The sequence below is a fragment of the Passer montanus genome, unplaced genomic scaffold (assembly GCF_014805655.1).
Source record: "Passer montanus isolate IOZ18808 unplaced genomic scaffold, ASM1480565v1 scaffold63, whole genome shotgun sequence".
Lineage (NCBI taxonomy): Eukaryota > Metazoa > Chordata > Aves > Passeriformes > Passeridae > Passer > Passer montanus.
This window is the reverse complement of record NW_024371371.1, coordinates 3775674-3897569: the sequence shown is the minus strand read 5'-3', so window position 1 is coordinate 3897569 and position 121896 is coordinate 3775674. Positions and strand designations below refer to the sequence as shown.

Below are 121896 nucleotides of genomic sequence, written 5' to 3'. Positions count from 1 at the left end.
GTGCTGTGGTTTTCAGTACAATTATTAGAAATATCCGCAGTTAAATTCTATAGGTTACAGAAGAAAACAGCACCACGCCAATATTCACTAACAGAGATCGCAAAGAATGAGCAAATGAAAAGCAAGGTGCCAAATACTTTCATAAAATCCACTTGAAAAAACAATATCAAATTTCTTGTATTAAGAAATTGATTTTTAAATGATCTTACAAAATTTCTCTTGGACTAGTTATATATTGTTGTTGTTGCTACCTCCAGACACAACCCTGCAAACAGTTTTAAATTGTGATTAAAATGCCAAACAACTGTAAGATTTTATCAGCCAGTAATACCATTTAGTGTGTTGGAAAGATAATATGGAATGTCATCAGAAGCATTATGCAAACAAAACAAGCTATTTTAGCTCCACTAAAATTCAAAATACAAGCAAGTAAAGGAAATGACAAAAACAATTGATACTTATTAGCATAACTTTACAAACAGTGGAGGATTAAGGAGAGGGAGCAAAAAAAGAACTCAAAGCAATATAAAATGCATGTCTGAGAGACTCTCTAAAAACAGAAAGAAATGAACCAAACATTTCACTCTGTTCACCTGTGACAAAAAAAAAGACTGTTTTGATGGTCATGGAACCTAAAACAAGTGAAAAATTTTGTTTATCTCCCTTTCTGTGTTTGTATTTTATCTTCTAGATAAGCCTTCCTTGCAGCCAAGTTAAAAAGTTTTATGATTGTTCTTTGAGCCTTTTTAAGTTGGTTTGGGTTTTTTTCTTGGCTTTCAGACAAAGCTTTGTATTCTGCCCTGTCTCTACCTCAGCTCATTTATCTTCTGTGACTTCAGAGGAATCTGCACACCAGAGCCTGCCTTGCTTTGTTTCTGCACTGCAGTTTAGCCTTTTGATTCCTCCTGCTTGCCTCAGTAATACTGGATTTGCTAATGTTTGCCTTTAATTCCAACAGCAATCAACCAATGGAATGATTTTCATTTGCAGGAAGTCAACATTTTCTTGCCCACCTGTATTTGTGATGTTCGATGTAATGTTCAAAGTAGCTGTAACTGCAGCACTTAAGTAAGTTCAAGATAAAAGTTGTGCATTTCCTTTACTTGTGTATAGATGAAGCTATGGGAATATCAGCAAAGCTTCAAGCTCATGTTCTCCAACTCTGCTATGGAGGGGAAAGGTTAATGAACACTTCTCTCATGTCTCTCTTCTCCATCCCGTCCCAATAGAATTTTCTTCACATTTGAACTACACATCAGAAGAGAGCAGATGCCAAGAACTAAAAGATTACTTATTAATTTACCATTACAAGCCCTAATTCTACAGCCTCAGTGTGCACAAACTGTGTAAGACCCTGGGAGTTTCGCATCTCAAGAACTGCATTAAATGTCAAATTTTCTTATAAAAATGAATTCAACAACAACTTTGGCTTGGAATTCCATACTCACAGTTTCACACCTTGACATGGGTATTCTGATTTATGTTTTACTTAATACTAATATAAGAGTAACAGAATAACATGTTGCTCCAAATTCCCCCTGAAACTAGGCCAGAAACCCATGAATATAATTCTGTGATAAAGAGCAGAAGCCAGTCCAGTGATTACCATTCTCTTTAGGCAATTGTCAGAACATGACATGACTCTGTAGCAGTAACCTTGTCTTCATTTGGTTGCTGGAAGACAGGTTTTAATTAGCCCATCTTTCATTATTGCTGGGGAACTTTCTGTGGCCATTTGCTCTTCCCTTGCAGAGAAGCATATCAGTGCTTCAGCTCTTGTACACCTTCATGTCTGGTACTCACCTCTGCCCACCTCATCCCTTTACACCACTCTACCTCAGGCATGGTTTGCAGTTTCACCCACTTCCAGAGGGCTCATGGAGAACTCAGCTTAGGATCACACCCAGCTCTCTGGTTGTTGCCTTCAGCAAATTATTCTCAGTTCTAAAGCATTTCATTTATGAAACACTTTCTTAAAAACTAATGTGAAGTGGAAATCTTTTGTTTAAAGGCAGCAAGCCAGAAGTGCACCTCTGTGATGCAGTTTACGACAAAACTGGTGAAGGACAGAACCTCAGCCAGCGCAGAACAGCTCCCACTGGGACCAGTGGAGCCACATTAATTTGTCCCCACTCACCAGTTCATTCTTAGTTTTTCAACCCAATACACAAGATTTAATCTTTGGATTCATTGTCTTGTCTATAAATTAAATGTTTCCTTTTATAGGGAATCTTATATATTGACAAAGCACATAACAATAATTCAAACTCTAGAAAGAGGAGCTACTACTTTCCAGAAAAAACTTTATATGTTTAGCAAACGTAGTCAGCCAAAATAAGTGGTCCATTTTAAAATGAATTTCATCTGTCAAAGGGAGTTGGGGAATTGATTTTTCTACTGAGTTCTAGATCCTTTTGTAAGAAAGATTATTTATACACACATTAGTTCACTTCAAACCTGCTAATCTGGCTTTTCATCATTATATAATCCCACAGCTTTTAAAAGTTATGCACCTAGAGTCTGGACTCCTCATGTATAAGAAATTGCCTGTATAGTCTTTGTCCAACACCCTCCCTGTTTTCAAAAATGACAGAAGTCACCCTGCCACTAACAATAATAGTTCCCTAATATCTCAAATTGCAAGTTGTAGTCTATGAAAAATGAAACTTTCTGTGAACAGAACAGGACCAATGATAAGCATGGAAATGTCATGGAGAAATACACAGCCATACACAATTTCAGTTCAATTTCAGCATTTCCCACACTGCCACTTTATCCCCCTGGAGTTAAACCTCAAAAGTGCAAACTCTGCTGCCAGTCTGAAACCAAAGCCCCAGCCAAAACCATCTCTTGGCCACCTTTCAGCAAGGGCAACAAAAGATCTGAAGTACATCTCATGGCCTCTGTGCAAGAGGTTTGCATGTGCATTTCACACAGTAGAGCTTAAAAATGCATTCCAGAGTCCTATTTATTTTTTTACCATAATGTCAGACCAGAGGAAAATTTGTGCTTCCTTTCATCAGAGTCCATAATGTCAGACCAGAGGAAAATTTGTGCTTCCTTTCATCAGTACAAAACCCAGGATGTTTGTGGTGAACTCTAAACCTAACTGGTGACATTTTGATGCCTCAAGAAACTGGATTTTATATGCCTAAGAATTAAAGAAGCAAATTATTTAAAACTCTCTGGACTTCACTTTTTGCAAAATCTATTTAACACACTTTTTATGACATTGGAGTATTTTGCAAAATATTCCCTAGCTGATGTAGAAGGAGATGACTTTGTGAGGCCATCGGACACAGAGAAAGCTGCGCTTCATGAAAGGATTAAGACGACTGTCTTGGCAAACACACTGTGTGAAACTCCCTGTAGAAAGGGCCAGGGACGGACACACCAGGAAGTGATGGAAGAGACTATCAGTTCTAGAAAATGGTACTAATTGGCATAGACTGCGGCTCAGCCAAGGCCGTGTTAAATTCCTGAACTTAAAGAGAAAGAACAAAGACTTAACCGAATTATGAACAGTGTTTTCTTAAATAAAAGAACAAAAAAAATGGGGGGGTACATGGTAGAGAGGGACATAGAGTAGGGGATGCAGGAAGTGCCTTGTGAGAACCCTCGCCGATGGGGAAAGCAAGAGGGTGATGTGGATGGGAAATTAGGGCAAAAATGGGACTGTGTCCCCCAGCCATGTGACAGATCCCATGGGAAATGCCCCATGGCCTCTCCCTTTATTTCAACGAAGTTACAGGACTCCTCTGTCTCCTTTTCGGACACAAACCTCCCGCGCTGTGAATTTTCCCATACGTTCCTTAGTCCGCGGTCGCAAGTCGGCCTTCCTCACGCTGTCAGCACCACCCTGGCGCCGCAGGGCCCGCCCTCAGTGACAGCGGGAAGCCGAAAGTTTGGGAGGTCACCTTCAGGTGACAACAGAAACACACTTTGTGCTGTGTGAGGAGGCGAGGCTGCCGCTGAGCTGCGGCGCTGGGGGCGGCCCGGCCCCGAGCCTGCCCCGCAGCGCTGCCAACGGCGGGGGCCGCGCTTGTCCTGCGCTAAGCACGGACGGACGGACAGACGGACGCGCCGGAGGAAGGGAGGAGCGGCCGGACCCCCCCGGGAGTCGGGAGCGGCTGCGGGCTCGGGCGGAGGCGCGGAGCGGAGCGGGCGCTGAGGGCACTGCGGGTAGGCCGCAAACCCCGGCCGGGGCTGCTGGGCTGGCCACGCCGCGCACCCGAGAAACGCTTATCCACCACCAGATATAATATACATTATAATATACGTGTGTGTGTGTGTGTGTGTGTGTGTACGTGTACGTATGTATGAGTTTAAAACAGAATGCTTTTTTCCCATTCTCCCCCCTCCCTCCCCCAACACCTAGCCAAATGCAGAGAGTTAAAAGAAACACAAATACGGTTATTTTTTGTTTATTTGAATACATCTGGCTTTCACCGCGTAACTTACTCGTCTTTTCCCCGGCTTTAAGGGGGTGCAGCAGCTGCTGTTTGATTTTATAAACAAAGCACGGTGTTTGTTTTCTTTAAGTGGCAGTGTGGCAGTACAGTCCATGTGAGCTCATTTTCCAGGTGTGATCTGCTACTGAAATCTGGTTCTACTGTGTGATTGTACCAGTAAACTGCCTTCGTGCCTTCAACTTCAGAAATGCGAATTTTAGAATTTAGCCTATCTATGACAACTAATTAGCATTCAGGTGATCTCAAAGGCCTTTGAGAAGTCCAGAGCTGTGTGTGCGTAGCACAGAGGACACAATAGGTGACAGTCCTGTCAGAGGGGACTTTGAGCTTGTGCCTTTTAGAGTAATTTAATGAGACAAACTGGATTTCATAGCAGGGATGATTTCCGAGGATTTAATTCATACAGTGTTTCAGTCGCTGCTGCTGCACCTGGAGCAGGTGTAGCTGTCCAGCCCCAGCTCCTGCCCTGGTGCCACTGGAGACCTGCCTCCGTGTCAGCAGCCAGCCTCACTGGTGCAGTGCAATTACCACTCAGATGCTTGTGTGCGTGTCACTCTGCTCACCAAGCACTGTGCATTTTTCCTGAACAATAATTAGCAGAAATGAAGAAATTTGCCATGCAGGGTCATAAAGTATAATGGGGAACTTCAAAAACATAAGAAATGCCATCCAGCCCAGTGATCTGGCACAGGCAGGTCTTGCTCCGTGTTCTGGAAATCCTGCCTTATGCCGTGGGTGCTATATATAATTAGTTTGCATCTGAGTGTTCTGCAGCAGTACTGCTAGGGGTTTCATTAACTTGCTGTCTTGTAAAACCAGCTTTATAAAAGCTGATTTTCGTGATTGGAGAGGTTTTCTTTACCACTTAAATTTATCTTCCGTTTGAGTGTGAGCTCAGTGTCTGAAATTTGCCTTAGGATATGCTAAGTGTGTTTTGCTAGTTGAAAGAAAATTACAGAGATGTTGATAGACAAAAAAAATCGCTCTGAATGGCTTCTCAACAGGAACTCTTGAAGTTTTAGCAAGAGTTTGTTTTGACAGATAAGTTGGTGCTTTCACTAAATCAACAGTTTGTTTGCTTAAAAATAGGCTCTCAGAGTTGCAGTTCTGTGTGAATCCTCCTTTTCTGTAAATCAATATATTATGCATTATGGATGACTGACTCTTACATGCAAACAGAAGGAAGACTAAACTATGTCTAAACATAGTTTAGACAAGTCTTCTGTAGAAGAAGAAAAAGCTTATTTATTAGTGTGATATGGGCACAAAGAATAGGGAGGGAGTTGAGTGTCAGATGTTGAGTGATCACTAGGATTACTGGAGCAGTAATTATAAAGATCATACTGCAGGAAATACAAGATACAGGAGATGATCGTATTCTCTTGAGTTGTGGAAATGCTGCAAAACTGCAGGGAGTGGTGTTGTGTGAGGCCACTGAGATCCTGCACTACCCAGCAAACACTGGGTACGAGGTGCTGACCAGTCTGGTCCTTTTTTACTTATTTTCTGCATGGTTCTGGGTTAGTGGAGTATCACTGGCCTTGTCACCAGATGAAACTGCTGCAGAGCTCTTTGTCTAAGTATCATCAAGTGTTTTATGAGCAGTTAGAATATAATTAATGCCTTTTGTACAAAATGGGATTATTTCATTATTTTACCTAATACAGAAAAATAACATTAAGGACGTTATGTTGTCCTTGTCTTTTCATGTTTGCTGTTTAAGGACATCAGAAAATCTGAAATAACCCTAGAATATTTAGTAAATGCACAGATAGGGATGTTAAAAATATGGGCTTTTACTGGTGATGTGCAGGAGTAGTGGTTTCTGCATTCCATGTTGCTGAGTTGCTGTATTCCTTGTTGCTGTTCAGGCAATGAGCGGCCTGTAAGGGTGATTATTTTGCAGCATGATTAAGAATGTTCATAACATATAATTTTCTTAAGAATACTAAGAAAAATATTTAGGATATTATTGTGAGAGTATCTCTGTGGATAATTTATTAGTTGGACTCTGGGACCAGACACTCTTGTGCCCCACTGCAGAATCCTAGTTATAATCTTGCAGCAACTCACAGACTTAAAAAGCATGTATTTTGGAACTGGAATTCACAGGCACTGTTTTGTGGGTATTGAGAATATAATCTTTGTAACCTTGTGCTAAGCAATAATTCTGCTCAAATTTTCAGAGTACAAAATTGTTGAAGGCAATGCTGTGTTCATTATTAACTGGAGGTTCAATATTTGCATGTATTTCAGACTGCGTGAGTCCTGTGCTCAATTTATAATTTATATTTGTTGTGCTTTGTCAGCGTGTGCTTTTTGTGGTAAATTTTCTTCTTTAGACCCTTTAAACAGCCAATTCCCTGTAGCAATGGAGCAGAAAGAGTTGGGATTGGAAACTGAAAACAGAGAAGTAGTTTAATTCAGAAGAAAAAACTCATTCCAAGTAAATGGAGCCATAAGTCACATTTAGGTTGATTTTAGAGATGTAGCTGATAGAGAGGTTTTGTTGTCTCTTCTGTGGAAGGGAATACAACCTGAAATAAAGTAATGGCAACAGTGAAGTGTGCTGTGATTTGAAGTATTATAATCTCAGGAGAGGAGGAGACACTTCTGCTGAGGCTGCTTTCTCTGGTTGCCGCCAGGGTGCTTGGAATTTGGGCCACAGGCAGTTCTCTGCGAGGTGACTTGTTCACAGAGGACTTTTTGTTTTGCTGGGAAAATTGCTGCCTGGACAGAGAGGAAGAATAGTGAGTATCCCCAAAGTGAGCAGGCCTGTTTCAGGCAAAACCTCCTGTGCATTGTTAAAGGCAGAATTTGCTGCGTTTTGAGCCATCTTCTGTGTTACACATGAAAAAGCCCAGATGATTTTTATAGGCTTGGATGAGTTGCTGCTGTGGTGAATCCTGCAGTGAGGAGGGGAGCAGATCTTGGGATTTCTCTGAAGCTGCAATGGGACTTGTGTTCTCTGACTAAAAGTCTGGTGTGGGGATTGGAAGGGGCAGCTTCATGGTTCTGATACAAAGAATTTGGTAGGAAATTATGTTTCCTGTCATGGCTTTCAGTGAAAGTTAAATAAATGGGGTCCACCTGAATCACTGGAATTTAATAGTAATAATAATTGAAAAATGAAACAAATTGAATAATTGAAAAATTACTCACCATGTGGCCCTGAAAAAGCTGTTTTGGAAGGTTACAGCATCATATTGGGCTGTGTGTAATATAGATGCACTCCTTGTAAAATCCTTTGTGGCTGGAGTGAGTAACTTCTTGATGAGTAAATAAAATACTGCCCCAGATTATACATTTTCCATTTCTCTTCACCGAGGTACATATGTTCATTATTAAAGGGAAGGTGGTGATATACAGGTAAATACTTGTCACTGTTGTGGAGGATTGCTTTTGGTGACAGCAAATGCTGGGAACTTACTGACTGGAATAACTTCTCTATAGCAGCAGAGAATTATTATTATTAACAGCATGAGAAACTCTCATAACCAATCATATCTGTAAGGGATATTTGTGTACTGTGGCTTGCTATGCTTTGGGTCAGCTACTAAATGTAGTTTTATTTCCTGACTTTCCTGATCTGTGTCACAACTCTAATACCCTTAGTGTCACTTGGTGTAACTCAGCTGGTCCCATTGCATCTGCATGAATTTATATGAGGGTGGTGATGTGGCCCAGTGAAAGAATGGAATCAGGCAGCTTTGAACTTGTTCAAATCTAAATTTCATCTAAATTAATCTAGATTCACCCTCACAGGAGGAGATAATGCTTTAATCCTGTGCTTGGATTTGGTTTATTTCTGCTTTTTGTGGAAATGTTCCCTCAAGAGTGAGTGACTCATAGCGTGCACGTATCAGTGTCTTGTTCTCCAGTTTACTAATTTAACAGCTCATGAATCAGACTGTGCTGCTCAGCACTTCATTCTGCTGGTGATAATTAATCAGATATGGCTCTAATTACTGACTTTCAGCAGAACTTAACTGTGGTCATCTGTAACGTCATCTCTTATTGACATATTGCAGGAATATGGGCACCAGGGAAAGAACTTGCAGGAACTGTCCAATGAAAATCACAGTGCTTTGTCCATCATTAAACCTTTTTATATAGCTTGAGTGTGGCCACCCCATCTGAAGGTGACTGTCCTTTTCTGCATTGCCACACGATGCCCCTGTTGTTGGAAGCTTCCCAAGCTGCAGAATGGCATTTCTAGGAATGCACTGCTTGCCCAGGGCTGCTGGAACACAGGCCCAGAGCAGGGCACACAGACTCTGTCTTTAAACTTTCCCCAGTGTTTGATTTCTCAAGGGAGCTGAGCTGAAAAATCTGTTAACTCTCTTTTTTTCTGTTACTTTGAGTGATGTTCTAATGATTTGAAACCCCTCAGGTAATTAATACCAGCTGAGATAGCAACGGAATCAGAAAGTTTTGTTTCAAATACTAAAAGTTGTCCTAGACCTGTTGAATAGGTGTAGGGTGCACCATATTTGGAGATAGTAAAAATAGAAACACTGATTTTAAAAAAAGGGTGTTTGTGAGTTTATAGATGTATATAATACCTTGTGAGATGCTTTTTTGTGAAGTTTTTATTTACTATTGGTACTACGGTTTTGGTTTGTTGTGGGTGTTTTTTTCTGCTTTCTTTTTTTGGTTTTGTTTGGTTTGGGTTTTTGTGGTGTTGGTGGTTTGATTTTTGAGTTTCCATTGTCAGTACTGTCAAGTTATCACTAAAAGTCACAGGTTGAAGTCTTTCCCTGGAGTTTCCAGGGTATAAATGAGTAAGAGCTGCAAGTAAGCTGTCCAACACCTTTGTTTCAGGTGAGAAATAGAATAGTCTGTAGAATTAAAAGCAAAGCAAAGGAAATAATTCAGTTGAGATGGCAAACAAAGGAACATCTATGGCAATATAAACTGCACTTGATCAGAACAGGAGGGAGCACAGGAGAGTGTGGGCCAGCAATGAGAGCTCCGTTTCAGGGCAGAAACACCTTCCCCCATCCAATGGAGATACCTTTACAGAATTGTTGATACCAAACAAAATAACATTTTTTTGTTTTTGCTGACTAAAGAAGCTGTACATTTTGCATACAGTTTTCATGTGTGAGTTTTTGTGTCTGCACAGGAACAGTAAACCAGAGGAGAGAGCAGGGTGCAGTGAAAGGAGCTTCCTCCAGCTGCTCCCATCACAGTCCATAAAACTGTTGGTGTCTTTCAGTGGCTCTAGAGCCAGCAAGTCTTTTCTCCCCAGTATGTCTCCCCCAGTATGATGGAAGGTATGAGAAATGAGGAAAGTAGAATAAAAACATTATAAAACAATTGTAATCAGTACTAGATCCTGGAGGTACAGATAGCACTTAATGCTTCAAAGGATTTTCTCAGTAAAAATGTTCAAATGTCAAAGGTTCAGAAAGTCACAAATGACAATATAAACACTTGTTGCTTGGTGCTGTTCCATGGTACAGTCCCTGTCTGGGTTGTAAATCCTCCATAAATGAACTGATCATATTGACAGCTATAAACCATCAACTTGACATGGATTTAACCATTATTATTAAATTTTTCTAAGTCAGAGAAAGAGGGGGAAAAATGGGACTGTAAGAACTGGGAACAGTAAGAGGTGGGCTCTGAGCTACAGCTACATTGCAGAAGGAGAATGAGATTTGGCTGATCAGACCAAACCCACACAATCTGTGCTGGGTTTGGTCTGTTACCCCAAGACTGGGTTCTGAAGTTTGGGATGCAGGTGTGTCCTGCAGGAAGTCTGTTCTGTTTGATGGGGAGGTCTGGAGGCCAAGGAAGGGAGGAGAGTGGCATTTGTATGATACACAGGTATGAGCAATGTAGAGATTTCAAATTCTAGGAAAATACTTGGAATTTGCAGATATGGGTGTGGGACACAACTGTTTTTATCATGCCAGTTGTATTCTGGATTAGTTTTTAAAAGAGTTGTGTATGTAAATAGCTCCAAGCCCAGTGGATTTAAACTGATTTTTGCTACATTTTTAGTAGATGACTGACAGTTTAACCAAATTATATCAGGGTTGTTTGTAAACACCCCTGCAAGGCTCCTCACAGCAAATCTCCCTACGCATTCCTCCTGTTCACAGCTTTTTAATGCCCTGGGGATTTCCTGACACAGCTGTGCTTCCTCTTCCCTGCTGCTCCCTGTTGTTGGTGCACTGTCCATTGCTCTGCAGCCCAGCAGAGGAACCACAGGCCAGTGCTGATAATCTGGCTGGAAGGTTTGCCAGCTGGCTGACCCCACTGCTGCCTGCCCAGTTTATAGGAAGTCACACCTTAGGATGGGGTGTTGCATGTGAGGTTTTGTCACGTGTTGCAAAGGTTCATTGGAAGAAGTTATTTAAAAAAAAAAAATTTGCTTTTGTAGCAGGTCTGCAGGTTCCAACGTTATCAATGGTCATGAAGACAAAACAAAACCTTTCTCTCTAATACAAGTTAAAAATGAAGTAAAAAATTTTGTCAGATTTTAGTAATAGGAATGTAAATTTCTAGAACTTTGTTGCAGCCATGTCTGTGTGTGGGGAAGCAGAATGTGTTGGTGTTCTCCTAGTTAATATTCAGGAACAGCTGTGTTCCTAAGCAGGCAGGGGCTGAATGCTGGGACAGGACTGATCTCTGGACACTGCACTGGTGCTCCAGGAACACCCAGTCCTGGAAACAGCTCCTTTGAGTTCATGAGCCAAGGGCAGACTCCTCTTTCTCAAGTTTGTCTTTTGTTTTAATTTTTTTCTTCAGGGAGGAGCTGTAATGTTTTGCTGTCAGGATGAGGAGCAGGATCCCTGTCATCCTCCTGGCCTGTGGCTCCTTTAACCCCACCACCAACATGCACATGCGTTTGTTTGAGCTGGCCAGAGACCACCTGCACCAGACAGGTCAGTGAGGCCTGGGAAAAGCAAGAAAGAATTTTAATACTCACTTAGATCAGCTCTTATTTTACAGCTGGGTTGATTTTAATATTTTTTACTGATATTAATGTAAAGCTTTCCTGGGATATTTAATATAGAAAGTCTGGTATTACCTCAGTGTATAAGCAAGTATAATGAGTGCTCATGCAAAGAGAGTAAAAGTTTTATCAGCAGTTTGAGAATCCTGCTCATGGCACTGGCAGAAGCTTGTGAAATAATATGGTTCATAATTTTGAAACTTAGGAAAACCTTCTATTTTCCAATTCCATGCTTTTCTGATACAATGTGTTTCAATATGAAGAAGAGTTCCAGGTAGCAGTTTTGACAGCCAGGGGAAATTGGAGAAAAGATGAAACGTTAATTATTCATTATCTGTCTTCACTAAGAGGCACTTTATCTATCCTAAAAAAAAGATCAGAAAAGCGAGATGCCAGAGGCTAGAATGTTTTGGCAACAAAAGAGCAAGGTGGTAACATCAGGAATTTAAGAAATAATCAGAAATGCCACTGGAAAGCCTTGAACTCTAAGCTTGAGCAGCTCCTTAGTTGCTCAGGGATTTATTTTTTATTTTTTTCATCTGCAGATAAAATATGCAGTTATGTCTCTGGAAGTGGTTGGGAGGGAATCATTATTTGTTAGAATCTGTCAAAGAAAATCCTAGGGAGGTGGTTCAATAGGAACCTAAACAGCAAATAATAGTAAAAGGAATTTGCCTGTCAAATTGAGCAGGGGGAGAGAACCTGGGAACCCACTGATACCAGTAAAAGCAGCAGCTGCATACTCAGAATACCCTGTGAGGAAACTTTGACTGTCATGGGGAGGAATTACAGAGCTGGCTCTGAGAGCAGCCTCTACAACTCTCTGTTTTCCTAGAACTAAAATTATTTTGTTGCTCCTGCAGGACTAGAAATAAAAAAAAATAAAAAGCTATTTTAATTTACTTTTTTCACTGTAGTTTTATAACTGATTCTGAGGCCCAGGTATGCAAAGAGTAGAAAGGTAATATGAGACCAACTGGTAATTCTGTTTAAGTCATAAGTTGTAGTCCAGTAACATTTCTCTTTGTCTTTAAAGAAGGACTGAACTGGGATATTAATTATTATTCTGTCTAAATCAATTTAATGTCTGGTCTGCCCCAGGGTCAGGTTAGAGAGACTCCACCCCTTACTCAGGGTAGTTTGCTTAAAATCTAGTAATAATCATATTAAAAGCGAAATTTTGAAAAGTTGAAATGAAAATTGTGCATTATATTACACCTGATGTCAATGTCTAGTTCTGGGTAGAATGTAACTTGCCTTTTGGCTTCTCATTTTAATTTGTGAAGCCTTACAGGTGCAAGGACTTTCTGCATTGGATAATCCTTCTTTGGTGTCGGGGTTGCCTACAGCGTTGTCTGCACTTTCTGAAAGCTTAACACAGCATGGCAGCAAAGTCAGAGCCCTCTGTTTGCCTGCAGAAGCTTTACCCATCCTGAGCAGAGGTGGCTGCATCTGCAGCACTCCAAGAACAGCTGTACATGTTTGTACTGTGTGGATGGGTGTATGTTTTTGGATGTGTGGGTACTCAAACCCCATCTGTGGCCCCTCCCCAACAGGGAACGCAGTTTCTCAAGCTGAAGGGTTTGGCAGCCTGCTATAAAAATGACTGATTTTGGATGCCTCTTTTATAGCGGAACCATCCCTACCCAGGAAATTTATTGGTCATTTTCTCATGGCTTCAGCCCTGTTTTCACTTCTGGGGTTAGCAGGGAAGGAGAGGAGAAATTGGAGTTTATTTGCTGAGAAGCGACTGGAGGGCAGGGGTTGTCTGATTTGAGGCAGCAGTGATTCCCTTTCTGAGAGAACAGTGCATCTTGGAGTTGATGTCCACACTGGATGCCAGAAACGAGTGAGGAATTCTTTAATTAGTCTGAGGGACGTGTTTCCTAGGCTTGGGAATGGCTTCATCCCCCTGCTGCTTTAGTAGTGGTGTTCCCTCACAAATCAGGCTGAAATGATGAGTCGGGCCATGGCTTGGCTGGAGTTCAGTCACCAACCCTGTAAGTGTTCAAAGGATGTGTGGATGTGGCACCTGGGGACATGTTCTTGTGCTGGGTTACTGGTTGGACTCAGTGATCTTAGAGGGCTTTTCCAACCTCAGCAGTTCCAGGATTCTGTGACTTCAGAGGCGGGTTTCACTGCCATGAATGATGTGACAATCCCTAATGTGCATCCTGACTGACGTCTCCAGTAATTCTGTCTGCCAGCTTTTTGTACATCACGTCAGTTTCTAGTGCTGCCTAATCTTATTTTTCATACATCCCTATTTTAAGTAAGACATTTTATTGGGTTTCTTTAAGTGCAGTTTCATTGCTACATGTCAAGTAATTCATCCTTTTTCAGTTAATATCAGCCAATAAATCTTGTCATGCTGCCTTTTAAATACAACACATAGCTGTGTGTGCCTGAATGACTCAAATCATTCTCTTTGTCTGGATTTTCTGTCTACTCATTTGAATATGGCACTTTACACATTCTCAGACAAAGCTAAAATTTTCCAATATTCAGTCCCTTGTTTTAAAATTGTTTTTTGAAACTTGCAGTGACTGTGGCAGATGGCTTTAGAGTCTATGAATACCTAATACCAAGCACTTTTACTTCTCTGTGACTGTATTCCTCATTTGACCATAAAGACCATAGAAATAGTACTAGAATCAATCTATCTGAGATATTTTTAGTCTTGTTTCCCAACTGTTGCCAGTGGAGGATACTTACATCCCCAGGTTTCCCAGTGAGACCAAAAGCGATACAGGTCAAAGGAGGAAGGTGTGAAAAACAAGATGTTTTATCTGTGACAAGATAAATGCCAGGGGAAGGTGAAGGATAATGAGTTGTTATCTTATGAAAACTGGGGAAAATGGGACACCATTGCTGGGTTGCCATCGCAGTCTGGCTTGCTGTGACCTCAAGTCCGGTCCAGCTGGGGAAAACGTGGCAAAAACAGAGGGATGGGAATGATGGACTTGCCCAAAGATAAAGAACTTTAATAGCAATATAACAAACGTAGAAACCTCATCATCTGAGGGGCAAGATCCAGAGACAGGGGGGCATGGGGAACATGACAAGATAGAGGGGTATTCTGAGGGTGAGGGTCCAATCACCAACGCAAGCTCAGAACACGACCTTGAACGTGACAGGTTCTGAACTAGCTGAGAACAAGAGCCAGAAACATGACCTAATCTAGAACAGTTCCATCAACATCCCATTAACATACAGACTCCCATGAGCACACTCTTCTTGCCATGACCTGACCAGGTATCTCCCTTTCAGTATCCCACTTCCCATGGTCTCAGGTTGATGCCTCCTGTATATGCTACTGAGGCTAAACCACTGCTCATCCCAGCTGGCTGCATGCCTAGTTTCTGTCAAATGCATTCCTGTTCACTGGGTGGGGTAACATCAGGAAGCTGCAGAGCTTCTCTTGGGGGATTTTCCCTGGACACTGAGAGGAAAATGAGTAGTGAGCAAGAGTTAAATGTATGGAAGTGTTTCATTTATTTGCTTTTCTGTAGTGGTTATTTACTTCTGTTATTTACTTCTGGCATAATTTCTCTCCAGTGTAAGTGAATTCCAGACTTACTACCAGAAGAAATTAATCTTTAGAAGCCCCACCAAAATACACAAACAATTCTGTATGAAATTGGCATTTGATAAATTTGCTTTAGTATTAATAAGCTAATTAAGCATTATGATTTGTGTTAGTGTTGGTGGCAATTTACAGTGACACCTTGATAACAGAAAACTAAATAATAATTTTCCTTAATAATCTCCTTTAACATGTTTGAGGGACAGTCTTTTGTTTCATTCCTTTTGTTATATTTATTTTTTTAAGCACTAGCTAGTTCTCCTAAACAGTTCTTAGATAATGTAAGTTCATAGCAAGAGGAACTTTTTTGCTGCTTTTGTTAGGTGTATTTTGAAATACAAAGCTACTTGAGGGCCTGGAGAACTTTTACACATATTTAGGACAAGCAATAATAACAAACTACGTGATGAAAACAAATAGAATTCCGGAGAAATAGAATTTGAAGATAATTCTGGACCGAGGAAGGTATGAAACAACCTGTAATAATTTATGGGAAAGAAAAGAGAATTGCAATGGACGTTAATAAAAGCCCAGGGTGACAGAATTTAATGATTTCCTCTTCACATGCCTGTGAAAACTGAGGGGTATATTTGAACAGGTGAACTTTTAAATTACTGAATGGGAAACAAGTTACTTCGAGCCAGTAATAAAATTATTTCCTATATTTTGACAGCTAAAGCTTGTGTTTCTGTGTGGAAGACTCTCGTGCATCCTGTTTGCATAGTGCTGGATTACTCCATTGTGAATCTTCTCAAGCCATTCCTGTGTTTGACTCTCTGAAATGTTACCAACTTTGTTTTTACTCTTCCAGTTGGTTTCATTTCTGCTTGGGAACAAGCTGATATGGCAGCAGAAGCTCTTATCTCATCCCGTTTATGCAGCTCTAGGGCAGATTAGAGACTGAAATCTTTCCATCTCACAAGGATGTGGCAGACCCATATGCTTGGTTAGCATGAGCTCACAGAAATATTATTTTTTCATTTAATATATTAATGTAAGTTATAAGGGAAGAACTTATATCCATAGAAATGTAAAGAAACTGAAACATGGCAAAAAAAATCATCATGTAGGAAAAACCTTTTAATAAGGTTAACGTAGTAGTGAATTCAAACTGCAGTTTCCTTTCCTTTAAACACGAAATGAATTTAAACTGTAATTTCTTTCCCTTGAAATGACAACTTGTTATAGACCTGTATTATACCAGAGTATGAGAGAATAATTGTTGTTCATAAATCAAGTGGAATTATTTCCAATTTCAAATCAAGAGATGGACTTAATTATATACACGTCTTTGCATGATTCTGGAAAATTTTATCTTGCTCATTTTGCCTGTAATGAGAATATTTTAAAACAGAGGATGATTTGAACTGACATCTTAAGAGGATGTAAATCTCATTGAATCTTACTGCTGGTTTTTTAAGTCCGATTCGATGAAGTTATTTTGAAAATTTTATTACATCAAAATAAATGTGACATTGCTAGAATGACATTTTCGTGTTGGAATATAAAATTGTCATGTACCAGTATCAGAAATGTCAAGGGTGTTGTTTTCCATACAAAGCAATAAAGGTAGCATGCTGCATTGAAGTTTCTTTGTTAAAATAATTGAATTAGAAAAAAAAGAGGATTTTTTTCTTTCTTCAGTATCATATTTATCATAGTTATTTAAACTGCATGTGCTACATTAGAAATAATTTTGTTCGTTTCTGTTCAGTTGAAACACTCTTCCTCTCCTCTCAATTTCTCGAGGCTTGCAGCTTGTGTTGGTGCTTTATTTTTGTTTCCTGGTTTGGGGCCAGAACTGCGAAATCTAACCAGTCTGTTGTGTTAATGATTATGTTGTGTTACAGGGGTAGAAAACCAGGGGCATATTGTCAAATGTATTTAACATGGTCAGCCAGATAGAAAGGCGTTTTGTGGCTGCTGAGCTGATGTGTGGAGCACAGTACTCCAAGTTTCGTTTTAGACTCCATTAGCCCCATCTTTGTGCTTGAATCTTCTGATTTTTCTGAATCACATCTATCAGAACTGCAGTAATATGCTGTAATTCATGCTTTAACACAAAGAAAAGCATAATGATTCTGATAAATAACAATGATCAGATATCTAAGAAAAAAGAAGTGGTCAGTGAAGTCATTCTTTGCTCTGGCTATATCAAAGCTGTACTAACAGGACTATGAAACTTAATTCTATCTAACAATTTTGATAGTTTGCAACATCAATTATGACTGTGCCTACATGGTTTCAAATTGTCTGTTTACTCAGCTTTCCTTTTTGGGTCATTTATTAGGATAAACATGATAGTAATTGTGAGCAGTTCACAGAGGAACAAAACATTTGCATTTTAATTTTGTAATTGCTGGGAACGGATTAATAACAAAACCCGAATCAAGTTGTTCATAGCATCTCAAAACTTTGACTTTAACCATGGAAGTTACCCTTTGAAGAGGTTGGACTAGGTCAGCTCCCAAGTCCCTATCCACCCTAATTTTTCAAGATTCTGTGAAGAGGACTTAATTTTCATTTTCTTCTTTTGTTTTTTCCCAAAGGAAGATACCAGGTGATTGAAGGCATAATGTCTCCTGTCAGTGATAGCTATGGGAAGAAAGGCTTGGTGTCAGCAAGGCACCGGGTGGCAATGGCCAAACTGGCCCTGGAGACGTCTGACTGGATCCGGGTGGATCCCTGGGAGAGCGAGCAGGACACATGGACAGAGACAGTGAAAGTATTAAGGTGATTACATTATCTTCTTCCTGTCTTTATGAAATTCCTGACTGCCAAAAATCTGCCAGGCTGCCATGTCAATGCACAGAACTTGGCTCCTCTAAAACACCCAGGCAAATCAGGACTCCCCACCAGAAATCTTTCATTTGCTTTGCCCAGACTTGTACAATAACTATGGTACTGCCCTCGTCTCCTTCAAGTAGTTGGATGCATGTGGACAGCTGTGGCAATGGGAGTTTAAAGTTTAGTCTCTCCCTGACTGTGGCAGTGAGGTTTGGAGGATCATATGTTTAGTCTCTGCCTCCACCTGTCTTCCCACCTTTTCTCCTTGGCAGTTATGATAATTCCAGATTCTTCCCTGTCTATCCTCCAAAATCCTGCCCCTGCAGCTTGTCTGTCATAATTTGCTACACCCATTTATCTAGAAGATTCGCTGTCAATTATGATATTTCCCTTCTGTCATTGGTATGTACCTTTCCATTTTATGTTTGCATTTGTCCCCCCAGACTCCTCCTATCTAGCCCTTTTTTCATTAGACGGTCTCCTCCTGGGAATCCACCCCCCTTCATAAAAGCCGCTGTTTTTCTTTGTTTCCTGCTCTTTGCCGCTGCTCCCTCTTCGAGGCGCGCGGCTTCTGCGCTCCGCCCGCACCCGTGCGTGCTGCGGCCAGCCTCGGCGCTGTGCTCCCGCCGGGGAAGAGTAACACGGCACTGCCCCGGCACCGCTCCTGCGCGGGAAAGAATAAAGGCAGCTTGGAGAAGCGAGCAAAGAGTCCTTCCTTTTTCCTTTGCTCCAGTCCTTAGACGTGGCTCCACGTTTATCAGCCGCTCCCGGCGGGCCGGGACCGCAGCCAGTGGCAGAACTGCGATCCTGCCTGCCGGCAGCACTGGCGGGGTGCGGCCACTCCTGGCGCGCGTGCTGACAGCAAAAGGAGGTCGGGGTGCGCAGGCGACCAACGCCACCGTGCCCCCCGGGACCAGGACACAACGTCAGAAAGCCTCTGCAAAATGATGGCCACTGCTGGGTTCTGCAGGAAAAGTTCTTGCCTCTCATATTACTACCTTTCTTGGGTGTAAGTCTCTAAGCAAGTGATAGAGAGCTTGTGATAGAAAGTAAGAGAGCTCACAGATGATGCTGTTCTTCAGGAGCATCTCTGTACCATGTTAGCTATGGTAGCAGCGTTATGCCTCCAGGTTTATCTGTTCACACATCCTGGTACAGTTTTCTTATTAACTCTAATGGTAAATTAAGCCCAAGCCCATAACTGCTGATGTTTTCTTCAAAATCTTGGAGTTTGCTTTGGTTTTGTGCTGGGAGGAGAAATTAAACAAGTTGTCCAAAACTTAATGCAAGGACATGCATTGAAACATGTCCTTTCCATGTGGTAATAAATGCATATGGGGCAGGGAGTGAAAACACAAACTTCTTGTGCTAACTGCATGTTGGAAAAGGTGCTACACAAGTTTAATGGTAATAGATACCATTAAAATGGAAGGCTTCGTGGAAGTCTACAGCAAATGTGCTGTAAGAGCTATCACTGACTCTTCATTTTTATCCCCATTTTCTAGGTGACTTTCTAAGTGGAAACAGGTGTTCAAGGCTCTAAATTGTGCCCTCCAACAGCTGTCGCAGAAGCTCTTGTGGCTCTTTGTGAAAGCAGTTACTTTACAAAAGCATCCATAAGAATTCACTACAAACTTACAAGACAAAGTAGAGCCTTTTAGATCTGCTTTTATATGCTTCCTTGAAGGAATACAAACATCCAGTTGCTCCTTTTGCCCTTTCCCTCTAAGTAGCAAAGGAGGATCAGGGTGGGAGGTTTTCTGTCTTTGCAGAAAACTGTATTCTTTCTCTAATCATAACTGTATGTCCCCATTTGAAAAGTCACCAAATGCTGTCTTACAGTATAGCCTGGGTATGGGGCTTTTGTTGAACTTCAGTTCAGTCAAACCATTTTCCTCCAGAGAAGCAGTCTCAGATCTTACAGATCAGGTGATCCTACTTTGGTCTTGCACAGCTCCAACTGAAGTGAGTCCTGCTTGCAAGGCTGGGTTTGTAAATTATAAATCCACTTCAGAGTTCTTCAGGATAAGAAATCCAGTAAGTAAAACCTATATGTATAATTTTCTGCTCAGGCAATGTGGTATGAACAGCCAAACTTCCCATCTGCCTAGAAAGTGAACCTCTAGTTAGATCAAGAAATCCACAAAATGTTAAAATGGCTGCTTGTTAAGGAGAGAGATTAGCTTAAATCTTGTTTTGTCCACAAATGTTGATGTGTATTAATGAGCTCTAACCAGTGCCATAATCCAGTGCTGAACCTTGTCCCTTGAATGGGGAAGCAGCATTCTGGTGAAATGCAGGTGTTTGTGCTTTACACTGTATTTTAAGTGTCACAGGTGAAAAAAATATTTTAAAAGAGCAGATCCTTACTAAGTATAAACAGGCAATGGCTTATTGTAGAGATGTTGTTCTTCACATGCATTCAGAGTTAATCTATAGGTTCTTCACTCCTCAAAAAACCAAGGACTATCTGCTGCCTTCACAATAAGCTCCCTCAGGTAGGAAACTTCAGTACCAAGAGAAAGAGATTTTCCTATTGCAAGGCAGGAATATCATTATTGTACCTAAATGTCTCTTCTTACCAGGTTTTTGGGTTGTTCACTTACCTGCAGTAGAACATTTAGTCCTGAAACAAATGAATGGCCTTTTCCTACAGTACTTGTTTTAACTGAGCACGATAAAAATGTCACATTTCATCAAAACCTGTGGATTTTGCAGAGGATCCCAAGTAGTTGTGACACAAAAGAATTTAAAGCAGCAAAGCTCAAATCCCATTTATGGCAGTGCTATTAAATGAGTATGGAAATCTTGGAGACTAGGCTTTTCTTAGAGAGGAGGAGGGAACATAATAGAGCTGTTTTCCACTTAGCTGTTGTTGATGAGTATTCCTAGACAAGGAAACAGTATTGTCAGTAGGGAAAGGACTGCATTCATTGCTCCTGTGGATTTGATTGGCATGCAGCTATACTACACAGTAATTAAAAATTGGCAAAGATCTGCATTACCCAACTTCTGTTGAGTTGTGCTTGTGATTTATCTCTATAGTTACTCAGAGCTTCATACACAGTTCAGAAAACGCTTGAGAAGCTGGGTTTGTCCTTTTTGCTGTGTCTAAAGTAATGCTCCACCTGCCCCAGCCCTTGAGCTGCTGAGCAGACCCGGTGCAGCTCAGATTTTGCAATGTTTGTAACGTTGATCCTGCAGGGAGCTCTTTGCCAAACGTTCTTGTTTTTGAATCCTAGCCCAAGAATGTCAGAGCACACACAGTCGGTGTGCTTGGCTATACATAGCAGCAGCCTGTTTACAGGAAGGCAGGGTTAAAATTAGGTGTGTGGGAAGGCACAGACCAAGCTCCTGGTACCCACTCCCTGCTGCCATATGTGCCTCACCTCTTGGCTGTGCAGTTTTTCTGGCCAGTGGCTGAGCACCAGAAATCACTGGAGGCTGCTTTGCAGGCTCCCTGGGTGTAGGTTCTTGACACGCATGCAGGTTATTCCTGTGGCTAAAGTGTTTACACAATTAGAGGAGTGTACTTTTAAATCACTAACCTCTGAATTCCTTCCTTACAGGAGACATTCCAAGGGTCAGCTGGGGCTTTGTACATGCGCTGGATTCAGACTGTTCCTTGAAACTCAGAACCTTTGTGTTGCTGCAGTTGGATAAGAGCTGATGGTCACTGTGGCTCTATACATGCTGTACAGAAATTGGACACAGTCTTGATGCTGTGTCTGCTTGTCCTGCCTGACCAGGAGCTTGCATCCTTAAAGCAATGTTGGCTTGTGCAAATGTGAGCAATGCTTAGGCCTGACTCAGGATGGTGCAAGGCAGGGACTGTTCTAAACAAGCAATGCTGTGCTGATTTGGAAGGAAAAGGCCATTGTCATGAGGCAGCAATACCATTATTGCAGGGGGGCACCAGGGATGAGGAGTGATAAAAGATAAAGTAGCAGAAACCTGGAAAAACATGGAAAGGGATCCTTGCCTGCCTTCCTGGATCTGGACTCAGTAAAATTAGAAGCTCAGCAGATGTCAAAAATCTTATGAGAATTTTAGTTTCTTGGAATTGTGATTCTTCTAATTAAAATAAACAGGAGAACAAGGTAAAAACTCAAGAAACATATTTTTCTGGAGAAGAGGAGGAGAGAGAACAAATATGTCTCCTCCACGAAACAGAGCACACACTGGAAAAACACTATCATGAGGGGTTGTATTTAGTCAAGAAATTACAGCTAGTGATTGAAGTGAGATTTAGTCCAGTTTCAGACAAAAAAACTCCTCGATGTTTTAAATGTAGTAGCTACCAAAATTGCCATAATGGTAGAATTTCAAAAAGAATTTACAAACCAGGATGCCATTAAGGAGATCACTTGTGAATTCCACAAAATGTAACTACATTGATGCTAATCGCATGGTGGTGTGAATGTGCAAATTCCTAAACAATGGTATTCCAATCCAAAGAGCATAACTGGAAGGGGAAAGTGCCAAGTAATCACTTTGTTGCATTCTGAGAATTACCTCACACAGGAGTCTTTATTTTAAATGCAGGCACCATTATAATGAAGCACTCAGAGCTTTCCAGTCCAAGAAGGAGTTCACGAGAAACAAACATCCCGTGGAAGGCTCTATGGGGGACTCTCTTTCTTGCCAGCAACCAGGTTTGTCCATGACTGTAAACATGATGCTGTGTTTAGCATTAAAAACTCTACAGCTTTACCAGATTAGCAGTGAGAAAATTGAACATAGTAGCTAGTGAGTTTTGAGGGTTGGAGCTGCGTGCCAAAACCAAGCCATGCCAAATGCCAACATAACTGCTGGGGCAGTTGTTCTGTAATAGCTCCCACACAGATAAGAGACCTTGGAGTTGTATTAATTCTTGATTTTATAAGTGGCTCTTTAGCTCTGTCAGAGATGTACATTGTGGCCCTGCTTGTTTTGTAAAGCACAGAATACATTAATAAAAAATACAGAAAATACAGGGACTGCTTAGAATTCTACTTCTAGTGTTAGACAAAGGACAAAGTGTATGCATAGCACAGTTGTGATGCTGCCATGTTGATGTTTGCTGGCCAGAAAAGCTCCTGTTGGCAGTGGAGGCATGGCTGAAAACAATGTCAGTTTTCAGTTCCCTATCTAATCATCTTCCCTAGCCCTATGGCTTGCCAGGATGCTGCTGGATTTCTGATACATTGCCTTTTTCCTCTAGTGTTGTAGCATCTCTTGGACATGAATAATACATTTCAGTTGTTCCTGGTTGTTGAGGAGTTGTATCTTTACAGTTGGTGGAGGAAAGAAGTCACACTTTTGACACATCATCAGTGGAATGTTTCTTACATTCTGAATCTCTCCTTTAAGGTGTTTGTAGAAGACTAGCAGATGTGCTAACCATCAAATGAGTATAAAGTGAAAGCAAGCCTCCATCTTTCCCCTTCATTTCACATGAAAACAAGGCTGTGAAACTATCTGGTCAATGTACAACGCTCCGATGGAATAATGATGAGTGCTAGGGAAGAAGTTTGAGGAAAGAGTTCTGTGCTGGGGTTAGGCAGGGAACAGCAAATAAGAAATAGAGACAATAAAGAGCAGCAGGGCAGGATGGTGTGGAGTAGCCAGGTTCAACCAAGTCTAATCTTTGTGCTAAAGTATTTCTCTTTATTTGCTTCTTCCACTTTTTGGATTGCTTGAGTAGAGTAAAAATTCTCCTTTAACTGTGTACAGATAATATTCAATATGCTTTGAATGATGATGAAGTAGGTGATAAAGTAGTTGTGACCAGACACACGAAGACCTAAACTGAATTTTTCTTGCAACTTTCTGAAAAAAAGCCTGGAGTAAAAGTAAATTATTAAAAAAATCTAAAGTGATGAGTTAAAACTGATTTTAAGTATAAACTTCCTAGAAGACTGAGAAAGGATAAGCCATCTGTTATTTCCTTTTGTCTTTCCAGTTCTACCAGAATTAAAGCTGCTCTGTGGAGCTGATTTTCTACAGACATTTAAGACACCCAATCTCTGGAAGGAAGAAGACATCAAAGAAATAGTGGGAAGGTTCGGTTTGGTCTGCATTAGCCGGGCTGGCTCTGATCCAACGCAGTTCATCCAGGAATCAGACCTTTTATCTAAATTCCAGCACAATATTTTTCTAGTGAGAGAGTGGATCCAGAACGAAATCAGTGCGACGCAGATCCGCTCTGCCCTGTGCCGAGGGCAGAGTGTGAAATATCTCATCCCAGACTCTGTCATTGCCTACATTGCACAGCACAACGTCTACACAGCGGAGAGCGAGCGCAGGAACGAGGGGCACCTGCTGCAGCCTCTCAGGCTGCAAAACACAGCAACAAACCCTCTGAGGGACTGATTTCTGCACTGTGTACCGTGTCAGACCAGGACCCTTGTCATGCGCATTTCTTGTGAAAGTTGTTTCTTGTTAACAATGAAGGGAAAATCCAAAATTTCTTGAAATCATATGGTGTTTTAAATCCATGAATCTGTGTGTGGTAGTGTTCAAGAAAATTGGGATGCTCACCTGTGTAGCTTAAAATACACAAAGAACAGCTTCATTGTAAAAATAAAAGCAAGGAGATCTTCACAATAAATATTTTTAGTATTTCAATAATTTCAGTAAATCAATAAATATGATTTAAGGGTCAAATATAGTACTTTCCTAATTTGTAATTCTGTAATCGTTACAGTTCTAAACCAGCAAAATACAATGAACTATAACTTGAGAGAGAGAGATATGTTTAAATATATATTACTTCTAAACTTTGACTTTATAAGTCCCTGAATAACTTTTTTTTATTTTTGGTGATTTGGCCAAGACATGGAAATCAATCTTTCTTTCTTTCTTTCAAGCACTTAAAAATGCATGTGCTACTTCTGTCACTTCTAAGTCCGGGTTCTCAAATGACAGGCAGTCCTCATCCTCACCATAAAGCAGTGTCTTGGTTTGAAAAGACAGGTGTCTGCTAAGGAAGGAAGGAGCCTCTCTTGGAATGGAAAATGTAAGCCCCGTCCCTCTGAATTATTATAATTTTTGAAATTAAGGGGCTCTCAGGCAAAGGTATGAGGATAGGACTAATAGTATGTATAAATAATAAATTCAAAAACAAAAAAAAAAAAAACCCAACCAAACAAAAAAACAACAAAACTAAACAAAAACAAAAACAAAACAAACAAAAAAGAAACCAACAAAACCAAACAAACAAACCTACAACTTAATAGGGAAATGAAAATAAAATGTAGTAGTATGAAAACACTGACCAAGTCAGAATCCGACCTGTCCCCTGTGGGCAGGGTGGTGGCACAGTCCCATCCCATGGGGGCTCAGCCCTCCTGCAGTGCCAGCTGTGCTTCTGCTGGAGCAGGGATCCTGCACAAGGCTGCAGTTTTCCTCTGCAGCTCCAGGGCTGCTGGAGATGGGCCTGCTCTTCCTCTGGGAATGCAGGGAGCAAAGGCTGCTGTGCTGTTCCAGGCTCAGATTGTATCCAGGGAGGAATGCTTGGCTCCTGCCCTGGGCACAGCATCTCCCCATGGGATGCTGGAATTGGATCAGCCCTGCAGGGACACTCAGTGGCCATGGACAGCAGAGATCTCCTGGAGGGAGGATTGGCTGTGGGAGAGATAAAGAAAACTGCCCACCTGGTTTTAACAGATGGTGATAGAATACACACTTCTGATTACATCTTGCAACCTAAGACAAGTGGGTTTCTTTTTTTCTCTGTTCCAGAGTCTTCTCAAGAGCAAGCAATTGCCAAAGCCCCAGAGCAGATGAAATATCCAGTAGGGGCTTCAGTTGTACCATATGCAAACATCTGAGAGGCTCAGTACTTGAGCTCTGATGTTAGTGGGGAAAATCCATGCTCCTCTCTGCTGGTTGCCTGTTATGCTGATTGAGTGTCTCTCATTTCTGACAGGAGTCACTTTCAGAGAATACAGAACTCTGTAAAGTGCTCCTGTGTTTCAGAGCTCCTCAACTGAAAGCATTCATGCAGCAGTGATGTAGCATTTATCACTGTACAAAATAACCACTGCTTCCAAGTACAAGATTCCACCTAACTGGTCCTTCTGAGCCCCCAGCTGGCCAAGAAGTTTCCACTTGTGGTTCTTCAGGATTCAGGAGCTTGTGGACACAAATGGCTTTGACTGAAAGGGTCTGTATGATTGTTTTCTTGAAAGAAAGCATAAAGTAGCTGAAACCTATTCAAGAAAGAGGAATTTGGCTCAAAAAACACACAAGATAAGCACTTTTATAGCTTTGGCTAATATCCTAAACTAAAGCTCTGAAAGGGTTGTTTGGGTTTTTTTTTTCTGAGTGGCATGAAGAATGAAGAGTAATATAGTTAAACAGATTTCCCTTACACAAGTGATATGAAAGGTGAATATTTCATTCATTTTAAATCAAGTCATCCTGCTGTCATTAGAAACCCTCAGAGGTTCAGCCTTGTAGAAGGATTTAAAGGCAGCACTTCAACAATAATCGGCTTAGAAGGACTTGCATAGCTCCATGGTCTGAAAAAGAGATAAAAGAAACCAGAGTTCAAACTTGCCACAAAGCAAGGCAGTGAGTTGTGTGGTGCAGAATCAACCCACAGTTCTGAGCCAGTGATTTTGACAATCACCTGAAGCAGGGATGCCTGCAGACTTCAATGGCTATTGGAAAATGGTCAGCAATGACAATTTTGAGGAGTATCTGAAAGCACTGGGTAAGGTTCCCTTCAAACTTCTTGAATGAATGATCAATGCCACCTGTCTTGTTCTTTACGTGAATCTGTTTTTTCTTGTACAGTCATAAGTCTTTGTTGTGAGAAGTATTTTTTTTTCAGAAATGCACTTTAAGGATTGCCTTAAGCAAAATTGTTTTGCCTTAAGCAGCCTCTACTTTTTGCCATCTTGAAGCTTACATTAACAGACATTAAACTACATAGCTAGAAGAGGTTATGTGGTAGATTCCAAACAAAAAAATCCCCTATAATTTGAAAAGCAGTGAAATTTTTATATTTAATAAAGATTCAATGTAGTACTTAATGTAATTTTTTGTGTTTGTACTTGATGTTGTGTTAGTATCTCCATAGAAATATTGGAGGCCTTATTAACTGTTAAATACAAATGGTATTTTTTATAGATTTCACATAACCTGAAAATCTAAACATTAAGTTATTTTAGTTATAAAAATTAGGTTACATCCTTTTTCTGGTTTGAAAGATTTAGACATTATTTATCTTTGTTCATTTTAGTTCTCCCTAAAAGCGACAAGCTTCTTCTTGTGGAAAACTTTCCTGGATAAAAATAACTCTTTTTCTTTTTCAGATGTAAATGTTGCTGTAAGAAAAATAGCAAACTTGCTAAAGCCTGACAAAGAAATCCTTCAGAATGGGGATCATATGATCATTAAAACGCTGAGCACTTTTAGAAACTACATCATGGAATTTGATGTAGGGAAGGAGTTTGAGGAGGATTTATCTGGGGTGGATGATCGCAAGTGCATGGTAAGAAGTAGAACTTCAACACTGGATAAAATTAATATTGATAACCTGAGGCCTTTCTCAGAATACATCTTTTAACCATCCTGGTGGCTATTCCTGAAATTATTTCTATACTTCTCAGTTTGCCAAGAGGTATCTACAGTTTTGAGCATGCCCTTAGATTAGAGGAATGCTGATTTTAATCAGGGGCACAAAGCAATTTTATCAATCAGTGAATAATAACCTCAGTGAAGCTGTGCTCATTTATCCTGGGATATTTGCTAGTCAAAGAGACGTCTAGGGTCACTTCCAGAACCTCTTTAATGAGTAAGGTTTTACAGTAGAGGAAATCCACTGATTGCAAGGTCAGGCACTGCTCCTGTGTGAGAATGGCCAAGTGCTTAAAGATCGCCTGGCTGTTCTTATTAGAGTACACAATTAGCCCACTGGAACAAATCTTACTGAAATGAATAAGCAAACACTGAGGACTTTGTTTTACAATAGCTCTGTTTTATGAGCTCTTTCTGCTTTTTAATTTAGGACTGATAAAGATCAATTTACAGACGAAAAACTTGAGAATAGCAATTTCTCACCTATTAGTTTGGCAGCATGAATGACACTGGCAATATTCTACAGTTAGGAAGTTGACAAATAAAGAAAATTATCTCTGGAGGGACTCTAGAGGAGAAATCTCATAAAAGAGAATTAATAGGTTTACATTCTGAGAAAGATAGTGCTATTTAAAACCAATACTTTTCTCTCACACTAAGATTTGCAAATTTGCTTTTGCTCTGATCATGGCAGGAAAGAGAAAAATTGTGAAAACCAGAGAAAAAAGAATGGTTAGCTACTGAGTGCCTCAGCAAATCGCTCTGTGGTCCTTGTTCCAGTGGGTTCAAGTTTGATGAGAGTGCAGAATCCACCATTCATGGAAGGGAGGAGCAGCTGCATTTGTGTATAGGAAAGTGCCCCAATGGTATCTTGTGATTTTGGCTCCTGGAATGCTCTTAGTTAGGATACTGAGGTCCAGATTCACTGAACAGTTATGAGCCCAAGAAAAGATTTAAGACTGAGGTGATTAAATTACTGTCAAAGGTAGCAATGTTCAAAACATCTGCTCCAAAGGTTTGTATGTGCACAGAACTGTCCACATGTAAGCACTGCCTGCACTTGAATACCATTAATTCCCATCTGAAGGAGAACTAAACCATCCTCTGCATGTTGGAAAGAAGTAATATTTTATTATTTGTAACAAACCAAAATTCTCTACCCTATTTTGCTAAATTGAGTAATAAGGGAAAGATTCAAAATGTTAAACCAGAAAGAAGAAACTAGAGAGTGAATTTCAGTCACTACAACAGCTGATTGATTTGGCATAGAAGCTAGTTCAGCCTACTTTCAAAGGTTACTCAAACATTTCTCTGTTTACTGTTTAGTGGGAAATGCTTATTCAGCCTTGGAAGCAGAAGGTAGCAGCAGCTTCCTGCCTGTTACAAACAAAGAGACAAAAACCCCAAACAACCAGGGGTAGTCACTGTCTCTGACTGGGGTTTTTTAAAAAGGACTTAGGGATGTAATCCCACAAAACCTGCCAGAGATCTCCATGTCTTTCTGTGGTCTCCAGCTGTAGCTGGGTAGTCCTGACCACTGGTGCTCCGTTTGCCTTGTAGCAGTACATCACATTTATAGTTCAGTTTTCTTATTAAAGATTTCTTTTCTACATGAGACCTCTGTTTTGTCAATGACAAAACAGTACAAGAAGCTGTCTTGCTGAAGTGACTTCAGTCCAAATCTGATAACCATAATGTCAGGTAAAATTTGCAGTTGTTAAGCAGCAAAATGACTCCAACAGTGCAGAAGGAGTCTTGTGAGAGAAGAGTCATGCAGCTTATGAGAGATACTGGACCACTCCCTGTGTGGTGTTACAAAGAAAACCACCATAAAAGCAAATGTTAAATATCATTCTTGGTGTTCCATTTGTTCATATAGAGCCTGTGGAACTGCATGCCATAAAAGGCTTAATCATTAATAGTCAGCCTATGTAATGGGAAAGGTTGTGAATCAATTATTGTTATTTATATTGTGGACTGAGCAGACCACTGGGCAAGTTTTATCCAAGGAGCTCAATATATGAGCAGTACAAAGTAACATGGATAAGACAAATTACATATTAAACATTAATCTATACAGCAGAGCAATCATCAGGAGACTAACAAAAATAACCTTAGAATTAATCCTTCCTAGATGTATAGATTGTTTTTTCTTTTAATGAAGAATATTTCATCTAGCTATATTAACATATCTGTAAAAATAATATCAGCACAGTGGACAGGTTAGATCCTGTGTGTAATTCACTGAAATTGTGTTCACCTTTCAGTTGTAAAACTTATCCTTGAGCCAGTCAGGGTAGAGTGTAACTACAGTAATTCCAAATCAATGCTGTCCGTGAGGAGGAAATGCTAAAAGGTTCTGCTGATACTTATTTTCAATGTTGGAGTTTTGACATTAGGAATTTGATAGTCTTGTGATAGTACAAGCCCTCTCCTCCTTTGCAGTTAGGTTTTTTTTTATTTTTATAGTTGATCACTCCTGGGAGCCTGTCTGAACTTCCTTCATCAGGGAGTTCTTTGAGAAGGATGAACCTTTGCAATTTCAGTTTGTCCTTCTTCTGACCCTCAGCCTGGCTTTCTTGCATGCACATGTTTTTGGGTGACTGTTCACTGGAGGGATAGAGGGAACAGCAGCCGGTGACATCAGGCCCTTTAGGGTGTTGTTTCTGTTGGGAAGTTAAAATTTGTGACCTTGGAAACTCTAAAGCCCTACAGTTTAGTTAAAGATGCAGTTTCTGTGTTCTGTAAAACCAAAGATGGGGATAGTTGATCACAGGAGAGGTCACAAATGACAGCTGGTATCAATACTCCTCAGGCTTTCCACCCAGGATTGGATCTTCTGGATAAAAGTTTAATTTGTTCTGGCAATTTTGTGAAAGAGATCTTTCTGCAGATTCAGTCATACTTAACTATCAAGGGTTGTTAAAAATGTGGCAGCTTCAAGTACAAAGATAAAATGAAAGTTCAGGACCATCTTTCATTCCTTGCAAATGTTCCAAGGTGTACATTAGATGGTGTAGAAGGAAGTTTAGAACATTAATTTGTGTTACATTTTTTCTCACGTGATGTGAATTAGAGCACGTAGTCAAGTTTCTACTGCTTTGAAGAGTTTGTTCATAGATTTAATTGGCAACATATAATCAGATTGAGAATGTACTGACACAGAAATTTAAATTTAAATGGAGAGCTCTGGCTTTGGTATTTCTCACACTGAGTCTTTGATCCTGCTGTCTGAATTCTCAGTGAAGCTCCAGTCTCATCATGAAATCTCAATTTTAAAGAGAATTTCTACAATCTCAAATTGTGATTAATTTAGCATCTCAGGTGTTGTGATTAATTTAGCATCTCAGGTGTTGCTCTGAGTATGAAACTTTGTTTCATGCATATAAACATTACTGTGAAAAAAATGAACTGTGCATGCAAGAGGAAGACCCTATTGAAACAATTAATCCAAAACTATCTCTGAAAGTATCACTCATTTATCAGCAAATAGTTGTGCTTCCCTTTTCCACTGTCAGTGATAACCAGTGAAGATGGTGAAACACCTACAGTGTGAAATATGTACCAGTACATAGGAACAAGGCACATAAGAGCCTTCTGTGCCTTCACAGTGTAATTTACTTAGTGTTTAGTAAAGAAATTATGAAAAAGTTAACTGCAAAACCTTGAAATGCTGAAACTAAGGCTGGCGTTTCACATTGCAAGTCTTTGTATCCAATGAATCAAAACAGATTGAAACTTGGATAGCTCAGATGCAAAAATTACTTTCTTAAAATTTTTAGTTTTCTAATGATTCTGCTGCTAAAGTCAGAGAAAACTTTTGCATTATAATTATTCTCTGCTGTTCAGGCATTTGAAAGACTGAATTGCTTTATCTTACGCCACGCAGAATTAATCTCTTTTGACAGAGACTAAGGGCAAGTGATGTGTTTAAAATCAAGAAAGATTTTATGTTCTAAATATAGCAGAGCAGAATTTCTTGGATAACTGAGAAGAGTTGTGTTATAACTGAGTATTTGTCCAAGCATATGAGAGGTGCTTTGGTAACTCAGAACCTTGTGCCCTGATAGAGTAATTTTCTTCTTCCATTGAAGCAGGAAATGAAATTACGAAGTCAGGGAACTGGGAAACAGAGAAAACTGCAAGAATTTTAAACTGAATGTGGGAAATAATACATCTTAACCATTTAGCTATCAAAACCTGAATACAACCATGAATAAGTTTTCAAGTGGGTGTTTTGGTTTCTTTTATTGGAACTAACAGAACTTCTAGTCCTAGTTAAGACTTGCTGGGGTGGGGTAGGGTGAGGAGGATTTGGGACTTGTGGAATTCCCACATCAGATCCAAAATGCATCTTGCCATGTGAAGTGTCAGTTAGTGTTTGAAACAGCCACGCAAGGACTGTTCACAGGCACCTGACTGTGCCATGTCCTGCTGAAGGGAGGAAAGTTGTTCAAAACTGATCATGGCTGTTTTACTTAACAAACGTGCCTAATGTGGCACTGATTTCTCTCAGGTTTGTATTCAGGAAAACTGCAATGGAGGTAGTTGTTCTGGCCATAATTTGATTTATGCCACTGCAAGGTCAGAATAAAGCCCTATTACAAAATCACATGGTTTGTGAAGCTTATTTAACTATTTAGGCAGGTTCCTCTGTTACACAAATGGAATTCTGGAAGCTGTTAATCTAGTTCTGAGCAGGCTTGGGAATTAAGACTTTGCTGCCAGAAAAACAACAACCAACAAACAACATTCCTGTACATGGAATTGCAGGAAGGATGCAATTCACCACAGGGTGAGAAGATTCCTAATAAATAGTGCCTGTCTAGTAAGATGCAAGATCAGCACTATGTCTTAATTCAATCCCTATGATTTAGCTGTTTTATTTCTTTACCCTTTCAGTGCTTCCCTTTTGAGCTTGTATTTTCTCATATACTTTGGTGGAACAAGCATTATTCTAGAATCACTGTTGCTGGGGCTGGTCTTCTCTCAGATTTAGTGCCTCCTATCTCTTTGCAGTACTGAAAAAAACAATTTCCCCAGTTTCTCATTGGCATAATCCCTGGTGGGTTTTTGGGTGTTTTTTTTTTTTTTTTTTTTTTTTTATTGATGGTGGGGGGGGGGGGGGGGGGGGGAGGGAGGTATAATTTAAAAGAGGTAGACCTTATTATAGTTTTCTGTTGGTATTTCTGGCCCTTTACAAACTGCTCTCAAAAAAAAAAAGATGGGGGAAAGTCCTCCAGTCAACCCTCTGAGGGGCCAGAGAGCAGATGGGGCTCTGTCAGAATGGACTCTGGTCCCTTCTGTCTGTGCCTCAGTGAGGAGGAGCAGTTTCCTTTTTCCTGCCTTGTCCCACCCTGCTTGCTCCTTGGGCATTAGTCCCTGCCTGTAAGTGATGTGCTCAGCACATTTGCACAGCAAATGAGATGGTCAGAATCTTTGGCCATATAAATGTCATAAACTTCACATTTTGCAGGGCTGGATTCCTATCTAAATCACGAGACTGATTAGAAGCTTTGGAGCTAGTTATTCACAGAACTGCTGCTAGCATAAGCAAGCTCTGCAGGGAAAGTGGTTTGGATAGTTTTAGCATTTCAGCTTTCTGTGAACTCTAAAAGCTCTGAGAGCTATGAATAGAGAAAGAGCAATCAGAATCTGCTGAAAAGCTGAGAACAGACTTAACAAATCCAATTTTGAATGACAAACCATTAGTGTTATGTACAGTTGTATCTTGCCAAAATTACACAGGGGATAAATCCATTATAGCCATTAATTTAAATAGTAAGTGTCTTAGAATCGATTCTGATCTTTGCACAGAGTGAATTGGATGTGATGGGTTTTACTCTTTTTTCTGGCATGGGATATAAACAAGTTTTCCTATTTTTGTATTACTTGTATACAATTTTATTTCAGTAAGAAAAAAAGCCACCATTCCTAAGAAATAAAGCAGTATGCACCACTGTATAAAATACTGATTCTCCTCCTCCCCCCACATATTGTCAGCTGCATAGCCCAGAGCTTTACACCTTCACTTTCCTACTCCCTGGAACATAGCATGTCTTTGCTTTGCACTGTTGTTCTTATGAGCAAGGATTCAAAACAAGGAATTGGAACATTTAGGATTTGATCCTCTCTGACCACAGCTTACCTTCCATCCAAATTTTTTCAATCCAATCCTAAGCCTCTTTTCTAGCAGTGCCACCCTGGAGATGCTGACAATGACAGAAGCAAAGGAGACTTTGCCATGACTGAGCTGCAGCGTGGCTAAATAGGTTCAGCCTTTGGCCAGCACCAGGATTGGGAGATAAAGGCCAGGAATCCTTCCTGGAACTGTTATGTTGGGTTTGTTGTTGTTTTCTCAGTAGTTTCTGTTGCTGAACTTCCAGATGCAGATGTGATGAGACAAAAGGGGTTTCAGGGGGAGGGGACAAAGCTGCCCAAGGCTGTAGCCCCTGGAGCAGCCTCATGCACAGAGGCCATAGAGAGTGCGGGAGTGACCACCTGGCAGAATTCCCTCTCACAGTTACGTTGGATTTTATCTGGGACGTCAACATGAGTTTATTCTATCAACACTTCATTTTTTTTCCCCCAAAAAAACTGCTTACAAGAGGTTTTTATATCACTTTGATACTTAGTACAGATGAAATGGTTTATCTTGAGTTGTTAAGTACCTTGCTGGAGATATTGCTGTGTTTGACCAAAAGTTCTAGGATATTTTCCTTGGTGTTATTCACAAAACACAGCTCAAATTGGATTTTTCTGTTTCATCTGACCTAAAAAAAATGACTTTTCAGTTTTTAATCCTTCTTAGATCATAATTACTGTTGTAAAATGTAATTCTGTTATTCTCCCAAGCAGAGACTTACTGGCTGAAGATGGAGCAGGGAGTGTGGTGCATGCCTAGCTTTGCAGTCATTTGGTGCTCCATATATAGAGACAACACTGAGGGAAGCAGGAGAAAAATAGAACTGATGCTGCTGTGTTTGGGCTACAGATAGGAAATCAATAGCATATTTTTGCTGAAAGGTGGGAGCTGCAATTCATACTTGTAAAGCCAATGTGTCAAAAATCTATGCAGCATTAACAAAAAATGTTCATGAACTACTTGGATAAAAGTTATTTTCTTCCATTCTGCACCCTCAGCTGCTGAGCCCCTGACCCAGGCAGGCACACAGGAATTGCCAGCAGGGGAATGAGAAATATTGTGCAGAGCCAGCACCAAATGTCTTTGCACTTAGACCTCACTGGGAAATGCAAAGTACTCTGATAACATGTTCGATGACTATTTCAGTAAATTACAAAAGTCACTGTCTCTGCCTGTGTATCAGGATGATTTGGCACTGGAAGCTGAAATTGTGCAATATTTCACTACAGCTGCTGCTACTAAAGAAAAAGCAGATATGTAGTCAAACTTTGTTTGGGGGTTACTAAATATTTCATTTAATAAATCTGCTGTGTCTTATAACTGGAAACAGTAATGAGAATACTTTAATTATCATTTATTCCACCTTTAATATTCAGGAAGATTCAGATGGTGCCATGCATATGAATTTTAAACTTCATAACACAGAGATTAAATCACTAACAAAAGTATGTGGATGCCTAAGTAATAAAAGGAGAATATCAAAGTACACAAAAAGTTAAGCACTCTAGAAACCACACCATAAAACCAAAGAAAATCTGAACATTTTTTGTGTTTTCAGGCTTCAGAGGCTTTTTCACTTCCCACAAGAGCTCCATTCTCTAGTATTACACCTCAAGAACAAAGTGTACATAATCTGAAAAATGTGCAGTATTGGTGGTTGGATCTTTTGGTTAGAGTTAAATGAGGCAAGACTCCCTGGTTTTTACCTTACTCCATCCCCTTTTTGGTGTTCCTTTAGTGTTATTGGTGGAACTGTTGACTAATCACACCCATCACCATCCTCTGTTGAATTTTCCTCCAGAATTACATGCATGTGACCCAGGAGTGTTCATCTTAGGGTTAAGTATGAGCAGTAAGTAAGCAACAGTCAAGCTTGCTTATGGTGAACTAGATCATGAACTGTGTAGTTGAAAGGAACAAACAATGGCTTCCATTTATTACCAAGTAGTACAAGGTGCTCAAAAAGGCAAAGTTCGGTTTTAGAGAAATGCTCCATTTTCTCCTAGTTTGTTCTGTCACTGGAAACTGCAGCTCTGCAGTGTCCCCCGGGCTGGGCTGCCTGTCCCCCTCCTGGGGAGGCGGATAAGGAGCAGGAGCTGTGTGCCTGGGCTGCCTGTCCCCCACCCTGGTGAGGATTTTCAGTCCTTCTGGGCAGGGGGCAGCAGCTCTGGAACCAGACAGCCCTTAGGTAATGCTATTACCAAAATGGGGGCAAACAAGGTTCCTTACAAAGGCATACTTTGCTAAGAAAAGTAGCTTTACATAAAAGGTAAAGTATTTGTTTATCTTGGGAGTGTGTGCCAGGGGGAACCAAAGGGTCACACAGAGCTACCTTAGCAGTCTGCAAGCTCCTGATTATACCATGGCAAGGTCCTGATCCAGTCCTCAAAAATAAATGCTTGCTCTTTGATACATCAAGAAAGATTATACATACAACGTTTGCCCTACAGTATTTCTGGAGTATTGTTTTTATGTTCTGATTCAAATACTTGGGAATGTTGTAAAGCAAGTGTTGCTCTGGTTTAGGTGTTATAGAGGGTGGGATGTTGGCAGCAGCCAGTGCACATTAACAGCCAGAGCAACTTCAACCTCAGCTAACATTCACTGTGTGTCTCAGTAGGAGGTATTTGAGGGGGCAGGATGTGTTTTAATCTGAGTTTAAAGAGAATTTTGTGTTTTGTGTATTAGTTTAATAAAAGAGACATGGAGACATTACAGTTTGACCTAAAGAAAGGATATAGATGCCACTGATTGAAGTGGTTGTTCCAGCTAACAAAAAAAATTACATTATATTCTTTTGCAATGTATTCTAGCCTTTATAACCTTCAGAGCAAAACAGCCACATACAGAAATCAGGAATTGTGTGGTTTACTCATATCCCCTCAGTATTATGTATTTCTCAAAGGGAAGGCAGAGGATACCTGAGAATATTGTCTGATAAGACAGCTTGGTTAATGTCTGTGGGTTTAGACTCTTCGTGGTTATCACCAAATTGCAAAAAGCAATTTCTAATCTTGACTGGAAAAACAAAAAAATCCTGAGGAAAAAATGTGTTGTTTTCTGAGATGAAACAATTTCTATCACCCTTGGAGGCTAAAAAGTTAACATTTCCTTGTGCTGCTACAAATATTTCTCTATCTCCCCCAAGTGCACTAAGTCAGTGTAACACTCACAACTTGAACATTAGTAGGGCCAATAAAGCTGGATCCTACTTTATCATGGTGTTTTGCCTCTGAATTCACTACTAAACCCACTAAATTTAACTATTAAGCTGGACTAAAATTAAACTATGCAGAGCTAATACTCAATGGATATAAATATGTGGAGATATTAAGCAAAGTTCCACATACAAATGCTTCATTCCACAGTATCCCTCACATCTACAACTCATCAGTCATTGTCTGTTACATTCATTTTTTAGAATCAGAAATTTGTAGATATGTTAAGTTATAGATTAAACATTATACACTTTGACTCCTGTTATTTGTTATCTTCTGTCTCTTCAGTGGATGTTTGCAGATTCAGACATGGGAGAGGACTTATGTTATGGTGGCCACATTAACTACAGTTTTACCCAAATGCATTGTTCCTTCCTGCATTAGCATATTTGCATTAAGATTATATGGTTTCATAAAATGTTATCTACTGCTTGGTTTAAATATATCACTTTACAAAAGAGAACAGGAGAATTTGTGAATGTATTTTCTAAATGAGAGAGATTTTTAGCAAGGACACGTGAGTTTGTTTCTCAGAGCCCCCATGTGGTGCAGACAGACTGATGGGATCAATCCCATTGCCTTGCCCGTGATTATCTATCCTGACACTCTGGAGTGATTCATTTTCCATGCTGGTTTAAAGCTTCTCAGGGGAGGACACTGCTGCCTGCTCTCATTCAAAGACAGTGGCTGTCATGGGTATCATTTAAGAATTAATTGTTTGTGACATACACAGATTAAATAAATAGGACTGGATAGGTTTTGAGTGTTGAACTGGGTTTAATTACCAGAAGGAAGAATGTAGACTGAAGTCTCTTAGGAACTACACAGGATGGATGCAGGAATTGTCCTTTAATGACAGATCAGAATTCTTCATCTCTCCATATCTGACTGCTCAAGCAAGCAGTGGCTGAAGACTTTTACAAGGCAGGCATCAATTCCATGTTTAGTCTTCAGAGTGCCTTCAAACAAGCTGATTTACAGGCCATGTGCTAATATTAATGTTAAACTATCCTCATGGAGGACAAACTGTCACCACTCTTTCCTCTTTCAGTGTTTTACAGAGCATTGCTTCTCTCTGTCTTAGGGAGATAGGAAAGGCAAATTGTCCACAAATGCTGACCAGAGGAACAGGCTGCACTGTCATACAGTGAAGGAGTTTTATGAATCAGGTTTTCCTGAACCCCAGGACAGCACAAATATTCACACAAGTGCAGTATTGATTACTGCACCTGACTCTTGACTTACTCTGCCACTCCTGGCAGAGAAGTTCCCCAGCCTCAGGTGCAAGAAGCAGGATGCTGCCAAGTTACCAACTTGCTGACACTTCCAAACCCCTCTGCTGGGTGAAGGAAGGCAGATTGAGACATGAGGAAAATCCAGCTCAGTATACAAAAGCTTTGTTCATCCACAGGAAATGGGAATTGTTCTCAGGTAGAGCAGCTGGGGAATCATTCTTAGACTGGAAAAAACCAAACTGGATCTTGAGTTTTCAGCTCCCTTTGCACATAGAGTGTTAGGCTGAAAGGCCCTTCTGCTGCTTCATTTTCAGCAGGGAGAGAGGAGTGTGTTTTACACGACAATTTTGATGGTATTTTTTCTTGCTTTATCTCATCCCTCCAGTTTTTTGGCAGGCAGCTGGGCAGCAACTTTCTGTTCAAGCTCATTTCTTTGGTAATTGTCCTAAGTGGCACAACACTATCCAATCATTCTTTTTATGAGATACACTCATCATTAGAGATAAGTTTTGCTTCACAGAAACTAATCATAATATCAAAGAATATTAGAGTAATACCAAACATGTCTGTTTTGTTAGACCACTGTGTCTTGGGATGGAGATAAGCTGCTTTGTGTACAGAATGGAGAGAAGGAAGGCCGTGGTTGGACCCAGTGGATTGAAGGAGATGAAATGCACCTGGTAAGATTATGGAAGTGTTTTTGAATGTCCCTCCATTCAAACGGTTAGATATAGCACAGCAGGGAATGTGCTATGTAATTTTGGCTTACTTTGACATAATTGGTTATTGGTGCAGCATTTGACTTGTTTCTAAAGCAACAATTTCTTTTGGAGCCATTATGTTTTCATGTCCCTTTCAAAGCCTGACCATTTTGAATGCTCTTTTCTGTGCTCAGTGTCTGTCCAGACTCACCAGGCTGAAATGTTCAGTGAGGAAGACATTTACCAGAATGTCCCTCATGGTCTGCAAAATGCTCAGTATGGGAGCTATGAAATTGAGCACCCAAAAATAAGGGAAAAATACAATTGTTCTTTTAAAATAATTACAGGCCACACTACATTATAGCCTAGAGAACTAAAACAGCGATTAAGCTTCTGAAATTGATGTTTTTTTCAGATCATCATTTTTATCTTTCTAAATTAACAGGACCTGAAAGAAGATGCCTGTTCTTTTGTCCTATAACTCTTTATAGCATCTTCACTCTCTCATCAGTGTGGGTAAAAGGCAGTGTTCCTGCTGGGATAATAAACTCCAACCTCCATTTCTCCTCACTATGCAGTGCTATTAGCATTCAGCAATCTAAATGGATATATTCTAAATGTTCAAATCAGTAGCAGAGTTATCAAATCGTTGCAGAAGCACCCCAAGCCCCTTACTACTAAACAGAAGTTTGAGGAAGTATTGGTGGTTCCAGAATGCAGTTGAGGAGAGGAATGGGTATGACAGATTTCCCCAGCTGGCCTTGGTGCAGCACAGGCAGGGAGAAGGTTGCTGTGTAAGTGAGGACTTCATAGCTGAGGCCATGGGCTCACCTGGAGGAGGGGAGGCAGCAGTAAAGGAGATGTCCAAATTTCCTGTGCAGGCACACTTCCTCCAAGAAGCACCTGTGAGTGCTTCCACACTCCTCCCTCCCAGCTGCAGCAGGCAGCAGCCACAGCCCTCCCAGCTCCTCTGCTCGCAGACAGTCCAGTCACCCATCACAGCCTGCCCCGAGCTCAGCTCGCCCTGGCTGCCCTCAGTCCTGCACATCTGTGCCTTCCCCTGCACATAAACAATGGCACCACTTGCTCTTGGATTTCTCTGGACTGGCATCCTGCTTTCTGGCCTTTGCCAGCCCCCAGGAATTATCTCTTCCCATCTTCTGTCCCCAACACCAATTCCTTCAGCCCTGGTTTCTGTTCTCCTTATTCTGATTCCTGCTCTAGCCATACAGCCTGGCCCTGGACCTCCATGCCCAGAGCACTTTCTGGACTTGTCCCTGTCAGGAGGTTGATTTTAGAAGACAGAAACTTCGATTCCATTACTCAAATACTTGTGTCTAGTGGCAGTTTAGGTAGCCCAGGGTAACCTGACTGCTCTGATGCTGCTTTTCAGAAGGCTGGGAGGAATTCTGGATCATACCTTCCAGCTCATGCATTCACTCACTGGCACTTAGAAAGTTTATCACAATCTGTTTCCCATGTACACAGAAGTCAGTACAAAATTAATTCATGCAAAGGAAATAACCAGGTATTTTAGAGCCCACTCCTCGATCTTTCAATTTTCTCACTTCTGTTATTTCATGGATTTCAAAAGATGTCCTCTTTATTTCTCTAATCCTTAATAATGCAGCTCTCTCCATTAAAAGTACAGTAGAGTCCCCTTTAGTATCTTATTTTTGACCAGCTAAGATTACTAGGTCTTGTCCTTTTGAGAGAGCTTTAACACAATGAGCAGTTACCTTTAAAGAATTGATACTTCAATAGCTTTATGATCCTATTGAACTTTACACAATGAGCCAAGTGTTAATTTATTCTTTTCACAGTTCTGCAGAAAGTAGGACCACATCCTTTAGTAGTTTATCGCTTCCTATTTTCTTCATTTCATTCTGTGGTCTGTACTTTGTAGTTCTTTTTACATTTTATTTTATGTGAGTGACTTATTTGACCATTCCCCATTTCCTTTTGAGTTTTATTACCCTTTTCTATTGTATTGATTGCTTCTGCTCAGTTGTTTTTGTCATTGTCAGCAGATCTCTCAGCCCTTATTGCACACTCCTTCTTCTGGGTTGCCTCTGCAGGAGTGAGCAGAACCAGGTCCTAACCAAAGTCACTGCATCAGTCTGTTGTTCCACCAACTCAGCATGAAGTACTTTCTCTTATTGGGGTTGAGCAACATATGTCAATCAAGATTATTGACCTAGTTTAAAGTTATTTAAAGTCACTTTGTCAAAGTCCCCCATAAGAAATGTGCATAACTTCATCAAAATATTCTAGGAGCTTTATTAAAAGTCTCATCTTGAACTGGAAAGTGTATCCCTTCTGCTAGGTCATGCATGAGCACTGTCTTTATGTCCCTTAAGAGCTTCCACACTCTTTTTTCTTGCACCTAAACCTTGCCCCAGGCACACGCCCCAGGCACACACCTGTGTGCACTTCTGAGATGGAACTTGAGGAGTTCCAGGAGCAGGGATGTGTGAACAGGCAAACAAACAGCAGCAGCCTCACAAACCCCAGCCCAGGATGGGAACTGCCCCTGCCCATGCCCAGCTCACAGAGGTGCAGAGATCAGCAAGGAGGGAGGGTGTTCCAAAGCTCCTGTGGAAATCAAAGAATCAGCTTTATACATCCAGGCTGCTCAGGTTCAGTCAAACCCTCTGTGCTCTGCTGGTTGACAGACCAGGAGCAAATCTTCTGTACAGTCACCTGCTTTTGGTAGCCAGGAGCTCTGGTTTGCCTAAGTGACCCTGATTTCTAAATTTGCAGGCTTGAGCTACCAGTCCTCACCACAGAGATTCAGAGCTGGTGAGGCAAATCCATCCCCACTGCTTTATGTACCCAGAACAGAGAATGCTCATGCCAAAGGCCTAAAGCAGTTGCATATTATTGACTGCAAATCAAGAGTGATGCACCAGGAATGTATTTGGCCTTTGAAGATCGGAGATCCCAAAATAACTTCCCTTGCTTCACCTTTTAGCAGAAAACAAACCCAAACCAGATGTTTTCTTTTAGGATGAAAAATAGGCTAAAATATGTACAAGCATCCCAATTTAATTTAATAGAAAATCATGAATTCAAATTCAGCTGGGTGTACACATTAATGCATAACATTTGTGTCCTAAGTAAAAATTGTGGTTTCTAATTATTTTCTCTTCCTAGGAAATAAGAGTGTGTGGAGTCACATGTAAGCAGGTCTTTAAGAAGGTGCAGTGACCTACTGCTGCTACAGGAATGAAGAACAATAGAATTTACTGACTTGCCAGCAACTCTCCAAATGCTAATACTGAGCATCCTCAGCAACAAGAGCACACACAGAAATGAAGATCACATTAGAACCGTATAGTTGAAATAAAATATTTTTAGGAAATTGAAAAAAAATTACTGCAAATTAAACTATTTTTAGAAATGCCAATTAAAGATACTAAACTATCTAAATGTGTGTATACCATAATTTTCAACTCTGCCAAAAAAGGACTATTAGGTATAGAACAAAATGCTGGAGGTTTAGACCTTGTAAGCTGTTTTTTTACTCTTAGTAGACATCACCCTTTCAGAGCCTTAGCCTTGTTTTCAAATGGTGAACTGCAGTTTTAAGGAAGCAAATGAGAGCTATAGGATGCAGCTTGTACTTAAATCCTGAATTCACTGAAGCCAGTAAAAATGTTACCATTAGCTCTGGTGGAATAGATCCACACTGGAAGTGTTCCATCAAAAATAAAAATTTGATTTCTCAAAACAAGTAAATTTATGGATCAATACTTTGGGAAAAAAAAACAAAAAAAAGCTTACCAAAGCATGGCTAAGGGGCAGTGCTTTTCCAAATGCTTTAGCCAATATCTGCCCATGCATTTTTTGTTGTTGTTGTTCTGGAGACACTGAGAATAAGGTCATAGGAGAGCCTTGGCCTGGCAATTGAAATCAGAACACTGATTAAACCTTAGTGGGGGGAATAATACTGCCAGATTTTCAGTCCATCAGCACAATGGATATAGTGAGCACCACCAGGTCACATCAAATTCAAAAAGGTTTAAATCCACAAAGCTTTAGCATGTAACCTGGAATTCCAGGTGTCTCCTGTAACAGCTGCTATCAGCCATTTTCACGGACTCAGTCAGGGGGGAAAGGACCACGGCAGAGCCTGCTCTGGAGTGGGACCATCCCTTTCCCTGCTCTGAACTGGGACCATCCCTTTCCCTGCTCTGCTGCAGCTCCTCTGCTTAGCCTTGCTTTTGCCTTCCCCAGGGACTCAGTGCTGACTGGGACAGTTCAGAATGTAAATGGAATAATGCTGCCATCCTCTACTAACCAGAGACTGTTTTAAAGCATGCACTGTTATTAATCCTGTTTAGGAAAGCCGGGAGCCTGATCTAACATGGAATCCCAGACTCACAGAATGGCCAGGGAGGGAAGGGATCTCAGATATCCAACCTGCCTGCCATGGGCAGGGACACAGCATGGAGAAAAGAGGTTCAGAAACAGCCATTGTAAAGTCTAAAGCTAACACGGCAGGGATGCTAAACTTTCTGAACCATGTTACTTCAGTGCTACTGTATCTCGTGGCTGTAGCACCGGAAGTGCTGTAACAGACATCTAATTCAATTTTCTAAAGTTTTGGGGTTTGCTTTACTTCAGAAAGTACCCAGAAGATATTACCCATGAAGACTTAAGCATCCCCCTGTGATAAACAGGTGAATAATGCTCCCTGTCCATGTAAGTTCTTGTGCTAGCATTGCAACAGCTGTGGATGATACCACTCAGAATTACAGACATGCAATGAAATTATTTATTCAAGTTCCCCTGTAATTATTTTTTCTTGGTAATACTTACGGCTAAGGAAGTGTCTGGGACATGTACTTGAATCTGATCAGCCAGGTCCATGCAGAAGCTGCTTTTCTCTCCTAGAAGAGTGTGTTAGCCAGCCAGCTGTGTGTCCATAGCTAAATGGATATCCTGACAGACAGATAGACAGACAGATCACCAGTTCATGGGGATTGAGTTTTCTGGGACAGATCAAAACTGGTTACAATTAAATAAGGTAGAAAGGTTGTAAGAGAGGGAAAGGATCAGAAACCTGTGGATCTTGGACTAAAATGCTACTCTGCTTAAGGGAAATTGCAAATACTTGCCTATTTTAAATGCTATTTATCATCTTACACAAGGTTGAGGATATCCCAGTTGCCAAATTTCAGCACATCAGTCATTTGTTTTTCTTGGAAGATTATTGGACACAGAAATGTTTTTCCTTAAGGTTTCTAATTATTGATTTCATAATCATGGACACCCTCCAACTATCTTTCCACTCTTCAGCCCCAAGGAGAGCACGAGAACAAACAAGTAACTGTAATAAAGTGATGGCTCACACCTCCATCCCCAGATAAACTTGGCAGGATTTTCTTTTAATGCTCAGCACTGACAAAGACCAAAAAGGAAATGTAGTTTTCTTTCAACTGAACTTGGCTGTTCATAACCCTTAATTCACCAGCTGTCTTCTGATTTTTGCCTGCAGCTCTCTCCAGTCTTGTGTAACATTCAGGAACTCTTTTTGCAGAAGGTTGTAAGTGGATCAATTAACATCTAGCTAAGTAAATCCAATTGTTAAAAGCTATTATTATTGTAATCAAACAGACAGCTTTTCCCCTTTGGGTCATTTGGTACAAGGGCAAATTTAGCACCATACTAATAACTAATGGCTTATCAAGCAGAAGCAATATAATCTGCTGCTAATTATGGAGGAAAGGCAAGCCCACAAAGCACTTTCACTGCTCATGGATGGAAAATACAGAAACTTCAGAAATGTTTAACTTTGAATAGATTCTCTTCAAGTCATCTCAATTGCTTGTCATTATAATTGTGACCTCTTACCTCACTGCAGCAATCCTTTCCCTTGGAAAAGGAAATTATGTTCATCCATTGCTTCCATGACGATGCTTTCCAATTAAGTGTGTAAAATTAACCATGCTGTTTCCATGAACATTAAAGAACTGTTATCATGAAATGTAATTTAAAACTTTCTCCATAAATAGATGCTTACTGAATGTTTAGCATTCAACAATTATTTGACAAACATCTGCCTCCCTGACTATTTCATAGCTACTTAGTAACCAAGACCTTCACAGGGAATTCATATCCAGATTTGCTTGTGATTCAAGAATCAAACTTCATATTGATTTTCTTGATCTGCTACAGAATTTCAGCCATGGTTTGCCAATATCCGCTCTGTATTTCTACAGAACTGCAATACCTAATTCAGCTAATGGACATCTTATATTTCGTTAGGAAAGACCAGTGCCTACAGAAGCAGTGTGAATGTAAAGTGTAAACAAAACAGACTTTTCCCATTGTTGAGAAAACACTTTTTGTTTACTTGAAGCTGCAACCTACAGGTACATTACAATGTAATTCCTCCCACCAGACAGCCATTCCCTGTTTTGTCCATGCCACTCAGGTTTTCTTTACCCCTTCCAGTGTATAAACTTGGCTGTTCCCATCTCTTACAATCTAAACCATGGAAACCAGAACTGAAAGAAGAGTTGGGGTTACAGTCTACATTTGTGCAACAGTCCAGCTGTGAAGGCTGGGGAGGAGTTCCTTAGTGCAATGATCTGCGTAAGAGTTTGATTGTAAAATAAACACGGGCTGAATGGCAAACTCCTCACAAGAAGAAGGAGCATCAGATTCCCAAAGAATGTCCCGTGGGACTGAGCTCTGGAGCACAGCAGAACCCTGGCGTGGCACAGATGTGCTCCCCTGGGTACATCCACTTCCATCAATATCTGTCATTTGGAGCTTGGCTCTCCTCTAGGAAACTTGACAGTAAAAAGCGAGAGCTCACCACTGAAACATTAATAAAACTTCCTAGAATGTACAATTTTTTATTATATTCTCATTTGGACAGCGTCATCTGTAACCACAGAACAGATTCCCAGCCATTAATCATTTCACCTTCCATCAGTAGCACATTTGTCTTGGATTATTACCTGGGTGGTACAGCTATTTCTATTTTAAGAAGTTTGTTTCACCTCAAAGCAAATGTTTATTTAAATAATTTTCTCCTGTCTAGCAAAAGTGTGCACAAAAGTAGAGTCCCTTCAGTACCATGTATTTTATTACCAGGACAAGCTTTATCTCTATATTAGTAGTTAATAATAAGAATCCACGCTGAACAATTAAAGAAAATGGCATTTCAGTTCTTCACCAAACCCTTCAATAAGACAGCATGGCAATTAAGTTTCTGCACCATGGAGGCAAAAAAAATCCCCTCTTTCAATGGCCGCATGCTTATTAAAGGAAGGAGGAAAGAAGGATAGGAAACTGTCTGTGGTTATTGACTCTACACTTATTTACATAACAACAGACCATTTGTCTTGTGGTACAGCCTGATCCCAGTGCTGAGCAAATAAAAGGTCAATATTGTGACAAGAGCATTCCAAATATAAAATATTTTATTTAAATGTTCAGCTATTTGACATTTTCCAGATTGGAGCAGAAGCATGAGCAGTTATTTATGTGCCCATCAGCATTACAGAGTAGCTAACATTTAAAACTTGTGTGTGCATGTGCAGAACATGTGGTTACACAGACCATGGGTATCAGCAGCACCCTGCAAAGATAGGCAGTCCTTTAAACACTTTTAGCCTCACTCCCAGAGCTCTCTTGTGCCTGTTTCACTGGTCTTTCTTCTCCCTCCCCTTCCAGCTACAAAAGGCAACACTGCAGAAGAGCAGAGATGAAACACAGGGAGAGATGAAGACTTAATGCAAAATTGTACTGAAACTTGGAGTTAAACAGAAAAGGTCCTCTCCATCCTGATGTTCCCACTGATTTTTTTTCTCTCATGCAATTCAGGACTTACTACAAAAAGGAAGTGTTTATAATGCAGTGCAGTCACCATTGTAATTTGGTGAGGCTTAGAACCACAGCACATGAGTCAAAACTCACTGGAATTTAACATTCCATCAAGTGCAACAAGACTCACAATAGTTCCTTGCTCCCTTTCTCTAATTTGAAATCACCATGATTTGAGTTATATTTTCTTACCAAGGCACTGATGCTTGTCATCCATAACCATTCCAATTTCTAACACATCTCTCAGATGGGCATGCTCGGGGCATGCAGAGGAAGTTAACACAACAGAACTTCTGTGAAATGACTGTGTGATCTTTCACCCATCCTGTCACCAAACATGTTGCCATTCTTGATGCTGGAATTTCCAAGCATTTTTGTAAAATATAATTTAAAATATGTTTGTAGAGGAAAATGAGAGAAAAGTGTCATTTAATGTGTGTTACAACAGCACAGAAAGAACTTGCTCAGACAGAGCACTGAGCAGCTCCTCCACACACCCAGCTTTCGGTACAACAAGGTAATGCAGTCTCTCCATTGCCACACAGATGCCAGTGTTCATCAGAGACACTTAATTAGTCAGGACAATCCTTAAGGGCAGCACATGCTCTGAAGCAGCCCTGGCTGGAAAGCCAAGCCATCACTACTCCTCCATTCCACCACGTGTTCATTATTTCAGCTACAAACACAGACACTCTCTCAGCTCCTCTTTGGAACTGGTAATAAATCCTAACTCTGAAGGAATTACTTGAGACTTTTAGACCTATTATATCTAAAAAAGCAGCCAAAAGCACAGAGCAGACTGTCCCAATGCTCTGCAGCAGTAGCTCATCATCCCAGCTTTGTCTGAGCTCAGCTTAGCCAGTCTGAGACACGGGGGCTGCAGGAGCCAGACAAACAAGAGCTGCACATGAGGTTTCACACCTCAAAATGATGCAGAAACTGATGATTCATTCCCTATCAAGCCAAACAAAAAAGAAGTAGAACATCAGAGTTGCCTAGCAAAATAACCTGTGAACAGTCTGGTTCCACCTCCTTATGGACTAAAAAGCCCCAAAGTTCCACTGGAAGCTTTGTCATCTTTTGTGCAATTGAACACAAGGAAAATTACTCCCAAACACAGATGCAGAATTATTTCAGATAATATTTTTTTCAACATATGTTCAACTCTTTATAATGTAATTTTCTCTCACAGCAAGTCCACCTTGTAGACATTTGAATTATCACATTACACAAAATTCCATTTCTGGTTCCACCTCTCAGCATGGAACCATCTATTTTTGACTGTCTTTCCAAATGTATTTTAGGAACCAAAGAAACAAGGACGTACTGAAACTATGGAAGGTCGCTCAAAAACCTTACCAGGTGCATAACTTTGAGTTTTAAAAAGTACCTAATTTGCTTGAAAATCCTGTGGATATTTTTAGGAGAGCCTTTTTGCTTTTTCAGCCACAAAAAATGCTTTGAAAATCAGATTAATGTCATGCAGTGCTTTCCACTGCAGCTTGTGTAACTTCAGGGACATCCAGGTCCTGCTCAGTCATATATTCCCCTGAAATGATTGGTTTTCAGTACCCATTAGACACTAAAAATCTGAAAAGGGAATGTCCAAATCTTAGTCAAGTGAAGGTAAATGTAGAACATATCCTCAGACAAGTTATATTGTTCTTCTTTTAAGTCCCCCCTGCACAATGGAAAGGAAAAAAAGGTCTCACAACAGCAAAATTATCAATAGCAAAATAAGTACAGCTTTCAGTCACAGAGATGACCAATGGTTCATTGCAGATCATCTCTGAAGCATCAAGCCTCAAGACACTGGATCATGAGGAAAAAAAGAAATGTACTAGGTATGCACAGCAAAGGGCTCTATTCATAAGAGATATTTCTTTGTGAAATAAAGCTCTTCCTGGACCTACTACAACTTTTTTTGGAGTGCATTTTGTTTTGTTGTGCAGCAGGTGTGTTCCACCAGCCAAAAAATAATTGTTGATGAAATAGCTGGACAGAACAAGATTTTTCCATTTTTCATATTCCTTTTTTAGTGTAAATACTCCTTAATTTCATAAAATTAAGTTTTTTAAAATGTACCACAGTTCATTTTGGTGCTTATTTGTTTATAATTTGGTCTTTTCACAATGAAAGTACTTTCAGAAATAACACTTTTTAATTTCTTTTTTATCTTTTCACAAGACAACAAAACTACCTGTAATTTTGCCAAGGATTTCAAAAGTAGGTATTTCCATGTTTAAGACTGATTCATTAACTTTCGTGTTAAGATTAATGCAAGTATGTTTCCTTGTCGTATTTAAATATCTAAATTCAACCCACTGTCTACATTGCAAATGCCCTTGAATGGGATTCTCTAAGGGACTGAGATCTCTGCCTTGATATGGGAGCTATAAAAGCACAATGCTATCACTGACAGGAAGAAAAAAGTTATGTTGATGTGCTGAGGAGATAAAAGGGAGATTAGCCAGCAGCTGCTGAGTCAGACACTAATGAAACTGCATTAATGGGGGGGAAAGGAACAGTCTTGGGCTGCTTTTGATAAATCTAAACTTCCAAAACATCCAATTAGAGACTGGCTCTGGTAAGTGTGTGTGTACCAGCCACCAGGGAAAGGTGATGATGATGATGATGATGATGATGATGATGATGATGATGATGATGATGATGATGTGTTCTTTGAAACTCCAGCTACACCTGATTGCCACGCAGCAGCAGAACCCTGACTTGTGAGGGGAGGATCTGTTGGGCAGAGAAGGCAAACCAGCCTTGGGAGGCCACCACGAGCACATCCCAAGGGGTGGCAGGCAGCAGGCAATTTCCCAGCTCTGCTCACAGGGCTCCCAGCCCTTCCAGCCACGCTGCCCTTGGTCACTGTCACCCTTCCAACGTGCTGCTATTTGAACCCTTAGCACTGCTGGCTCAAGGTGTAGCTGTAGTAGTCACGAGGAGGAGAAGGAATAATTTTTCCCCTCATGCTGAATATTGTTCTAACAGACATTTTTTCTACCTCAAATGCCCCCTGGTTTCAATCCCCTGATAGCAGAGTTAATTCATGCAGCAGTGCCCTCCCCAAAAGTTCTCCCCATCTTTCAGCTGGCAAGCCATGGAGCACAGGACCCTGATAACCAAGAGTCCTCTTTTCCCTGACAGGATTGGCTTTTACCAGCAATAAAGGCCATGATAAACATCACTAACAGATATATAGCTTGACTGCAATGACTGTGCTTTATGTTTGGCAAGTTAGAAAAAACTGCCCAGTTATCTATATTTTTACAAGTAACACATTTCATCTTAGTACAGGATTTTGTTTTCCCACTGCCATGAAGGGAGACGCCTCATGAGGTGATAATGGTGCTGAAGAAATACTGCCCAGCACAAACTCCTTTTTCATGGCAGAAGTCAGAGCTGACACTTCATTTGTGCTGCTCCCACACCCCTGGCAGCCTGTGTCTCTGCTCATGAACAGGAGACACTTGTATCCATATTGGGTTTTGCTCTGATCAAACCCCAGATCACCTGGAAATTTCCATAAAATCATGCTAGAGCCAAAAACTACAGTAACTATAACTTCAAATACAATCTGAAAGGTGCAGGTGGGGAAAATCTCTAGAGACCACAGTGGACACTTCCATGTTGCACTAAATAGCAAATAATTTTTGTGAGACAGAGGTAAACATGGCTGTTGTGCTTTATCCATCCACCTTTCTTAAGCTCTTTTTGGAATTATTCTAGGCAAGCTGTTTTCCTTCACTTCCCTTCCCTTCCCTATTAGTATCTAAAAATTCACTTGTGTAGTTCTCCAGTTTCTCAGAAGCTTTTAATGTAAATTTGGAAAAGTAAATTTCTATGCTCTGTTGAAAGTAACTTGTGGCAGGACACCCTGGTTTGTGCAGGGCAGTTAATTGAGCTATAAATAAGGAACGCAGCCCAGTTCCAAAACCCAGCCCCTGTGCTGACAGGCACTTCACCCAGTCCTGTTCCATGCTAAGCTGCAGACATCTCACTGCTCAGAGCACTGGGAGGTTTAAGACCAGACCAATGAGCGTTTCAGACCAGGGCGTTTCAAACCTGCTGTGTAAGGCTGGGCTCAAACAATAAAACCTTCTCTGGTGCCTCATGGACTTCGGGGGTGTGTGATCTCTGTCTCTGACCCACCCTCCTCCACATTACAGTAACTCTCCTTATCAATTAATTAATTTTTTTTTCAAATATAAACTGGAGAAACACGTAATGAATATTACTCTGAACTTCTGGGGAATCCTTTCGTAATCTGAGATTAAGTCTCAGATTTTCAAGTTTCAATCATTTTTCTCTTTTCTTTTTCTTTTTCTTTTTTAGTGAAATACAGCCTGCCATTCTCTTATATTGTATATAGAGAGATATATGCATAGGTAAATATCTATCAAAATCTATAAATTTTCATCTAAAATACAGAATTTAAAAAACTTTATTTTCTCTTTTCTATTTTTCTGTATTAAATGTACTTGGTACATTTTACTGAAAAGTGAAATTACTATATTTATCAACTCCTTATTTCAATTCAGTTTTCCAGTGGTGATGTCAATAAAACAGATTTAAATGCTCCTTACCCTACTTTGCATGCATGTGCATCCAGGAACTGAAACCCCGTGGCATCCCTGCTGTAAGAACCCATTCTGTCGTGTGTCTGCTTAACTTCAGCAATGTGTCTTGGATTGTCCTGCTTGGCCCATCCCAATAACTGATGGATTGCACACATGCCTTAGGAGCCAGCTTGCAGTGCACATTTTAACAACACTGAGTGGACAAACTCACTGAACTACTGCAGACAATACTGGGATTTTTCAACTTAGGGTTTTTTAAAGATTCCATTTTCATCCTAAGTGCTATTTCTATCAAATAATTGCCAACTTAGAGCCAGGAATTCACCAAAGATCAGATAGATATCTAGTTGCCACTGTTAGTAAAAAATTATTTTCCAATGTTCCAGGATGCCTTGGAGAGTTGCACTGGTTCACTCCCCAAACAGGGTGGGGTAGAAGGAAGCCAGAGCCTTTCCCACAGAAGGGATGCTGCTGTGGGGCTGGAGATGCAGACAGAGAAGAATTAACCATGCATGTGAGAGGAGCAGATGAATGAGATTTACTGCTCTGAGCATCCCCTAATGAACAGGAAATGATGACCTGACATTCTGAGAGGTGCAGCAGCACAGGATGAGGGTACTCGCAGTTACCCTGACTTGTTGCTGCCTCTCTGAGCTGGTATTTTTTTCTATCTGAAGCTCTGAAAGGGGTTTATGGCAAAAAAAAAAAAAAAAAAAAAAAAAAAAAAAAAAAAAAAAAAAGGCGCAGAAATAGATACACTCATCTATCCAGTTATCCAGTGAATTTTCCTGGAATTTTCCTGGAGAGGTGTAACAGTTCTGGAACTGCTCTGCACTGAGAGCAGCACAGTGAAGGAGCACAGGCTGAGTGTTGGTGGAGATTTCCATCAATAGCTCTGGAGCCAGCTTACAGCCCTCTGGGACACTGGCCTTAAGTCCTTGAGTTAGCACAAGAATGCTTCTAACCTTTTTCTAAATGGCCATAGTGAACCCAAAATTGGGCACTAATTGCAACAGCTGATACAACCTTTTCTCTTCATCACGATTCTAGAACTGGAAGCAAAATCTTTCTATCATTGAATTCTATCACTTATGAGTGGAAGCTTGAGGTCTAAGATATTTGAAAGTATCTCTAGAAGTGTTATTCAGATGAGGTGAAGAGGATTGTTTTTGTCTGACAAAACTGAATCTTTAAAATATTCTGCTAATGGATGAGAGACGCTGCATTAAAATGGCATTTCAGCTTTTATGTCAGGCATGAACAAGCCAAAGGAGATACATACATACTAAACTGTTGTGGAAGTAGCAAAGAAAAAAACCTCAGACTTCTTTCTATAGATTCTTCTAATTCAAAATCCATCATCAGTATTCCAGTTCAATGTCTAAGTAATACAACCTTTATCTAATAAAGATAAGAAGTGGCAGTTGCAATTACAAAACTTTGCCACAGAATAAATACAATTAAGGTATAGATTACAGTTACAGATATTTATGCAGAGCTCATGCAGGGAATTCACGTCCTGAAAAATCTTTTAAGGGAAAATTTAAGCAGCCTTAATGGCAATAACAAAGCACTTGAAAGGGTTCAGATTTTCCATCCATGCTGGAGTTAGAGGCTTTAGTGTAGAATGTAAAGGGTTCTGCTCATGATTGCTCTGCCTGGTGGCTTCTTTCATGACCTTAGCCAAACCATGTTGTCTCCTCAGTTTTTCTGATTTCACAAAGGCTGATGATTTTTATCTGCTTCCTCAAAGCCTGAATAAAGAACTTTGAATAAGTGCTCAGGAGAACCAATAAACAAATAAATTCAGTATTCCCCATTCCCCATTTCAGTATTTTGAAAATCAAGGCTGGTCAGTTTTATCCACTGGCTAATAGTTCTCTAGAGTGTACTATTTCAAAATGTAAACCACCTTAATAAAAGTGAGTTCTCAAAACAATAGACTCCACTGGATTATATTTTTTATGTTATCAGTAACACAATAACAAGTGACATTATGAAGTCTCTAAAAGCAAAGCCAAAGTCCTTCGTTAAGAGAGGAGGGAGGCTTTTGATTAATAATGTTTGTAACATCTGCATCCAACTCCATCAGCAAAACCAGATGGAGTAGGAGAGGTGGAAATGACTGAAAAAAGACAAAACCTCCATGGCTGAAAAACAATTACTTTATTTCTAAGAGTGATTTAAAGCGTATTTTGTGCATCTTTGTTGAAGCTGAAAGTAAACACAAAATGTGCTGAACTGGCATAACTGACCTCTGTGTGCCCTGTGTACACTGCTGCTTTTTCCCAACCTGGAAATGAAACTCGAGGTAATTTTAGTAATGTAACAGCAGATCTTTATTTGAAGGCCTTCAGAGGCAGTTTTTGAAGGATGGCCACAAAAGCCCCCCCTACAGAGATGAGTACACAGTTAGAGGTTTTAGGAAATTGGCATCATTGATAAAAGCACCAATTAGGAGGACAAGTGGTGATGCAATCCCCCCAGGTCAAGCCCCTTCTCTGGATCCCCCTGGGCACTGGCTGTGCTCTGTCCATGAAAGAGATCTCCAAGAGCTGCTCTCAGCCTTGGTTCCCAGGAAGAACCAAGACAGCACAGGGGCCTTGTACCTCCCAGGGCTTGGAGCTCTGGAATTTGTTTTTTATTTCTGCCCAGGGAAAGGCTATGGAAAAGTACTGGGAAAACTTGTCACTAATTCAATAGGTGACAGAGCCACAGATGTATGTGCGAAGGATACGGAGAACAGAGAAAAGAAAAAAAGGCAAAACCCAAACTGGCATCGACACCCTCATCCTCCCACAGCGTCTGCACCCTGGTTTGTCATGAGGTGTCAGACAAGCTCCTGTTCTGAGAGGGGAATGAGGGAATTCTCCCTTCTCTTAGGTGTCAACAACAAGTTTGTCCCTGCAGATCTCTGCTCTGGAATGACATCAAATAATAAGTGTTTGGGCAACAAGAACTCAATGTACAACTGGCCAGAATCCTTCCATTCCCTCTCTGGAGGGCTGAACACAGCAATAAAGCCCAGGAGTCACAGCCAAACCTCCAGCTCCAAGGCACTGGGGTGGGCTTGCCCGTCCTGAGTGTGCCTGAGCCAGCGAGAAAGGCCGGGATCAGCCAGGGATGGCCAAGGGAGAGCCGGGCCAGGCTGGGGAAGGCAGCCCCACATGGGCCAGCCAAGCGTATTTGCTGAGCCTCTTTTGCAAACAAAACCTGTGGATTCTGTCCCCTCCTGCTGTCCACGCCTCTCCTCTGCTCCTGCCACATCCTGGTGGGGTCCCTGGGCAGCAGCTGTCCTGTAGGACACCTCACATGGACAAGGAGCCCATTGCCTCCTTCCAGAGCACTTCTGGTGTTCAGAACGTGACTCCTGGTGTTCGTGCACAGCAGAGCCTGTGGGGCAGTACCTCTGACAGCTTTTGCAGCAGCAGCAGCCATCACTGAATGCATTGCAAGTGATTAATTTTCTAAAAAAATAAAAATAAACCTAGTGAGTGCAATGTGCTAACAAGTTAAAAATAATAATAGGTGTCTGTGACCATGCTGCTTCTGTCGGAATCCTTCAGGGGGATTCAGCTGCTAAGAACAACTTACACAGTTTGCCATGTTCCCATGTGTTAAACACCAACCAAATCACTACAGGCAAAGTCCCAGCTGTCAGTCATGAGGAGTGTAGGGGCTGCTTGGGGGAGTACCAGGCATTTCTCTCTTGTGTTATATCTGCATATTGGATAATTTAAAAGAGAAATTAAATGAGGCAAGGGGAGAGTGGGAAGCATGTTACAGACTCTTCAAAACACCATCCCCAAAAGTTTGCAGGGAAAATTCCATTTGACTGGTCCTTCTGTGCTTTATATAGAGCTCTGACAGAAGAACTTTCCAAGGGGAATGCACTTGCAGCTCTTTCAGACAGCAAGAAAGGCTGAACTTTGTTCACCTACCCAGACAGAATTTCTCTCTGGGCCGGTCTCAGACACAATGGGAGGACCTGGAAGTGTTGGAAGCAGCATCCATGACTGCTGACTCTTCCACACGAACAGCATTTGGGTGTTTTCCATGAGAGTTTTTCCTTTCAATCTGCCTCTAATCAATCCTGACTCACAGGAACGAGGCAAGCAATGCCATCTTTCTTTCTTCACACACAAATAAAGACTGGAAAAGTTACTCAGGCTTTTAGCAGAAGTAAGTTGATTTGTTTGACTTTGCTTTATTTCCAAAAACTCAATATTCAGCCATAAATCTTAGCCCTGTGTAAAAAAAAAAAAAAAAAAAAGAGCTCAGTGTTTCATTTTTAGCAAGTAGTTTTGCAAGCAAAGGGTGCAGAGAACAAGACGGTCATGGCAATTAGGAGAGGGCACCTTACCTGCATTTCTCCAAATGCAGACTTTTTCCAAGGGAAGGCAATACTGTTTTGCCATTTTGAAACTTTGTCTCTGTGTATGGAGTGCATAAACAATAAATACAAAACACAAAGAATTATTTCTAAGATTTCAAATAGATAATAAGTAAAAATTTTAAAACTTTGTTGAGAGGCAGGTCAGTCTCACTGGCAAGGCAGAGCTGAGGCTTGGGGCTCTCCACCCAGGGCTTCCAGGCAATAGTGTAAGCAGTGCCTGTGCTGTGCCCTGGCACCCTGTGATTTAGGCAGGCATTTGGGTGTGGTGGAGGTTCTACTGTCTCTGAAGATATTGATTCATAAACTGAATATTCTCTTTGTGGACCTTAGTGCAACACTCTTAAAGTTCAGGAAGCATCACAGAACTCTGTCAAATCAATATTTAATGTTTTATTAATCCCCTACTTAGCCAGTTCCCTGATTGGTTAAATGCAGTGTCTGTAAACCTCCTAGTTGTATTTTTACATTTTTACCTGAAAAGGCTCAAAATGCTAATTTAGTCTGATGGATAAACACGTGCTTGGAAAATTATTGGGGGAAAATGTAAATATTGGGGGAAAAAAATAAAAAACTTATAAGGGATGAGCAGAACCAAAACCCTGTGGGGAAAAGCTGTACAAGTATATGTCCATGCTGCTAACTAGTTATGATATTTTGTGCAAAGGATGTATTCATGTCACAATTAATTCCCTCAGAATGTGCCTAGCTCTGCATATCTGCAGCAATGGAACCTTCTGTTACTCTATTAATGGACATTAATTAATAATTGTTAATGGACATTAATTGCTGATGGTCACACGATACAGCTTCAGTCTCTTCCCCAGCTCACCAAAATGAGTGTTACATAGGAAGTAAACTATGTCAGAACTGAAATCAGTGAGTATCTAAAATATCCCACCTCGTGCTTCTAGCACATGCTCTGCTTCTAGGAGGTGACTGTAGAATCTGATTTATTCTGATTTTTACAGGACCTTTTTGTATGTACATAAAATGTGTAAATAGTAAGAATGTATTATTGACATTGATGCAACACAGAAGCTAAGAAACAAAGTACACAAAAATCTGCAAAATCCAACTGTTGCAGAAGTATTACATAATACACTACAGACAAAAGGGGTTTAATTTTCACTTTCAATGTGGCATCACTCGTAGAGTTCCATCTGGAATTTCTCAGAGGAAGCAAACACATCAGTAGTAGATGTGATCAGCCCAATAAACTGTGCTGGAGATGAGGCAGGTTTCAGAAAGCTCTTCTGGTCCAGTGTAAAGGTGGCAGCTCCCCTGCATCAGCTGCTCTGCAGACAGTGCATCCCCAGCCAGGCTGCAGGGCATTTCCTGGGCGCATTCCCGCAGGAACTCAGCTCCAGCTCCCAGGCACTGAGGTCCTCTGCCCCATTGAAAACCCTCTTCAGGGCTCCTACAAGCACAGATCAGGATACTTCTTTTCCTTGTCTTAAATTAGCTCCGGAAGTTGAAGCATTTTAAGAACTCAGCTCCCAGAAACTCTCAACTTTCTTTGTTTTTTGTTTTGGTTTTTTTTAGGATTTTTTAAAATCCCTGTATAAATTTTCAGCATTTGTGGAATTTTGCATTACATTTTAACAAAGTAACGGCATAGAAGACAAATCATAAGATCAGTAGATCTTCCCTTTACTTATTTCTGAGTTGAAGATCTAGACCTTAATACATTTTCTATCAAATTTTAAAATAATATTCCTATTTTAAAAAAAAAAAAATAGAGGAAGGCAAGGAGTTCAAGTTTTTTACCTTTGGTCACTTCAGTTATTGTCTCTGTAGAGCCATCTGTACATTATCTTGTCTGATTAAAGCCACAACATAAAACCTTAGATTAAATTAATTTGCTTTTATTGTTTACTTTAAGTTCCAATAAAGTTTGACTGCACATTCTCCATTCTGCCATGCTCTGAATGTGCTTATCTGCACAACTGAAATCCATGTTTTCTCCACAGCTATGAATAAAATAGATTTCCAATAAAAACGGACATATTTCAGAGGAATTACAAAATCATTTTCAGGGCAGGATTGATACTAATTATGATTTATTTTTATTCAGTTTACATTTGCTAAACTTGCTCTTAAACCAAAACAAAAAAAATGAAAGTGCAGTTGGTATAAGTACAGCTATTGGTATATGGCAGCTATATTGAAAACCAAACAAAGCCAAAAATATTTTGAACAGGAGTATTCTCTTTCCTGCTCTAACATTTGTTTCACATTCAAGACTTCCACAAGCTTTAAGTGGATGGGTCAGCTCTGTAAGACTCAAATTCATAGGGAAAAGTGACACGTAGAAAGGAGCTAAAAACCAATTCACCTTGAAAACTTTAACTGTGTTGTACAATTTGCCACGGTGTTCAATATATTTCAAAGGTATCCCATAATAGCCAGCAGTTCTCTACAAAGGTCACTGTAAAATCATATCCTGTATTACTCCATATTTCTGAAATAGTTCCTTGTCTGCCAGCTGTTCAAATGAACTTTGTCAATGCAAGCAAAGTTTCCAGGGTTATCACTCTGCCCCTTCAACTGCATTATCTACAGAGCCATAAACCTGAGTGGAAAAAAGATCTGGAAAGGTTTATAAAAGATTCCCCGAGCAGAGCTTGTGTCCAGCCTCTCCTCCTGAGCTGAAGCTGGGTTTAGGCTCCTGCCACCATGCCTGCCGATTACAATGGGACCTGGGAAATGGTGACCAATGACAACTTTGAAGGCTACATGGTTGCTTTAGGTAAATGACAAAATATTAATTAAATCAAGAGAAAATGGTTAAATTCTAAGTCAAATCCTCCTAAAAACTAATGTCCATTGTGGCATAAGGTTTTCTGCCAATCACATTACAAATCAAGTCATTGTTTTCAAAATTGTGATGATCTCAATATAAAAGCAAATGAAGATGTGTAGCTAAAGATGTTATTCTTTGTTTAGATAAATGAAATAACAGATACAGGGTGGGGGAAAAGCCCCAAAGCAAGAGATTTTCAGATCTAAAAGCTCTTTTTTACTCCTGGTATATTCTTACTGTAACAGTGCAGCCACAAGTTGGTTAAAGAGGAACAAGATGTTCTATAACAGTAAATTAACAATAATGCCATTATTAAATTAGTGATTTGAACTAATTATGGTACAGAGATGAAAAATTTGATGCTTTAACTGATTTTCTACTAGTTTTACCAAAGAATCTTAATCCTAATTGATTGATCTGTTCAGATTGAAATAGAAGAAATACATAAATGCATAAAAATAAACTCTCATCATTATTCATCAACAATTGAAAGCAGTTGCAATTTTCTCAAAGCTTTAACTCTCTTAAGAGAGAAAGGCAAGTTTCACTATTCATGGTTTTTAGCTTTTGCATTTGTGGAAAAAAAAACTCAATAACTTCAGGGACATCTGTAAATAATACACATATACACTTGTGAGGAACAAAACAAGAGAGTGCTTGAAAATGAGAATGATTAGGGCAATGTCTTGAATTTCAGCAGAAAGATACACATTAATTGAAGTGATTTTTTGCATATGTGCATATACAAACTATAACTTATATCTACACAATCAGCTTTAGTAATTTTAAATTGCCAGTGAATAAGCAAAAATAACCCAACACCAAAACCACTGCAAAGATGCATAGGCTGTAGGTGATTCTCAGAAAGAAATGGCAGGGAAAGGGTGAAAAGATATTCTTTGGCTCTTTTTCTCTCCATTTTACATTTTGTTGCTATTAATGTGCTCAGATTCAAAGCTCACAGGTTTTGAGGGGTATTTTTAATTCATCTGTCCTTTTAATTAATACATACACATTTCAATACTTTAATTAAAGATTAGGTTTGCCCTCTAAGTTAGAAAGTTTGATTTTATCATAAACATGTTACAAAGTAATTAAATATACTATAATAGAACTACATATCATTTTTATTGCTTGTATTGTTCAAAATGCAGTTATGAAAACCATGCTTTAATAAAGCCTCCCTGATTTTTCTCCAGGAGCTACAAGACCAATATATTAGTCAGAAATAGCATTTCTTTAGAGGTCTAGACATTTTTCCCCTCAGAGAGAACTAAATTTTATGTGGCCTGGCTATAAATCAGCCCCGGAGATACCTTTAATCCACCACAGCAGATAAAATATACCCAAGAAGTCTTGAATATAAATAGTGAACAAGACCATTATTCCCCGTGTATAAAAGTCACATTTTCTTCAAGCCTATCCTCTTACTCAACTTGATTAGTACTTCCCAAGTAGGATAATGAATCTAGCAGAAGAAAAGGGCCCCATTAGTGAGTGGCAGTGCTGGGCTGGCAGTGATTAACACCCACGTGAAACCACCAGAGGAGGGCCAGCAGACCAAACCCATCTTTCAGCCTCTTGCAGAAGCATGGGAGGTGATTCCATTTGCATCCAGCACCACAGCAGATCCCCTGGCAGCTGGTCAGAAATGTTTAGTGCAGACAGTGGTGCTGCTGGCCCTGGGACAGCCGGGGATGGTGCCAGGGATGTTCTCCCTGAGGTGACAGCAGTGCTTCCAGTGCCAAGCAGCTGTGTGCATCATCATGTTAGTCCTCACTGTGAACAAAATAAGGATGTCAAGGACATCAGTACTGCAGCAAATGTTGACAGAACATGAAACAGAAACTGTCAAATGCTCTGCACAAAAGCGCTTTTTTACTTTTTACTTTGAATGTTTCTCCTTTTGAACTGCAATTTATTTGCGTATCTGCTTTCAAACAATAATGGATTTCACTTTTTATTTCATTGCTTCTTTTTTCATTAATATAATTTTCATTCTTTTAAGCTAATTAATTAACCTCTTGTATACTCCCAGACTATAGGTTCATCATAAAAGTAATATGCCCAGGTCCTCTTGATTACATACCCAGTCTAACATGTTAAATCTCTGAGAAGGACTATTATTCTAAGATCCTTCTTTAGTGAGGCAAAAAAGGCACTGTCAGGCTTAACAGCCCCTCTTGTTTCACATTCTCAAAAAAATTCAGGTGATTAAACATAACAACATCAATTCACTTCTGGTTGTATGTTGTATGCTCACAACATTCCCACAGATATCCCATTAATAAATAAATCAGTGGAAGAGCCTCAAGTTGAAAGTGTACTTGTAAACACAAGACAATTTTTATTTGAAATTATCTTTTTCTCTGAAAAATGTTGCAGGTAAAAGCACCATTTGTGGAACTATGTTTGACTTACTTTATTTTTTAATGTGTAAATATAAATGCTGTGGGCCTTTATTTTCTTTAACAAATACTGGAATTTTCACTCTCTTTTCTGGTTTTTGACAGGTATTGATTTTGCAACTCGTAAGATTGCAAAACACTTGAAACAAACAAAGGAGATTGTTCAAAATGGAGACAATTTTAAAACCAAAACACTGAGTACTTTCAGAAACTATGAGTTGGATTACACTGTGGGGGTGGAGTTTGAGGAGCACACCAAAGGACTGGATAACCGAGCAGTAAAGGTAAAAACCCAGGGCTGTTGTCTGTTCATACCACAGTCACCACCAGGAGCCTGCAGTTCCCAAAATCAGCTGATTACATTAAGTAAAACCCCAATATTTTACAGACATCAGAGGATTTTTATAAAGCAGAAGTAATTTGCATCCTGAGACAGTTTTCTTTCCTGCTACAGGCATTTATTAGAAATGCAAATCAGGATGGCTACTGAGATACATGAGGACAATCATTAATTAGGTTTTTCTAGTGGAGGATTTTTCCAGCTTTTCTGATACACCTTATGTATCTAGAAAGTAGCAAAATTGTATTTTTACCTATGCATCCTCCTTAAGGAAACTGGGGGTTGATCCCTGTGAATTTAGGACTGCATCAATAGAATTTTTCATTTTGGGATGGCTGGATTTGCACTGATCAGTCTCAGCTGGGCAGTTTAACAGTTGGGCATTGTCAAAAATAAACCAGCACTCAGCTTTTACTCTTAGGGGAGCTTTGGGAAGGGGCAAGAAAAAGATGTGAGCCCAAGCCTGGAGCATGGCAGGGCAGGAGGGCAGGAGGGCAGCAGTGTGTGCTTTACTGCCTGGGGGATAACTGGAGTAGGCTGAGCTCAGAACTGCCCCAGGAAGCCGTGGCCACTTGTTCAGACACCTCTCAGGGGGATTTGTGGGCCCCTGTATCAAGGGCCATGTTGTAGCCCCTGCCCCACCTCCTGAGGCAGAGTCAGTTCCTGGGGGATTCAAACAAGGCTCTCTCAGAGAAGTCAGGGAAGAAACTAATACACACGAGCACCGATTCACTTCCTGAATTCAGCTTCATGTTTCTGTATCAATATTGCCTCTGTTTTACTTTCTTCTCATCCTAAAAGCTTAAGCAACGCTTTCAGATGTAGAAAGGCCAGTAGATCTGAAATTTCCATTGGCTGTCCCTGTTGGAGCCTTGCTAATCCAGCATCCCCTTCCTCCCTTGGTCATCATTCACTGAATCTCTGTTATCAGCTCTGCTGATTTCCTCTACCTCCACACCTCTATTCTGCCACTCAGTTCCCAGCTGCCAAACTCTGAGAAGCTGAGATCAAAACTCTGTCAACTAGGCCTGTTTGTTTTGGCAATTGCCACAGGAAAAGTGGCAGCATAAAGGGCACGTTTACATTTGAACTCACATCATCCTTTACTGGAGGGACACAAATTTAGCAGAAGACACGGTTTGTTCACCATGGATCACTTTTAATTCTCAAACTAACTTTGTGCAGTGTAACTCCTATGATTTCTTCCAAACTATTTCTCATACACAGCACTGCAAGCTGTCAAAGAGTAAGAGCCTTTTTTTTTTCACTATCCTAAACATCCCTATATCTAAATTTTCTTTCTGTCTCCTTCTCCAATGGGCACTGAGTGGAACGAATTCCTGTAACAAAGTCTATGCTTAAAAACACTGCTCCCACATCTCTTCAGATCACTTGAAGGCATTGCTAAGGATCTAAGGACTCATTAGTTTCATCACTCCTTAAATCCATCAATTAGTGCTCCTCTAGTGCTCATCACCACTACAAAAGCCTTGCTCTGCAAAGAGGGAGGGAGGGAGGGAGGAAGGCAGGAAGGAAGGCAGGAAGGAAGGCAGGAAGGAAGGCAGGCAGGAAGGAAGGAAGGAAGGAAGGAAGGAAGGAAGGAAGGAAGGAAGGAAGGAAGGAAGGAAGGAAGGAAGGAAGGAAGGAAGGAATCCATTTATAACCCTACCTGATTTAATTACTTTTGCCTAATATTAATTTCTAAACAAATCATGTTGTTTGTTAGAGGGGAGAAGGAAAAAGAACGCATGTCATGCCATTACTTTCTGAATTGCTCTAAAAGTATTTTCTGGTCATTTTATTAACAAAACAATGCCTCAAATACATTAAAGTTAGATGAAGGTAATAAAATTGGTAGGCAACATTTAAATGTAAAGAGGGCATGGATAATTTAAAGAGCATGTAGCTTCAAAATTCCGTAAATAAGAAAGAAATTAACTGAAATGGAATGAGTTTTGTCTCATTATTAATGGAAAGCTCCCTCATAAGAGAAATAAATCATCCAGTGCTGGACTAGAAAATGAATTAAGCTCCCAATACACTTGGAGCTTTATAATAACTGAGCTTTCATGGACTGTAACTGGTGCCTAATAAAGAATTGTGTGATACATGGTTAAATATGCCCCTAAAGGACAGTGGTTCAAATGCAGCACAATTCCAGCAGAGTTGCTTTGAATGTACCCTGGCACATCTGTGTACAGATAATTCAGCCTGTAAAGAGAACCTTTCTTTTCTGAGGGTTATCCTGCCCCTGGACAAGAATGAGCATACCCAGGACCTTGTCTGCCACTGCTAGACTGAATTATGCCAGACCAGGAGATGGTTGAGCATGGAAGGGATCTTCTGAGAGCACCAGGTCCAACCTGGCTGCTCAGGCAGGGCCAGCCACTTTGTCCAGCTTATGATCACATCTCTTTAAATTTCTTACTAATTGTTTTAATACAGTAGGAACTGACATGTGAAGACCAGGTGTGCCATCAGACATTTCAGAAAGTACATTAAAATATACAAACAAATTTAGTGTATGAGATGACAGTAACATACTGTTCCTCTTGTTACTTTATTCAGAGCTAGAAAAGGTGTTAGCACTGCACTTTGCAGTACAAGCCTCCAAATCTTCACTCATGAAACCCTATAACTTTTTTCGTTAACGGCTTTAAACAGCAAGGAAAAAATGCACTTTGCATATATTGCACCAGTAGCTGTAAACATACTCAACAGTTCACCAGTTAGTGTGAACACTTGTTACTCATGTATGTGAAGAAACACATGGAAATGACAATAAAGCACTGCAAAAGCTTCCCTCTGTCACACTGCTGTCATCCTGAATGCATCTGGGTTTTGTTTAAATGTTTTGTTGGTTTTTTTTTAATGAGGAAGTTGAAGAATGATAGGAAGCAACTGTAATTCTGTATTCACATTGTTTGAACTAATTTTTATATGTTCATAAACTTCTGGTTAATGTAACTGAGTTAATTATCTGGTTCATGCAGTCCCTGGTGACCTGGGATGGTGACAAACTGGTCTGTGTTCAGAAGGGTGAGAAGAACAACAGGGGCTGGAAGCACTGGATTGAAGGAGACATCCTGCATCTGGTAAGGGCTGCTCCACAGACCCACAGCACATCACTGAGGCTGCAGCACAGGCTCGGGTTTTCCATTTCAAAGGATTTGGGGTTTTTTCTAGTTAGAAAGGTCTTTAGACAGTTCTGATCTCTGAAATCTAAGGAAATTTCTCCTCTGTTTCAACTCAGGAATGCTCAATTTCTGTCCACCTGCTACCAATTAAATCATAACCCTGCAGTGGTTTTTTTTTGCTCCAGTCCACTTCCCTCCAGTTCTCAACCCTTCCTGTTACCTTGCACCTCTAACATAATCTTATTCTTATATAATCACTGGTAGGAAAAAAAAGAAAAGAGAAAAAAAAGGGAAAAAAGAAATCCAAACCAAAAAAACCCAATCAGATTGCAAGAAAAATGTTATTCGTTGGTTTTTTTTTTTCTGAGCAAAGCCATATGAAATTTTAGCACACTGTGCTGTAATACAGATCAGAAACTCCTGGATATTTAAGAGGATCCCACAAAAAACCTACACTGCAGTTATTTTTTCTTAGTTCAATAATAAATTCAAACACCTAAAGCAGCAAGCTGTAGCCTGAAGACAGATGTGGTGAATCCAAGAGAGGCCAGAAAAGCCTGTGCAGGAAATCAGCAATCAGTGATGTGCAGAAAGATTTCAAAATAACAGTATTGTAGAATCACAGAATGATTAATGTTGGAAAATACCTCCAGGATCACAAAGTCCCAACTTTGACTGAACAACACCATATCCATTAACCCATATCACAAAGTGCCACATCTACTAATTTTTTTAACACTTCTCAAAATGATAATGATTGCAGAGTTTCCTGGGAAAGCAATCAAAAAATGGGCATGATAATACTGGGTATTATCATGCTGGGCACAGTAGGTGGATGGAGAGATTCTTGAGAAGAGCCCACTGTTCTCTCCAAAGTTTTGCTGCGAGCTACCTGTTCCTTCACAGGTTTGCTTGGTTGGGCAGTCACAGTGGGGCCCATCTCTCTGCCTGAAAGGGCAAAGACAGGAATTCAAAACAAAAAAGAGCCACCCAACCGAAATCACCTGTCCAGTGCACTTCTCCAGCTGTCTGAACACACATTCAAAATGTTCTACGTACTGGCACCAAGATTTGGGCTGAGGCTGGTGGAAATAAAGCCAAGCAGGTCCTTATGGCAGTCTTCAGAAAATGTCCTGCAGAACTGGCCCTTTGCTGGCCACCTTTTTCAGTCCCTTCAAAGCTCTGTTGGGCAGAGGAATGCTGGCTGATGGAACCAACCAAACTGGCTGCACTGCAATGTGCCAGCCTTTAAGGGGTCACTGCAGCCCTGGGCAGCAATGGTGCATTGTTCTGGCCCCTAAGAAGCAGCTGGGCACACCTCTGAAGCAAATCAGCTTTTGAAAGCATTCCTCTTTTTTTATTTATTTCCTTGTTTCAGTGCATCTTGTGAATTTTGAGGCAGCATGAATTCTAAACTATTACAGTATATTGTTTTAATAACAGAACATGAAAAAGCCTTGAATTAAAGCAAAATTTTAATGCATTGTTCATGTTTATTCTTCCTAGAGTTCAATTCGTGTATCAAAAACTAATTACTGCAACATGAAGTGCATACCTGCTGTTTGGTTACATATAATGCACTTTTCTTACTGTTCTCTATTTCATAAAAATCAGTTTTTTAATGCAGTGGCTCAGTTGTAGCAATTTTTGGTGGGATCTGATATATATGCGAAATTAAACTTCTACCACTGTATACTTACTAATTGTTTTAATACTGCAGGAACTGACATGTGAAGACCAGGTATGCCATCAGACATTTAAGAAGAAGAACTAAAATGGAGCAGAAAGCCACCCAGATTGTTATCAAAATGTTATGTTCAAAAAGAAGAATGAAGCCAGATTTTCATTCCTTTGACACTTCTATGTGAAGATATTATGTGCCTGTTTATGGAAACAAGCACATTTTATAGAAATAACATCAAACAGTTACAAACTTCATAAATTCCTTTGCCTTTCAGTCTTGAGTTAAATAAAAGTAATTGCCTTTCAAATTATGTTTCACCCCATCTTTATAATGACTTCGAGAGGAATGTCCATTAGCAACAAGGCTGAAAATTAACAGTCACAATTATTTCAGTCACAGTCTATGTCTCCACAGTGCTGGATTATCATAATGTCTCTGGGTGACTGCATAACACTGGATATTCACTGGACTGCTTCTATTTAATTTAGTGCTGGATCACTAAGTCCACAGTTTCAGGCAACAGAATGCCTCACTGAGCACAATACATGTCCTTTCACATCAGGACTGTTCCCTTGGATTTGGCCCAGGTCTAAAGCCGCTGCTGGTTATCACCTGATCAATATCTCACAGCCTTTGTGAAGTGCAGCAGCTCCTCAGTACGATCCTAACATGGATCAATGACAATGCTGTAACTTCCAGTTAGAACTGGCAGCTAATAACCATCCCAGTGGAGAAATCTGCTGTTTGAAGCAAACCCTGCATGGAAGAGTTGCTCCATGGTGTGAAAACTAAGGCACACTTAGGACTGTGAGAGGCAAACTGCAGCGTACACACAGTCTGCGTGTACCCTGTGCAGAAAGAGTGCCTAGCATGCTTCAATCTTCACCTTGTACCACCTTTCAGAGACTGTGAAAAGAAAAAACTTTTCCATGCAATTCTTCTCAGTTTTATTCAGGGCTTTTCAAAATAATTCATGTTCTTTGCTAAAGGCAAGTTTAAGTTAACCATGGATGATGAACACTACTTCAGTAGATAGAAACTTTTATTATTCAACAAAATGTGTGCACACCTTCCCCAGAAGAGCTTGTATGCCCAAAAGCTCATCTGCTTTTTCCAATGACATGAATTATTCTAATAAAATACACTGTCTTTCCTACAACCTTGCCTTTCAGATATAAAAACTTTCACATCAGCTTTAGCACTGTTAAGTTCCCTCTTGTCCATAGGCTCCCATCCTCTGCTTAGTATGGGAGGAGTGAAAATCCACTGAACAGATCAGTGGATCAGTGGAAGTACAGAAAATATGTGAAAAAGCTTTGGCAGAAATGGAGGAGCATATGCTTTCTCCTCATCTCCACCTGCTCCTCAGCCCACTCACTGTCAATAGCTTGGGATAGGGAAGGAGGGAGTCTCCCAGCTGACAACTAGGTTACATCTGCAAAAATCTGATTAATGTACCACCAATACTTCTATGGCCATGGCCATTATCCTGGTTCCAGCTGGGTTTGAGCTAATTTTCCTTTTAGTAGCTAGTAGCTGGGTTTTGGATTTAGCATGAGACTAATGTTGATATCACACTGATGGTTTAGTTGTTGCTAACTCGTGCTTCCTCTAAATCAAGGCATCCAGGTTCCCTGTTCTGCCTGTGAGGAGGTGCACAACAGGCTGGGAGGGAGCAGAACCAGGACGGCTGACCCAAACTGGCCAGGGATATTCCACGCCATAGAATATCATGCTGAGCATATAAAGCTGCAAGAAGGAAGGGGGGGGACTGCTGTGTTTGGGATGGCATTGCCCAGTAATTCCTTGGTCTTCCCAAGGAGCTGTTACACAAGATGGACCCCACTGTCTGGACACGGCTGAACACCCGCCTGGGAAGTGAAGAATGAACTCCTTGTTCTGCTTTGCTTGTGCAGGCAGCTTTTTCTTCACCCATTACTGTCATTAGCCAGCCCTGGAGTTTTCTCAGGAATTGGCTCTGTGGTGCTTAGATGCTGGCTAAAATTAAACCACAACAGGCACAGAAGTGTATATGTCAGGATATTTTTATTAATTGGACTTTGCTTCCCCTGATAAAAGTTGACTTGGTATCAAACTTCCTGTGTCCATTGCCTGGGCAATGTTTTCATGTTAGCTTGCACAGCAGAAACTGCACTTGGAGTTAGTAAACTCCTTATTTTTTTCTGAGTCAGCCCTGACCTGGACTGCTCAGTAGAAATGTATTTAATTCACAGTTCTAAATCTCTGCTAGTTACAAGGATAAAAAAGTACCACAGCTCATTAAGCTTTCAAAATATTATCAGAATGTAATCACTAGGAAACAAAAATGTGCATGGTTTAATCAGTGACATTTCTCCTGGTTTGTTCTTGCCACAAGTAACCCTGTTTGTAAATTCACACCAAATCATAAATCCAAAGAAAATCTTTCATATATCACAAGGAACTACCATCAATTCACTAATGATGAATCTGAAGAGGGAAAGCAAACATTCTTCAACTGGTTCCTTATTATGCTCACTAATTCTGTCTAATGGTTATTGTTCAGAAGTAAAGGAAATAGGCAATTGAGCACAAGTAGACTTCGATTAGGAGGAAACTGGATCTGACCCCATTTTTTTGCCTATCTCGAAAATGAAAATTTCAGACTTTTTAGCATGAAGTCAGGAAATATGCAAGCTTTCTTACTCTCCAAAACAACATTTTATTTTTGCACAGACTGATACACAAGAACTTACAACTGCACGCACAGTGCTGGAGACAGAGGAGATACTCATTCTGTTGCATTATAATTCCTTCCAAAGTTATCCTTGTTTGTATCATATTTGTGATGTTGGGCTGGTCTCTAAGCTGTTCAAAGTCCCTTATCTCCTTGTCAGCAGATTAAATACTTGTGCTGGAGGAACAGACCTTGCTGGTAAATCAAAGAATGTTCATTCACATTTTTTCAGCCCTCTGGCACACAGTGCTGTCTCAGCTGTTTTGAAGGATTACCATTTGCATGGATTCTTTTCCTCACTGAGAATATTGCTCAAATACAGCCCCAGGAAGGGAATTTATCAGCAACCTTCTGATCCAGTGTAGTGGGTTGACCCTGGATGGATTTTTGGAACCCACCAGATTTTTAAAACCTCTGCATTGAGCCAACTGGCTCCTCTTTGAGCCAATTTTTCTTCCAGAAAGTTAAGCATTTTATTGCCAACTGCTAAAATAAGAGAGTAACACTGCAGGCGGAGTCTGTAGAAGAATGTTGCTAATGTTCCTACCAGTTGTGTTCTGTGGCAAAGCCCTACAGTGCTGCCTTCCTCTGCAGCTCCGGAAGGTCACAGACATGCACAGAATGCCTTCTGAATTTGCCATGGATATCCTGGATGCTATGCTGTTCTGCTGCTTGTGAAAGATACTCCCCTGCCATCTGGCAAGAAGTCTTAAGTTTTTTAATCAGCATTTACTTCAAGATCAGATGGAGACAAAATTAAACAAAAAAATGTTGCTTAGTAAGATTTATTTGTATTCTTTTAAGCAAGGGTATATATTTTTCTTTATTGGGGAGAGATTGATAGAAATTATTTCTTTAGCAAGTTTTTATTCCACTAGAAGACATTATTTTCTTTAATTTGTGACTGACTTAAAGAGCAGAGGTTGCAGATACTTCAATTTCAGCTTGCTGATTCCTTTTTATGCAGATTGTGAGGATTAGAAGAAATCATTTTGTGAAAATGAGATTTAAAATAATACTAATGAGACAAGCTTTTCAATAGCTGCAAAAATTTTGTCAGTTATTCTCTAAATAGCACATTTGCTTTAATTATATCTCACACTGCAGTGCTTCAGTCACCATTAAATAGAAATGGGAATGCAATAGATGACAGTAGGTATTCCCGAGTTTTTCAAGGCGGAGGAATCCTTGGAAAGATGAGGAGCTTTGTCTTACATGAGAGCAAACATGACTTCACTTGGAGAAAGACTATAAACATGGAAGGAATAGGGGCACACTCTCCTCCAAGCTCCAGGAGAGGAAAAGATCAACAGGACAAGAAGGAGCAGGGATGTGTTTTGCTTTTCAGGCTCTCAGTTATGCTAAGTTGTATACTGTAAGTTGGTTTGTTCCACTCGCCCCTGTGGTTGTGCAATGGCTCTACCCAGGTTGTCTGCTCCCCGGCAATCCTTGCCAGTCTCCCTGTCCCTTCCCCGGTACCCCAGTTACCATTGTATCCTTTGTTTTGTCCCACCCGGTGCCCTGTCCCTCACTCGGTGACCCATCCTCTCCATCCAGAAGCTTCTCTTCTGGGCACCAAGTGATTGGTTCAGGGGCTGGGCCCCTCCCCTAATCCCTCCCCTAATCCCTCCCCATTGGTCCTTCAGCAGTGTCCTTCTTTCCTTTTCCACTCCCCTCTGCTCCTCCATTGGTTGGAGAGCAGGCTCTGCCCCCGCCCCCCTTTATAAGTTGCTGTTAGCCCTTTCCCACTTTCTTCAGCTACTAGCTCCCTTGTATTTTATGTCTCCCTGTCCTCCCAATAGACCCGTTTCACCAGAATTTGGAGTTCGCTTTCTTCACTCCTGTCAGCATCGGCCCAGCGTCCTTGAAGGCGTTGTGCCTAAGGCTCTCTCCTTGCAAGCCCAAGCGAGGAGAGTGCCCCCTCAGAGTGGCTGACGTGCCAAAGAGCTGGCCTGGGGCAGCCCTCGGAAGGCTTTTGGATGCACGTGGCTGCAGGGCAGCCTGGAACTGCAGCATGGAAACTGCAGCTGGCCATCAGACAGTGCTCTGCTCTCCAAAGAGCTGAAGGGCTGGAAGAGACCAGCAGGTGAGCCTGGAGAGTCTCTGTGGTGCCACCACAGAATCCACTTTCTTCCATCAGCAAACCTGTCAGTGCGCCTGCAGCAACATTTGGCAAAAAAGACTGGCAAGAAGATCCTGCAGATACTACAATTTTGGTTGCTTTCATGGGGGAAAAGAGTCAAATAGAGTCCCTACAGTAAGAAAAAAGCTACTAATGTATGACAAGACCCAGACACAGGAACACTGGAAGTTCTCTATACCTGTTTTCATGGTACTGTACTTTGCATTTCTGCTGGGTTCCATTTAGGTTAGTCTTTCAAGGAAAGGCTTCCTGAATATCTGATAAACCGTTCACAAAGGCTTTTCCTGTAAACATAGTTACAACTTCAGAATTAAATCATGGCGTAGAATTTAAATGGGATGGCTCCCTGCGAAAGCTGCAACAGGCATACTTTGAAATGCTTTTTAATGTGCAGCGCCCTTGCTGCTTTTGTCACTGCACCCAAAGTTAATTGTTCTCCTGTAATTTCTTAATTGTCTTCCCTTGTCACCTCTGTTTCATTCACTTTTGGATATACACATGTCCTATATCCATAGATAGATATATATATATATGTATGTATGTATGTATGTATTTATGTATCTTTATACACACAAGTATTTACATCCAGGGGTAGAAGAGTTCATAGGTGCCCACGATACTTTTTTGCCTACACCCCCACATCATTTGAACCAGTTGCCCAAGGTAGACTGGTCAAGCATATCTGACTGTAAAGTATAAAGTCTCTAAATGTAATGTTTTTACAGTATTATGTGAAAATTAAGAGCCTGATAGAATGCTTCCAGTAAAAGAAAGGCTACAGGGCCTCATGTTTATCAAGTCCCAGAAAATAATATAGGATAAATGCTTGTATCCATGGAAAATCTTCAGCTGGATGCCAATGAATTCAACCATGACATAAAATCCCCTAGAAACTGAGCTTCAGTGGTTCTGCTGCTCACAACAGTACTTGTTTCATTGTCTACTTTACAATATTTAGTATTTTTTCTACTTACAAAATTATATGATTCATCTTTTTCTGGCTGTCTCTCTAGGACCTGACTTGTTTTTTCAAAATTTGCTCATCTTTCCCTACACACGTGTAGGGAAAAAGAACTTTAATAACGAAAGCATGTTTTCTCTTGAGGTGCCATAAAGCCAAAGATTGCTTAAATTTCCCAATAATCAGACTAAAGCAGTGCTCTTTCAACAGGGCAGCAGTCCTAAAGGCCAACTGAAGAGTTTAGTGTGCCTTTTCTACACACTGCCTGAACATCCCCCCACTCCATGGTCGTGATTTCCAGCTTGAGCAGAGAAAGGTTATTGAGCTTTGGCACAAAAGTGAGTCACAGTCGTAGTGAAAGTCACTTGGTGTGACAAGTGAGACAACAGCAGGTTCTCAAAATATATAATTTTATCTTTTCTTTATATGGTTTTAGTTAATTTTCAGCTTTTGAAATAATTATAAGGGTGTCAAACTAGATATTGGAGCTTGTTTTGCAAGTAGTTCTACGTAAGTCACAGCACTTGCAGGGAGTCATTTATTCAGTACAGCCAGATTGGATCCTGACCAGGCCTCTACTGAAAGCAGACTGTAGACTCTGAAGCTGCAGAATTTAATGCATTCAAAGTACCAGGGTCAGAAAAATGTTTATTGCTATTCACTGTTGTTGATACAATAAATTAATGTAGTGAAGTTCCTGAATGTTTAGAGACAGGGTTTTAAGTTAAACATTTTTCTTTTTGTTTAGATTTGAAAGAAGCAGCTAAAAATAAAAGCATGTGACATATGGCATTTTTTTCTGTAATTAAAAAAAAAAGTGAGAATTTGCATTTATTCACATACATATGTGTCGTATTTCTTTAATAATAATGTACAACTTAATTTAAATTAGACTTTCATTTTCTAAACACTTTTGAGAAGCCAAAAGCAGTCAAATAGTCAGGGAAAACACCTGGAGGATGAGTTTTACTGGTTAGAGGATTAAGGCAGAGTTGAATTGCTCCCTTTGTGAAATAACAGCCTTGGTTCTCTGAAAACACAGATTGCTGTTTGCTACTAATGGGTGCCTTGTGTAGCATTACAGCAAATTGCTTTCCTTGATGGCATAAACTGAATACACAGCAAACACGAGCACTTAGTTAAAATGTTAGCACAGCCAGAGTCACTAAATGAAAATAACTGTTTTCCACAGCAAGGCCCTGGATGATCAGAACTGAAGGATTTCTATTTTAGGGGACTTGTGACATCCAAAACAAGAAGCAGCCCCAGGTTTTCTGTGGGCCCACTGATTGCACAGGGGTTCTGCAGCAGAGCAAAGGACAGAGGCTGGGACTAAGGGGCAGTGGCAGGAGGAGCTGAGCCCTTGGCCACATCAGTGTGGTTCCAGTGGAAGCCCAGGCAGCTGCAGCCTTGGCCTGAGCTTGGCTTTCCAGGCTTTTGTAACTTCTTTACAAGGATAAATCTCTAGATGTTGTTAATACAGTTTTTGTCATCTGTTTCAAATAAGAAAGTCAATCCTCCACAAAGTCACACAAAAAAATCCCAAAAAACTCAAACAAACAACAACCAAAAAAAAACCCCCAAAAAACAAAAAAAAACAACCTGTTTTGCTTACTGTTTATCTCAATATAAACAAATATAGGCAAGGTCATGCATGAAAACACCATAACAGCTTCTCAGATCTCAGGTTTTATTTATAAAGTATGTGATAGAACTCTGTACCTGTTATACTGCAAGTAATTTAAATAAAAAGAAACATAGAACATATTTGGAATCATCCAGTGAAAAATTGAACACATTTTGGCACCTTGGAATGGGTTAAATAAGGCCCAAATAGCTCACCTCATCCTGCAAATTTGTTTCCTAATGGAATTGACAGGGATTAAAATTCTTTCATAAAATAAATCAGTATCACAACAGTGCAACAATTTATCTAATATTCTGGGCTTGTAATTTATTCCAAATATTTGCAGTCCTCTGCCTTAATGGCCAGCAATAGAACATCCAAGACTTCTCAGTCCATCCATTCTGGATAGAATTTTGCAGCCAAGTGTGTTCACAGCCTTGCACCCAGCAGCCAGTTTCCCCTTAAATAAGTAGTTTTCTCAAATATTAGGTCAATGCTAGAGCATTTGAGGGACATGTTTTGTTTATTTTTCTGGATTCCACTTGGACTTAAGGACCAAAATATGAAAATATTTCTATCAATTGATCTCACTTTGTTAAAAGGTTATAATTTATCCTTCTTCCCTGACCACTCCATAGGTTTTGGTAATGAAACCATTAAACCATTACTATCCTATCCTTCCCTGCCAGCTGCCTCAGCAGTAATTAATCTCCACTGACTGAGGAGCATAAAGGTGCTTTTATCACCATTTTCCTCCTGCATTATAATGATTATAAAGGAAAAAAAAAAACAAACCAAGTTCCTCCTGCATTATAATGATTATAAAGGAAAAAAGGGGGGGGTGCCACCAGAGAGTATCTTTTGGTAGGAGAAGATTTCATGTGAGAACTTCTGTAGCTTGTTCAATGTCAGGTCTTCTTATCTGGCAGTATTTAGAGAGCAAAATAAATAAATCTTGGGTTTTGTAGTTCCCTATAAAGTGTGAGGTTGTAACTTTTAGAAGTTACTTGGAGCCACAGAAGAATTTGCAGCATCTACTCTGGAAAATAAATGCTTTAACTTAGTGATATTTGGGGTTTTTTTAAGAGCACTTACATGAGCAGTACAATAAGCACTCTTTTCTATACTATTACCTTCAGCATAGAAAAATTTCCTCAAATTTCTGGTCTACACTGCAAAGGCTTATTGCCAAAAAACTCCTTTTGTCACAAATCTATAAACACAAACACGATGACAGCCAGCAAGGCCCAGTTTTTGTCTTGTGCTAATCAAATCTACTTTCCCAAACAGGAGAATTCTCTCAGCCAACACCCAATTACTAAAGATCCTGCTGGCAGAATGACATTGTCTCCAGTGTTATTTTATAAACATTTCCAGCATCTATTTGCATCCAGAGTCAATCTTCTGAATCCCATCTCAGAGGAGCCCTCAAAAAACTCTGGCACTGATTTCTTATACGTTGAATGTAACATTAGTTATCAGTTGTCGTGGAATAGTTCACATTGAAAATCAGACAGCATTTTCATTCAAGTAATTTTGTAACTAACTTTAAAAAGTTTCAAACCATGGATGGCACCTCTTCCAGTTACAAACCCATCCAATAAGCCTTGATTTTGTCAGCAAAACAGACAAGTGTGCACAGGACAGAGCAAAATCCTAAAATCTGTTATATTTGGGGTTTTTGTGATGGGTGTAGTGCAGCTCCTGGACACAGGAAAAGGTATCACAATGGAAAAAAACCTTGTAGGCTGATTTGATGCCAGAAACCGTTCCCCTGCCATTGTCTGCCAACATGTATTTACAATGAAGAACTGCTGAAGCAAAACTGGGGGAATTCACCTTTTTTCACTGAAAGACTGGAGTTAAAAGGAATCAGTGAAAATTTAAATAATTTTAATTAGTTCAGCAAAAGACATTAAAAACTATCTTTTAGAAATATATGATAGATATTTTTCCCCAAACAGATTTACTACAAAACCAGCTTTGAGATTTTGTGTCCAGGCATCAGAGAGGAAAAAGAAATAGAGATGAACAGAATCAAGGCGCCATCGAGTGGTGAATCTTGCACTCACACTGCCCTCTTCCCTCAAACCAAAAATAGACATTTTTGTCATACCTCTGTGGAAAATTGAATAACATCCTAGTCGTTTATTTTCAAGAACAGAACTGTAAATATAATTTTTGTACTCATAACCCATCACAACTTTCCAAGTACTTTTACTTTGGGAAGATGAAATTCCAACAGCATACTGGCTACATGTTGTTAAAACTCCTCAGTTTTAATTTGGAAAGCCATATAAGAAATAATCCATCTCCATTTTTGATTGAAGAATTGCTAAAGGATATAAAAGTATGGTTAATATATAAAAGTATGGTTATTATCACTGCTTGGAGGGAGGGGGAAACTGACTGTATTACAGAATGGCAAGAGCAGCAGCACAAGAGTTGAACCAGAAACCTCTAGCATTAAAAGCCTAAACCTTTTTAGTCTAAACTGAGATTCTTTGCTGATCCTCACTCATCAGCAGATTTTATACTTCATCTTTGGGAATTAATTTGTCCAGAATATCTGAATGCTGCAAATCCTCTGTCACGTTCCATTTATGTAATATACTGAGCAAGGATTGAACAAGAGGCATTCAAAGCTAAAAGAATTTATTGCTATAGTCTGAGTTTAGAAACTCAAACAATGGGCAGAGATTGTTGAGATAACTTGCAGTCTTCAGACTACACAAAGAAGGTACACACTGCACACTAATGTTGTTGAATTTTTTATATATGACTGTATCTCTGAAAAAATTAATGATTCAGGTTCTACTAGAAATGGGAAAACAAAGAAACAGTGCTTGTATAGTTTGCCTCTGGCAGTATGTTATTTATGTGTGATTATTGTAAAAGAGCAAGGATGAAATTTAATATAGCTTTCATCATGGCCTGCTCTCCTACATAAACAGCTTGTTACTGGGTTATTGTGAAGAAAAATCTTCCGATACAAAGACACGCATTCAGTGCTGCAGAAATGCCACAGAATCCTGTGTGCTGCTGGTTTTCTGAACACAATGCAAACTCATAAACCATGTAACTGTGCAGCTCCAATCATAAATACAGAGGGCTTTGACCTTTCTTAGAAAAACACCTACATATTACACTGCTGTAAACTAATTTAAAAATAGTAATAGAGTTTTTTTTAAAAAGTTCCAAACCTTCCGACAAAGCCACCTTCCATTTAACAAGCATATCTTGAGAGAATGGTGTTGGATTATGGGCACATTTGGGGTTTCTAGAAGGTTCTTCTGACACCTTGTGTAAATTACTAAGACATAGCAGCAGAGTTTGGTTTTCTGTGCCTAGCACACCACAAGGCTGAGCTGCCTTTGAGCCCATGGGGAAATGCTGCTATCAAATGATAAAGACAAAAGACTTTGTGCCTTGGGATCTTAGTGACAACAGTGACGTCTGTGCTTTAAACCCAATCCCCTTTCCTTTGTTTGCTGATGAAATGCACACGTGGAAGATATTGTCTGATATCACTGCACTGCCACAAAAGCAGTTTTATCATCATTGTTGCTCCTTTGAGGCACACACCATGTAGGCTGTTGGACAGAATATTGAAATCCTCAGATTCTGGATTGTTCTGGACATTGTACAAACATTGCAGTAGGAGCTGAAGCCTCACTTCTGCATCTGGAAAATGCAAAACTGCCAGATCAAGAGAAAACAACCTACTTCCTTCCTTCACAAGCTACAGTCAATTATCAAAGTCTGGCCACAAACATTCACATTGACTCAGTGTCCATAGTGCTGCTCTTAAATTGCCTTTTATTACCACTTTGTATCTGAAGGATAAAAAAAATCTCTTTGTCAATTTTGTCTAAGTTTAATAGAAAACAAACACAGTGTTCTCAGTTTTCCAGGATGCTGGCAGCCCATGCTATTCAATAAACAATTTCTGCAAGCTTATAGAAAATCTGATGCTGAATCCTTTCCCAAGAATGCTCCGACTCTGTAGTCAGCAGCGATAAGTTAAAAATATATAAAAGTAAATAAAAATGGAAATCACAGAATCTCTCTGTCCTGAAATCAATGTCATTACAGAAATATTTAAGTAGCTGCTGGACTGATACTCCTCAGACAAGAAGAAATCATTTTAGGATTTCTAGTTCATGTTATCTCAAGACTATATTCAGGGCAAACTAAACTGCTCACTGAATCAGATCTTAGGAGCAGTTTGGCAGGTTTGAAGATGGGCAGAGAAAATGGAATAAGTTTATCTGAAGCCTCAAAACTCAGTAAAAGAACATTAGCGCCAACATTCAACTACAGCAGAAGGCATTGTAAATCTGATAAGAAAGGAATTACAAGCTCCAAACTTGGAATACCTGGGAGGATATAAACTGCTGCCTTCTGAAGCACTGCTGTGGTTTAAGGCCTGCCCTATTGCCACCAATCTTAATGGAAATGGAATCATGCCAGAATTGGAACTGTGGCCTACAGGAAATAAAACAAGAAGCAAGTGTTAATAAATCAGGAGTGCTAACAGGTCAATCAGGATGGTTCTTGCTAAGTGATTACATGAATGACATAAAGATAGCACTTATCTAATGAATTAAATGGGCCCGAAGAAGCTGTAGCACAAGAGGTCAAGAACCGGAGTCTTTATATTATGTACAACACTTTGGTCTCTCTCACTGACAGCTTTTTTTTTCTCAGAGTTGTCTGTTTAAAGACATGTCTCCTTCTTATTAGCATGTGGGTATCACATACTACAGTGCTACCCTAATTACTACTTCAGATTTTCTCTTTAAATTAAATCCATATCAGATGTTGCTGAAAGTATGCTGATTATCCTGTTGCTGATTTTAAAGAAGGTGGTATTTGTGTTCACTTAAAACCCCTTAAAATAGTAAGCCTTTCTACTGAAATTTGAAAACAGTCTGAAATAGGTTATCTTGTTGAGACGAAGACATCCAGTACAAAAAATCCAAACCCCTGCGGCTGAGGTTTGGCAGAACTGTGAGTTGAAAAGGCAGGTCTGTAATGGAAGTGTCAGGCAATACTGTTTTAGATGACACAAAATACAAAACTTCCAATCTCTCATTTACTGACTGCAGTAGCTCATTCCTCTGCATGCACCACATACATGATTGCATTTGAAGGAACAACCATTTTTGGAAACAATCATTTTATGCACCATCAGGCTGCCACAGGCAGGTTGCAGGTTTTGGAGGGATTATATTTGTTCTAATCTGAACTCCAGCCCTTTGGCAGTTTTTATTTCTTTACTGGCATTTAAATTCCTCATTATTCTAGTCAGGTTATTGTTTGGTGCATGGGTCAGGATTAAATCCAAGGCTGGGATGTTTCCTGGAGAGTAAGAGACAGGCTGGACAGCTCAGACTAAAGGAGACAAAGTTCATTCCAACACCACAGTTGTCCCTGAGCCACCAGAGAGTGAAATGCTGTCCTAACAAGGGAGGCTTTAATGCAGATTTACAGCAGGGTTTGTCTCACAGCTCTGCCACCTACACGTTAATAACACCTTTCCTTTAAACCCAACACATTCCATCAATCTTCACTGGCTGCCAAGTTAAGGCTGCAACGAGTTTGCTTCAGTTCACTGCACTGCAAGTATTAACTCCTGGCAATCAGCAGCACAGCACATTAATTCCACATGAAATAAACACTTCACAGTCCTGTAGAGCTGACCTGAACAGAGGTGAGTGCCTCCGTTTCTCCTAAAAGCAAGGACCTTATGAGAACAGTACAGCACTTCAGGTTACAGGGTAGCTCACTTAGGGAATTGGTAAACCACCACCAACAGCTCAGTTAGCCAAGCCCTGAGGCCTGGGGAGCTGAGCCCCAGGTGAAATTCAGAGATCTCAGGAGGTGCCACAGAACCCTGTGAGGAGAACCAGCAGTGCCTGGAGAAAGAATTTGTGTCCTGGGTACATCAGGCAGGGCAACAAAACCCTGGCCCCCAGGACTGAGCTGCCTACTGCAGCAAGCAGCAGCACACATACTTGTTGCATATAAATATTACATAATACATATGCATTACATTATATATATTATATCTATTATGAATAATAAATTACATTTAGTATTTCTTTTTAGATATGGCTCTACCTGACAGCACTCCAGAGCTGAATAGGAATTTTCACACATATGGGATGTGCCACATAGATATGACTCTTGCTTCCAGATCTCTAGACTTTACTTGAGAGAAAAAGAAAGTGGACTGGTATTTTATTGTTAAAACAGCAGTTAGAATTCATTTGGTGCGCTAAAAATAAACAATCAGTGCTTGTGATTTGTATCCCAAACTTTTTTCATCTTTTTCTCTGAAATAATGATATTGTACCTTTTTTTAAACCTTAAAATGCTATCTCCTACTTCCAAAATAACTTTTTGTTGCCAAATAAACTGAAAACCTGCCAATAATTTTATAGCCAAAATAATTAAGCTGAGATCTCAGAAAAGTAAGGTTGAGTGGATTGGCTCTCCTGAGAGACAATTATTTGGGTAATAAAAAACATCCTTTTTAATGCTTTGCACTGAGAACTTTGAAGAGATTTTAAAGTAGCTTTGCACCTACAGGAAGTGTGACCTGCAACACCCTATCAGCAGTTCCTCTATTATACACTTGTAGACACACCTTGTCTTGGTTTGAAAAGACAGGAGCCTGTGAAGGAAGGCAAAAGCCTCCTGTGAAATGGTGAAGGTAAACTCCCTCCCTCCGAATTATCACAACTTCAGAATTAAAAGGGCTCTCAGGCAAAGATATGGGAATGGGAATAACAGTTCTTTACTAGGAAGAAAAAAAACTAAATAACAATGTAATTTAGCACAAGCAAAAAAAACCACTGGCAGAGTGAGAAAAACCTGACACCCTGAGAAGTCAGGGTGTTGATAGCAGTCCAGCCAAATGGTGGCTGCTCCTCCTGGAGCGGCGATCTGCAGAAGGGTGTAGATCCTTTCTGAAAATGCGGCGAAGGAGCAGCTGGGCCTTGGTTCCTGATTCCTCTGGGAAATCCAGCGAAGAAGGCTGTCTGTGGTCTCAGAAATGCTTGTTTTATGGTGGCAGGGATGCTTGGCTCCTCCCTCTGGGTGGAGCATCTCCCAATGGGATGATGTAACTAATCTTACCAGCCACAGTGAGTAATTCAATAGGCCATTAGCAGGAGATTATCTTCCTGGCAGTGTCATTGTTCTTGAAAGAGATAAGAAAAACTGCCTAACCCCCAACAGATGGCAAAAATAGAATCCATGCTTATTTTACAAGCCAGGACACACCTACATCCACACTTGGAGAAATGCTGGCTGTGCTCCTAACAAAAAGGCAGTTGTGGAACGGCCCTTCCCACTGCACTGAAAATGTTCTGTACAGTTTTATTCTGTTTTTTTGAAGGAAGTCAGGTATGTGGCTGCACAGGCCTGTGGCTCCTCATTTGCAGCCATCTCATCATTTCCCTGCATCATCCTCTCCTCTCCCCTTTCCCTGTCTGTGGTCTATAAGATACCTGGTAGCTACACGAGACAGGCAAACTCAGGTTTGTGCCCTTCCTCCAGAGTAAGGAAAATGTCAGATTTCTTCCAGGCCTGGGAGGAAAGGGCCAAATGTCCAGCCCAGGTGTGCTGCTCCAGGTAAGCTGCAGCAGGTGCTCCTGCAGAGCCAGGCAGAGGTGAGAAAGGGGCACTGGGGAACTCCTGAGCAATGCCCACAAGGACAGAGTTACCTCTCTTTCACTGCTCTGCAGTAAAACAGTGTTGGGGTGTTTTACCTGAAAAATATCTTTCAGTAAACAAACACGTTGAGTTACACAAAAAACCTGAAGTGGAGATTGTGTTCTCATGTAATCCCTGTACTGAAAGGCTTCTCAGGGGCACACCACAGGTCCAGCTGATTTGTATGCAGCCCCTGGTGAAACAGTGGTCAGTACAGGATACACAGAAAACCACAGGAAAGGCAAACTAATACACAGTATATTCCCTCTGTATATACATTTAATTTCCACAACCGATCATGGTTTGGACTCAGAATTCAGACCCAGCTGGTAAACTTGCCTCTTAAAGCTTGTGAGGGATATTTCTTATTTTGAATTCAATTGCTTTTTTTCATTTCTTCTTTCCTCTTGTAAGGTCAGTCTTGGCTTATACCCTGTGCTTTTTCTCTCTCCCTTAGCTTTCTATTCCTACAACTTCCCAGGAGAAGCTAACAGCAAAATAATTTCTTCCTCTCTCTGCTGCTATTTTCTTGATTAACAAGCTCTACTCCTTCATCTTTCCCTTACCTTGCTGACCATCTCTAATTGCCCTGTAATAGTGTCATCTCTCTCTGGACAGGACTTCATTGAGTTTTTCAAGGGAAAACACACAGTGTGTGCTGTATATCCCACATCACCTACATTCTCTATTATGGTCACTTTCCTCTACATCTCTTCTTTCACTTTTCTTTCAGCCATCTAAAAATCCTGAACTACACTCAAAATTCATACATTTTACTCTAACTGTTCCTTTTAGGCAGGGTTATCCAGATTCTGCATCCTCAGATTCTGTACTTTTAAGTGTTATTCATTTCACTGTAGAATCAGCACTGTAATGAGTTCAAAGTGCAAAGCAAGACTTAAAGGAAGCTGAAAGTCTAAACTCATCCATAGCAGCTGACAATATTGTGCCCCTTTTCTTGCTTCAGGCATTTCTCTTCTCACTTTTCATCAGACTTGTGGAGTTTTTTTAAGATTTAATTATCTGTCATTTCTCCCTCAGAGTGAAAATGACAAGAATTGCAGTAACTGTTCTGTTCTCTCTGGCTTTTGTTTGTTTATGTCCTTCAGGCTGTAAACACTCCAGGCCCTAATCCTTCTTGCAGTGCTGTGGGATAGAGGACACAGGGCTCCTAATCCCCAGCTGAGCACTTGTATTGAAAGGAGAATTTTCTTTAAGTGGATCCAAATTAATATAAAGATCCTCTGTGTTATTCCTCTCCTTTATACAGCAAAATGTGGGGATGCAATTTTTAGAGATGGAACTTCAGGGAGCAGGGGTAGGAGAAATTCCCTCGAGAGTGGTTCCTGGTGCTCTGGTGCTTCCCAAACCCTCACATTCCCCATGTTTCTGTTACATGCTGTTTGGAGTTGGAGCAATTTTAGCTGGCAAAATGATAAAGTCTCAGGGTCTGCAGCACTGACCAGGCTCACGTGTTTGCCTTGGAGGGAGACGGGCACGCTAGGCTCCCTGGCAGGAGAGACTGCACTGAGGGGACAGCACCGGGCACAGCTCCTGGAGATCCTCACTGCACCTCCTCACTGAGGGGACTCTGAAGGGGGCCCTGAGGGGACACGGTTTGCGGCATCACAGTGTAAGAAATGAAACACTGGAGATGGGAGCTCTTTTTCCAGAGTGGCAATTGGTAGTTAATGTTGATAAAGTTAATAGGATCTCAACTGGAAGTGTTAGTCTGTTGTTGAATGTACAGTGTTAGATTCTGAGATTTGCCTTTGTTTGCCGTTGTTAAGTGTTACTGTCTTACCCTGTGTTTGTATCCCTTTCCATTGGGAACCACTTCCCCTGCTCCCAGAGGGACTTGCACCCGGACTGAATTTAATGAGGAGCTGTTGGTAGGGTATGGACTCTCTCAAAAACAACAAACCAGCACATAAACTATGGTTTTAACCTGGCTGCACCACTGGGAATCACCCACCATTTACAGAGCCGGATTCCGTCCTGTCACCATGGCTTGAGGAGCACTCAGTCTGGATGACACCCCTAGACTATGAGCCAACACTGTCCTCCTGAGGACTCTGGTGAGGACGGAAGCCCCAGCTCTGCTGACACACAAAGCTGCACTCCTCCTGCTCAGCATTGTCCTGTGGGAGCAGTGGCGGCATGCGCAACCCCTCGGGTTCCCCACCCAGAGCTGTTCTTAATAAAGGCCTTGTTAAAGGAGCTGGTCTCCTGGCCCTGTTTCTCACAACAGTATAGAAAAACACATTCAGCTATTCGGGAGTGCCCAAAGGAGGCCACGAGCAGGTGCAGGCGGGCCAGCAGCGACCTCTGCTCTGGTGACAGCGACAGGGCCTGAAGGAACGGCAGAGAGCTGGGTCAGGAGAGGCTGAGGCTGGAGATCAGGAAAAAGCTGTTCTCATGGAGGCTGGGCACTGAACAGGCTTGACAAGGTTCAGAAGGTGTTCGGTAAACGCTGTCGGACACACGGAGCGCCGCTCGGGGCGCGGTGCGAGGGGCCCAGCTGGGTTCCGCGCTCCCGCCGGGGCCCGTCCCGACTACAACTCCCACCCTGCCCCGCGCCGCGTGCCCCGGTGCCGCAGACTACACGTCCCGGCATCGCAGGGGAGAGCCTCGCTCTCGCGAGACGGAGGGGAGCCCTGGCGGCGCTGTCGCGAGAGCGGCGGGCCCGGAAGCTCCACGTCGGAGATCGGAGCGAGCCCGGGCGGCGGCGCCGGAGCGGGGCCGGGGCACACCGGGCACACCGGGGCACACCGGGGGATACCTGGGACACCGGGCGCACCGAGGCACGGCGGGGCCATGGTGAGCCACAGGCAGCGTCCCGGGGGCGCCTCGTCCCCGGTGCGGGAGGGTGACCATCCCAGCCGGCCCCGGCGGGGCAGCGCGGCCCCGCGATCGGCGGCCCGAGCGCCTGAGGGGCCGGGGCCGGGGCCTTGGCGCGGTGCTGCCCGTGGTGCTCTCAGCCCCAGCGAGCGGCTGTACCGGGGCTCGGCGTGCGCGTCGCTCCCAGCGCTCGGAGCGGCCCTTCCCGGCCCCGGGAGCTGCTGGGCCCGCGGCTCCCGGGGTACGCGCGGAGCCAGCGCAGAAGTGAACCCAAACTCCCACGTCCCATGTCATAGCTGTGGTCCGGGTACTATGTGGTTCGGTGGTTCTTTTCCTTGCAGTGTCTGACATAGGGAACTGCAGGTTTTATTAATACCTGCAGTGTTCTTTGGTCAGCTGGGTTCTCTGAGATAAAAGCATTGTTAAATAATCACCAGTGGGTGTCTAAAGGAATCCACAATGCCTCGAATATATTAGAAAATCGCTTTTCTAGACGTCATGCCCTTTCAGTACTCTAGCTTTACATTGCCAGTGACTAAAGTCAGAGCCTTCTTTGTAAGGGAAAGACTTAAACTTTTCCCTGCTCCCAGTTTCTACAAGACAGTGTTCCATTCTGAAACGTCATTTTGGAATTGTGAGTGGAAGTAAATTTACAATGGGCAAATGTTGTTGTGCTCTTTTTTAGCTGGCTTTTCTTGCTGGTTTGTCAGGTGAAGCAGCAGGAAGTTTTATTTTCTAACATTTGTATTAGGAACAAATTCTCTTTGCTTTGCTTTCATAGTTCAGGGACACCAGGAGGATCTGTAGTGCATCTTTTCCTTTTTTTTGACTCTGCTGGAGATACTTTTACAGAATGAAGAAGTTCTGAATTTCACAGAATTAAATTAAGCAGAGCCACTGCCATTGGTGGGGATGTGATGTCTTGCTACAAAAACAGATACACGGGTAGATAGAAAAGAGTAGTAACCTTCTGGCTGCCTGGCCAGCAGGATTGGATCCTTTTGTTCTGAGAGTGATCTGCAGCGTTCCTTTTCCTGAGCCCGTTTCTGTATCTGTTCAATCCCCTGGTGCTCCCCATTGTGCCCCGCAGCCGCTGCGACTGGACATCAAGCGGAAGCTGACGGCGCGCTCCGACCGCGTGAAGAGCGTGGACCTGCATCCCACGGAGCCATGGATGCTGGCCAGCCTCTACAACGGCAGCGTCTGTGTTTGGAACCACGAGACACAGGTGAGGGCTTCAGCTGTGCCCTGCTGGGAAGTGGGCAGAGCTGGCACCTGTGTATCTGGTGCTGGAGAATGGAGTTTGTACAGGATCTTCAGTCACTGCTGCTGACTGACTGCTCTTCTCTGGCTGACTGCAAGAGTCACTGTATCAGTAGATAAGGAATTGACATACTGGAGGCTGTTAGGAAAATAGAAAAAGCTCGTTTCAAAGTCGGTATTTCTCCAGTGCTATAAACTGAACTGGTTTTATTTTCAGACTCTGGTGAAGAATTTTGAAGTGTGTGACCTGCCAGTGAGAGCTGCCAAGTTTGTGGCGAGGAAGAACTGGGTTGTTACTGGAGCTGTAAGCTGTTTCCTCTTGTGATTTTCTGTTCAGCTGCACTTTCTCTGATTAAATTTCATGCCATTAATTTCTGCATCATGTAATAATCTGATCTGATCTGAATTTGTAGAGGAGAAGGGAATACTTCACTACAGCTTCCCAGAAGTTTTCTCTTTTAAAGAAGTTTATAAGCTTAAATTTTCATTTCAAAAGAGAGCAGCCTGCTAAGGTGACTGATTCTGCAGGTAATGCCAGGTAGATGGAGTTCAGCTTCTACTGCCAGCTGGAACAGACTCAGCACAGAGTTCTGACTCAGTATCATAGGTGCTACTTTAAGTAAGATGAAACTATTGACAGTCCTAGATAAGATGAATTTGAAATTGCTTTCTGGTTTTGTTTTTTTTTTTTTCTTGGTTGTATTAAAAATAATTTTTTAGTTTAGTTCACCACTAGAAAAAAATGTCTGCTTTTATTTGGTGAATGTACCTTGAGATGAATAGTTGTATTTTGATCTTGCTAACGCATTTTTCTGTATGGAGAGAGTATTTTTTGGCTAGATTAAGGTAATGCCTAAATATTTTTGTCTCAACTTTCATTTCCTAGTCTTCTGCCCTGTACCAGAGTAATTTCATTACCATATGCTACCGTGACTCAGTTACTTGTAAAAATAAAAATTTGATTGAAGTTTTGTCCATTTCATAAATGACTTGAAACATCAGTAATTTATAACCTTCTGAATCCCAAGTATAATTTGTATCATTAGGAAGCAAAATTCCTTAAAGATTTTGTTGTCTTCTAGGGTGGATTGTTTTTTCCTAGCATCCCTGCATCGCATAGAAGGTGCACTTCACAAGAGATTTCTTTTCACGTGGCTTTTCCTCCCTTTCCCAGGATGACATGCAGATCAGAGTTTTTAATTACAACACCCTGGAAAGAGTTCACATGTTTGAGGCCCATTCTGACTACATCCGGTGCATTGCAGTGCACCCCACGCAGCCCTTCATCCTCACGAGCAGCGGTGAGAGTCCTTTGGAGTCTGTGCATGTTCAGCTGATCTCAGGCTCCTCTTTCCTGTGGGGTGAGGGCTTGCAGGTCTTCTTGGGAAGACTCAGGAGTCCTTGAGCAAGAAGCCAACATGACCAGTGTCATTTTGTTGTTTCTTGGTGGATGTTCATGTTTTTTTAATGGAATAGCATTTGCACTTAAAATTTAAAATATAATGCCTTGTGTTCTTGTTAGAGAAGAGCAAAGAGCCTTCTTACTTAATATCTGCCAGAGAAAACATTAGTGTATGTGCTAATTAGTGTGGCAGACTCTCAAATAAGAGCTTGGGTTGTGTTTTTAAAAAATTTCATCATGGTTTGGAGTAAGTTTTTAGCTGGGAATCTGACTTGAAAGCAACAGACAGCTTTCATCTCCCTTTGGTCCTTCTGAAGGACTGGTAATCCTGTAGATGCAAATAGATTATTAGCAGTGCCTCCTTTCCAGCCTGCACCATGAAGTTCTGGAGGATTATGCCCTTTAAGGAGGTTGTTATCACCCACTGAATCTTGGTTGTTTGTTGTTTGTGGTTTTTTCCAGATGACATGCTGATCAAACTCTGGGACTGGGATAAGAAATGGTCTTGTTCTCAGGTGTTTGAAGGACACACCCATTATGTCATGCAGATTGTCATAAACCCAAAAGACAATAACCAGTTTGCCAGTGCCTCTTTGGATAGGACAATTAAGGTAGAGAAACGATATTTGGTGGTTTTTTAGTCATTAAGTGATCATCAGTGTACACAAGCCAATAATCCTGTATGGATGATGGGTCAGAAATTCTTAAAATCAGGTGCAGTAATAGAATGTTGACTGAACAGAGACCTGGACATTGGTCCAGGCACCTGCTGAGTAATTCAGTACATTTATCAGATTACCTGTTGTCTCTTAACAATTGGAAAGTAATTCTTTAAACTCTTCTAAGTGCTGTATCTCCATTTGGACTGCACAGAAATATGGGAGAGGAGTCAATGAGTGATTTGGGAGCATTGGTTTACTGTCAATGAGTGATTTGGGAGCATTGAAACCATGTAGCAGATAAAGACTTGAACTGTGCACTAAAAAGAAAAAACAACCCTTGTTAAGGTGTCTCTCCCATTACTTGCATGTCCCTGGCTGTCTGTGTATGGAATTGTTTCCAGAGATGCCTTCAGCCTTCTCATGGTCTCATGTGCTGTGCACAACACAAATCTGTGACTGCAGATTTGCAGCCACTGAGCAGTGACACCTCCTCACATTTCCTGTACGTTATCAGTATATTGGCTGTAAAAAGCCAGCACTGATATGGCCACAGATGTTGAGATCAGGTGCATGTAAATGTTGATTTAATGTGATAAACATGAGAAAGCACTAGCATATCTACACCTGACTTGCTTCATTTTGTATCCTCATTTAACATGAGATTTGATATTCTTTAGCTGGAAAAATTAAAATTAAGGGCACAGTTGGAGGAAACTCATATAACTATATAATATAAGCTTAATTAGTTACTAGTTAATTTTGTAAACACATAGTACTTCTTTAAAACAGTGCTTTATATGGTTTCGTGTCCTTAAAAAAAGTTTAAAGCAACCAATTTCAATGTTTACAGGTATGAGCACAGCATGGGCCATTCAGCATGTTATTTGTGTTTATTGGGGAAAGGAGCAGTTGTTGAGGTTTTTCACCTAAGAAAACAACAGTGTCTTTGGAATTCTGTGTTATTTCTCTTTGGGCTCTGAAATACTTCTGGATACAACACCTGTTGTGTGTGCCAAGGGTGACCAGGACACAGCAGGTTGCTGGGTACAGGTGGTTGTGTTTTATTGGTCAGGTGTGGCAGCTTGGATCGTCCTCTCCCAACTTCACCTTGGAAGGCCATGAGAAAGGAGTGAACTGCATTGACTATTACAGTGGTGGGGACAAGCCATACCTCATTTCTGGGGCAGATGACCGCCTGGTGAAGATCTGGGACTACCAGGTGTGTGCTCAGCTCTTCAGAATCCTTTGTGCAGGCTGCCACATTTGGTACAAAGTTTCTGTTGTTAGATTTTTTTTCCTGTGACAAATTGATTCCCTGCCTTTTAGGCCTCATGTTTGTGGATTAAGCTGTTCCTCTTCTATGTTCAAGTGTAAATATTGCTCATGTATCCACTCTTTCTATTCTTTCACCTCTCTTTTTTTTCCCATTCTTTATAGCTTCCCCCCATCCTGTTTCATGCTGTGCACGTTGGCACAGTCCCATGTGTTGCATGCACACCCATGCAGTGCTTCTACCCCCGAACAGGGCAGGAGTGATGAGGTGCCCTGCTTGGATGGTCCTCAGGAAAGAGAGATCCAATCCAGGGATTCACTTCTGTTGCTGGAGCCTAGAGCTCCTGAGTTCTTCCTGTCTACAAGTGTCTGAATGGCCAGCAGGGCGAGACAGAAGTTGTTAGTTGGTACTTTCTGGCCACTAAAACTTACTGCTCTGGAGTAAATCCAAGCCCAGAAGTTGAAGCTGGCACTGCTAATTTAAGCATTCAGTGCAGTCATGAATATTACACAACAGTGCTTGAGGTTTTGCCACCATGTGCGGCTGGAGACACTGTACATGCTCAAATCTCCCTCAAGCAGAGTAGCCTGTCTTTCACAGCTGTGTCAATGAAGATTCTTACCAAAGACCTAAATTAGATATGTTTTCACCTGTAATGCAGTGTTTGGTTATGATTTTCTTTCACAGTGAACTCTGCTTTCTATCATGCTTTAATGGGTTGTGCTGTGCAGCTCTGAGAAAGTATATTTTCTAACCATAAACACATCTGAAAAGAGAGGAAAACACTTCCATCAAGGGAAGTGTTTTCTTCTGGGCAGGAAGCTCAATCAGTTTTTAATAGCTTAGTGCTGTTTTTTGAATACCTTGCAAATGTTAAGAAATCTAGAGAATTTTCAGATCTATTTTTTATTTGGGGGAGATTTTTTTTTTAAGAAATAAGTATTAAAATGAGGCATTGTGTTCTCTCTTTCTTTCAGAATAAAACTTGTGTCCAGACACTGGAAGGCCACGCTCAGAACGTGTCATGCGTCAGCTTCCATCCAGAGCTGCCCATCATCATCACCGGCTCTGAAGATGGTAACTTTGGGTTTTCTGGTGTAGAAAGGACAGGAAAAGCACTGAGGGGAGAGCTCTTGTGGTGGTGTGGCTGCACCCTGCTGCCCTCACACTGAGATGAAGGGATGCATGCCTGTGTTTTTCCCCAGGCACAGTGCGGATCTGGCACTCCAGCACTTACCGCCTGGAGAGCACCCTGAACTACGGCATGGAGAGGGTGTGGTGTGTGGCCAGCCTGAGGGGCTCCAACAACGTGGCCTTGGGGTATGATGAGGGCAGCATCATTGTTAAGGTACAGTTCTTGGTTGGAAGTGAGAAATTGTGATTCATCCTGTCCTGTGTGCACAACAACTGGTTTCTGATTCTGGGATAATACATAAAATACTGACATTTTGGCATTTTAATTGGCATTTTTTGATGGAGATTAGCTATTTCACTTGGTATTTTCAACTGAAAAGAAAATCAACAATGTATTTTTTTCTATAGCCTCACTTCTTTCTTTCTTACTTACAACTTTCTAGCTTGGTCGTGAAGAACCTGCCATGTCCATGGATGCAAATGGAAAAATTATTTGGGCTAAACATTCCGAAGTCCAACAGGCTAACTTGAAAGCAATGGGAGATGCTGAAATCAAAGATGGAGAGAGGTTGCCACTGGCTGTGAAGGATATGGGCAGCTGTGAAATCTATCCTCAGACAATCCAGCACAACCCTAATGGACGGTAACACATTGCTTCATCACTTCCCTTGAACTGGTTGGGGTTTTTTTGTTAACAGGCTCAAATAAAAGGGATCCAAAGTCCAAGAGGTGCTCAATGTGATTACCCTGGGCATGGGAGCCTTTACCTTTACAGATTATCTGCCTTCTTGCTGCTGCCAGTTGACCTGGACACAGATATCTCACAAGTGCCTCTCTGTCCTGCCCCAGGTTTGTGGTGGTGTGTGGTGATGGTGAATACATCATCTACACAGCCATGGCTCTGAGGAACAAGAGCTTTGGTTCTGCACAGGAGTTCGTGTGGGCACATGACTCTTCAGAGTAAGTCTTGCAAGTTTTTTCCTTTGTGTTACATTTGCAGCTGCTACTTTAGTTTAGCTTTCAGGCCATGAAAACATGCTTGTAAAATGAACTTTCAGTAGTTGTCCTGCTTGAAAAGTTTGTACTTTTAGCACTCTGCTGGTTTTAGAAGATAACTCAAATGCAGTTGTCTTTTAGCAGCTTATAGTTTAGTACTTTGGAAATTAAATAATTGTTTATTTACAATTTAATCTCTATTTAGGTATGCAATCAGGGAGAGCAACAGTGTTGTAAAGATATTTAAAAATTTCAAAGAGAAGAAGTCATTCAAGCCTGATTTTGGAGCAGAAGGTAAATACTTTAAAAATAGATACGCTGGTGTGGTTTTTGTACAATATGGATTTCTTCCACCTTTATTTTCTTGCAGGCATCTATGGTGGCTTTCTGTTGGGAGTCAGATCTGTTAATGGCCTGGCATTCTATGACTGGGAGAACACAGAGCTGATTCGCAGGATTGAAATCCAGCCCAAACATGTGAGTTTCTGCATGGGACTGAAGATACTTACCTGTCTGATTCACTCATTTACATTTTTTTTACTAAACTGGTTTTCGTGCATGAAGCAAAGCTGTCAATAATAAAGTAATAATTTAAGTTTATCTCAATCATGTAGCAGAAAGGGCAGAAAAATTCCTGTATGTGTTGACTTCTCAGTACTAAAGCTTCTAGAGTTGGTGTGTTTTCCCTTTAATTCCTACATCATCCTTCTTAGCCTGGGGTGTGTAACACTGCCACTGTTGATTCTACTGTCACAGATATTCTGGTCTGACTCGGGTGAGCTCGTGTGCATTGCTACAGAAGAGTCATTCTTCATTCTCAAGTACCTGTCAGAAAAAGTGGCAGCAGCCCAAGAAACACATGAAGGTGTCACTGAAGATGGAATTGAAGATGCCTTTGAGGTACCTTCTATTTAAAAAATGGAATGAGATTAGAGATGTAGAAGCAAGAGTGCAGCAAACTTAGTCCTTAACATAGTCCAATTTAAATGTTAGTTTCCAGACTATTTTTAGTATCACACATTGTGCACCTGCCTGAGGAACACTTAATCTTTTTTTTTTTCCTGTATCCCTGTCTGAATCCCAGCATAACAGACCTTGATGCCAGCATTTCTCTTCATCTGTTCACTGTTGTCAGAGAGTTATAGAGATATTTTTTTTAAAACTTTAGGGTCATTGCTTAATTTTTTTTGTCTACAATTTTCAAGTTTTGAAATGTTATTCAAGTTTGAGAAGTGAAAAAAATGGTGAATCAAAATTTTAGAAGGAAAGTTGCCTTTGATTGTCTTGCTTAATGCTTGGTTTGGTGCTTGTTTCCTAGATTTATAATCGAATTAGGGTAGCATGCATGTAGAATGAAATTATCATTTATGTACTTCTAATCTATATCTAAACTTTTATTTGCAACTTGCCCAGTGATTAAAGTATAGAATATGGAATTATATTTTAAATTGCAGTAGTCTTTCTGCTAACTAGAAGTACCTTTTTATGTATCTAATTACCCAAAATTTGCTTTGCAGGTTCTTGGTGAGATCCAGGAGATTGTGAAAACAGGTCTGTGGGTCGGTGACTGCTTTATTTACACCAGTTCTGTGAACAGACTCAACTACTATGTTGGAGGAGAGATTGTCACCATTGCCCACCTGGACAGGTGAGTTGCTGCTTCAGTTCAAGCGTTCAAGGTTCTCTCAGTGAAGGGAATTCAGGGTGCACCCTGGCAGCTGCTGCTGTGCTCTGCAGTGTGTTGTGAGGGTGTTGTGAGGGGTGTTGTGAGGCAGCAGTGCAGTTCTGAGGGATAAACAGCTTCATGTTTGAAAGAGTACATCCAGGGAAAGCAGAATGTTTGATGGGAATATTCTTGCTACCATAAGAGCTACTGGAATGGTTTTTTACAGACTGTGTGGATCTGTTGAAGCTGAGTGCTCTTTGTTTTGTTTCAGAACAATGTATCTCCTGGGGTATATCCCCAAGGACAACAGGCTGTATTTGGGCGATAAAGAGCTAAACATTGTTAGTTACTCTCTGCTGGTCTCAGTGCTCGAATATCAGACTGCTGTGATGAGGAGAGATTTCGGCATGGCTGACAAAGTTCTTCCCACAATCCCAAAAGAACAGAGAACCAGGGTCGCACATTTTCTTGAAAAACAGGCAAGAAAACTACTTCTTAGTTATCCAACTAAATAAATCAGTTTATTCACATTCTTAATTGAGTCTGCTAAGCAAAACCCAGTGATATTAACTGTGAACATTAACTCTTGTTAATTATCTTGTTTGTTTGAGAACCCTGTAACCTTCTGTTCAGAGTGCTTTCGTTAAAGTATTTAGGATTATGTTTGACCTGACAGGTCCCAGCTTCACTGTCAGATTTTTATTTTAGGGCTTCAAACAACAAGCTCTTGCAGTATCTACAGATCCAGAGCATCGCTTTGAACTTGCTCTCCAACTTGGAGAATTAAAAATAGCCTATCAGCTTGCAGTGGAAGCAGAGGTAATGATATAAATTTGGGTGATTCATCCTGCATTCTGAGTATTAGTTGGAGTCTGAGAGGGCCTGTAAGAAACAGCAGTGGTACATGGGGATGCAATACAACTCCCTAAACACAACTGAAATGCCCCCAACTTCTGTGATGAAGTTCTTCTGCCTGTAATTCAAAGGAATCTGAGCTGTGGGATGGGGACAAAGAATGGTGTCTGCTCAGAAAGCTACAGGAGCTCCTGGAGAACACAAAACTTGCGCTCAGAACCAAGCCTTAATCACCAGTACTTAACAGGGAGAGGAGGAAAGACAGGGCTGAAGCCTTCAGACCTTTGTTCCAGCCTTGGCAAATTTAGACCACTGCACTAAAAAAACTGATTTGTCCCATCATTATTATGCAGAGAGTCGATCTCATTGTTCCTGCTGTAAAATAATAGAATTATTTAGAAGGAGTTACAGACACAAATGCCTTTCAGCATTCTGAGGGTTAACTTGGGAGCTTTAAGAGATTGTTATAGTTAAATTTCCAGTTATGCCTGCCTCCTGTGTTTACTGAGAAGCTGCTTATTTTATGTAATGTTACAGATGGGTAGGGATCTTTTAATATTCACTGTGTCATGCTGGGAAGCTGCAGTAATCACAGTACCTCAATGAGAAGACAAGTGTAGTCATGGGATACAGCACCTTCACAAGTCAACTTACATTTTCATACTGAGTACTCTGAAAACCTTTAAATGCTGTTCAGAAATGTGAGTGGTTTGGTTTTTTTCTTTCCCTCCCTCTCCCCTTTTTTTACAATCAGTCAGAACAGAAGTGGAAGCAGCTTGCAGAGCTTGCCATCAGTAAATGCCAGTTTGGCTTAGCCCAGGAGTGTCTCCACCATGCCCAAGACTACGGGGGGCTGCTGCTCCTGGCCACAGCTTCAGGGAATGCCAGCATGGTCAACAAGTTGGCCGAAGGTGCAGAAAAGGATGGCAAGAATAACGTGGCATTTATGAGCTACTTCCTGCAGGGAAAGTAAGTAGCAAATGAGCTTCTGATTGTTCAGTTCTGCTGTCTCAAGTGCAGAGGCCCTCAGGTTCTTCAAGTGGTTAACTTCAGTTAACTGAAAAGTTCATGGAGAAACATGGGCATAAGTCCTTCTTAGAAAAGCTCATTCTATGATGGCTACTAGATTTAATGTCTGAAATGAAAGCGCTTTAAATTAATGGAATAGAATAAACAGCTGTTCTAATACAAAAATTTGTCTTTATTAAGTTTACTGGTTAAAATCACATCTTGAAATCTTTCTAGGCTTGATTCATGTTTGGAACTCCTGATCAAAACTGGACGTCTCCCTGAAGCTGCTTTCCTGGCACGGACGTATTTGCCAAGCCAAGTTTCAAGGTACTTTCTAAGCATGTGCAGAGTGTGAGCTGTGTTGTCTGAATGAGCTGTCTGTAACAAATCTGGTGTGCATCTCCAGGGTTGTTAAACTCTGGCGGGAGAACCTCTCTAAAGTCAATCAGAAGGCTGCTGAGTCCCTTGCTGATCCCACAGAATATGAAAATCTTTTCCCTGGATTAAAGGAAGCTTTTGTTGCTGAAGAGTATGTTAAGCAAAGTCTTGCTGACTTGAGGCCAGCCAGGGAATATCCCCTTGTCACTGTAAGTAGAAGGTTTTACTGTCTCTAGAAGAGTAACATTTGGTGCTGTGTAAAATCAGCTCTAAGCAACTCAGTGCAACACTTAAATGTGTCTGGGTTTGGTTTGGTTTTTTGGTTTTTTTTTTTTACTTTTAGCCAAATGAAGAAAGAAACTTACTTGAAGAAGCAAAAGGATTTGAGCCCTCTGGAATAATGACTTCTCAGGTCAGTGAGTGATTAATCTAAGGGAGAACTTTGCTATCTTACAGTAACTTTGCCCTGGAGAATTATTTCACCAGTAATGGACAAATCATTGCTTTTATTACCTTAACTGTAAGTGCTGCAGTTGGCTTCATGTTCTTCTGCCTCAGATTCTTTTTAATCTACATCTGTACCTATTAACAGTTTCTTGACTGTGAAATTATTTGTGTGCTTCCTTACCTTGGGTCACCCTGTGTAGTGTGAGTAGTTCTAGAGTCTTTCCATTGAATTCATCCTACAGAAAAGTAACTCCAGTTGCATTTACAAACACTGCCTCGACTGCAGCTGGTTTTCTGAAAGTTCAGTAGCTGGAAATGGAAATTCTTGCCTATTACAGCAATGACAAATGCTGTGTTCTTGCTGGTGTGCTCCATGGTTGTGGAATAACACTGCTCCATAACTAACTGACCAGGAATCCTACTTGGGTACTTGAACACAGGTTCTAGTCAATGTCTGAAATAATAAACTAATGTTTACCACCTCAGTTGTCCAATTCTTATGCAGAAAATAGGACAACTATAAGGTAAAAGCGTAGAGATTGAAACAAACTTAAAGCTTTTCAGAGCCTTAGGAGAAGATGACAACTTCTAATTTTGCTCAAGTCAAATACACTTTACGTTTGTATGTGAAAATCATAATGTGAGGGTTTCTTAAAGGCAGTGATAATGGCACAACTCTTTGAGGCTATAAACATCTAAAATCAAAACTGCACTGGAAACTGAAGGAGAAACAGAAAAGCTACAGCTCTCCATTGTCTGTATGTTTCTCCTCATAGGAGGTGCACTACAAAACATAGTTTTGGACATCCCTGCCAGAGCAGAGAGTTTAGGTTACTTTCAAGCTTCTGTAGTGACTCTTTGCCTCTTGTCCATCAAAGGAAATACTATTAAAGCAAAATCGTACTTGTGTGCACATTTGTTAAAGATGATAACACTGTCTGGACTACCTAGGGAAACAAATGGAAAGAACTGAGAACTAGCCTGCCCTAGAAGCTGAAAACAAGTGTATCTTTGCATTCAGCTCATGTTCTCATAGAAGCCCTATACCCCAGTTGTCTCTTACAGCTGAGGCTGAATATGGGACATTTTGTAAGAGATAGATTAATTCTATAATTAAATACAGTTAATTGAATTGTACCATTGCTTCAATAATAGTACTGACTGATGAATTATCTAAGTATCAGATTTGTGCAGCAGTGAAGCAAGAAGAAAGTGTTAAACCATTATAGGATTTGGAACACTAAGCCCAGGAACTACTAAAATTTGCTGTCAGTCTCAACTAACTTAGTCTCTCCTGCTGAGGATGTTAAAAATCACTAACAGCACTTCACTGTTTAAAATGAACTGATAATTTCTGAAGGTTCTCATTTTATCAGTTCCATCATCAACTGCTTCAAATATACTAGGGAGGGAAATAGTCTCTAGTGGAGTGAGGACTAGAATCTTTTCTGACAGTGATGATCTGGCTCAAGAGTAACTGAGGGAAGCTGACAGAGAACCACTGGGCAAGGGGCATTAGATGTCTGCTTGTTGACCTGCTTTTGTTGAAAGAATTTAAATTGAAAAGAAACTAAAGGAATTTCTTTGCCATTAGAAGAAGGCTGAAGAACCAGTTCCCTCTCCTAAACAAGAAGTGATGAAGACAGTTGTGCAGAATTCTGATAACCTTCCAGCAAGAGATCAAAAGGTACCCAAACAGTTTTATGAGGGGAAGTACAAGCACTCAATTCATTTTACATTAAAGACTTCAATGAGTGTGGTTTAACCAAGCTACTGCACACCTGACTCTGGCAGTCCCAGAGCAGTGTTCAGAGCCCTGCACACAGTAACAGACCAGTTCAGCGGGGGTGGCAGGGGGAGTGCAAACCGAGCTGCTCACATGGTGAAAAGCTGCACTGCTGGAAGAGGCTTCCTCACCAAGCAGGCAGCTGCTGTCCAGCCTGCTTTAGTTAGCACTTGTGTTCCTCATGAGGCCTTGGCTGGGGTTTGCAGAGTGCAGATCCATCCTACAGAGCCATCCATCCCACAAGCTGCATCACATGGAACCTAGTGGTATCCTGCTCATCCAGTCTTTTCTCTCCTTAGACACTGCTGGACTTGGAAGATGACTTAGATAACTTGGATCTGGAGGATATTGACACCACAGATATCAATCTGGATGAAGAGATCTTAGATGAGTGAACATCCTTTTTTAGATGACCAAATCAGGAAATAATTTGGTCAAAACCCAGAGGAATGAAGTTCTGTGGACTATGTGCTCCAAGTTGTTTTGATTTTTATATCACAAGTGGACCATGTACATGTAGAAGGAAGTATATAGCTAACAACTGTACAAAGAGAATCAGCTTCCAGTATGTTGAAATTCAAGATGTAAGCCTGCTCCAGAACATACTAAAAAATGTTTTCATTTATCAAGCAATTAAATAAATCCTTTTAAACATTCTGCTCCTCAGTTCTCCATTTACTAGTAGTATTTACTAAGCACAGTAAAGTTCTTAGGAATAACCCAGTTCCACAGTGTATATTCCAAATCTGTGAAACAGGAGCACAGTAGCTGATTTTACCCTAATTTTTCTCAGCACCTGCACTGAGGTATGTGGTTATGTTTTCACTGTGCTGCCATCTAGCACTGGTAGCCATCAGTATCAGCTCAGTTTCTCTTTCAGACACCGCTTAAGGATTAGAAGTGGTGTTTTTTACACCCTTTCCTAAATGAAGCTGTCCAGATCCTGCACTTACCTCAATAACTAAAATGAATTGTGGACAATCCCTTAGATTCAAGATGCAACAATAAAAGAATTTAACTCAGGGCACAGTGTCAGTGAAAACAAGTCATGAAGGTTGCTCTAAGTTCACTTACAGAACTTTTCAAAATAAACTGCTGTAGTGATTCACATGTATTTCAGTAAAGAAAACTACATTCTATAGCAGTCATTTTCAAGTATTTATTGTGGAATCCTGTACAGAAAATGTTTATAAACAGACTTAAAACTTCTGATGAGCTGAGGTTTACTTCATGAAGCTGAAGAGGTAGCCATTGCTTCTTCATAAGCTTGCAGGGCCAGCTGGATGTAACCCTCTCTCTGGGATTCAGTTTTCACAAATACCTGCAGCCATGGCAGGAGAGAGGTTAATGTAACAGCAGTCATCATGGCAGTGGCAGATCAGCCAGCCACAACTGCAATCCTGGTGCAGCTGTACATATAGAGTTTAACAAAAACCCCAGCGTGGCATGTACAACAGTTCTGGTTAAGTATCTGTTCCCTAAGGTAAGGAGAAATTTAACTACTCAATGGGTTTCTGCTGGTTAAAAGCTCTTCTGCAGGTTCCATAGAAGCAGAAAAGCTTACCTTGATCAGATCAACTCCTTGAAGTTTCTGTTCTTTAGCTGCCTTTGCCGACTGACATTCGGGGTGAAGCATATGATACAGTGTAATTAAACTTGTAGCATCATCCAGCCTAAACAAATAAAGGCTCATTTTAGCAACTTCTCTCGGAGTATGTACAGAGAGCGTATTTTGTGATGTACTTTGCACAGCACAGGCTGTCCAGCTGCTGGTTCCACTGAGTATCCAGTCCCTGGAATACACAGGCAAGTACCTACATCTATCCCTCCCGCAGCTGAAGCCTGCTGGCTTGCTCAGCAGTAATACAGCTGACATCCCTCTGAAAATACAATTAATTACCAATAATGAGTGTTTAGTGGAACTTTCTAACACAGTCTGCAATGACCAGTATGTTTTACAGAAGTAGCATTAGAAATCCTGTAACACAGAGCTCTCAGCTGAGTTTAAAACTACTGAAGTGTGTGGCAGGAAAAGACATTCCAAACTCTGTTTAAATTGGCCAGATACGTGAATTTTCCTTCTACCAATCTGATTCCACACCAGGAACCTTCCTGATTTCTCCATATGCTCAGGTTAAAAAGCAAGATCTGACCACCTGTTCCAAATGTCTAACTGGAACTATCACTGCAACCTGGAGTTCTGACTGTACAGATTTCTCCCAGCTCTAGTGGCATTTTGAACTATTGAATATTGTTCACTTCAGAGAACTTTGAATAAATTTAGCACCATGTTTTATAGAAATTTACCCATTTAAAATGAAACCTTATCTACACGTTCCTAAGCTACTTAGGAATTGCTCTAAAACCCAATGTATCAATCTTATAAGCCAAAACTGAACTCAATATGGAAATGCCAGGCTTTAACATCAGAAGTGCTCAGAGCTGAAAGTGTTCTGACAATTACATGGGAAACAAAAATAAAAATCCAAAAACCACAGAAGGCTAATTTCTGCACAAACCTATATATACCAAACCACTTCATGGACTGTTACTGTGCTCCTGCACAGCTAAGAGTATCTACACAGCTAACTGCTAGAGTTGGCCTAAAACATCAGGTAAATGAGAACCTTCCTAGATCTGACAGAAATACTGTTTTTATTGTCAAACAGCAGTACTTGTTGTAAGGCAAGGCAGGATTACCGAGTGCCAGGCTGTACTTACAGGTCTCTGTTGATCATGTCTATGAGTAAGCCATCTGCCTTCTTCCTGCTGAGCAGGTACCACACCATGCCCCCGAAGTGCCTGGTGGAGCGCAGCAGGTCGTACTTGCCGTGCTTCTCGATGTCCTCGTAGGTGCGCTGGTGAACCTGCACACACGGGCTGGGTTCGTGGCAGAGCTGGAGCCTGGTCACAGCTTTCCCCTCAGTTTTAACCCTCTTCACTTCCCTAAGGTGCAGGGGGGTAAGCCACATGCTGAACCATATGCCTGTTATAATTCAGGGTAACATGGGCTAGCCCACTCCTTGGTACTTAGGCATAGACATCCTTATGGTAAAAGGAAGCTAAAGCCTGTCTCTCCTGAATTTTTGGGGAGACGAGGACCTTCTCTGCACTGCTGTCAAGCTGCATCTATTTTTTCAGAAAAAAAATGCTGGAGCAAAAAGCTGTGAAACTTTACTTGAAAAATCACCTACTACAAGTTACAATTTCTCAAGTCACTAAGAAAATTATAGTTTAAAGAGAAGTACACATTTTAAAAACAAATGTAGACTAACATTTATCAGCAGCTATAGTTACTAATTTTATTCCGCTAGAACTACATTTTTGTAGCTGGTCTTTGTCAAAAATAATACTTTGTGCACAGTGCTGTTTCTCAAAATGCACTTTGTTGGCTCCCTAGCTGGTCCTGCCAGCTCCTAAGCCAGCAGTCAGTGTGACTTCAGCAGCAAGACTCTGCTCAGAGCAGTTTTGACACATGTTACCCAACAAGTGTTACCATAAATTCTGCTTTGATACCAAAAGTACCTGAGTAAGGACTGTTTCTGTGTGTGCAGTACCTTTCTAGGCTGGTGAAAATTACTTGTGCAAAATCCTCTTTTACTAGTCTGCATAAAAAGAAACCCCAAAACTCATCACAAGGATAATCTATATGGGAAAATTAGAACACATATGACCAACACCTCTGCTTCCCAGATAAATATTTATGTTTACAAAATAAACCCTACAATTCTCCACTAGGAATTTTTTTTTGCTAGAAAAAATGGAAAGTGAACTCACTCTGATATAGTCAGGTGAATCTGGTTCAAACTGAGCAATGCACATGTTCAGGACATCTTCGTGACGGTCTTGCTGAAATACAGTCTGAAACAAGAGTTTGGATTCAGGGGTAGATCATGCAATCCCACCATCCCAACTCTCCAAAATCAGAACAGCAGCACAACTCTGTTATGGACAAAACAATGAGTAACCCCTGCACCAAAAGACAACATGGACAGAAGTACAGCAAGTGCCTTGATGACATTAATATAATGTTTCTGGATTTTTGATTCTGAAACACCAGTTCACATTTCCAGATTAAATGTACAATTGTTTCTAGTATGACACAATATTTACACCTACCCAGGATTTACAGGGCCTTAACCAGGAACTTTGTTTCAAGTATTTTAACCAGGTTACAATGAAAGGCAATTGTTCAAAACAGAATTTAAGCTTTAAGCAGCTAAACACACCCATGCAGAATGGCTTATTCTGAGTTACTCTGCCCAGAGAGCAGAGTTTCACTATCAGACAGCAGTGAAGTAAAAGTGCTCAGTTTCAAAGCCAAGAAGAGCTTACCCCAAGGTTCTCATCCTTGAATAATGTTGGGGGAATCACCCTGCGCCCTTCCTTTGGGAAGAATATCTGGATCATCCTGTCTCGCTCCTCCCAGGTGGCTTTGCGTAACACTCCATTTGGTTCTCTAACTACAATGAAACGTTCCTGCAAATGAAGTAAAAACCAAACATTGTCCAAAACCTTCTCTCTTCATAGCCAGAACCATCCTAAAAAAGCCCTCATTTGTCAAAGTCATTCTATTCCTAAAGTCATCCTAATAACACCAGTTTCTAAGTGACTGTTGCCATATGCCAGATTCATCATTTCTGCCTTACTACCTGCTTTTGCACCTCAGTTTTACTGTCTGACAACTGTGCATGTGCCAACACTGAAAGCCATGGCTCTGGGAAGTTTAGAGATAACATGACTCACACCGAGACAGGGAATTAGCCTGATTTTATCATTTAATAAGCCATTCAAAATTAGGAATGCAAGTGTCGTGCACTTTTGCACCTTTTTTCCAGAGGTAGGCTAGAATCAAGTAAGAGCAAGTGTAAGGCAAAAAAATACAACAAATTAAACAATATACTCAGATCTGGTCACAAGCATAACTGCTTTAGGGTGGCAAATAGGAGAGTTTTCTGGACAGGAAAGTTTTCAGTATGGTTATTTGGGGTTGGGTTTTTCTTTCCTTGTTACTTGTGGAACTTTTTCCCATTGAGTTGGTAAGAAGCACTGATGCCTGGGTGCTTGAGGCGGCAGGGAGGGGGTTTACATTCTGCATTCCAAGGGAGGCTCCTGTCTTTCAAACCAAGACAATGGTGCAGCATGAGAATAAACAGCAGTTTCCTGGAGAAAGCTCTCAGACAGAGTAAGAGATGGAAGACTGGGCAGTTCATTTCACAGGATCATCACTATATGCACGTTTGAACCATGAAGGGTTCTTGGAATCAGAACTTGGTAAAGAATTTTTCTAGCCTCTTATTACTGGCACTTAAAGACAACTGAGATGTTTCATTACACACAGGAAACTTTATCCTTATACTCCCCAGTTCCATTAGACTTTTTTTACAGCTTTCCTGGGAACTCATTAATCATTTCCGCAGCTTTCCACAGATCTACTGCCTTGTACCAGACTGACTCCTCAGCCCTTTTGCAAACTGATCCATCTACATTTGCATTAAAGCTTATTTTGAGAACAAATTAATAATGTTGATCACATTACTTACACGATGTGGAATGGAGTAACTTAAATCTGTAAACACATATTTTGCAGTTTCAGTTCCTTCAAGGACTTTGTCTTCTGCTAAGACATCATCAATGGGCTCTCGTTCATTCAAAACAGGAGGCATGATTAGTTTTGTTTTAGCTTCCTCAATGGCTTTTCTTGTGGCCTTGTAGGGGGGAAAAAAAAAGTAGTTTAATTTTACAATTAAAAATATCATCCTATTGGAAAGATCATTTACAACTTCGGGACAAATACTTTCATTTAGAGAAGCTTGGTTTTTTTCTTCTGCAGATGAGAAAAAATGAGATATCAATTCCACCTCTAGGTAGGTGAATTTCATGTAAACAATCTACCACTACTAAAACCTGAACAAAATACTGGAGCACGTCACAAAACTACAAAGGACAAACTATTACACCAAGTTTATTTCAGGTGTTTTTCCATGGCTGATTTGCCCCAAAGCAAAAACTGCAACAGTTTGTATATAGCTTTAATTCTGGCTACAGCAGAACTGGCTTAAGTCAAGCCCTTTGTAAGCCTGAATGAAGTCAGACCAGAAGAGAGAGGGGAAAAAAATGTAGCCAGAGGATTCCCAGGGCTATAACTTAAATATCAGATGAAGGTATTTGACAGAGTTAGGAAGCGTAACAGGCTAATAAACTGTCACTCAAGAAAGAAAAAAACAGATTTCCTTCCATATTCCATCAAAATCGCATAAAACTGGACAAACCAAGCTATTACAAGTGAACAAACACTGATTTACACTGATTTAGGGAATAATCTGAAACAAAGAGAAGAAACCAGAATGTTTTCAAATGCACCAGTAAGGAAGGCAGAAATATGGGCTATTACAGGCATTTTACTAAAATCAACACTTACTTCCGAAGGAAGCAGAGCAGCCTACCTCTTCCAGCTGAGCTTCGGTCATCAGCTTGTAGTGGGGCGGCTTGAGGCCCTTTTTCACAGGCCGGAACACCTTGTGCAGGTCGAGTCCCGTCATTTTGTACAACAGCGTCTGAACCGCTTTGTCCGTGAAGGCGGGCTTGGGCTGGGCGGCCTTTCCCTCTGCGGGAGAGGACACACGCTGTTACCGGGGCTGAGGGGACGGTCAGGGTCACCGAGGGGACTCCCCCTGCCCTCACGGCTCCTCCCGCCCCGCCGGACACCTCCGCGGCCCCACACCCGCCCCGACCCGCATCCTCCCCAGGGGGACCGCGGCCGCCCAGCAACACGCGGGCGGCTGGACCCCGAGGCCGGGGCAGGCGGGAGCGCTCTGGGGGTGCCCCCGGGTCCCCTCGCGTACCGCCCGCATCCGCCGCCAGCGCCCGCCGCGCGGGGAGCGCCCAGAGCGCCCGCAGCCGCGCGGGCACCGCCACGCTGCCCCGCGCCCCCAGCGCCGCCATCTTCGCTCCCGCCCCTTCCCGCCCCGCGGCGCGCCGGGAAATGGAGTCATGGAGCCGCAGGGCAGCCCGAGCGGGCAGGGACCCACCGGGACCAGGGAGCCCGACTCCTCCTGGCCCTGCACAGGAGACACGCCCTGTGCTGAGAGTCACATCGTGTGCCAGGAGTCGCACCCTCTGCCTGAAGCGTGGTCCAAATGCTTCTTGAACTCAGACAAGGTCGGTGCTGTGACCACTGCAGAGCCTGTTCCAGTGCCCAGCCACTCTGGGTGCAAAATCTTTTCGTGATATCCAACCTAAACCTCCCCTGAGGCAGCTTCAGGCCGTTCTCTCGGGTCCTGTCACTGGTCGCCAGAGAGCAGCGATCAGTGCCTGCCCCTCATGAGGAAGCTGTAGAGTGCTATGGGGTGTCCCCTGAGTCTCCTCCCGGCGTGGGGGAGACACGCGGTCCCCTAGCACTGTCCCCGAGGCAAAGGGCAAGAACGTTGCTGCTCCAAGCGCTCCCAGCGCTTTAATTTGTGCCGTTAAAGCCCTGCTGAGGGCCTGACGAGGGCGGGGAGCCCATTCTGCGGCTGTGGCACAAGCACGGCAGGAGCGCGGGATGCCGGGCTCCCTCAGCCGCCTCGGGCGCAGAACAGGGCTGCAGGCTCCCTTCCTCAGCGCGGGGTGCCCGGCTCCCTCAGCAGCCCAGGACACAGAGCAGGGCTGCCGGCTCCCTTCCTTAGCAGGGATTCTCCGTGGTAGGAAAAACGGTGGAATTGAGGCCAGCGTGCGGGATTAAAGCGCTGTGGACCCGCGGGTGCGGAGGGCTGCGGGCGGCACTGGGTGCGTTGCACCGGCGGCTGCCCGCTGTGAGGGGCAGCTCCGGCCCCGCGGCCGGGCAGGCTGCCCCAGAGGCAGGAACACCCTCGGAATTCGCACATTAAACCCCACTGGGCTCTGTCTGTGCCACTCCGGCACTGTGTGGTGCCCCGAGGCGCCTGTACTGTGCGGAGCACGGGCCTCGTCAGCCCGGCCACGGCTTCCCTGCCGCGGGTAGTGAGGAATTGCTGCCCTCACGTTCAGGGAGCTTTAGCGCTTTTGTAAAGGAAGGAAAATGCATAACTGCTCTTAACCATAAAACCAAAATTAGCTTTATACTCAATAATTATGACATATCGGCTCTAATGCCTGTGAAGAGGGAATACTGGCTTCGTATAACTGGGCTTGTTTCAAGAGGTTGCAAGTTTATTATGACTTGAAGTTTATTTATTCTAGTTGGTCTGTATATCTTCTATTGTGAATTCCAGTCTTACAGACTGTGCTTAGGGAGGTATGAAACAGAATTTGATCTTAAAAGTCTCTTCCAGTCTTGATTATTCTATGATTCTCTTATCAGCAGGCAAGTCTCTGTCCAAGAGTCCTGAACACCTCAAGTTCCAGAATATCAAAGCCACCCATCAGCGCAGGCTGGCTCCTGCCTTCCCATTGAAACAGGAGAGAGTTCATCTCCAGGAGGGGCAGCACAAGCAAGGTGCTTATGTTCTGTAGATCTCCAATTGTTTTAAACTTTAGAGGATTGTTCATTGCCTTGCCAGAATAAAGTCTAAGTTATACTACTTTTGAAAATTATGATTGAAGTCTGGGAGAAAATGGAGGCTTTTTAACATATATTTGGTTTGGTTAAAATAAAGTTAATTATCAGCTTTTAAAAGTGTATTATTTCTTATAATTGATTTTTTTTTTTATTGGGGAGTATTCCTGTTTTTCTCAGCCTTATATCCAAACACGTGCTCTGGATTGAATTTATTATTCAGGCTTTTCAATATCCTGGCCTTGTCGGGAAGGTTGCAGGAGGATATGTTCTTCTCATATTTGCTTTGCTACAACTAAGTTGAAATTATTGGGTATTGCAGAGGGCAAATTAAACTCTTAATATTATTTTAATGTAATTTTGTGCAGAATTTATTTAAATAATGCTAAGAAAATGAAAAATAATTTTGATGAAATGGAGAAGGTGTTGTTTCTCAATTCTTGCATGGAAGATCTCTGGAGTTGAGAGCTATACCCTATAAGGGAATTGGGAAGTTATTTGGCGACGTGCCTAAAAGCCACTTCAGACCTGTTCATGAGTTTGGATGGCAAGCCAACGTCCATTTTAATTCACAGAAGTGCTTAGAAAAACAACAGAATTTATTGGGCAATATCCAGGAGAGGTTAAATTCACATTCAGTCTGTGCTGGAGTAGTAACAGCTGCTGTGAGGATTAACCTTTTTGGCTGGTGGGATGAAAGGAAATATTAACTAACTGTACTGTAGATGGAAGTATAGCAGGTTAACATAATTATAAAGTAGGATCATTTATAATGGGTAGGTTGGTTATATTGTATTGTGGATTAAATTTGTACTGAAGTAACAGCTTTAAGTAGGATATTTTATTTTGATGTAGTTAAAAATGTAACACCAGCTTGAAGAATCAGTGGTGTAAAAATTAATAATGAAATAAAGAATCTTTCTTTTTTGAGCTTTTGTTATTTTCAGTGTATCCCAGGACAGTTGGCTGTTGGAAAGTTACAACTATCTGATGATGGGTGAATGTCCCTATTGAAACCCATTGGTGGCCCAAGTCTGGATTCTGCTGGGAAAGAGTCTATACAAAATCACCTGCACAGTTGGCATTAATTTCCTTTTCACTGACAGTTTCAGGAGAGCAAAAGGATCAGATGGCTGCTGAGAGTGCCCCGGTTGGTTGACATCTCAGGGAAAGAGGAGACAAATGAGGAATTTATGAGCTTGTGTTGTTTCTTTGCCTATTTAATTGATAAAATAAGGGACTGTAGTTTACTAGTCTTCCCGAGCCATAAATATGCCAAATTAGTAGTGAGAAGTTGTTTGGAAGGAAGAATTCTTTCTTGGGAAAAATACAGAGAAAAATACAAAATGCCAAGTTTGGTAACTGTGCATCTAATTGTTATGTGAAGAACATAACAGAGTGAACCCAGTCAGGCTGTGCATGTGTTCACAGTTGATGTTGTGACCTTTTTAGAGTTAATAGCTGGTTCTCTTGATCCTGATCAGAAAAAACCTGGCAATGCTGTGGAACATTTTTTTGAAGGACACAATGGACCAGGTTGGAAGCTCTTTTTACTAAACCTGCATGGATTAGTCTGAAGATAAATTATTTTTTCCAGAGAAGGCGTAGAGTGCTGACATAGGAGAGATGACACAAACCTTATTATATCATCCAACTAGTTTTTAAATGAACTAAATACTACACATGTATATTGATGGAGTTGGTATTTTTTGCTAAAATTGTTGGAGTTGTCATTTTCAGTAGGACTGCCTGTTTTCAGAGTTGCCCACTGAACCTCAGGTGCTGGAGCTCAGCTGCAGCATTCTCACCCTGTGTGCCAGCTGCCTTCTGCTGCTGCAGCCATCCCCAGGGAGAGGACCTGAGGAACAGGATGCAAACGGCTCCCAAAGCTGTGCCTTTGGTGCTGTCACTTTTAGCAGGTGCTCCTAGTCAGCAGAGGTTGAAGACCAAATGCCCCTCAAGGTTTTATTTGTGCCGGGACTCTTTGACATCTGTGTTTCCAATTCGAAGGGGAAATGACAAAGCAGGAAGGATTATCCGTGCTCTTTATTTTCAGTTTTCAGCCTTGTTTCAGCCATGCTTGCCCTGCACTCTGTGCTGTGTTCCTGCGGGCCACGGCGGGGCAGGAGCGAGGGCTTAGAGCAAGGGGAGTGCCTGAGGAGCTGCAGCGGGTAATGTAAATAAACTGTTTTCATTAATGACCCACATTTGCCTCTGTCTCACATAAAGCTGCCATAATCTCACTTTAATAATGATGAATTAGATACACACAAAGACCGTCTCCAGTAGTTGAGATTACATACATTATTTATAGTAGGGATATAAATCCCACTTCAGTTTATATTGTTTTCTTTGCTACACTATAAGGGCTTGAGCCAAAGCCCATTAAAGTCCTTTCCTAACATCAGCGGGCTCTGAATTAGGAGTCCCTATTTTTCAAATTAATTTTATTATTCCTTTCTCTTCTTGTAATACTTATCTTTTAAAAATAGTTATCAAGGAAAAAAATAATAGTACATATTCAGTATTATTGAAAGTAAGATATGGTTTCAGTGATTGTTTTTTTTCCCCCAATCTCAATAGTTTTAAACCTCCCTCTGCATTCCATCACTATTTCAAGTCCTGTCCTTCTGAATCCAAGCACTTGCCAGGGCATTGTGAACTAAAACTGGTGTGCAGCACAAACTGTTATATGTTGGCAGGTGGGATGTGTCTGATCCCTTTGTTTTCACAGGAGAAGGAACAGCAATGATCCTGGCAGATTTGTTCATTTGTTTTCTTCTTTGGGCACAAGAAAATTAGGACAGGATAGCACCTTCCAATTCAAAGGTTAATTACCATATTTTCCTTCTCTCCTGTTGCTAGCACAAGTAGTCAAACCTTATTCTCATAATTGTACTTTTATATGGTTTTCACTGAAACATGACACCTGGGGAAATCTTCTGAAACCAAAACTGTCCAAATTAAACCTAGATGTGTGTTGTGTGTATTGCCTGGCCTGTTGTTAAAAATTTCATAAAAATCTAAATCCCATGTGTCTGCTAGTTACACTTTGTCATGTTTTGTCATCCTTACAAAGATGCCTGTAGGTCTGGTTTGCCTGCATTTTTAAAACCCAAGTTTCATCTGGGCTATTGTCTCATTTTATGGTTTTTAATTTAATTATTTTATCAATTAATTTACCTGGCAAAGAAGCACATCCTCCTAGTTATAAACTGTTTTAATACCACTCAATAGTAACTGCCAAGTTTTGTTTCTTCCAGCCTGTTCTTGATTTTATTAATGGACAACCACTTCACTCTTCAATTGCCTCAGAAGGTGAATATATTTTTCTGCTTGTGACTTATAACAGTTAAATACATTAATTTTTTTACTCCAAAACTAGTTCAATTTTTATGGTTTTTGTTTGGTTTTTTTTTCCAGTTTGAAGATTCACACCAACCATCTTGTTGCTTAGTGATGCCAAGAAACTACTCTTATCTGCATGCCATTCCCTCCTCAAGTTCTTTTTCCCTCTCAGACTCCTCTGTCTGGGATTCTTTTACAATTTCACTTCTCCTTTTATGCAATTATTTTTCTTTAAGTCTCTTAATTGTTCTTCATAGTACCTCTAAGCCTTCCTGTCTTCATATTACTTATAATTCATCTGGATTTATTAGGATTTGTTTTGTCACCTTGATTCTTCTTTTGTCTTTCCCCAATTGAATTTTTTTGTGGAAGTATCTCCTGTAGGTTGCTATTTAACAGTCTGCACTTTTTAATTTACTTGGTTGCTGTTGATAAGGGCAATGTGTACCTTTGGCTTGCTATCATATATATAAATAGCCTGCATGATAGGGCAAACATTTTTAACTATTTCATATCAATATCACACTATTTAAAACAGAATCACCTCTCTTCTAAAGGTGGCATTGGCGATCTGTTTGTGTGTTTGGTTTTTTCCTTCTTTTTTTTTTTTCTTATTCTTTTCTTTGGATCCAGACTGTAATACAAATTAAATTTGCTTAGGCAAACCCACTGTGCATTTTAAAAAGTCATTTTAAAGACAGAATCCTGGGGGTCTGACAGAAAAGCTAAACCAGCTGTGCTCTCCAGGACAAACAACACATAAATCTACACTATCTTTTCTTCAGGATCAAATAAGTGAAAGAAAAGCCTCAGAAAGTAAAAGATATTGTGCTTTATCTCACAAAAGCAGAGCTAAAAGAATTTTGTGTCATTAAAATCTTAGCCATTCCTGTTAGACTCCTAAAATCTAACAATTTTTTTTCATTTTCATTTTAAGCAGAAGCATTTTCATTTGCTAATCAAACAGTTCTATTTACCTGTTTGATATGAAGGTTGTCTTTAGGTCCAGGAAAAAAATGGTTATTCAGCTCTTTAGTGAAGAGACAGTCTCACAAGAACACTTTCCAGCTGTGTTTGTTCTAGCTGATTTGCTTAAGTAGAAAGGAAGCAAGAAAATTCTAGAAACAGAAACAGAAATATAATTAATTTGGTCAAATAGTTACCATATAGTAAATATAGTTACCATATAGTAAATTCTAGTAACCAAAACATAAATATAACTAATTTGGTCAAATAGTTACCAGTATTTTCGACATTTATTTCCAAGTAAACCTCTTGACATTTATTAGGTTCCTCACTGGAGCTAATAGGAAGGCTCCCATCTGTTTTTGGACAAACTCTCTGATTGGACAACAAGATGTCACCAGATGATTTCCAGAAAAGCCATGACAAAAAGTGATTCAGCTGGTGCTATCCCTGCTGTATTTGGGAGAAAATATATATGTATGCTCTTCACAAATTGTTTTAAACCTGTGCACTGAGGAAGCAATTGTATTTATGCTTCTGGGGGTTTTCAGAGAGTGTTTCTGGGTAGAGCCCTGCATTTCCACAGGGCTTTCTCCTGCATGCCCTGCATGCTGCCCATGGCATTCTGCAGAAACGGAATGAGCACTAATGGATGTCAGGGTTTGTACACAGGGGTAGAACAAGTGCTGGCATTTTGTGAAAGCACATATTTCATATCCTAATAAACGATGTAACTGGGCAGTTGGAGGCACCTAGTAGTGGTTTTATTAAATGCTTTAAGGGAAAAAAAAAAGCCAGCAGACAGCCAAGCATGGCAGTTGAAATATTAGTGACAGAAACATAAAACACAGGCCTGACTCTGCCCTGTGCACAGTGCAGGGTGTCCCCATTGTCAGAGAGATGGATAACTGTGGGACGCACAGAGCAGGCAATTCTTTCATTGTTGGGGAAGGGGATAAAAAACAACCCTACAGCAAGCAATAGACTGAAAATTAAAGTGAAAAGTGCTAGAAGTCCAAGTGTTTTTGTCTGGTTAGATATTTTTATTTATTTAATTTTTTTTACAACTGCACAGGAAAAAGGAATGTCTTGGTCTTCCCTTTTATTTACCCGTTCCTGGGCAGGCTGTCTCTGATTCCTCCCTTTATACCCACTCCAAATACACATATTATATCTTTTCGTAAAGACCTTCGGTATATTATCCAAGTGAAAACAATTCATCAATTTTCTTTTTGATCATTGAGCTGAGTCGAGTCACAGAGGGACCCACTGAGTTCCAGACCCTCTGAAGGAAAAAATAGAAGCAGAATCTTCCCACTTTGTCAGCAGCAAATCTCCAGATTTTCACAATTTCAGGTAATTGCAGCCTCAAGATGCAATTTTATATCTGCCCAAAACTGATCTCAGACTTCCTGTTCCCTCTGTTCAAGCCCTCCCTAAAAACATTTTGTTCTTCGTAACAGTCACTAAACAGAGTCAATTTTCTTGTGAATTTTGATTAAAAGCACAGTAGTTTGTGACACAGAAATTCAGGATATTACACTAAAAGGGAGCTTAAATGGAAAAGCAAACTGGATTCCATCCCTTTTGAGTCTCTGCAGCAGCATGGACCTCTCCTAAACCTAACAAAGTATTTTACTGAGATGCAGCCAAGCCAAGGGTATTTCACAGGAGAATTTGGCAGCACTGAGACAATTTCACTTTTGTAGGGAGGCAGGGGAGTTTTCAATTGATACGTACAAATTAAGCAGAGTATTTCTTGGAGGGTTTTGTGTAACAGTCCAAAGTTAACTGTACAATTTTATGCACATTTCTGCCTGAAGGACTGAGTATTTACCCTTAAAGCAGAGCATAATTTGAATTAGTTCTTCACTCTTTTCTCCCCTCTTTTCCTCTCTTTTTTTTCATTGTAGACCAAACAAAACTTCTTCTAAATGCTGATACAATACCTGCAATTTACTATATTCTCTAAATACTATTTTATTTCCTATTAATGGTAGTTCAACATTGCTTACATTCTTTTGCTTTCCCTTCGTAATTTCCTCAGTCCTACTCAAAAAATCCCCCCAACTAACAAAAAAAAATCTTCCTTGTCATCTGTTAGAAGCGATTGCTTTATCATATAGTACTGCAGCTGTGAAAAACAAAACTGATCCGTGTTTGTTATTGTGAACTAATTTGGAATATCCTTTCCAAGTTCTTGCTGTCGCTGCGGGTGTGGCCTCGGGCGCTAGATGGCAATGTGGCTGTGCGACATCCAGTGAACGGCAGCAGCAAAAGTCTCAACACGTGAGAGAATCCTCATGTTTCAAAAATATTTGTAATATTGCCTTCTTATTATGAAAACAATTATAATGTGTAAATGCTCCTTTTTGCAGTCTAAAGGCTTTACAAACTTTCTGTTTCCTGCAATATGACTACATGCGGAACATTTCTTAATGAGTTAGACTGGTGAGTACAACATTTACCCATTTTTTGGTCTACTGTAAAGCTGTCTGATTGATTATCTATCAAAAGGCATAATTTTCAGTTCCTGGTATCATCAGAGTGTTCCTTACCATGAAAGAGGAAGGAGGAATGACGGGATGTTGCCCTCCCCTCTCTCCTCAAATAACCTTATACTTGGTGTCAGGGCAATGGCGAGAATGAACATTTTAAAACTCAGGTAAAAGCAAAAGGTGTTCAGTGGCAATAGCAACCTTATACCCCTATTTTGAGCTACAGAGCCATCCTAAAGGCAACCAGTGCAGCAGCTGTAACTCTGTCAGTGTTTGAATGCTTTTGGATGACTTCAAAAGAAATGGCTTCAAAGCCACTGATCTTACACAACTGACAATTGTTGAAGGCCCCGATCCTGCACAGGCTCTCTAGAAAATATTGTGTGTGTTTTGAAGAATGAAGCTGATGGGAATGATGCTGAACCCCTTGTGGTGAGTTGCGACTTTTCCATGTCATAACCTACCTCTGTCCCACTGCTTTAGGTCTTCCTCCTGACCAGCCTGTGTGGGTCACTTTTTATCAAGTCAAGCTGGTGCCCTGTGTTTGTCAGGCTCAATGATCTCACTTTGCAGACAGGCAGGCAGAAATAATTTGTTGAGGAATTTTTCATGGAGCGTATTATTGATGTTTAGACAAGGGGGAGACCTGGAATGGTGAGGGCCCACCATGGCTGTCAGGGGTGGGCATTCTGCCTAAGGCACCCCGGAATGGTTGATTGCCTGGAGTGCCCTTTGTGGGGCAGGAAGGGTTTGTGTCTGCAGGTGTGTCTGCCTCTGCGATCAGGAGGGTGAAAAGGCTGTTTCAGCTGTGCTCTGATGGAATTGAAGGACCATCAATTGAAGGCCTGTGGTTCCTGTTGGAATGTAGGATGAAGGGAGCACTGTCTCATTCTTTCTCTTCTCAGAGGCAATGCTGCTTTCCATGCCCAAAAGGAGAAACAGAGCCCAGAGCAAACATTTGATTTCCAGTTTCTCCTTGTTGTCTTCTCCGTCCTAGTGCAGCATCTTGTGATAAACACAAGTAGTCATTCCATTGTGAAAGGAAGCTTGGATGGGAAAACTAAGGTATTTATGGTCTTTATTAATGACCCTTCTCTGCCCCCAGTCTCTTCTTTGCTGTTGGTCTCTCTGCTTCGTGTTCCCCACTGGTGCTTTATTTTGACATTTTTGACCCCTCGTGCACTTCCTTGTTTTCCACCCATTGTGTCTTTCTCTCCTCCTCTTCTTTTCCTGGTAATAGGGCGTGTCCCTGTGGCATTTGGTTTTTTTTGGTTGGGACTGACACCAGTCCCCACTGAAAACATTGTGGTTTGGGTACTTATAACTACTAGGTAAGTGTAAACCTCTCATGGCTACAATCTTTTATTTCTTAATGAGGAACACAAACAAGAAAAGCCCTTGTTTAGTGGAAATGAGATTTGGGACTTCCTGCAGACTGATCAACTGTAAAATTAAAGCTGAACATTTTGGAGAGCAGCGCTAAAGTAAAACAAAATACACCCAAGGAATCATGAAAGAATTTTCCTGAGGTTTGAAAATTTGGGATTTTCTTTCAATTATTCAAAATAAAATCGGAATCCAAACTGGCCACAGAGCTGTCCCCATCCTCTTGCAAAGCAATCAGTCTCAGAGCAAGCAGATGTATACCATGAGCACATGCTAACTCCAAACTGTGTCCCCAGTGCTTTAAAAGCCAAGGGTCTCTGTGCCTTCCCTCTACCAGGGAGGCCACCTGTGCTGAGGGGCTGGGGCAGGGCAGAAGCTGCAGCCCAGCCCACTCCAGGAGCCCCCAGAGCCTGGCTGGGCCCTGCTGTGGTCTGCCTTGAAAGACAAGCAGGGCACAGATACTGCTTGGGAACAAAGCTGTCCTTTGATGTTATCTCAACGACCAGATGATACCCCCTCCCTAGAGAAGGAATTTTTCCTCCCATCCTTCCCACTGATGGCACCAGTGCAGAGGACACAAAACTGAGTGTGCTATGTCTGGGGAGGTGTCGGTGCCTCAGGGCTCTCAGCTGGCGGGGGGGAAAACTCTTCACAACAGCCTTTCCAAATCAGTTTGTTTTAATAGCAGATTAAATGCCCTCATGTCTACTACTTACATTTTCAGTGAGAAAATGGCCAAGCAATAGCTGAAGCCCCTCAGAGAAACAGGACATCCTGAGCTGTGGCAGATGGACTTCCTTTACACAGTTTTAATGAAATTTTTCAACAATAGCTCTGTGCATGTTCTTAGGGGAGTTAGCAAGTGCACATGTTTATGTATACACACACACTCAATGTTTCACAAGCTTTTTAAAATAACATACAAAATACTTGGTATATTTTGCTGGAAGAAATTTGTGTTGTAAATACAACATTATATATATATATATATATATATATATATACACCCTGTGTTATGGCATAAGGCAGGATTATATAGAGAGAAAATTTCAGGATGTGGGTGGCCACAGTTGAAGGTCTTACAGGGAGTGTTGAGTAAAATATCCTTGGAACAGTAAATTAAAATAAATGAAGAATAAGCTTAACCAAAGTATCAGTGAACATAAACAAATAATCCAAGGAAGCTGAAGTGCAATAATTAGAAAGGGATAATTATGCTTCCTCTGCTTTCTGGAAGATCTATGTAAGATTTTAAATGCATAGTGTAAGTTACTGGCAAAAAATTACAAACTGTTAAAGTTTATGATATACAGGAATCTACTCTGGCTGAGGGTCTGTTTCATGGCAATAAAGACATAGTAAATGAAAAACAAAATTAAAATATTCTAAAGGTGCTGTCTGCTATAACACAAAACTATCTGGAAATGTATAAGAGAACAAGACAGTTACAATACTGTAATTTAGACAGGACTATGGTAACATATTATCCACTCATTGACTGTGTTGTCTTTAGCTCACACTTTTTCCTCTTTTGAAGGAGATTTTTTTTTTTAAATCTTTGTGATTGCTAATTTCAGTTCATTTCTAAGGTACTAGCTTTCTAGGAGGAAAAACACATGTGTACTGCTCTGATGTCAATTATCTGGAACTGTTTTGAGGAACTCAGTTTCGATTTTGAAGGAATGCTCTGAGGTAATAAACTATTCTTATGATATTTTAACAAAATTACATTGTTGTCAAAATGCAGTAACAGCATGAAAAAGTATTTCTTAAAAACTCTCTGCATTTTTTCTTATATAATAAACAACCTGGTCTGCCCATCCCTTCTGGATGAACTGAACCTCATACCCATGCTTAGAATGACCCAGCCATAATTGCAGCATCACCTTCGGCCTCTCTTTTGTGTTTTTGTTGTCCTGTATTCTCAGAAAGGTGTCAGCGTTAGAGGCCCACAAACACAGCGAAAAAGACAAATTTGATACAGTCAGAACTGGGACGCTTTTCTGTTGTTCCTGTTGTCATAGTGTGGAGAAGCCTTCCCAAGGTGCTTTAGACAGACCAAGGCTATGAAAGAGCAGCACTCAGTGATTTGTTTCAAAAGTTTGAGTCATTCTTAGAACTACAATAAATAAATACTTTTTTTTTCCTAATCTTAAATGAAGACATGAAAAGTCTCTCTTATTTTGTGTTTCCAAACTGGAGCCTGGTTTTGGTGTTCCTGGGAAGTAATAGACTCTGGGTAGGGAGTGTTTGCTCTGAAGGAGGAGCACCGTGGTGTCCCCATCAGCTGGAATAGCTGAGCCCTGACAGTGCGTGGCTGTGGGATCTCCCCTTGTACGCCAACAAGAGCAGCCCCAGGTATTTATAGCTGCATTTAACAGACACTCAAGAATAGGGACAAGTAGCAAAACTCATGCTAGAAAACGTGGATGCAGGTCAGCAGGGTTTGTTTAGATGGATGTGAATTCTGGAAAAGAGAATATAAAAACTCACACAAAATGCATTTCATGCAGAACAAATATTTCTCATCTTTAATTTTTCTACAGATTTGACAGTCTTGCATCTTAAACTCCACCATGGAAGAGATTTTTACCATAAACTTAAATTTTTAACTTTCTGAGAAGATTCTTAAATATTCTGATACAGCATCAGAGGAAAAAAGTGATTGGAACAATAAGTGGCAATCAGATGCATTTCACTAGGACAGACATTTGCAGACGTGTGCTGTGTCCAAGAGTCATAGAACTTAAACCCGCATACTTTAGGAAGATGTTAGTTTTATAGCTCAGGCCAAAAATCTTCACTGAAAATGTCTTTAGAGTTACTGGGGATTTAAACATTAAAATTATGTCCAGAATATTTTTGTTCTAGGGTCCTTAGAGCCCTTGGGAAGGGGAAAGCCCATTGCCAGTTATTTTGGTGTGGTCTAACACTGCACCTCTTTAGGATCTGTGGAATGCTTAATGCTTGTGATGGGTGATTAGACCTGTTACTGGGAATATTCCCGTAGGTTTCTGTAGGAGCTAGTGAAGAGGAAGAGAGCTGAAGTGGCCCTGAATCAGGAGGAGGTTTGTGTGTTTGGATGATGATGGAATTTGCTCAGGGACTCTGCTTCCTGCATGGTTGGAAGGTGAAGCTGCACATGGGGCTGAGGAGGAAGAGGATGAGTGTGAGCAAACAGACACAACCATTTCAATGCAGGGCAAGGGTTTGTAGGGATGGGAGTTGCCTCCACACCAGAAGAAGACTTACAGTGGACAAAAGCAACCTGTGGCCCTGTATCCTGAACTTTTTGTTCTGTTATAAAGCTTTGATTTTAAGCTATGCATTTTCATCTCTAATCAAATCTGAATTCAAATCTGAGCCTGAAGCTCAGGACAGAAGCTGTTACCCTGCTTCCTGTTTTATTTCTAGAGTAGTGCTGCTTGTGGGACTGAATAGGATCACTAGTCACTTGTTTCCAGTTAGGATTTCAGTGATTTGTTTCTTACAATTGCCCAGCAGATCCAGTTGAGCTGGATATCTTTGAAAACTAGGCATCTGGTTTCTCTGTGGTTAAATGTAGTTTCTTTCCTAGAAATTTAATGCCACAACTGTGTATAAAGACAATTTGTACCAAAAACTGTGATTTAGGATTATGTGGATGCAGCTCTATGTTGCCACATCTTTCTTCTTGAGGATGATTTAAGATATTGGGATGCTCTATTATTTTATGACCCAAGTGTCCAATTCCAGTCTTGTCTTTCTCTGAAAATGAAAGTTCAAACAAGTCATTCTTCAGCTGAAGATTTATGCACATACTAAAATAAATCACAACAGAAGTTTGATAAATTCTTCATACAGATCAAAGTCAAAATAAGGCTTTTCTAGACCGCATTTTCCATAAAGAACCAAAAGCTGCAAATGCATTACAAAAACGGTTAACATCCAATCATCTATTAACATGAAACAAGTAGAAACACCTGCTGTGATTCAATAACCCTCTTGGCTAGAGGGTAGGAAATTGAATTGGGTAATGCCTGGTTCCAGATCACTGTTAACTGAACATGAGTTAAAACCTCTCTCTTCTAGAGGTTTTACTTCCTTTGCAGGTAGCAGCACTGAGTAGAATCAAAATAGCTCAGAACACAAGGGATAAAAAGGGATCATCTGGGAGCACCAGGCCTAAAACATGGAGTGGTTTATTGTGGATTAGTTATCTTAATTTGGGGTAGTACTCTGAGAATGAGTGGAACCATCTCTCCAGCCAGAACCCAAAAGGGTAACAGCTCCCAACAGGAGCACATGGGATTTATTCTGTTTTGCTCAATCTCAGACATTAAGCCGCTCAGGCCTGAGAAATGAACCTGACCTGTTGTAATTATCATGCTGCTTTCTGTAACTAAAAACTCTGGGCTAACTTAGCTGAGTATGTGAAGGTGTCTTTTAGAGGAATGAGTGTCTTGGTTTCCCACAGCTGGATTGCACGAGGAGAATGTACTCTGTGTGACAACTGAAAAGGTGTCATTCAAGAAATTACAAGCCCTCTATTTCCCCCTTTAGTTTTTAGGCTTGAAAGAAAGTAGGGAAATTAAGTCTTGACTTCCAGTGGAGATAAATTTCTGTTTCCTGATTCCAGCAGTGTCACAACTATGCTCTCACTGGCTGGAGTGCACATCATTTTTACCCCCTCCCTGCCAGCTCCTGGGGAGGGGAGTGTTGCCTGCCTCGGTGTTTGGACTATTATTGCCCAGGCTGCTTGTGATCATACAGTTTCACCTGCATTAGACCTGCCTCTGCTGTTTCTTCTGTACAAAAGCTGCACCAATAACACTTCCCTTAGTGTTAATTAGCTCACACTGTAAAGGAGGGTTGAGATACAGATATGAGCTGCTCTCACAGGAACAAGAGCCCATGGCTGAAGTTAACCCCACAGGACTTTCTTAAAGCCATGCAGGAAATATGTGACAGATCCCAGAATAAATCCCAGATTTCCTGTCTCCTTCACTTGTGCTGTAACTACAAGGCCCAGAATTTCTTAGCTGAGGAAAGTGCTGTCCAGTATTATCTTTCTTTTTCTGGTTTACTGTTGCTGCATTTCACTGCACAAGTTGCTGCCATATGTTAGGCTGTGACTGTTCACCCCATGACTCTTTTTTTGTTGTATTTTATGGAAAATGCATGAATGTTGTACAGTGAGCAGTGGTAATGCTGAGTACCACTACTCCAGCATTTAAACAAGTAAAACTCAATAAAAGTGAGTATTTGCAGGTGAAGGTAATTTATGGTCCGAGACCCTCTTCAAAATAAACTGCTCATACTTCTAATTTAAATAGCATTCATAGAATTAGGTTTGGTACATCTCAAATAATAACTGCCTGTGCTAAGATAATAAATACTTATAGAGTTAAATTATTTGAATAAGTAATTTTTCTTTGTGCATATGTCCCTTTGTACTATGTAAAATTGGCATGTTCTGCTGTTCTCAAACATTGGTCCTCTTTAATGAATTATAATGAACAGATGCAGCATTAGCAAGGGAAAGTAACTAGTGGATCTATAATTGAATGAGATGCTCTGAGCACACTATGACTTTTACTAGGGCTTGGTAAAGAGAAGTTGAAGGAATTTGGTTTGCTCTTTGGGTATCTAAGATGTTCACATGGATTGCCGAATATCTCTCTTTTTTTTTAATTACTTTGCCGCTAGGTTAAACTTTAATGCTTTTCATTCTGTGCTTCTCAATTTGCTGTCATATGGTTCTTCTTTAGATAACATTACTTGTACAAATTCCAAACGAAGCAGAATCAGTAATCTTCAGCCAGTCTTGACAGCATTTCTAATGCAGTACAGCTATGGAATTTCATTCTGTCTTCTTGTTGCTAAATAACTGAACAGAAACATGGGAACAAATGAGCTTTGTGTGTGAACACCCTCTTCTTAATTTATAAGATGACATTTAGATCACTTATTAAAGGTGTAATTATTTTGAATGCAAAACTTTTGTAGACTTCAGTGGGAAATTTCATAAGCAGGATGCTGAAGGTTTGTGCTCTACAGATGTTTAAAAACAAAGCCTAACTTCCAGCACAGAAACTGATGCACAAGTCTGCGGGGAGCTGCTCTGAGTGGAACCCAACCAGTGCTGACATGAGGGACACTCAAGGAGACCTGCCTGGTGCAGTCTCCCCAAAATTCTGGGCCCAAGAAGCTTTTTCCATGGAGCAGATGTGTGTCCACAGAAGGGCAGTTGCTTTTCCACAGCCCCTGGAAAAGCCAAACTCCTTCTACAGCCAAGAGCAGTGAGCACCGATGTGCAGAAATCCTCTGCAGGATGAGTTCCTTCCCACTCACCATTATCCTGGTAGGCCTTGCCTGGCCCCACGCAACTCTCTGTGCACCATGCAGGCTGGTAACCAATTCAGCCATGGTGCTCCCTTTACTGTCCTGGCTCCCACTTCAGCCATGGCTTTCCCTTTACTGTCCTCATTCCCATTTCAGTGGATAATGGACAGCCGGATGGATTACAATTGTTTTCATGTAAGATTGATTACTTTTTGTTGTGGGAAGAGTTACTCTTTGGTGTGAGTGCTACCACTGTAACATCTGCACTGATTCTGAGCACACTGCCCTGCAAAATAAAACAGAAAATATCAAATTGAGAAATGGCACCATTCACTTGAGCTCATTACAAGGCAGAAGGATAGTGAAGAAGATTTGGAGGATGATGGTGAGGAGAATGACGTCTCCCTTACTTGAGCTTAATGAACACAAGAGCAGCATGGCACAAATCCAGATACTGAACTCCAGCTTAAAACAGTGTAAGGGGGAAAGGTCTTAACCCAGGTGGTTATCAAAATCTTAGATGGTAACAAATCATTAAGAGAGCACTCAAAAGGTAAAATTTCAGTGTGAATATGCTTTTGAGAAAGAGTATGCTGTGGTTCTTAACTAGCACAGAGCTGAACTGCTCCATGCTCATTTGATAGTTGTCTCTAGCCTCCCTTTTATCTTTGGAGTTTAGAAATACTTACATGTCTCTTTAGCTATAGCATTGTTCTTAGTTCTGTAATGCCTTATGAATCCAAAGTAATGTGATTAGCAATTTACGTCACTATTTTGATCGTGATTAAGACAAGTTAAAGAGAATATAAACCAGCTTCAGTCAGAATATTATATCTTTTTCATAATTTACCCTTCATTTAATCTAGTTGCTTACAATGGTTCTGCCTGGTTAATGAGGCTACATGCAGTAGTGGTGTTAGCAGAAACCATCAGATCTCTTCATGCTGCTGTTTTTAGTAAGTCTGATTTTTTTTTTTTTTTGTGAAAAACAGCTGGTTTGTACTTGGACTATCCAAGTTCAAAGACATAATCAACAAACCTTGTAGTTCTGAAGTCAGAAAGCTGTTTAGTTCTATGAGACTAAGGATTGATTGCAGGATTAGAATATCCCTAATAACAGCTGGCTGCATCTGGAGAGTTCTGCAGCCATAGTTTCTTTCTTCATCTCCTTACAGTCATTGGTTTCTATTGTTTCTTTCTACATTGATCTGAAATTGAAAATAATGTTTTTAAAATTCAGTTAAATTTCCCAAATGAAACTTAACTGATACTTTTTAGGATGGAAGATAAAAATATAACCATCATGTAGCTATATGCACTTTGCAAATATGAGAAAAACTCAAGTCTTATCTTTGTGTGGCGCACATACATAAATTATTAATCATGCATATCATGATTAATATTAATATTTAAATAATTTAATAATTAAAGCAATAAAAATGTAATCAGTCATGTTTAGCACAGGCACAGGATTTCAATTTTATATGAGTGGTGAAGAACATCCACCTTCAATTCTTATTGTATTTGTCTCTGGAAGTTCCACAGCACCTGGTCACCATGAACAACAGCAGCCACTCTCCATTTGCTGCCTAAAATGGCTCTTTTTTCCCTCCTAATTCCTGTTTGTCCTTTGTGTGCATTCAGTGCCTATTTCAGGGATATGGACAGACCTATTTTAATACCTTCCTGATTTACAGATCCAGTTCTGCCAGGCAAGAAGGAGCTGGTTTATACCAGGTTTCCACAGTAAACACAGACCCATTCCTAAGCAGAATGAAGTGCTCACCCCAGGAGCTGTGTACCCAGAGCCACCCTCAGCAAGGGCACCCTGCTTTGCCAGAGCAGCTTTCCCCACTGCAGAACCGCTGGGGAAGAGCAGCAGTTCCCAGGGGAGGCTCTGCTGCCTTCAGGTGGATGCAGTCTCTGAGCTGGTGGAGGTGTTCTGGTGGCAGAAAGGGAGGCAGGAGCTGAGGCAATGCAGCTGCAGTGCTTTATCTGAAAGCTTGATATTCCACCTCTTGTTGAGTTACTTGTTTGCCAAGCTGCTCATATGTCAGCACTTGCATTTTAAGATTCCTCACTGTTAATGG

General features: G+C 40.9%; 5 protein-coding genes across 6 annotated transcripts; 4 read left to right on the top strand and 1 right to left on the bottom strand.

Annotated features, from left to right (window-relative positions):
• The first annotated feature begins 4050 nt into the window (after positions 1-4050).
• On the top strand, positions 4051-24467 carry NMNAT3 (nicotinamide nucleotide adenylyltransferase 3). The gene is made up of 5 exons (XM_039727968.1): positions 4051-4182; positions 11235-11371; positions 17578-17761; positions 22361-22470; positions 23760-24467. The coding sequence occupies exons 2-5, from the start codon at positions 11263-11265 to the stop codon at positions 24167-24169; spliced, it is 813 nt and encodes a 270-aa protein (XP_039583902.1). The 5' UTR covers positions 4051-4182; positions 11235-11262; the 3' UTR covers positions 24170-24467.
• Positions 24468-26315: 1848 nt separating this feature from the next.
• Positions 26316-42075, top strand: RBP1 (retinol binding protein 1). The gene is made up of 4 exons (XM_039728075.1): positions 26316-26516; positions 27121-27299; positions 38562-38663; positions 41841-42075. Exons 1-4 carry the CDS (start codon positions 26444-26446, stop codon positions 41892-41894), a joined length of 408 nt encoding a protein of 135 aa, XP_039584009.1. The 5' UTR covers positions 26316-26443; the 3' UTR covers positions 41895-42075.
• Positions 42076-58136: 16061 nt separating this feature from the next.
• RBP2 (retinol binding protein 2) lies at positions 58137-66163 on the top strand. Its single transcript, XM_039727991.1, has 4 exons — positions 58137-58260; positions 60828-61006; positions 64056-64157; positions 65920-66163. The coding sequence occupies exons 1-4, from the start codon at positions 58188-58190 to the stop codon at positions 65971-65973; spliced, it is 408 nt and encodes a 135-aa protein (XP_039583925.1). The 5' UTR covers positions 58137-58187; the 3' UTR covers positions 65974-66163.
• A 17401-nt stretch (positions 66164-83564) lies between these two features.
• COPB2 (COPI coat complex subunit beta 2) lies at positions 83565-97435 on the top strand. Of its 2 annotated transcripts, none has more exons than XM_039727944.1 (22): positions 83565-83875; positions 84987-85124; positions 85377-85463; positions 86334-86460; positions 87024-87172; positions 88296-88442; positions 89474-89573; positions 89702-89844; positions 90074-90273; positions 90480-90590; positions 90832-90920; positions 90997-91103; positions 91383-91526; positions 92144-92274; positions 92564-92771; positions 93001-93111; positions 93902-94116; positions 94393-94485; positions 94565-94745; positions 94880-94948; positions 96581-96670; positions 97069-97431. In XM_039727944.1, exons 1-22 carry the CDS (start codon positions 83873-83875, stop codon positions 97162-97164), a joined length of 2739 nt encoding a protein of 912 aa, XP_039583878.1. In that variant the 5' UTR covers positions 83565-83872; the 3' UTR covers positions 97165-97431. The 2 variants fall into 2 exon arrangements, with proteins under 2 accessions (XP_039583878.1, XP_039583877.1); XM_039727943.1 differs by having other exon boundaries at positions 83718-83875; positions 96578-96670; positions 97069-97435.
• Positions 97436-97908: 473 nt separating this feature from the next.
• Positions 97909-103729, bottom strand: MRPS22 (mitochondrial ribosomal protein S22). Its single transcript, XM_039727945.1, has 8 exons — positions 103615-103729; positions 103216-103376; positions 102313-102477; positions 101105-101248; positions 100547-100630; positions 99491-99636; positions 98334-98442; positions 97909-98090 (listed from the first exon to the last, which is right to left on the bottom strand). The coding sequence occupies exons 1-8, from the start codon at positions 103712-103714 to the stop codon at positions 97998-98000; spliced, it is 1002 nt and encodes a 333-aa protein (XP_039583879.1). The 5' UTR covers positions 103715-103729; the 3' UTR covers positions 97909-97997.
• Between the last annotated feature and the right edge of the window lie 18167 nt (positions 103730-121896).

Bases quoted from the DNA above. Each gene is read 5' to 3' on its own strand.
- NMNAT3 (XM_039727968.1), top strand. From the start codon at position 11,263: ATGAGGAGCAGGATCCCTGTCATCCTCCTGGCCTGTGGCTCCTTTAAC. The intron at 11,372-17,577 runs GTCAGTGAGGCC...TTTTTCCCAAAG, and splicing joins AGACCACCTGCACCAGACAG to GAAGATACCAGGTGATTGAA. The intron at 17,762-22,360 runs GTGATTACATTA...TTTTAAATGCAG, and splicing joins GAGACAGTGAAAGTATTAAG to GCACCATTATAATGAAGCAC.
- COPB2 (XM_039727943.1), top strand. The intron at 91,104-91,382 runs GTGAGTTTCTGC...CTACTGTCACAG, and splicing joins TTGAAATCCAGCCCAAACAT to ATATTCTGGTCTGACTCGGG. The intron at 92,275-92,563 runs GTGAGTTGCTGC...GTTTTGTTTCAG, and splicing joins ACCATTGCCCACCTGGACAG to AACAATGTATCTCCTGGGGT.
- RBP1 (XM_039728075.1), top strand. From the start codon at position 26,444: ATGCCTGCAGACTTCAATGGCTATTGGAAAATGGTCAGCAATGACAAT. The intron at 26,517-27,120 runs GTAAGGTTCCCT...TTTCTTTTTCAG, and splicing joins GGAGTATCTGAAAGCACTGG to ATGTAAATGTTGCTGTAAGA. The intron at 38,664-41,840 runs GTAAGATTATGG...TTCTCTTCCTAG, and splicing joins AAGGAGATGAAATGCACCTG to GAAATAAGAGTGTGTGGAGT.
- MRPS22 (XM_039727945.1), bottom strand. From the start codon at position 103,714: ATGGCGGCGCTGGGGGCGCGGGGCAGCGTGGCGGTGCCCGCGCGGCTG. The intron at 100,631-101,104 runs GTAAGCTCTTCT...CTCTTGTTTCAG, and splicing joins TCAAGGATGAGAACCTTGGG to ACTGTATTTCAGCAAGACCG. The intron at 99,637-100,546 runs GTGAGTTCACTT...CCGTGTGTGCAG, and splicing joins ATTCACCTGACTATATCAGA to GTTCACCAGCGCACCTACGA.
- RBP2 (XM_039727991.1), top strand. From the start codon at position 58,188: ATGCCTGCCGATTACAATGGGACCTGGGAAATGGTGACCAATGACAAC. The intron at 58,261-60,827 runs GTAAATGACAAA...GGTTTTTGACAG, and splicing joins AGGCTACATGGTTGCTTTAG to GTATTGATTTTGCAACTCGT. The intron at 64,158-65,919 runs GTAAGGGCTGCT...TTAATACTGCAG, and splicing joins AAGGAGACATCCTGCATCTG to GAACTGACATGTGAAGACCA.